The following is a 121,896-nucleotide window of genomic DNA, read 5'->3' on the forward strand; positions in this document are numbered from 1 at the left end:
CTTTATTGTATGTATGGTGCTGATTCAATATGCGTTACACTGTTCCCCAAAATTACTTCTTTATCCACTACAATTTTAAAAATGAGGACAAAAGATGTGTGTGCATTTATTCAAAGTGAGGAGAACAAACTTTGAGGTCTGCAAGAAATGAAACTGTTCCATGAGGTAAAGACTGGGTCGTCCTTTCTACGGTAGTATTGAGCGTGACGCTGGGCCACCCGTTCCTGCTGATTGTTTACCTAATTCTACCCTTTTCTTATGGCTGAACCACATTCTTTCAGCCATAAGAGAAAATAGAGCAGCTTGGGGGCAGGGTGGGGGTGCTTGCTTAGAGGGATTTGAGTGAAACAGAATGTCTGGGCACTGGAAGAAGAGAACTGTCGGCTTCCGGCTTAGATGTTCTAGATGCTCAGCTGGTCCACACCCAGATCTTGGATGAAACTTCAGCTTCTAAAGCTTTGCTCTCTTAGCTTCCGGGAAAGTCATTGTAGCTGCCATTGGATGTTACTTGGCTATCATTTCATGGAAAGTACCAAGTATCTTCTGATGACATGGCTGACATAAAACTTCCTCAATGGACGAATAGCGTACATCTAGTCATAGATGGACACTTCTGGCCATGAAGTGCACATCCTGGGAGGAGTGCTTATAGTCTGGGGTTCTGGATGGTTCTGAAGTTCTCTCCCAAGGGGATAATTGGGTTAATTTAGTTGTATAGGTATGAATATGACTAGATTGATCACCTACAAACGTTTAGTGTGCCTCAGGAAACTTAAATGCTTAGAAGCAGGAGATTCAGCTGACTCTGAGACATGATTCTCATCCCTCCTCCTCCAGTCTTGAATTCTGAAACATATACACCAGTTGCTGTGCTCAGGAGCCTCACTGGAGGCCTCTTGTTTCCACCTTCATGGCCCAGAATGAGCTTGGCATCCTGTCCCTGGGCCAGGGCTGGCACTAAGAGGCAGGCTTTACACCTCCTCACTAATAGATCGATTGCTCATCTCTGCAGCTCAGCTTTTCTCACAGCCTTTAGAGTTCAGTGAGCACATGGAACTCTCCAGAAGGAGTGGGTCCTTCAGCAGCATTATCAGATGCTGCTACCAAGTGCCTGGGCCCCTTGCTTTTTGTTCTCTCTCCAAGAAGTGCTTTACACTGAGGCCCCCATCTTATAAAAGTCAGACTGGTTTCTCTCATTGTCTGCTCACAAAGCGCTCTGTTAAAGGAGGATTGGAACCATATTTTATCCCTCTTGGCAGTACTCCCATGCAAATTGCAGGAAGATTGTCTTCGTGGACTTCTGCACAGGCATAACACTGTCCTGATTGCTGTCCCACATCGAATCTCACAGGGGCAAGGACAAAAGTGGCTTGTACACCCTTAGAGGCTAAATTGGGGCCAGAGATGGTCAAGATGTCACTTTAGGCATGTCCCTAGGGAGCTATACTGGCCCCAGATGCTTTGAGACTTCCCACAAGTTGCTTGAGAACAAGCCTGTCACTACTGCAAAGTCTGTATCACAATCTACCAGCAGTTGGCGACTGTTATTTAAGACCTTGGAAAGGTTAGTTTTAAACTCTCTGGGGCCTGGTTTTCTTAAGTAACTTGACCGATGAAGATAGTCCCCAGACCTATGAACTGCAAGTTAGCAGCTAAAGGACTGTCCAGCCAAAGGAGCCTGGGACCATCCTTTCTGTGCACCTGATACTACTCTGAGGACATTTTAAATGAACCCTGTAGCCTCACCACAACCCCACAGGGTTTCCACCAGTGTTGATTCTGTTTTACAGGTGAAGAAATTCAGGTCCTGAAAGATTGTGTGACTCTCTCAAGGCTACACAGGCTAGGTAGTCTGTAAAGGAGATGTATGGGCTGAGTGGCTCTAGAGTCCATGCAGTGACCACCAGGCTAGACAGCTCTCCTTCATACTATGTCGGTAGTGTTCCAGAGTTCATACAACCTGGGAGGGTCTTCGTTGGGTGTGTTTCTTACTTATCTCATGGCTGTGATAACATACTTGACAAAGGGAGGGCTTATTTTGGCTTGTGTTTTGAGGTATAGTCCATCCTTATAGGGAAGGCATGGTCCCAGGAGCATGAGGCGGCTCCCATTGGAGGCACAGTCAAGGAGCAGGGAGATGGATTCTGGTGCAGACTTTCTTTTTTCTTTTTATTGATTCTAAGATCCAGGCTTCAATGGAGTCGACTGTCCTTATTAGGGAAGAACTTGAGTTGTGATTGGGCTTTGTCATTGAGGATTGTCATTAGCAAAAGGTACGGAGAAAATGTACCTTGTGAATGGAGAGAATAAAGAGTCAGAGAGAAAGAAGAAGGAGCTTGGGCATGTCAAGTCAGAGATGGCTTGATGGCCCAAGCAGACCTCGTGGAAGAGCAGCGAGCAAGGCAGGATTCGGGATGGGAGGGAAGCCTGGATGCCCTGAGGGAATGGCTGGCTGCTCAGCAGCCTTTTCCTTTCTGTCCTTGCTGCCAAGTTCTTCAACATTCCCAAAGTCCCAGGGGAGAACTCTTGTAACTCAATGACAGTCTCTGGTCCCTTTGCCAGTGAGGCTCTGGGGACAGACCTTCCTGCTCTTTTTGTTCCTACAACATTCTCATCCCATCGGTCCCTGAGCCTCGGAGAAAGTGTGGGGCACAGAAGTCTCATTTAGGGCAGGGTTCTTCACTCTCCTGCTCTGCCCCTTAAAACGCAACACTAAAACTGTGAGGTTTTTTCTACATCAATGTATTTGTATGTGTGTGGCTTTGTGCCCTGCCCCTCTCTGTCTTTGTCTCTCTTTCTCTCTGTCTCTCTGTCTGTCTGTCTCTCTCTCTCTCTCTCTCTCTCTCTCTCTCTCTCTCTCTCTCTCTCTCTCTCTGTGTGTGTGTGTGTGTCTGTGTCTGTGTCTGTGTATACCATGAAGTACGTGTGGAAGTTCAAGGACAACTTGTGTATGTCAGTTCTCTCCTTTCAACACACGAATCCTGGGATCAAGCTCAGGTCATCAGGCTTCACCTTTACCCACCGAGCCATCCCTCCGAACAAACATGATGATAATCTTAAAGCCTCTGGCTCACATTTGCTTCTGACTACGTCTTATCTGTGGATATTAGCAAGAACAACTAACTGTTGAGTTCCTACTGTATGCCTGCCCAGTACCAAGAACTTTGTGCATTATTTTATTTAATCTTCCTGGAATGTGTACTATGAAAAGCCCCACTTGGACTCATTCTTAACAGCATTCCTTCAAGGGAATGCACAGGCTGTTCTCACTACTCTTTTCAACATCCTGTAACTGAGGACATGGGTCCAGTGTGGGGATGACTCCTTGATAATCACATGGTGGCAAATCAAGACACAATTCCGATTTCCTCAGTCTAAACCAGTTGTCTGTATTTGTATGTTTCTTGGTGTGTTTTACTCACTTGTCTCACTGGTTTTTCCTGTTCAACACTGTGGTAGCATTTGGGTCTCTGTATCTGTTTCCATCAGTTGCTGGATGAAGCCTCCTTGGTGACAGTTGGACTAGGCAATAATCTATGAGTATAGCAGAACATCATTAAGAATCATTTCATTGACTTTTTTTTCCACCAGCCATATTTGGTTCTATTCAAGGTCTCTGAGAGGTCCAGAATCTGGGTCCTGGTCTTCCAGGCAGTGTCAGGGGTAGGCTCCCTCTCATGGTATGAGTCTCAAACTTGACCAATCATTGGTTGGCCACACCCATAATTTCTGCACCACCTTTATGCCAGCATATCTTGTAGGCAGGGAACATTGTAGGTCAAAGGTTATGTGGCTGGATTGGGGCCCAGTCCCTCCACTAGAAATATTGCCTGGTTCAGGCTCCATATTCCCCATTACTAGGAGCGTCTGGGACAATTCTTAACAACAGGTGTACCAGCACACATGAAGGAGGTGAGTGAGCAATAGCGTATCTTCTGACCTATGGCTTCCACCGGAAGTTCTTAGAGCAAAGGCTTGGTGGCTGCAAATTAGTGAGCTTGTCAGCCCGTTTCCCCAGTGCTGGTATCACAGGCTGTGACAGTTTGAATGTGATTATCCCCACAATCTCATAGGCAGTGGTGGTATTAAGAGGTGTTACTTTGTTGAAGTGGGTGTGGCCTTGTTGGAGGAAGTGTGACTATGGGGGCAGGCACTGAGGTTTCCTATGCTCAGGATACCGCCCAGTGTCTCTGTTTACTTCCTGTTGCTTGCAAGATGTAGGACTCTCAGCTACCTCTCCAGCACCACATCTGCCTACATGCTGCCATGCTCCCCGTCATGATGATAATGGACCAAACCTCTGAAACTGTAACCCCCCACCTCATTTAAATGTTTTCTTTACAAGAGTTGCCATAGTCATGGTGTCTTTTCATGGCAATAGAAACCCAAACTAAGACATGTGGCCTTGCTAGAAGTTTCCCCATTAGGAGTTCTCCATAGGGCGGTGGCTATATGGAGTGGGAGGTCTGAGGAAAGAGCTGGGGCTCTTCTTATGTGCAAAGTCTCCTGAACAGGTGTGTGTTCCTTCTCACTTCCCTGGGAGGACCACCCACACGCTGCTGTGCCCTGGGTGGAGAGGGGAAGCAGCCACATGTTTCTGTTTAGGTGTGACTTGTTCCCTTTTGCAAGTGCTGCTGCTGACATCATTCTCCTGGTGCCTCCAGAGTCTGAACACACAGGCTCAGACCTCTTTGCTCTGAGTTGGATTAGGCACGTTGAAAAAGAACCATGGAGGCCACAGTCATTAGTGAATCCTCCTTGTTGATTAGAGAGCTGGTGTGTTTCTTAAATTCTCACAGCTGGTTAGTGGCAGAGCCAGACCCAGAACCTGGCACAGCTGCATACCAGAATTTCATTATGCTTTCTTTAGAAAAATCTCATCAGAGTGGTGGGGCTGATGGGAAATCACCTGGAATTGGGTGATCTGTCAATTATCTATCTATCTATCTATCTATCTATCTATCTATCTATCTATCTATTATATATTTATCTATCATCTATCTATCTATCTATCTATCTATCTATTTCTATCAACCATCTATCTATCATCTATCTGTCTATCTATCTAATATCTATCATATATATATATATATATATATATATATATATATATATATATCATCCATCATGAATGCACCCACCCATGTAGCTACTCATTCATTCAGTCATCATCTATCTTCTATCTATAAAAATATGTCCATATGTATAAACATACAGATTTGTATATATATATATATATATATATATATATATATATATGTCATCCCTTTTTCATGTATTCCTGTGCACAATTCCGTGTGTTACAGTGTACTACTACATTTGATATTAATAATATTCATGCTTCATATATAAACTTCCTTTTTATTTGTCTACATATTGCATCCATCCACACATTACTTTATGCCGTATTAATTTCTAATACATCAGAAGAACCCTAATGGTAGTTTCCAAGATAGGATAAGTGGTCACTGTTCGTTCAGAATCTATCTTAATAGATTTGAATAGGTAATTTTGTGTAGTACAGCATAAAGTGTTATTTATGGGCTTTCCATATCCATATATGTGATATAACAGAAAATAGGATTTGTTTTTTTTTTTGAGGGGCATACTAAGCAACAGAACTGATTTAATGCCCAGTGTGTTCAAGAGTATGTTGTGTTTACATTGTGTCCTACAGTCCTCTCTTCAGTCCACAAAACACGTGCCACTGTTATTATAGTGCTATAAATGTCTGTGTGTCTACATTATATAGATATATGTATGGATAATTGTGTATATGTATGTACATACAACATGCGTTCGTAGCATATATGACAAGTGGCCATGGTTAGAGAGCCAACAGAGAACAAACTCAGTAAGTTTCAGACTGTTCAAAGCTTGCCCGAGGTTTTCGTGGATCCCAACAATGCCGAGGCTTCTCAAGAGCACATCCCTCAGCTCTTCCCTTTGGGTGGTGGGGTTGCAGGTGAGGGGATGCCACCTGATGGTTTTACTAAGGCTTTTCAAAGACCTGAAGGGCGGTGGATCTTCTATGAAGGTCCATCTCCATTGTCAGCTTGGTGGGACTTAGAATCGTCAAAGAGACACATCTTTGGGTGATTGGTGAGGGTGTTCCCAAAGGGGGTTAAGTGAAGAAGAAAACTCACCTTGAATGTGAACGTCCTGTTCCACAAACGGGGGAAGGTGAGTGGAGCCCCAGAATTCAGCTCTCTCTGACCATGAGTGTAGTGTGGCCAACCAGCTTCCATATTCCCCCGCCACTGCACCCTCCTGCCAAGGCACATTGCGCGGCAGCTTCCAAATGTGAGCTACAAAAGACCTTTCTTTCCTCAGGTGGCTTTGGTCAAATACTTTGTGCCTGCAATGAGCAATGCAACACACAGCGCCTGGCAGGTGTCTCCCTCACCGGTGGCTTTTACCCACGCTCCTCTCCCCATACTCCACTCCCAATGCTTGTTCCCTGCTTGTGAGCTGAGCGTGCCCAGTGGGGCTGGAAGGCTGGTGGCATGGCTGTTGCTTTGTCCCGTAATTCCTGACAGCTGCAGCGTTCTCAGCCTGCAGCCTGAAGTATAACAAGATGAGGACATTTGGACCTCTGTAAGGAGACCTCACGTGGCCAAGGCCAGAGGTGATGATCTCGCCATCAATACCCAGGGAGATGCTCCGGGGCAGAGCTAGGGACCTGCAGCGGGTGATGCAGGACGGAGGATGCCTTGGGTGATGCAGAGCCCGGCTCTGCTGTTTTCACTCTTGCTGATGAGACCGAGGGAGAGCAGCCTTCCCTGGGCACCTCCAGCACAGCTCATTTGTGCGTGTTTTACAATGGTGTTGATAAAATCCCCATGGAGCCCCGGAGCATGTGTGAGGAGTTCCCACCAGAAATCTAAACAACGCCCCAGCCTCGCTGACAGCTTAATAATGTGACAAAGTTCAGCCCCTTCCATGACAGGGACAGGAATGCAGCCGGGCTGGGCTCACCCCACCCCCAGCTCCGACCCAGCATTTGACAAATAACCTTGTCTGAACCGCTTTGAAGGCACCAGACGGCACCAAATGCCACGCATGGGCCACATGCCACCGTGAACATGTTAGATGGAGCGGCGGGAGCCGCAAGAGTCGCTTGGGGCTGACATTTATCTTTATTATTATTATTAATAATAATGCACATATTGCTTTTCTGGTGCATTCCTTGTTTTTCTCTCTGTGTCTTTTTTTTTCCCCCTTCCTAAATCATGTGGCTGAGCATGGGCAGACCCGGTAAATCACCCCGCAAGCACACGTGCATCACAGCTGTCAGGAGGGACCGAGGGGCGGGGCTTCCGGGCTGCAGCCGGGAACCAGCGGCAGAGCGGGTTCGAGCCTCCGCAGCAGCTTTGATTTTAAAAAGGAAAACGGTCGTGGGGGAGGGCCGCGGACAAGGCCGTCTTGTTATGCCCCAGCACAGACGTGAATCCACATGTGGGAGGCAGAAGAACCGGTTCCCGTCATGTATGTAAAGCCCAGGTCCTCACAGCGTCCATAAAGGTAAAGGTGGCTGGTGCGGAAGCTCACCGCGTTGATCTCCTTTGCCCTCTCCTGCGGGTTTCAGACCTTAGCTGAGCAGGATTCCACATAGGCCGCTCACCAGTCCTGTGTGTGCATATATACACATGTGCATGTTTGTCTCTGCACATTCATATGTATATATGTGCAAGTGTATGTATGTATTCACACTTACACATGTATATTTACATGTGTGCATATGTGTGCATATGTTTGTGTATGTAAACATTTGTACCTGTGTGCACACGTGTATGTGAATGGATGTGTACATGGGTGCATATGTGTATTTGTATTTGTTCGCATACATGTACATATATGTCACTGTATGTGAGTGCAACCATGTGCTTGTGTTTGTGTGTGAACATTTATACACACATTTACATACCAACATGCAAACATGTTATCGCCAGTCTCAGATTAGCCAGTGTGGTTCCTGTGCCCTGCCTGGTGGGTGTAAGGTGGAACCACCCAACTGCCACAGCTGCCTACCACCAAACCAGAGCACCTACATACAGGTCTGGCCCTGGCTTCTCAATTATTCTGTTTTCACCCTGCAGCTCTGAGCCTCCTCTTCCCCTCCCTCCCCATGCGGAGGCTTTCTCATAATTTTGAGGTGAGCTCCCAGTGGAAGGGAATTTTCTGGACCACTGAGTTTTGCTCTGACTCAGGGTCTTTGCTGTCTTTAATTAATTGGTAAGATACACATTTGCTTTTGCTTTAATGCCCTTGAAATTACAATGTTTCTATAATTGACTATAAGAAAGTATCATAGTGAGGTCATGGAGAGCTTTGCACATTTTAGTGGTTCAAAAAATAATGGGGTGTCTCTTCCAGTCCCAGAAAGATCTGTTGACTTTTCAAAGCAATGCGATCAACTTTGTTTCCCGAATTCATCCATTTACTATCTCTTCTTCATTTAACCATATGACCAACTCTACACACAGTGAGGGAAAGACTTGAGGGGCGTTAAAATGGCTCCTTCCTTTCAGAAAGTTATAATTTAGCTCTAGACATAAGTGCATACATGACCCACCATGCAAAGTGCTAAATTAGTGGTGTGGCCAGAAAGTGGTGGAGAAGCTCCAGATGGAGCCACAGGGTGGATGGAGAAAGACCAAGCCCGTGGCAGGCAGCCTGGCTGCACGCTTGTCTCTGTGACCTGAGGAAGTTAATTCTGTCCCGTCGAGTGAGGAGGGGCTCATGGTGGAGCAGAGTGTGTCCTGAAGAACCAAGTTCAAGGAAACATTTTGAGAGAAGAATTCGGTTCCACCATGGGGATGGGAAGGAGCGTCCCCACATATGTCAGCGTGGGGTGAGCCCTGTGAAGCTCCCCAGTGAAGGGGGTGTGTTAGCTTCTCACAGCAAAATGCTTCAGATGGGCAATTTGATTAGGAAAAAAAAAATCTGTCCTAGGTAACTTTAGATGTCAACTTGACACAGCCAAGAGTCATTTGGGAAGCGACATCAGCTGAGGAATTGCTTAGATCAGAGGCGCCTGAGGGCCTGTCTGTGGGAACTGCCTGATGATTGGTTGGTATAGGAGGGTGTCTTAGGTGTGGTTACCATGACTGTGATAAAACTATGACAAAGAGCAAATTGTGTATCTGTAACCTTCTTTGTCTGCATGAAGAAAATCTTAAATCACCACACAACTTAGCTCATGGTCGCTGGTGAGTCAAGCCTATAGACAGGACCAAGAGATGTGTCCCTGTACCATAGCCTGCATGGGAGACTGCAGGACTAAGAAGTCATGTTGTTTGGCTCCATTTATGTGTTTGGAACCTTTTTAAAAAAAGCTTTCTCAATCTTATGTGGAAATACATTTTTCTTTCCTGCCAGCCAGCTCCCAAATCACCACATGGAGACTTATTAATTATGAATTCTGTCCAATAGCGTAGGCTAGCTCTTATAACTTAAATTAACCCATTTCTATTAATTTACATGCTGCCACATGGCTCATGGCTTGTTACCTCATCTCCTACATGTCATACTTCCTCCGTGTCTGGCTGGTGACTCTGCCCCCCCTCCCCCCCCTCCCCGCCAATCATGTCTAGCTGTTGGCCATTTAGCTTTTTTATTAAATCAGTCACAGTGACATATTTTCACACAGTGTAAAGGAATATTCCACAACAGGTATAAACATACATCTTCCTGGAACTGAAGCAGATACGAGAACTCTAGGAAGTGAGAGAGGCTTAAGACAAGCAGGCATGAGAATGATAAGAAGCTAGTGCAGACTTGGGAACAGGCACTGCAATGAGCAGGAAACTGAGGCCAGCTGGCTGGAAGCAGACCATGAGGGATCCATGTCAGCAAGTCACAGCATCAAGAAGAAAGAGATTCAATTATCTGCCACCAGGAGTTTGGAAGTGTGTGATGAGAGGGTCTGAGACTACTTCAGAATCTCAGTGAAGGGGGCCTGGGCTCCCTCCATCCCTGTATTATACCCATGCTTTTACCATGCCAAGTGATGGATGCCACGGAACTGGGCCTATTTCCTGCAGATGATTTACTGTATCTCTCATCAAAGCCACTTAGAGCTATCCTATAAGTATAAGAAGCCACTCCTGGTACCACAGAGGGACAGAATAGATAGGGGTATACATGTTCACATGCATTATATACTACTAAATCAGTTTATATTGAAAAAGTAACACACCGGAGAGGCTGATCCAGTAGCTGCTTGGTCCTTGGGGCTCAGTGCCCAGCAGTCCGAGTAGCCCATGATGACTGTATCTCACTGGAAAGACAACAAGGTAGTAGTTGCTCAGTCCAGGAAGCTGGTGCCTCAGCAGTCTATCTGGTGATGCAAACCTGGAAGGTCCCTGGATGGAAGCTTGGCAATGCTGACTCTGACATTAGCAAAGCAATCAACAGCATCCCCAGCAGCAGCAGCAGCATCCCCAGCAGTAGCAGCCACAGCAAAAGCTGTTGTGGCAGCAACATGGTGATCAACTCACCAACAAGAGGGAAGGCTGACCATTGCACCCCCTTTTATCTGGGCTGCTCATGGAAGGTGCTGCTCTAACTTGGGGTGGGTCTTCCCACCCCAGTTAAGGCTATCAGGCCAACCCTTCAGCTGATGCTCCCTGCACAGATGTTTCTAATCTGTGGCAATTTGACACTAAAGGCAACCATCACAACCTGCAAACACAGGAGGAAGGAGGGCTTCGCTTTGGCTCCCAGTCTGAAGGAGGAGTCCATCATGGAAGAGAAGTCATATGAAAAGGTCAGGAATCAGGAGGGAGAGATGAATGCTGATGTCCAGGACCCCCACCAGTCCAGGACCCCCACCCACTGTGAATGGTGCAGTCTACATTCAGAAAGGGTCTGGAAACCCCTTCAGAGAAACACCCAGAAGTATATTTCCATGGTGAGTCTCAATGCACTCAAGTTGGCAATGAAGGCTACCCATCACAGGTGCTGAATTTATGACCTTCCAAATCTACATGTTGAAATTCTAACATCATTGTCAAGTACTAGGAAGTAGGGCCTTTTGAGGTAATTAGGTCATGAGGATGATGCCCTGAAAAGTGGGATTGCTGTCCTCATGAGAGGGGTGTATAGCACTACTGTGTGAGGATACAAGGAGAAGTCAACTGTCTAGAGCCCAGAAGAGGACCCTCACCAGTACTATGCTGGCACCCAGTCTGAGATGCCCAGCTTCCAGACTTTGAGACATCCATCTCTCTTGCTTATATGTCACCACAATTGTAGCAATTTGTTATAGCAACTTATACTAAGACAGCTCCCCTAGATAGCTCAGGGCATATTCCCTACAGGACCTGAATGCTTCTTCATGATGGCATAAGTTGTGCTGAAGTCTAGGTCTGTTATACTGCCACTGGGGTCAGTTCGTTGGAGGCCCTGCTAAGTGAGAAAGAGAAGCAGGAATCCTCAACCACCACCACCACCACCACCACCACCACCACCACCACCACCACCACCACCAAGTACAGCTCCAGTCCCGACGCGGGCTCCAGTTCCAACTCAACATCTGGAGCAGTATCCAAAGGTGACCCAAGAAGACACCCATGTGACTTCCCAGGGAGCTTGTACGCTCTGAACAGTCCCAGTATGACCGGATGCTTCCCTGTCCTTAGCCACCCAAGTCATGTCTTCGTAGACCCCTTCCATCAGCCTGGTTTCAAGTGGCAATTTCAATCTTCCAAGGTCACCCACTGAGCAGCCGCTCTGTACATCTATCTCCTTTTATCACCAGCTCATGGGAAGTAACTGGATACTTAAGGGGAAGGAGAAGGGAACATTTTGATTTGTGTTCTTTGAGGATGAGCCAAGAGCTCCCAACAGCAATCTAATGAACGTGCCCAATGGGTAAGTCCTCCAGGTGCTTTGGAAGAAGAGCTTTGAACCTAGGTCTTTCCTCTCTCCAGTTGCTGGAGAGCTTGAAGAATTTCAGTGGACAAAGCTGGAGGGTGGGCTACCTGTGTGATGAGGTGAAGACATGCTTCTCAAGGGTGTGTAGGCAAGGCAACGTGTGGGAAGCCTTCTGTATGAGGGGATTTACTGACAGATAGAGCTGCTTTTCCTATTTCAGAACATTCCCTGGATCATTTTCTATACCTCCTTCAGTACCGGCTCTAGAATGTTTTCAGGCAGGAGAAGGCCCTTTACTCTCAGGCTTTAGAGCACTTGATGCTAAAAATCCCACCCTTGATACGGCAAACATACTCTCTGAAGATGCTTGAGCGTGGTCTGTTGGGGCTGAGACTATGTGGAAACCAGTGAGGAAAGGGTATATATATATATGCAGACAGACTTAGAAATGAAAAGATGTGATGATTGGCTTCCTGTGGCTGCCTCTGGCTGGGTAGCCTAACCGAACACAGTGTTTGTCATTCACAGTTTTAGACGCTACTTCTACCAGTACCGAGGTTTCAGTGGTGACGTGATCTTCCAGAGTTTCTAAAGAGAGAATCCCAGTCTTTATAGACAGCTTTTAAAGATCCACATGTCTTTGGTCTGTTTCTGTCTTCCACATGATTACATTTCACTTTACCCTGATTATATCCAGGAACACTTCTTCTTCTTTCTCTTTCTCCTCCTCCCCCGACTCCAACCGCCACTCTTCTTTTCTCACTACCCCGCTTAGGCTGCCTTGTGCTTTCCATCCTCCTGCCTCAGCTTCACCAGGGCTGTGTGTGCAGGTGTGCAGTACCATGCCTAGTTTTAAACCCCATTTAAAATAAAGCCAGCTACACAGGCATGGGGCACTGGGATTCAAACACGGTATTGGTGGGGAAGAATATTCAACCTGTGACATAGGGATATGTTGAAAGGCAAAGAAAATTTCCTGGTTTATCAGAGGAATAGCTGTGATGCTGTGGCAGCTTGACTCTATTTTCATTCCAGATCATGGTCCATCTGAAGGGCAGTGGCTTCCTTTTTATTTTTTTCTTTTAATTAAAAAAAGAGACTCTGGAATGGCATAAGATAATTGTAGTGGTTAGTGTTGATCACCATCTTCACAGGATCTGGAATCACCAAGGATAAACTTCCAGGCACATATGTGGCAGATCGTGTATATTCATTTAGTCTCCAGGCTTGCCTGTAAGGGGTGATCTTGCTTAGATGATTGAGGTGGGAATGCACGCCTTTTTTTTGAAACAAGATTTCTCTGTGTAGCCCTGGCTCTTCTGGAACTCGCCCTGTAGACCAGACTGGCCTCGAACTCACAGAGATCAACTTGCCTCTATCTTGAGTCCTGGGATTAAAGGTGTGCAGTCAGGTAGGTAGTACCATTTTGGGGGGCTTGTGTCCTGAACTGAACAGAAGGGAGGAAGCTAGCTGAGCATTGGCTAGCAACCTTCCCTCTCTTTTCCCTGACTGCAACGTGCCGTGTGACCAGCCGCTTCAAGTGCCTTGACTTCCCCACCATGATGGAGTCTGCCTGTGAGACTGTGTAAACTGTAAGACACACTAAGCCCCTCTTTCCCTGAGTTGCTGTCAAATTTTATCAAAGCACCAAGAACAGTAGCTAACATAATAATGGATCTCACAGTAACACATTTTTAGTATAGTTTTTGTCCATTAAAAGGGATTAATCAAATTAGGACGTACAAATTCACCATGGAAAAATATGCAGCTCTAAAGAGTGGGGTAGACACTATGTACTTATGTGGAAGGACATGTCACTGTATGTGTGGGCTGCTATAACAAAGTGACATAGTTTGGGTGGCTGGTGACTGATGAAAATTTATCTCTCCCTGTCCTGGAGTCTGGGAAGTCCAAGAGGAAGGTGATGACTGTTTGCTGTTAGCCTTTTTACCTTCATGCCCTGCATGAAGGACAGTGGAGGTTCATTTGTTACACGACTATTCTTTTATAAAACTTCATATGTATGAATATTTCATCTGCATGTATGTCTGTATACCACATTCATAGCAGGTGTCCATGGAGACCAGAAGAGGGTATGAGATTCTCTGGAACTGGAGTGGCATATGTGGTTATGAGATACTGTGAGTGCTCAGTGCCTCTGGAAGAGCAGCCTCAACCATGGATCCATCAGCACCTCAGGGCTATTCTTTTTTTCTTTCTTTCTTTTCTTTTCTTTTTTTTTTTTTTTTTTTTTTTTGGTTTTTCGAGACAGGGTTTCTCTGTGTAGCTTTGCGCCTCTCCTGGAACTCGCTTTGGAGACCAGTCTGGCCTCAAACTCACAGAGATCTGCCTGCCTCTGCCTCCCGAGTGCTGGGATTAAAGGCATGTGCCACCACCACCCAGCTAGGGCTATTCTTATTAAGGTACTGATCCAGTTCATGGGGGCCTTACAACACATTCTTCTCCCAGAGGCCATATCCCATAACCATTATACTGGACTGGACAGCAATGTCAACATACAAATTTTGGAACAACACAGTCACTCCACTGCAAGCTCTCTAGGATATATTAAGTGGAAAAAAAACCCAAAAAACGTGAGACATACAACAATGGATACAACATGCATTTTTGTGCATGAAGGGGCTTCATAATATGTATACATGTTCTTGCATCTGAATAAAGAGGCATCTAGAAGAATTCATAAGAAACAATGAAAGTCATTGAAGAAAGGATGTGAAACATCCCAATATTTATTTTACTACAGTATTTTAATATTTGAAGCATGTAAATATATTCTTAATTGAAATAAAAATGGCAGCAATTAATCAAATGCACATCTCTGGGATCTGCTAATCATAGCTTTAGGGAACTTGTACTGTGACTATTTTCTCACATGTGTCCTAAAATACTGAGACCTGTGTTTGCTGCAGCATTATTTCAATCACCAGAAGTCACTCAATTATATTTTAAGGGTCGGCAGGTTCAATGACATTCTAGCCACGCAGTGAAACACTAGGAGGTATTACACAGAATGTGAAATATGTATAAATATGTAAAGTTTTCATATGTGTATATATATTACATATATATGTGAGATCAAAAACATTATACTCTCATTTTGATAAAAATAAATATAATTTATGTATGTATATGCATCCCCATATCCTACCATTCTTAAAGAGCATGCATGTATCCTATGGTACACATACGTGTTTTACAGCAATTCCCTGTTACTTAAAATGTTCCATATGGGAAGAAGGCTTATTAAGACTCAGAAAATAAACAACTCAGAAGTCTTGGGGAGTTCCTGAAACTGAGCAAACTCACACTGTTCCTGCCTTGCTAAGGAAACATAAGCAGTGAAGACTGCTGAAGAGAAGAGACCTGTTGAAGTACCTGCAAGTTGTACAGAGGCCTCTAGGGTTCCAACTTTCATGAGCCATCAGCCATGCTGGGGTGAGTGTTTGGTGATGCAACTGTTTGGGGGTCATCCATGTTCCTGTAAGTAACCCCTCATTTATACTCCTGTAAATAACCCCAATGAAATCATTGGTTTACCAAGTTGGACTTCAGTTTTTTTCCTTGGTCTGTTATTGGTTCCCCATCTGTTCGTGTCTTCCTACGAATAGGGTCAGACAGTGAGTTGACATGGAAAATCCTGAAAGTAAATAACCATGCACAAAATCATGACCACTCATGGCCTTTGGAAAGCAGTGTGAATGTTTTGGGTACGAAAGTTGCCTACTGTTCATTGGAATACTTTTGAATTTAATTAATCTTCTTTTGCTTTGTGCATGCTTTCTTCTTAAATTAAAAATATGTACAAATGAATTATCTGTTCAATAAAAATGCACATGGCAACCAATTGAGCTGAAGAAGCTCCTTGTGTACTTAGAACAGACTTGAAGGTGCACTTTTAAGTAATATGTGCTCAAAACTTAGTTACTTTTCTCACTGCTGTGATAAAATACTGACAAAGCAACTCAAGGGAGAAATGATTCACTTTGGCTTACAGTTCAGACAGATACAATCCACCACTGACTGTAAAAACCTGGGAGCAGGAGCAACAAGGTTGCTCACATCACATCCATACTTGGGAAGTAGAGAATGAACAGAAAGTGGGGCCTCACGGCCCAACCCCCAGTGACTCACTTCCTCCAGCAAGGCTCCACCTCCTAAAGGTGGTTCTATAACCTTCCCAATCAGCACCACTAGCTGGGGACCACGTGATCAAACACGAGAGCCTGCTGGGGACACTTCACATCAAACCACAGCTGCTTTGGCTGTTTCATCATGGTACCTGGTTCCTACTCCATCTGGTGGATTCAGCATGTGGCATCTCTCCTTTTCTGACACCTCTTTCATTTTCGTTTCACATTAAGTAAAGACTGCTCTGTCAGTCTCTGGGGTGGAATCCTAGTCCTTTGCTAGCTCATAAACTATGAACTTCTGCAGCTACTGAAGGTCTCAGATCCCATCTGTGCCTAAAACAGAGAAAACATTAGCAGAAATGGTTTAAGAATCCGAGGGAATATAAGTATGTACTATTTAGCATGTGAGAATCCAAGAGTAGCCAATCAACAGGGTGGCTGATGCCTTTGTTGACAATTCTTGGGATCTGACCTCAGCTGGACTGCAGATAGGAGCCAGCACACCCTGAATTTGCACCAGGTGAGGCACATTGGTTATCTTGGCCAGGGTTGTTCCAACAGGAGTCTAGAATTTTCCTGGTTTTTGTGGCCATGCTAGTCTTAGGTAAGAGAGTCAAAGAGGTCAGAATTTACCATTCTCTGGGTACAAACTTGTGTGTACCCTTGCCTGTGTGGGGATTTTCCTGCCCTTATTGAGAAAGCTGGTGAGCATCCTGAAACTACATGCTTTTGTTCTATGTTCCTCTCAGGGTACCTTCTGTTACTATCTCCTGTTCCCAGTCCATCCAGTCCCTTCATCTTTGAGCACATATGTCCTTCATAAAAGGAAGTGCAGTCCTATCTGTGCTGTCCTTCCTTGACTTTAAAGTTCAAAAGGAAAAAAATGGCCATCCTTCATGTCCTTCCAGTCCCTTCCTCCAGAGCAGCCCCGGGTCAAGCAGTCTCACTATCTAGTTGGCTTTCTGCCCTGACGCATTTATAGGGCCTTTTATTACTGACTTTGGAGTTCCTTGTAAGGTACTAAAAACAGCATTTTAAAATAGTCTCCAGTGGGCAGTTTAGTGTTTAACCGCTCTTTTCCTTATCCTCCTCAACACTCTTGTATAGTTCGCTTTTCTAGAATTAAATAACCACACGACTGCTTGGGGAATCTGTGTCTCTTTTGGATGTTTCTTTTGGCCCTGCTGCGGCCTTGATTATGTAGTGGTTCATTGAGACTCTTGTGATCCCTCACAGTTGGTACGTGGTTCCTCGTCTTTGTGGCATCTTGTTAAGCTAAGGGCCAAATACATAGCACCATCTCAGCTTGTTTGAGAATCTGTAAAGACCACAGACTGTTGACAGGAGATAGTCTTCACGGAGTTCTGACTTACGATAGCATGATGGGGCAAGAGAAAGACCAAACAGACCATTTTCCAAAAGTCCTTCCATTCCAGCGGGGCAAAGTCTTCTTCCAGCACTGATAACCTAGGGTTTCTCCAAATCTTTGCTGCTTCTTAGCTCTTATTTGAGGAGCTACGTTACATTGGAGGCTATTATCCTAGACACAGGGTAACTTAGACATAGACACTTATTTCAGGGTCTTTTGCCTTCTCACTCCCACATGCCCTGGGGCAGAGGCAGCTGATTTGCCAGCTTTTCTTCTCTCCTCCCTGAGGGCAGGTTTTATTCAACTCTATACACCAACAGATCAACAAAGTCTGAGAATTTCGGCTAGATTTTTTCTAGAAAAAAACAAACAAACAACAACAAAAAAACCCAGCTCTCTCAAGTCCAGTGCTTCCATGGACACTGTTTCTGACTCTGCATGTTGGAGAAGACCCTTGCCTCCCCTATGCCCCCCATGACAGCACGGGACACGTGGACTTGCTCTTGCTTTGGCTTGGGCATGGTCTGAAGTAAAGGATTTTTTTCCTACTTTGTTTTCGAGTTTTCTCCTGTTTCAGTTAAAGAAGGGAATCTCTATGGCAGTGTCTGCTTCAAACTGTACCAGGCGGTCTGAAGGAGAAAGCCACTACCAGGAAAAGCAGCTCATGCTCAGCTCATCTGAGATGTGGTGGCTTCAAGATCCGTGACAGCTGTGCTGCACGAGAGGAAATTGCACCTTGATTTTAAGAGGGAGAACCCAAGCAGTAAACACAGTGGAATCGCCTCCTTTGGAAAGCTCTTCAGCACCTAGATAAACAAAGGCATACCTGTGACGTGTACTTGAAGGGCCATATTGAATAGAACTAAAAATCAATCCCACCCAACCCTGGCAGTGGCATAAGAAAAAGGCCCTCCTATGCTCTGATGACGAGGAAGTGTGAGGGAGCAATCTGAAGGTTGAGTTAGCAACATACACAGGACTCTGGTCTACATATGCATATATAGTATGCATGCTTTTTGACCTAGTGATTTCAACTCTAATATAAATCCCAAGGAGAGGCATGGGGATAGTGAGCAGTTTAGCTTATTGATGTGTCTCTGTAGCACCGGTTATAAGAACAAAAGGTAGGAAGTGCACACCATACTTTCAATGTTAGTTTTTGATTGTGGAAAAGGTGTCAAGGAGTGACCAACAGAGACACTGTTCCATATAGATGATAAATGGTGGGAAATCAAGCCTTGCTTCATAGGTGGAATGCTGTTTGATTTGTATTCTGTATCTATATTATGAATCTTAGATGGTCCAGATGCAAAGCATCTATAAATTGGGAGCTAAGAAAATTTCGGTGGGAGTGGAGTGGGAGGGGGGAGCCAGGGGAATCCATGGCTGATATATAAAATTAAATTAAATTATAAAATAAAATTAAAAAAAGAAAATTTGGGATATTGAGGTAGCCAAATTAAATGAGGGTAAAATGAGGGTAAATGGAATTTTTATTTTCAGGAGAAAATTCATTCATTTTTAAAAATAAATATTTATTGTATTTCTATCGTGTATGCAGGGGGAGGGGTAATGGAAATGTGTGCAGGTGCTAGAATGGGCCAGAAGTGGGCCTCAGATGCCCGCAGCTGGAATACGGGTGGTGGTAAGGTGCTCAGTGTGTGTACTGGGCACCAAACTCAGATCTGTGAAGACAGTAAGTACACTCTTCACTACCAAGCCTTCTCTCTGGCCCCTTCACTCACGTTCTTTATCTTCAATGTTTTCAAATTTTGAGTCTTCTCTACTTCCTGTCTTAAGTAATTGCAGCCTGGCAAATGTCATGGCAGAGCTGTGGGATCATGCTCATTGCATGCTGGTGAAGAACAGGAGAAAAAGGTGTTATGTGAGCTGACTCCAAGCTAGACACCTGACATTTCCTTCAAAAACCCACCTAGACAGAAGCGAGTTATCCATTGATTATCTGACCATCAGTTTCTTCCCATTGATGAAGTCCACAGAGAAACCTTCCTAGAGACTGACTGTTCTAGTCTGTTGGAACATCATTCCATTTGAAATAAGTCCTGGTTGCCAATAAGTGTTCTTCATCCAAGACTGCATAATCTCCAGACACAGGAGTTTGTAACTTCCTTCAGAAAACTGAAGGCACAAAAAAAAATCCCTGCCCAAGATCACAGAACAATTCGTGACTGTCCCATGAGTAGAATTAAGTTCTTGTCTTCAGTATGAACTGCTTGCCTTCTTGGTCTGACACACTACAGTTTTTTTCTAATAGAAAAAATTACTGTGTTTTATGTGTGGAAAGCCTAGCTGTGAGGCCTAAAAGAATCAGGCTGGAGTGATGGCTCAGTGGATAAGCTCACTTTGCCATACAAGCATGAGGACCTGAGTTCAAATCCCAGCATCCACAAAAAAAGTAGGGTGGTTATGCACACACTTCGACAGGAGGAACTCTGGGATTTTCTGGTTTTTAGTCTGGCTTCAGGGTCAATGAGGGATCCTATCTCAAAAAAGAAAAACAAGCAGATAGTGGTGGAGCACACGACTTAACGTCCTTTTTCACACCCGTGTGGGCATACATCACACTCAAACACACACTAACATAAAATAAAAATGAAGGAAACACAGACCTCAGCATTTCTTGAGTTTAACGAGCTTTCATTTCCAAGATCACTTTTTGGAGACCTCTCTGCAATAGGACTCAGACCTCTTCGACACACCCATTACATGCTGTGCATGTCACAGAACTTATTGCTGTGACCAAAACCTGACAGGAAGCAAATTAAGGGAGGAAGGGTTTATTTCGGCCCTTCATTGTGGGGAAGGTGTGGCAGTATGAGCATTAGGCAGTTGGGTACATTGCATCTGCCGTCAGGAAGCAGAAAGGTCAAGAGGCTGGTCTATAAGCCTCGATGCCTGAACACAGTGGCCTACTTCTCCTAGTGAGGCTCCACCTTCTAAAGGTTCTATAACCTTCCAGCAGCTCCAGCAGCTACTGTGGCAGAATAATCTTTTTGTACACTGTGAATATGTGTCACTCTGATTGAGTTAATAAAAAGGCAAATGGCCAATAGCTAGGCAGGATTTGGGGGGGGGCAGAGAGGATTCTGGGAAGAAGGGACTCGCCAGCCAGACATGGAGGAAGCTGGAAAGCACCATGGGCAATGCAGAGTAAAGGTAATAAAACCATGAAGCATAAAGTAGATTAATAGAAATGGGTTGATTTAAGTTATAAGAACTAGTAGGAAACAAGCCTAAGCTATTGGGTGAGCTTTCATAATAAGAAGTCTCCCTGTGGTTATTTGGGAACTGGCAAACAGGACAGAAAAATCCACCTGCAAAATGCCAGCCAAGTGCTTAAGTACATGAGCCCATGGCTGGCAATTCAAATTCAAGCCATGACATACCCCTGTGCTGCCTGGTTTCTTCATGATAGAGCTAAAGAGAGATGAAATCTCCTTTGATCCAGCCTGGGCTCTGTAGTTCACAGTTCTGCATTCAAACAATGAAACATGGGATGCCAGTTGCCTAGTAACAATGAAACTGGCCACTATAGGATGCCTTCAGTCATAGGAAGTAGGAAAAACAACAAACAAACAAAAACAAAGGAACAAACACTCTGGAATAATATGGGATGAGTTACAGCACAGGAAGTCCAGAGCTAGGACTAGGTTCAGGATTTCTCTTCATTTCCTACACTGTGTTTTACATTGCATAGTGTTGCCTCTGCCCAGGGGCTAGTTTTCTCATGGTCCCTCTAGGGAGACCATGTGCAGTAGCACATCTGAGCTCATTCATACACATCCAGAGACAGCCCTGTAGCAGGGCTTTAAAGAGTTATTTTTCCTACAAAAAAGGGCATCTTCTCCAGAAGTTCTTGGGCAGATCTCCCCTCCAACTTCTGCTATAACTCCCTCAGGATCCCACTCTGAAACCAACTGGAAGGATGGGAACAGATGATTGATGATTTCCCAGCAACTGGCAATGAAATTACTTTCACTGGAGTCACATGGGGTAAGGTGGGAGGAGGAGGGGAGACTATTGCCTGACCTAATTAGAACTCTGTCAAAACATGATGGGAGTGGTCACACAGTGTCTTAGAGTTTTCTTGCTATGAAGAGACACTATGATCATGACAACCATTATAAAGGAAAACATTTAATTGGGGCTGGCTTACAGGTTTAGTCCATTATTATCATGGCAATAAGCATGTCGGCACACAGGCAGACATGATGCTGGAGAAGGAGCTAAGAGTTCTATATCTTGATCTGCAGCAAACAGAAGAAGACTGGCTACCACATTGGGTATAACTTGAACATACTGAGACCTTAAAGCCCACCCCCATAGTGACTCACTTCCTCCAACAAGGCCACACTTCCTAATAGTGCCACTCCCTATATGGTCAAGCATTCAAAGACATGAATCTATGGGGGTCATTCCTATCCAAACCATCACATCTCACTCTCTGGCCCCCATAGGCCATAACATAATGCAGAAATGTATTCAGTCCAACTTCAAAAGTCCCCATAGTCTATAACAGTCTTAACATTGTTTAAAAATCCAAAGTTCAAAGTCTCTGAGATACAGGCAATCTCTTAACTGTAATCCTCTATAAAATCAAAATCAAAATCAAAATGCAGATCACATACTTCCAACATACAGTGGTACAAGATATAAGTTACCTTTCAAAAAGTTAGTGAAGGGAGCACAGTGAGGAAATACTGGACTAAAGCAAGATCAAAGAATCCAATGGGAAAACTCCAAATTCTGCATCTCCATATCTGATGTCAAAACACTCTTCAGATCTCCAATTCCTTTCAGCTTTGTTGACTGCAACACATTTCTTTTTCTTGGGCTGATTCCACTCCCAGTTTGCAGCTCTCCTTGACAGGTATCCCATGACTCTGTCATCTCCAACATCTTGGAGTCTTGAAGGCAATCTAGGCTTCAACTTCACAGCTTCATGCAATGGCCTCTCTGGGCCTCCACTCAGGAACACCCCTGCCACACACCTGGCCTCAACAACTTTCCTTAGTCATGGAGGGAGATTCCATAATCCCTTTTCTTCTACCCTTGACTCTAAAGTCAGAACCGTGTGGCCAAAGCTGTGTAATTCTGTTGTTTGCTGGGACTAAACCATGGCTCCCTCCATGAGCCAATTAACTCTTCAATAGCTTTATGTTTCCCATGGTTTCCTTGACTGCCTAAACTTAGCTATCCTGGAACTCACTCTGTAGATCAGGCTGGCCTTGAACTTAGAGATCCTCCAGCCTCTGTTTTTTGATTGCTGGGATTAAAGGACTGCACCACCACACTCAGTTGTAAGTTTTTCTTTAATTCTTTTTCACAAATTGGAAGCTTAGCTGGGTGGGGTGACCTTGAGGTCACCACTCCCTTTATTCCATTTAACATCTGGCTCTTCTTTGATGGGTTTATCTCCTTGAACAGAGGACTTAGCTCCATTCTACTTCCTGGTGCCCCCTTTTCTCCTCAATCTGTGCATTTTGTGTTTTTACCTGCTCAGCTCACTCCTTTTGTTATAAATCTTAAGAGTGAACACTAGTTACCACATGGCAGAATCTATACTAGGCTGTTTTAAGATTCCCTTTGGCAACTGAATTAATGCAAATCTCTTTACTTTAGCCTCAGGTTGAATTTTGGACAAGGGTAAAAAGCAGCCACACTCTTTAGCAAAATATCACAAAAACAGTCTCTAGGTCACATAATACAATTCTTCTCCTCTGAAGCTTCCTAAGCAGGCTCTCCACAGTTTAAATTACCTTTAGCACCACTGTCTTCCATGATTCTACTAGAGATTCCATGATCACAGTAACTCTTATAAAGGAAAATACTTCATTGGGGCTGGCTTACAGTTTCAGTGATTTAATCCATTATCATCATGGCAATAAGCATGGCGGCACGCAGGCAGACATGATGCTGGAGAAGGAGGTGAGAGTTCCACATCCAGATCCACAGGCAGCAGGAGACTCTGTGCCACACTGGGTGTAGCTTGAGTTTACAAGACCTCAAAGCCCACCCCCATAGTGACACACTTCCTCCTATAAGGCCACACTTACTCCAACAAGGCCACACCTCCTAACAGTGCTGCTCCCTATGACCAAGCATTCAAACACCTGAGTCTGTGGGGGCTCTGGTTTCCTCATCAAACCACCACACACAGCCAATGGTGGGACCTGATGCTTCTGTTCAGTAACTTCTAAAATTCTCAAAGGCTCTTCTCACTGCCCAGAGACCCTACAAGATGGCCAAAACCTTAGCTCACAGGTGGCCTCATCAGAGATCCTGTTGGCTTTAGAGACCCTGGGAACCTCAGTCCTGAATCAGTGATGTTCTGCTGAGGCTGGAGGCTTAGAGCTGGAGATGTGCTGGGGCTCATGAGAGACAGAAGGGAGCTTTGGGCACAAGCAGAGTGATAGTTTAACTCACACTATGTTGTAGCTTTCTGGTCTACCTCTGAGTATGACAATGCAGAGTGAAAATGAGAAGTGTAGCTGCTAAGGGTATAGTGTTTTCTCTCACCTATGTGCTGTCAAAGAACTTACAGTTTGCCTGCTTTAAAAAATGGAATCGGGCCAGGCGATGGTGGCGCACGCCTTTAATCCCAGCACTGGGGAGGCAGAGGCAGGCGCATCTCTGTGAGTTCGAGGCCAGCCTGGGCTACCAAGTGAGTTCCAGGAAAGGCGCAAAGCTACACAGAGAAACCCTATCTTAAAACAAAAACAAAAACAAAAAACAACCACAAACAAACAAACAAAAAAAGGAATCGGGACAGCTACATCTCAAGCCTTTTGATTCTCTGCTTTTCTCTCTTCCCATTCCCTTCCCCTTCCTCTGTTTTTTCTTCCCCCTTTTCTGTTTTCCTTCTTTGTTCCTCCCTTCTTCCTCCCTCTCCCCTCTTTTTCTTTCCTTCTAAGATAGGGATCAAACCTATGGCATCTTTCACTCTAGGGCTCTACCACAGAGCAGCATCCACTCCCACTTAAAAATGAGTACATTTCATGTGAAATGAAAGAATCTTTATTTGAAAAAAAGAGAGATTTTATGCTGTCATTTGAAACAGCATAACCTCTCCCCCAAAGAAGTCCAGTGATCGCTTTTGTAATATTTGAAAATAAACCAACTTTATTGAATCAGTCAATACCCATCAAGACTGGGAAATGCATCTATAGCTGGCTCAAGATACGAAGATTCACACTTGACTTGGTGTGTACTCAAAGGCATGTTGCATTTAGTAAGGCTCGAAAGCAAGGCCTGTTCTCACCACAGTTATGGGTCTCAAGAAAAGTAAGTTACCATCACTTGGAGTGTCTACATATGATTAATTACAATTGCTAAATTTGTTAATTCTTCAGCTTATAAAATGGAAAAACTAGGTGACGATGGTAGGGGTGGGGTGGAAGGGATGGGGGATGGGAGAGGCGGGGTGGGGTGGGGGTACAAATATAAACAGCAGCTGAACAGTTTGCCTGTTTTTATTTTGTTGTTTTGTTTTGAGACAGGGCCTCATATAGCAGGCTGGCCTCCCACTAACTATGTAGCCAACCTTGAACTTCTGATCCAGCTGCCTCTGCCTCCCTAGTGCAGGGATTACAAGTGTTCACTACCAAGCCTGGTTTCTGCAGTGTGGCAAACTAACCCAGAACTTCATCCACACTAAGCAAACATTCTACCAACCATGCTAGATCCTAGCCTGATAATTGCTATAAATATATTCATAGTTAATGTTGGGCCATCTTTAGCTATATACAAAAATACCATGTCTTCAAAATTGTTTTGCCAAGCATCAGATAGGTTTTATAGAAAGTACAATTTAACTCAAACCTCATATGGAAATAATGTTTTGTTTATATTTGGTAGTGTACATGGTGGTAGTGAAGAATAGATCTATTTCCTTCAACAACATTAAATATGATTGTTCAGTTTGATTCATACTTAATAACAAGATGAAAGTGTCTTGAAACTAGGATGAAAGAGGAATATTGTAAAGGGGGAAGAGAATGCACTTGTAACTCTGCACAAGCTGTTAGTTTGAGTGGTAGAGAGCAGTAGATACAAGGTCACTGGCCAGTTTGTAGATGGGCCCCAAAGCCAACGACAAGATCCCCAGTGTTCTCCCAACAGTAGAATCTGGTACTTCCTAGGCACACTTCTTTCCTTCACATTCCATAAAGATCTTTCTTAATGTCATATATAGGTATAATATATATGAATATATATGATACAAATACTTAGGTCTCAAAATATAACCATTAAGAATCACTGATCTTAGTTTCAACCGCAAGTTAATGTTTCGTGTTTCCAAGCAAGGCCACATTAGCTTTCCTGACCCATTTTGCAGCTGAGATAAATGAAGGGGGGAGCCCCAGAAGCCCCTGCCAGATACCTAGTGCTTCCAGAATGATTTGCTTGTAAATGCAAACACTTTCAGTGATGGTCCACTCGTACTAGATGGACACACAGCTTCTGCCTTGGCTTCCTTTCTAACACAGTTTTCCTGGGCCTTTCAGGTTCCTGGGACTCTAAGACAGTCAAAATCTATCTGTAGTGGGCATGCTCCACTCCACGACAGCTTTCTGTCTGCAGAATGCCCACTTCTAAGCAGAGGCACTGTCTTCGCTACTCTTGCCTCATCTGATAAGAACCAAGAGGTACCCGAACCATGCCCCAAACCTCACTCTTGGAGCAGCTTCTTGTTGATGAAAAGATCAAGATGCTATCTGGTCCCACCAGCACCACAGGACACCAGGGACAGGGCCATCTACGAGGAAGCTGGAACTAGCTTGGGATTGTTTGCCTGACTGTGTCCTACTCTGCAACTGATTTGTTGGCTGCCAGGAGCCTATCTGGATCCCTTGTTTAAGATGTGAGATATAGACATGTCTGTGATCCTGAATTTAGCAAGAATTTTTTCTTTTTCAGGGGAATATGCAATGTTCTGGAACAACAATAAATGTACTTTCTATCTTATGGTGTATAGTTCCTAATATCTTAACAAATGCCTTCTCTCTGGGTCAACCTAAGATGTAGGCAGTTTTAAATAGATAGATACACTCAACTCGGGAATTCTGAGTCTTAATCTAGCTGTCTGTCTTGCCTTCCACTTGTCACACACACAAACATACACACACACACACACACACACACACACACACACACACACAAGATTGTCATGTGACAATCAAAGGTGAGAAATGAAATAGCTCCATCAAAATAGTTTCCCTTTCTCTGAGGGACTGGCACTTACCAGAATAACTCCTATCCAGTCTTTGCAAGTAGTGTGCACTCTGCAGACCCTTGCACACAGTCTGAGCTGGGGCTTGGAACCTCACCACAGGGTGGCTGCAGATGGTGAATTGTACACATGACAAAGTTAGGGCCAAGGTCCAAAGGAGCTAGAGGCATGGGAGAAACCCGATGTGGGAGTAGGGTGCAACCATCATTTACTTTATTGCTATTTGTATATACCATGACAGTTATGCCTTAAGACACTGGTCAGTCTAATTAGATTATCTGATAACATTAAAATTACTTCTGAATTCAGGTACTGGGAAGAGCTCCCTTCTATAATCTTACCTCTCTTTAAAGGGGTTATGATCAATCCTATAATATCCAACATTGCCTAAATATTGTTATTGATGTAAAACTAACTCAACCACAGGAAGACCTTCTAGAAACAGTATTGATTCAGCTTGAGCTGTTTATTTTTAAAGACTTGCCTATTTCTGGGCTCAGAAGATCACACGCCGGTCCTGAGCATTCTCCCCTCCCCCTGGAACCCCTGTCTCTGTATGGATACTAGTAGACTCATCTTTAACATCAGCCCACCTGAAGGACATAGGGATGTGAGCAGCCTGGGGTTTACCCTGCTTGCTTGGGAGTTCTGGAAAGGATTGCTGAAAACGGCAGGGGTTTCCTATTAATTAAACAGCCTTCCAGATGGTTCCAGAAGCTCTCCTCCCTGTGGGAGGCCCATTGGGGGCTCCTCCCTACAGTAAAAGGCTGTTCCCGCAGCAGGGCTACACTTTAAACAGCCCCCAGGGGCAGATTGCCGAGAGCCTGTGGAAAGGTTCCTGTAGGGTGGAAATGAATCGACTCATTTTGCGTCTTCAAAGCCCTTTCAGGTTTATAAAATGGCCTAGCAGGCAGTCCTCTTCCCCAGTGGGCTAGGGAGACCTCCGGCTTCCTCCCTCCTCGGATCAATGGCCACGCTTTGCTTTGGCGGTCCCTAGAGGCAGGTGGGCCCAGTGACTGTTAGCGGGTGTTGACGTTTCAATGGAAAGGACCCGTGCTGCCCCACCCTCCAGAGTAATGAGCCAAGTCCTGGGGCTTTCCGGCCCTCAGGAGCCTCGCCCTCCACTGGCAACACAGAAAGCAGGATTGTTGGAGTTGAGGCCCAGCAGATGGATTTCTCCCAGGCGCTCACTAGCTCACTGGTCGAGGAAGAGCTAACAATTAACTCATTTGTCATAGTGGTTGGTCAGCCTAGGTTCCCATGTTCGAGCCCCATGAGCTTTGTAGGTAAAACACAAGGAGAATGATTAAGGAGAGAAATAACAGCTTTAAAAATATATATACTGCTTGTTTCTTAAAAATCTGATAGAGAGTCTGATGGTGGGAAAATGAGCCCAGGACAGTACATATTTTCCAAATTCAAGTGGTGGCTTCCCTGTCAGAAAGACCCATGGACTTTCTTGCTCAGGCAGCCCTGGACCACACCATTTTTTGAGAGAATTTCTCTTCCATCAGAGGCTGGGGCTGAAGAAGCTGGGAGCCTGAGCATACCCAGGTGGAAACCCACCTTCAGAAGTGACTAGAAAGGGCCTGGAAGAGATTTTGGCCGACGTTGGAGTCTGCTTTATGGTTGATAGACTTAGATAATGAGAGAGAAGGCGGGTCTAAAGCTTTCCTAGGCTACATCAAATGCAAACTTTATCTCCTCCCACTTCCCCTCCCCCTCCCATCTCTTTCTCGAACCCAAAGCCACTCATTGAAGAACACAGTCACACCCACTCATATAATCTCCAATGGACGACCACTCTGAAGTCAGTGCCCCTGTGGCTGTAGACCCTGGTGGGCCTTTTGGCATCAACATTGCTTCCCAGAAGTTCCTCTCCACTTGGGTCACCTCAGTCTAGAATTATAGGTCAGCTGCCTTTGTGGATGGAGACAGACAGAGAGCTGGGGTCAGTGCTGGCCAGGACGTAACTGCATTGCACCAGCTCCTAGCACTGCAGCAAATTGGGGTGCATGCACCCAAGGGGACATTACAATACGGCCCTCTGTCAGAAATAGTGAGCAGCTGGAGCTGCTAGGCTAGGTTCCCAGAGCCACACCCAGCTGAGTCCCCACCACCACCACTGTCTCCCAATCAAAGCATGGATCACTCCCTAAGGATCACGTGATTAGACAGTCACATGATGATATTCAACTGTGGCCTTGCGGTTACTGAGGAAGAGGGGAGAGAGGCTGGCGTTGAAGTTGCTGGAGCATCTGAGAAAGCGTTATGATATTGGCAGAAGGGACCAGTGACAATCCCAGGGAAGCTCTCCAAACTGACCCCAGATACACTGACCCTAGATGGGGCCAGCAGGTGGGAAGATCAGCCACTGAGTCCCTCCACTTGCCAGGCTCCTGTGAGCCACAGCAGAAGGATGGCACTAATCTTAGAAGGTAGTAAGCTGGAGTTGAGTTCAGGGGTGCCAGCAAGTGTGGCCTTATTTTTTTCCTTTTAAATGTTTCCTCGAGGCAATGAGGAAGAAGTGTCTAGAGAGTTGAAGGCCTTTGGGAAAAGTAGAATTCCTCTGCAGCAGCAGCAGAATTGGGCCAGACAGCTAAGCTCAGGATCGGCTGAGGCGCCTGGCGACATCAGCATAGGCCAGCTCTATCTCACTGTCAGCTGCACAGGTGTTGGTGAACTCGTCCCGTGCATAGGCGTTCTTGAGGTACCGCCACAAGCCAGTCATCTCAGCTGGGAGGTCGTAGTTCCGGTATTTTTTAGCCACAATCTAAACAAAGATGACAAGATGGAGTTGGTGTGAAGGCAGGAAACAAACCATTAGGAGGTATTAGGGCCATGATTTCAGGGGTGGCTGTGCCTATCAGGTACATCTGTGTTCAGCACAGCTGAGAGAAGCTGGCTAGGAAGGAAAGTGGATGAATCTACTAAGAACTGCTGTGCGCAGTTTGGCCTGAAGGCATGAACTTGTAATCCAAATACTCACAAGACTGAGGCAGGAGGATCTCAAATTAGATCAACTTCACACAAATTTGCCAGCTTGACACAAACCAGTCATCTGGGAGAAGGAACGCCAGGTTGCACTGTGGATGTGTTGGTGGGGCCATTCTCTTGATTGCTACTGGATGTAAGAGAGTCCCGCCCACTGTGGGTGGTGCCATCCCTAGGCAGGCGGGCCAGGACCTTGTAAAAAATGTAACTGAGTAAGCCACTGGGCGCAAGCCAGTAAGCAGTGGCCTCAGCTTCAGGTCTTGCCTCTAGGATGCTGCTCTAACTTCCCTTTATGATGGACTGTGATAAGAAAGCGGAAGCCAAACGGACCCCCAAGTTGCTCTTGGTCATTTTTTTTTTTTATCAGAGCAACAGAAAAGTGAACTAAAACACATATTCTGGGTTATCTTTATTCGTTTGAAAAAAGCAGACATACAACTAAAGAATCGATATCTGCGTTTATATGTGTTATCTCTCTTCCAAGTTGTCCCACACTCGAGAACACAGTCCCTGTGCTAGACCAGGAAAAGCCCACCCATGGAAGTTTAGGATCTCAGTGAGTGTGGGCCACAGCCACTCAGCATCCTGGGGACAGACTTGACAGGATGCCATGCAAGAGCGAGAGTGCCCAGAACTCTGGCGTCCCGAGGACCTGCACTGCTCATGCTCTCAATTTGCTGTTTCATATGAAAACAGTTAGCTCCCACCGCCCAGATTAAATTTTGGCATTGGAGGCCAAACTGCCTTGGCTCCCCTTCATGTTCTCCGTAAACTGCAGAGTTTTGCCAGGTCCCTGGATCTGATAAGCTGGATCAGCAGAAATCCAAAGAGACAGGATTCCAGGCCCAGCCTTTGTGCCCTCCTAGACCATCCTCCCTCTGATCCCCAGCTTCTCAGAGCTAGAAGCCACTGAACTGTCTCCAAGGACGGGGGATTAACTTGGTCATTAGGACTAGATGGATCTGAGGCATTCGGAGGCTAGTGTAGAAGCCTGAGAGCACCGTGTGTTTGCCTGCTTTGACAAAGGATGCTTGGGTGAGTTGCCCGTACATGTTGGATAGAGAGGAGGGAAGTAAGGAAAGAAAGGGAAGCTAGGGAATTTGATCCACACCTCTCCTTTTAGGCACAAGAAAAATGAAATCCTAAAAGATCAAACGACTTGCCCTACTCTGCCCTGCTAGTTGGTGGCAGATGATGAATTAGACTTGGGTCTTCTGATCTTTCCATTATATCCCAGTGACACTGTGTGACTGGGTGGGCACCACACATACCTAATGGTTCTGCTTATTCATCAGGGACGGGAGAAGAAAGCGCAGTGTGGTGGGTGGGGTGTGCAATAACAATTAATAACTTCCAAGGGACACACTTGGCTGGTCCTCCAAGGGATCTGTCGCTTGGCCCTGAGCCTAAAATGTCTTCATATTAAAGCGTTGTATCAGCCTGCCCTAGGAGCATGTAATCCCCTCTAAAGTCTTAGCTCTAACCCTGGACTGTGGGATGCTCACACGTGAATGACCAGCTAAGTGACATCACCACAAGCTGGTGTGTGCTCTGATTGGAGGAAAGTATCTAGCTCAGTACTTCATCTGAAAAGAATAGATATACTCTGCTGATGAACAATAGGCTTGCCTTCTCCTCATTGAGGGCCAGAAATAACGCAAATATCCTAAAAGACACATAGCAGCTGATCATGTTACCTGTAAATTGGTATTTATTAAAGGGCCATTGCACTTGGAAGAGGTTCTGTTCTCACAGAGATGACTGTCAGAGGGACATGGTGAGACATGGACAGGGTAAAAGCCAGGGATTGTTTGGTCATAAGACCTTATTGCATGTTGCTTTAGTGTCTAGACCGTGTCTAGAGTCCAGAGAGTGAGCATCAGCAAGGATGGGGGACAGGGTGAGCTGAGGAGAGGGTTGACTCAGTAAAGTGTAGATTCCTAGCATAACCCACAGACAGAAACAGGTGTGGCTGTGCACACGTAGAATCCCAGTGCTGGGAGATGGAGACGGGGGTCCCTAGAGCTCACTGGCCAGCTAGTCTAACCAAATTGGTGAGCTCTGTATTTACTGAGAGACTCTGCCTTAAAAGAATAAGGTGGAGAGGGATTGAGGAAGACACCCAGTGTTAACATGTAGCCTCCATGTGCATATACTTAGACGTGTGCACATATGCACATGTGTGCCTGAGCACACATATGCACACGAGAGAGGGAGAACAAGAGAGAAAGAGAGGTGTCTGTTTATAGAACTAAGAAGGATCCAAATGCTATCTTCCAACTAGATAAAGAGGAGCAGAACTGACCGGTGTTGCTCTGGAGAACATGCTGAAGCTCCATGTAAGGAAGGGATGCTTTATGAATCAGAGCTGTGTGCAACAGTAAGATGTGGGGGGGGGGTGCTCCTCATCACTCCGAAATATGCTACCACACTGCACAGAAGGCTATCATAGACACAGCAAGATGTAGGGTTTGGAGGCTGCTTCAGATAACCCCTAAAATTTCCTCTTAAAAGCTTCTGGAGTGTGACTTTTGAACAGGTAAGGGCGTGTGTATGCAGTGCAGATGGGCAGCAAGTGCCCTGAGAGCAAACGGGTACTCTGCTCTGCTCCTTTGCAGCCTCTACTGCTTCAGCCAATAGGGAGGGAGAATGACAGCTGGGTACCAGAGGAAGCGCCTACAGAGTCTGCACAAAGAGATCTATGATGACCTGTGAGGACCCACCTAATGCAGGTAGGAAAGCATGGTGGGGATAATGCCAAGATGAGGCTGTGATGCAACTGTGTATACAGTGGCATTGTACGAATTATGCATTGACCCCTATAGTATAATAAGCAATTTCATGCCTTGATGAGTCCCACAATAACCCTAGAGATAAACAACATGTGACTATGTTATAAATGAAAAGGAAAGCCCAAGGGCTGGAGAGATGGCTCAGTGGCTAAAAGCACAGGCTGCTCTTCCAGAGGACCCAAATTCAATTCCCAGAACCCACATGACAGCTCACAATCACCTGTAACTCCAGTTCCAGGGAATCTGATACCCTCTTCTGGCCTCCATGGGCATGGGGCACATATGTAGTATGCATGTACACATGTAGGCAAAAACATTTTTTTTCTAATTTAAGAAAATAGACTCTCAGACAAGCTATTCATCCAGCAAGCAGGGCAGCTGATCTTGGGTCCCTAGTAGCTCTGGCTTCAGAGGCCAGAGTTGTCTTGGCTCCCCTTGATTCATCTGCCCAGCTGGCTAGGCCTGAGATGTGGACACTATCCATGCACAGACCTCTCTTACCTTGACCACGTGCAGCTTAGGGAGCAGATTGCAGTCAGCCAGGGTCAGCTCATCCCCATCCAGGAACTTGCGCTGAGAGCCTTTCTCATCCCCACGGGTGTTGGAGTCAATCTCCTCTGGCAGAGGGGTGTTCAAGTAGTCATCCAGCTTCTGCAGTGCCTTCGTCAAGCCTCTCTCAAGGGCTGGCGTGGAAGAAGAAAAGAAGGGTCACCTCTCTTCTTCCCAAACACAGCTGTAGGGACTGCGGAGTGGACCAGGTGGACGCTGAATCATATGTCATCACTGCTCTGCCGTTTCAACACACACAGTAGAACCCCTAGTAGCTATGAGCATGATCCAATCCAAGTGTATTAAACACCCTAAAAAAGGCAAACCGTAGGGCCGGAGAGATGGCCAAGCAGTCACTGCGCTACCAAAACTGGAATTTGTTGCCCAGACCCCCTGCCAGGCCGCTCATGGCCACCAGTAACCAGCTTTAGGGAATCTAGCACCCTCTTCTGGCCTCTGTGGTTACTTGTGTGTATACACACACACATAGAAATAAAATAAATCTGAAAAATTAGCCAAGAAGTAATCACTAGTTATTTCTTTAATTAAAACACCAGCTATTCCTTTACATTGATTAAATTCCTTTTACTTTGATTAAGATGTGTCTTCTATTAAGTAAAGAATTTCAGCAGCCAGAGCACATGCCGAAGTGTTCACAGAGCTTATCTCCAGCAGGTACATTAGGCAACTGCTATTTACTTGTTTTATCTATTTTTATTTTGTCAATGATTGACAACATACACACACTATAATTTTGTATAAAGGGCTGAGTAAGTGATTAAAATGGCACAGCAGAAGTCCTGAGACAGGCCAGGTTTGTGGTGTCATTAACTCTGACTAACCTAGCTGGAGGAAGGGAAGGGACCTTCAGGGGACAGGACAAAGCAATGACAGCAGTCCTGTTTAGGGAGACTGGCAGAGGTGCAATGGGTATCAGAGAGACACCCTGGAGCAGACAGCTCACAGCAGTCCCAGGTGGCCAGGCCACTGCACCACACAGGAATGGCCATTAGCAATGTGCACAAAATTCCACGTGCATTGAGACCATCACCCACCACAGACGCAGCTCAAAGCATGAACACCTAAAGGAAGATGGAGGTGGCAGAAGACGTCTGTATTCCAATCCTGATTAATTAGCAGCTAAGTCATCTAGCCACACACGAGCCCCTTAGTCACAGACAGGTGACATGGAAACTGTACACCTGAATAGACAGGGTCACTGCAGAATAGATGCCTGGTTGGTCATTAACCACTGTCCCTGTGACATCAGCTCTGCTCCTCAACACTTCCAACCCCAGATTCTGTTAGACATTGTGCTCCTGAGATCCCGGGAGTCCAGCGGATCCACATGGCTGCAGATACGAGGGGCATATCGCCATCCAGAGGAGAAACTGTGTGGTCTGCCCTTCTTTCCGTGGTTTCACAGATGTGCCTTCTGTAATTAGCCGCTCCCACCTTCCTAACCCACTTCTGTCTGTTCATAGGAGACCTTTTGTTGGAGACAGTGGAAGGACACCAGTGTGAGACAATGCCGTGGAACACTTCCTGGAATGTTTGGAAACCTTCCTTCTCCCTGGTGTGACATTTGAACTCATCTTCATCATCTGCTTTGTGTTTCCAGTTTGAGAGACTAGAGCGAGAGGGCTGGGAAAAATGCTTGAATTCCCATCAGCAATTGTCTAGACTGCCATGGGATTACCAGACTATTCAAGGGCTAAGGCAGAGGGTGGGCACTAGACAATACTTATTATGCTTTTCTCCCCAAAGCAGTTGGGCTTCGTGCTGGGTTTGTTTGCTTGCTCAAATCCCTCTACTCCTTTGAGTAGAGCAAAACCCAGTCACAGTGGGAAGGGAGAAAAACAACACAATATCCTAGTTTCATTTCTGTCGTCCTGGTACAGCATCCTGATATAAGGCCATATTGGGGAGGAAAGGGTTTATTTGGCGCCCACTACTAACCTGTGGGGAGTCACAGCTGGCCACACCACATCCATAGTCAAGTGTAGAGTGAAACAAATGTACCCTGGCTGCCATCTCGCCTGCTTGCTCTTCTGTGCAGGTTTCCTCTGTCCTGTATAAGTCACGCACCTCCCACCACTGCCTAGGGAATGGTACCACCCACAATAAGCTAGATCTCTTCATATTAATGAATAATCAATATAATTCCTGGTCAACCCAATCTAAATAAATCCTCAATTGAAACTCTCTTCCTAGGCAATTCTAGGTTGTGGCAGGTTGACATTTAAAAATGACCATGACACATGGTATACTTGCTAAATTTTGATCGATTTATATCAACCAAGGGATACAAAGGGGTAGGCAAAAGGAAAGTAGACATTCCAAGTCCTAATTCCAAATGCCTGTTGGAGACCTTGCCGACCTACAACAATGGATTTTGGCAAAGGGATATGAAGCAATGATGGAGATTTTGAAAGACTAGCTCTGGATGGATTCCAGCTCTCTATGAAATGAGCTCTCGAAATGGAAAGGGTAAAGCTGCGTCGCCTCCATTATGACTACAACATGACATAGGACATGCACACACTGAGCATGCTCACTGCTTGTCGGTGACTAACCTGCAGCTGTGTATTCTTGGTCCAGAGCGTTGAGGTTGCAGTTGGGGTCAGTCATGGGAGGGACATGAGATGAGAAAACAGAAAGAAGCCACATGAACTGCAGCTACCTTGGATCAGGATTTGGATTTTGCCTAAATGTCTCACTGTTGAGGTTATAGCTTCAAGGTCCCTTAACTGAAGCACCCGCTCCAAGACCTTGGGCATGTTTTTTTTCACTTCCTTGTTTAAGCTTATTGAATTAGCACTGGGTACTATAAATGCCACCTGTGGCCCCTGGTCCTGGTACCTCTCTGTGGCTGGAGGTTAGCTCTTCAATGGCATTGAATGACAGTTTCCTCGTCTCAGAAATGACAATAAAGATCCCCAGGTCATGCATGGACCCTTTTAGGCTCAGTCAACTCAGCACAGGGAGAGTTCCTGATGTGAGGGCCTGGACTGGACCAGATCAGGCATTGCTCACCATTGTTATTTTGTGACTCAGTTCAGCAGTCATGCTTCTGTCTGTGTGAATCCTTCTACACTTCCAAATCAGTGTAGTCTCAAACATTCCAGGATGCAACAGAATGCGAGATTCTGAGTAGCCTCAATTCTGAATCAAGTCCCCAAAGTGGAAATGTCTTTCCCTCCCTTACTTACTCAGATTTTTAAAACTGTTTTTTGGGACTTGCTCACGAAGCTTAGACTGGCCTCATACAATAACTAGCTAAAGATGGCGTTGAACTTGTGATCCTCTTGCTTCTACCTCCCTGATACTAAGAGTATAAGAATGTGCAACCATGCACCCCGCTTCATATTTTTAATACGTAGCCATAACTATGTCCCCTGTGCCACCTGGCCTCCTCAATGACAAACCATGGAGAAAAGGATGCTCAGAGGGGAACAGGCACACTGTACCCACACGCTGAAACACTCTAGGCTAACAGATCAGCAGTAACAGTACCTAGATACTCTCTTCCAGCTTTCTTCCTCCTGCCACAGTCCTGAAGCCACAGGATTAAATGATTTCTTTTGGCTGATGGCATTTGGGTCATGAAACCACAGTGAACTGTGTGTGTGTGTGTGTGTGTGTGTGTGTGTGTGTGTGTGTGTGTGAGAGAGAGAGAGAGAGAGAGAGAGAGAGAGAGAGAGAGAGAGAGAGAGAGACCCTGAAAGGCTTCCTCAGAGACACTGGCTGGGGTCACAGACCTTAGGCAGGCTACAGCACCCAATGACCCATGATGACTAATGTTTCATGAACTTGATGGATACCCAATCTTTTAATTGCTCTGTCCCCTCTCTGCCTCTGCTCCCCATAAAGATTTATTCTGAACTACACACAAATGTGCTGGGTAAAATATGCAATGAGGAAAAAGGGGAAGAGAGTTCATAAATATTCTCAGGCATATGCAAACAATCTCAAATTTATTTCTCTCTCTCTCTCTCTCTTTTTTAAGAAGAGAAAAAATATCCACCCATTCCTTGATCACTTCCAGATTCACTGAGGTCGCTATTACATAAGAGCCAATATTGTTTCCTCGTCATAGAGAAATAATGAGTTGGAAATGGCAATTTGAGCTAAGAAAATAATATAGTCTTACCAGGCCATGGGGGCTGGATGAGTAACGGGGAGCCAAAATTCTAATCCAGCCTCCAACAAGTTTCTGCAAGCATGGCTCAGGCCTGTTTGCCAGCATCTGGGCACAGCATGGGGACTGACCAGAGTGAAGCCAGCAGCACCTCTGGATCTCAAAATTCACACAGAGAGGGGCCAATGTCAAGGGTGGTCTTTGGGAAGATGGAAAGTAGGTCTGGACTCAGGAGCTTCATAGGTTCTCCTGTGTATTTTTCTCTGTCACAAGTACTTGGAGAAGTACACTTGTGTCATATACACTCACACAGACACATCCATGTAAACATAAATAAAAATAAATAAATCAGGGGAAGAGATGGCTCAGTGGTTAACAGCACTGGCTGCTCTTGTAGAGGACCTGGATTCAAGTCTCAGCACCTACACAGGGGCTAACAAATGCCTATCACTGCAGTTCAGGTGATCCTCTGCCCCTTTCTGCTCTCCTTAGGCATTGAGTGCGGTGCATAGACATATATGCAGGCAAAGTACCCATACACATAACATAAAATTTAAAATTTTATTTACAAAAAGGAATCAAAGCCCACACTTCTCACAAAGGTCTGCAGCCCAGATGGGTGTCTGTCTGCCTAACTATCCCGTGAAAGAGAAGAGCATGGCTGCTAGGTGCTGTCCCCAGGCTGAGCACCCTCCACACTCTGCCCCATTCAATCCTCCAGGAAGGGCCATTCCCACAGGAAGGCAACACTCACTGTTTTCTGAAGGGACTCCTGAACCCAGCACTCTGTTACCTGAACACATGAAGGGCCAAGAACTAGCATTTATTCTCACTTAACAGTTAAGGAAACTGAGTCACAGACATACCCAAGGCATGTCTACTTGGGCTAGTACATACATAACTAGTTTTCCGAAGCATTCAAACCACTCGAGAGGTATCCATGAACATGTGCTTGGCTTAGTTATTATTTTTTTACAGACTTCTTTACAAGATCCCATGCCCTGAGCAGTGGGAAAATGACAATTTATTAATCTATTCTGGATTATAACCTAGTCTGATGTAATGGCCCCTCTGGAGAATTCTCAGTCTCTTTTGCATAGGAGTGCTTGGTTTCTCAGACAGACTGTCTCTCCCTGCTCTTCTCCCTGCGTCAGTGGAGCTGGGGTGGGAGAGGACACTCCTGTGACCTTGTGGCCCTGGGTGCGGGTGGGAGCCCATGCAAGTCTTGACTCTTTCTAGCACGACTATATTTAGATGCTCTAAAGGTGGGTTGTCCATGGCCTTCCTGCCTCCCCAACATGCCGGAAGGATTGTCAACCAGAGGATTACATGGGTCTCTTAGACACATACTAGGTTGTTGACTTCCCTGCCTCTCTCGCTTTCCTTAACCCACCAATCCTCTAAGCCAGTGGTTCTCAACCTCCCTACAGCTGCAACCATTCAATATAGCGCTTCATGTTGTGGTGATTCCCAATCATAAAAGTATTTTCTTTGCTACTTTGTAACTGTAATTTTGCTACTGTTATGAATTGTATCTGATATGCAGACTGTATTAGGTGACCCCCTGTTAAAGGGTTGTTTGACAACGCCCCCAAAGAGGTCGCAACCCACAAGTTCAGAACCGCTGCCCCAAGCCTTCCTTTCCATTCTTCTATGTCAAATCATCTACCAACTCCATAGCAGCAAGCCTCCTCACCTAGGGGGATGGGGAGGGCTGTCTGTACTCTGTGAGCTCTCCAGACAAGGTCCTTGATGGGTGAAAATTTAAAAGAGAGATTAGAATTTAGAACTTCTCAAGAAAGTAAGTAGCTCTGTTGAATTCCAGAAGTTAAATATCAAAGTGCTTTCCCCCTCTTAGAAATCTTGATTAAAATGGGACTGGAGAGATGGTTCAATGGGTAATGAGCTTGCCTTGAGTTTGGCTCATCAATAACCATGTAAAACCAAAGCCAGGCAGCATGCGTCTGTAACTCTCCTATAGCAGGGTGGAGATGAGTGGTTCTCCCGAGACAACTGACCGGGTAAGCCAGGGGACACAGCACAAGGGACTCTGTGCCCAAGTGTAAAGTGGACATCAATAGAAGAAGATAGCCAAGGTTGACCTCCAGTTCCCCCCCTCCACACACACAAACACTAACAGAGAGAAAGAGACAGAGACACAGAGAGAGCCTTCTTAAAATATTCTAATCTCTAGAGATAAATATGTATAGCTTTAATTAGAATACACCCAGAAATGTAAGGGAAAGCATATTTTCAAAATAGCTCTAATATACAAGTCTAATATACAAGCAGAACTTGGTTTTGAAAACTGAGACATTGGATCTCAAAACTTAAATCTCTCCCACTCTGCAGGCCACTGTGAGTGCCAAGGGCTGTTCCACTGCCTCTGGGTACCTAGATGGTCTATCACACACTACCTACTTCTCATATATCTCTGCCTCGTTGTAAAAGGGAGCATCACTTCTTTGTGCCCTGCCTTCCAACAAATTTGAGGACACATTTGCATCCTGCTATTAATGGTTGAGTTTAATTAGAATCTTGATGCTTTAAGAGTCATCCAGAATGGTCTAGAAGAAGTTGTCTGGGAGTAAAGACAGTGACCTTTACATCCTTTCTAAACAACAAACAGACACCATGCCTGGGCTGGGGCCCAGTGCTGTGTAAGGAAAAGTGAAAATGCTGTGGAGAAAATTTCATGGAGAAAACTGGATTTCCTCCGTGAAGGAAGCAACACCTAGATACTGAGAAGTACTTGGAGAACTGGCGGAAGTTTCTACTTTTCAGCCGAGCTCACGGGGATATAAAAGACAAGGTACAAAAATCCAGCTGTTGTTTGAAGGAGATCTGAGCAGGGGTCTCTAGCCATCATACTGTTGGAGACAGAATAGAAAAAGCCACAACTTGCTGACATTCAAGAGTTAAAAACATAAATGAGGTTTTATGAAATAGATAAGGTAATAGAGACAAATAAAATCCAATGAGAAGAATTTGGCTCCACCTCTCTGGCACGTTTGTGAGGAAGAATCTTTTCTTCCTGTCTCCTGCCACTATGAAAGGAGGCAAAATGGAGAAGCTGAATTGCTGAGAGCCACGCACTCGGGAATTTGGGCCTGGGGCTTGAACATGGCCCTGAAGAGCTGTGAGGTAAGTGGCAGATGTGTTGACACCGTCACATCGAGTACACTTCCGAGGAAGTCAGAGATGCTGTGAGGAGATTGTCAGGTGTTCATCTTTGTGACTGCCAGTGTGAGCCCTTGCTGTCCCAGCATTTGGAACCTCACATAAAGGTTTGTATTCACTGTGCAGGTTCGGGGAATTACCCAGTCAGGTTATCTGAGTGTGAGAGACCACACGGAGGTAAACTATAAAACAGGTAGACGAGTGAGGTTTGGGTGCCCACAGGAAGAAACAGCAGGTAAAGTGAAACTGACTCATGACTTCTCTGTCTCACAGAGTGAGAGGTCCTCAGAGCCACTGGGTCAGAGCTGGGACAAGATTCTAGAAGTCAGAGAGGGCTTACTTGGAGGAGGAGTGGCTTCCTTGGTTGTCTCTGGGCCTCTGGTTATGTTCACATATCTCCGGTATCCACAGAGGATAGAGAAAGAGAGCCTGGGTCAAGGGTGTCAGAACCAGGTACCGGGCTGCCTTCCGAGGAATGACGACAACAGACGCCAACCCTCTATGACACGTCACTCACAAGTAACGTGCTGTTACCAACAGCTGTTTCCTGGCTGCCGTTGAAGCAGCTTCCACATCTGGTAGAGAGTAGGACCAAAGACAATACCTAACTTGTGGTCATTATTAGGACTGGAACTGAGCTCATGAGAGGATGGAGATACTGAGAGAACTAGAGGTCAACTCAAGGCAGAAGTTCAGCGTGGGAAGGGAGGCTGAGAACACTAGAACCTCCTGGGCATGAGGACGGAGGACCCTGGGAACTGTGGAGGATGGCACTCACTTTCACCTTGGAACCTACCATTGTCTGACCATCTCCTAGGGCCATGCTGTCTGTGTGAGACTTTCTTGTTCAGGTCCCTTGGAGAATTTGTGCCCAATCTTCCATCAGAACAATACCACTGGGCATGACCCAGCTGGTCAGCAAGGTGTGTGCTACCAAATCAACCTAGCTCTGGGAGACCCAGGCACACACCTGTGGGGAGCAACCCCCAGGCCCCCATTTCCAGAGACTGGCCCAAATAGAAACGGCAGCAAGACAAGCTGAAGCCACTTGCCATGGCTCTTACACCAGCTCCCCTGCTGTGCCCTGAAGGTGTGGGCAGGCTAAGGGAAGAGCCTACAGTTCCTACTGCCAGGGGTGTGCATTGTTTGCTCCGGAAAGGACTTCAGTCTTGGATGGAAGATGAAATGGCTCCTTACTCCACAGGCAGGATTCAAACCTTGTGACTGTGGTGATTAGGACACTGGACATTATGGACACCCCAAAGATTCTCAGAGAGAATAGAACACTCTCAGATATGTCTCCAAGGAAGCCAGGGACTTTCCTTTAAGGAAAACGTTCTCTTTGAAGCTGCTTTCCTGAGCTTTATAAAGGAACCAGTTTTTCAAAAAGAATTTTTCCATTTAGCTCCACAGGTCAATTAATTATTAGCTAAATTAATTATGAAGATAATACCAAAACAACACACATACACTATTTTATTTAAAAGATGAGAACCTTTGGCAATTTTTAGCTCTGTTTAAAGCATCGTTGTAGTGAGGAATTCAGGACAACTTTGGCATGCTGTTCATATAATACATTTTTGAAGGATGATATTGATGATATAGACAAGTTCCAGGTGCAGATACTTTTGTAAATCTTTTCAAAGCCACAGTACATTTGAAGAGGGGAAAAAAGCCATTTGCTTCTTCAGATTTAGGGTTCCATATGATTTGTACAATGCAAGCTCCCCACATGTGTTTATTAGTGGGGGAGGGAGGGGGAGGACAGAGAGAGAGAGGGAGGGTGAGGCGGGGAGGAGGGAGGTTCATTCTGACTGGATATGTTCCTGATTAGTGGCAAGCACTGACATCAGCCATGGGACTCTGGCGACCTCTTCTGGCCTACCCTTGAACAGAGCGACCCTGTCTAGCTCTTCAGTAAGAACTTGTGTGTGTTTCCTATTAGGCTTCCCAGAAACTCATAAACGGCAGTAAAATCCATCGTGCTAATAGAAGAAACGACATAAATGCTGACTGAAGCTATTGATGCTGCAAGTGTTGTTCAGGAGGCCGACTGAGTCAGGGAACACCTAGGGGATGTGTACAGTTACTTTACGAAAGGTTTAGCGTGGATGTTCACACTTAAGGAGTGAGCTGGTCAGAGAGATTCTAAATCTATTGGTTATCTGCTCCTGTAAAGGCCCGGGTTTTGTCTTACCTCTCTCTCGTCACAAGCACTGAGGCTAAGGAATTCCATTCCCCACACTTGCTGCATCCTCAAACGGCCACATCTTTAAACAGAGACCTTCTCAGATGTGGAAACAGCCACCCGGTCACCACCCTTGCCTGGGTTGGGTAATTTTGTGAATATTCTACACAGTCTCTTCCAGTTACCTATGATCAGTGTCTGCTGCATGCTGGGCTTGGTACCTCCTGCTGCCTTGTGGATGATGGAGTCTGGGTTCATAGTGGAGTTGAGCCTGCTGAGTACTTTCGGGAAGCACACATGGAAGTCATTCCATGAGGACATGCTGGCTCACAAACTGACTTGATCACCATTTTCTAAGCATCTTACTCTTGTTTGAAAACTTGGTACCACACGCATTCTCAAACAATGGATAACTTGAAGTGTGGAACACACACAAGTCAAGAGCACAGACTGTGGGGCCGGCTGCTGGGTTGGTGACCCTGGCTCTGCCTTGTACAGGCTGGGGTGGGCTACTTTAAACTCCTGTGCCTCAGTGTTCTCATCTCCAGAGCAGAGATCACAACCTGGTGTGCACCCCTTCCGGTTGGTGGGCATTGTAATTGAGTCGCTGACTGTAAGGAACACTATCTGGCCAGCTGTGTATATGTGTGACATGGGAGGGTGCTGGTGTCTGAGAATCAAGACATGCAGAAAAGCTGATCAAAGATGCCGGGGGCGGAGTCGGGGGACTCTCTCTCTGCTGGACAGATGTGTGACTCAGTTTCTCCTGGGAAGTCATCCTGGACAGACTTAAGCCCTTCTTACACTTAGTAAGTGATCACATGAATGGGGATTCTCATCTGGCCACGCGTGCATACGTGCGTGTGCACAAGCATACCTGTGTACAGGTGCTAGTGAAGGCCAGATGTCAATACTGGGTGTCTTTCTCAGTCAGCCATTTTCTACTTTTTTTTTCTAAGACACTGCCTCTCATCTCACCTGGAGCTTACCAATGGCTAGATTAGCTACCCATCCAGCCCCAGGAATTTTCCTCCTCCACGATGAAATTAGAAGCTTCTTTAAAAGTGTGGGTGCCAGGGATCCAAACTCAGGTGTTTATGTATATTAAGCAAGCACTCCACCCTCTGAACCATCTCCCACAGTCCTCAATTCTGTCACAGTCTGGCCTCAGTAAGCCTTCCTCCTCATCACACCATGGGGTAGCCTTCGGGCTGTGACAGTTACTTCCACAGAACTCAGATACACTCCAGCTACACCCACCTTCCTAGTCCCACCTGGCTCAGAACAATTTCCTGGTGCCCCACCTGCCCCTGGGCAGTCAGGTTTGGGGGATAGAATCTGCCCAGGGGTGTTTTGGCTGCATGACTCTTATAACCAGAGGCTGTGCCTCCCGAAGTTTGAGCTGGAAACACAGAAAATTCTGTTCCCTAAAGTCTAGGAGATTTTGTCAACCCCAAAGAGCATGGGAAATGATGTATCTTTTATGGCATGGCTGAATCAGGTATTTTACCATGGGGGAAAATTACCTCAACTTGAAAGTGAACAATATGCACGAATCCACTTGTCCCTTCTTTGTTACTAATAGAAAACAGAACTCATATTTTTTTCCCCTTAGGATAGCAGAGTGCTTGGTCAAAACGACACACCTTCCCAGACTGTTGTCCTTTCAGGTAGATCTGGCTAATGAGACACAGCAGAAAGTGGTCACTGGGCTCCTGGAAAAGACGTGTCCACTAGCAATGTCGGAAATTCAGACGTAATGTCTGGAAGGAGAATGACCGTCTTCATGGAATGAGGACAAAGACACACACTGAGGCCTGGGAAAATGGATCCGTGGATAAGAGAAGGGAAGACAGCTGGCGTTCTGCTCTCTCTCTCTCTCTCTCTCTCTCTCTCTCTCTCTCTCTCTGTGTGTGTGTGTGTGTGTGTGTGTGTGTGTGTGTGTGTGTAAGGCTGCACATACCTGCACACTTATGGACTTGTAGCATAGAGCATGTGTACCAAATGCAAGCACACACACACACACACACACACACACACACACACACACACACAGGCATGCACTCACATACACCATACATACACACATGCATACACAAAGCTGCAGATCCAAGATGGAGAATCAGGAGCTCTGAGATCCCAAAATCCACCATTTCTTTTGGCCCCACATTATTTTCCTGGAATGCACTGTTCTTTTGACTTCTTGTTATGTGAGAAAAGCAAACTCCTGTGGAGAAGTAATCATCGAGAATGCTTAGGACAGGGCACGGTGCACAGTAACGTGCTTCACAGGTCTTGCTGAGTCAAATAGAATAAACATTTGCTTTAGCTACTGTAGTTACGTTTTTGGTACACATAGCAAAACACACCTTTTATCAATTTGAGTAGGTTTTGCAGTATTTTGTTGTTCTATTTTTAATTCTAGCACCTTGCACAGCAGCTGGAACTGAATGAATAGTGTGTGTGTGTGTGTGTGTGTGTGTGTGTGTGTGTGTGTGTTTGTAGTATGTAGAATGTGGGGTATATCCATGTATGTGTGCAGTTGTGCACATCCATGTGCACACATGCAGAGGCCAGAAGAGGATGCTTGGGGATCCTTCTCTATCACTTTCTGCTTTACTGCCTTGAGGCAGGGCACTCCCTTGAGTAGGCAGACCAGCTGACCAGGGAACTCTCAGAATCCTCCTGCCTCCACTCCCTAGTGCTTGGGTTCTAGGCACATGCAACTATGCCTTGCTTTTTCACATGGGTTCTGAGGATATGAACTCAGCATTGGCAAATGCTCTAACCTACTAGGCCATCTCCCCAGCTCCTACTGGAACATGACTGTGCGTCTGGCCCAGGCCAGGGACTGAGGAGGCCTCCAGAGACAGTCATGACTGAGACACACCAGGACCAGTGAAGCACTGTAATTGCTTGAGAACCATGAGCCTGACCTCAGGGCCACTGTCTCAATATCTACTCCTTCGCTCTCCTAGTCAGGGGGATGGGAGACTCTGAAACATGAAGGACGTCTGTGCTATCTGTAGGTGAGAAAGCAGCAGCCAATGGTTCTGTCACCTGTCTGTTAAGAGGACCGTAGGTCTACCAAAGTCAGGAACAAGGCTGACCACTGGAGACAACTGAACAGCCTAGGATAAACACGTTCTACTAAACAGGACTCACGTGTGCTTTATGTCCAAAGATTCAAAACCATTTTACTTGTCATCCCTCTGAAAATGCACTGTCCACCTGAAGACATAAGGGCAAGGTCATTCAAGGTCACTTTTCAACATGACTAAACTACATGATCTTGAACTGAACAATATGATAATGAGAGGGGAAATCCCAAGGCCTCAACCTTACCCAAAGAACTATAGGCAGCTAAGAAATGTTGAGAGCAGGAGAAATAGTCTTCCCCAGAGAAGAGTACACCAATTGATTATCCACTACCAAATGGTCAGCCTTGAAAACATACATGTATCCAAGTAACATACTGACTGAACAGGTTATGTTTAGAAACATGTGTACATACATATATTCACATATGCTTATAACAGCAATAAATGGAAAGAAGAGGCCATGAATGTAAAAACAGAGCAAAGATACACGGGAGGAATTGAAGGAAGGGAAGAGCTCCTTTTCAGCTCCGAGGACTCATCCACTCAGGCAGAGCATGGGCTGCAGCAGGATGCAGGGAGAGACTTGATGCTTATTGTTGGGTTGGTTATTGTCTGAATGTTGGTTCTGCCAGTCTGTGGGCTGAGATACCAGACTGAATAAGAATGAGAAAGTGAGCTGAACACACCTTTTGCTTGTCTCTCACGACTTACTGACCACACATACAATGTGACCAGCTGTCCCAACACGCTGCCACCATGCCATCCCTGCTGTGCTGGTTTGGTTTAGAAATGTCCCCGGATGGAGCTGTGGGGGGAGTTACGGAACCTCTAGAAGGCAGAGGTTGCTAAAGCAGGAAGTCCGTGGGCATAGGCTTGGTGGGCTACAGCCTCTCCTCACTTCCTCTTTTGGCTCTGCTTCCTGTGTGTAGATGAAATTCGGCCCTTCTGTCTCCTGCTCCTGCTGCCATGTTCTCCTTGCCATGATGGACTCTCTCCCTTTGGTACTGTAAGCTGAATGTACGCTATCTTTCTTAACCTGATTTTGGTCATGGCATTTTATCAGGGGAGTGACAGGCACAGCTGCTGTGACAGACTGTGCTATTAGATTGTGAGTTAAAATAAATGCTTCCTTCCTCAGGAAGGTTTTTGTCCCAGCAATGAGAGAGAAAATTAACTAATAGAAATGACTTCCTAAAATGTCCTAGATTCTCTTACTCCAGTTGGCTGAGCAAGTCTTCAGGCCTCAGACTATCTCCTATCCAACTGTACAGGGCGGGGACAAAATGACAGTGAGGGTTTATCAGCTGGTGTTTCGGGAAATTTGTTTACACTGTGTAAAGATGTGACTACATCTTGCTTCACCTGCCTAAGGCACCTGATTGGTTTAATAAAGAGTTGAATGGCCAATAGCTAGGCAGGAGGGGATGGGCAGGACTTCTGGACAGAGACAGAAACTCTGGGAAGAAGAGAAGCAGGATTTGCCAGCCAGACATGGAGGAAGTCTGACTGATACACAGAATGGAGAAGAGGTTAAGAGCCACTGGGCAGAACATAGATTAATATAAATAGGTTAATTTAAGTTATAAGAGCTAGTTGGGAACAAGCCTAAGCTTTCATAATTAATCATAATAAGTAAATAATAATTATAATATATTATATATAACATAATATATGAAATATTAAAATAATATAATAAAATACTAATAATTAATAATAAATCTCTGTGTTATTAGTTGGCGGCTAGTAGTCCAAAGAAAGTCCAACAAGGCAGACTCACTACAAGCTGGGATGTTTATGTTTTTTTGTTGATAGTCTCGACAGTCTACCAGCCTTTCACACCTTGTTATTTTCAGTGACAGTTTTTCCAATAAAGGGGAGAATTCATTCCTCATGTTAACTTCCCCAGAGCCCCTCTCCATGGAGACTCAATGGAAATGTGGGAGAATCTTTGCAGAACACTATCTCCTGATCATGGATAAGGGCTCATGGACACAGATAACATAAAAATCAACTAAGATTTTCCAAAACGATGTGCACCCAGGAAACATTGACACTCGAACCCATGCAGCATTGCTGTGGTCCAGAACCAGTGTGCCCCACAGTCAAGCTGTGCTGCATCATCATGAATATAAGTGAATGGAAGCATGGTTTGTCTTCATTTCATTGAGATCTAATTGATATGATTATTTTCAGAGGCGTGGGAGGCCTCTGCAGGCACAGAAAACCATCAGAACACAAACCACAAATTTGTGTGTGTGTGTGTGTGTGTGTGTGTGTGTGTGTGTGTGTGTGTGTAGTAAGAGAGAGAGAGATTACAAAACTTATTGGTAGACTGCACAAATTTAAGAGATGTGTCACAAAGGATGAGGTAACAGTAGCCACAGGTAAAGGAACATTCTAGTTTTGTGTAAATCATTTGTTCAGTGCTCCCTTTCCTCCTAGGTCTTGATCTGAGGCCAGACTAGGTCCGGAGAACTCACTCTGCCAGACAGTGGGAAATTCCTCCACACGAATGGTGTTGGTGGTCTCCACTCTACTCTAGTCCAGGAGCCCACACAGCAAATGCTCACTAATGAATGAGCCCACCCACGCAGGACCCACCCCTCCTCCCTCTCCTCCCACCAGAGCCAGCCCCATTCAACACCCTCACACCACCACCGACCACCTTCCTCACGACTACCCAAGGATTCATTTGTTTCCGGAACAAACTTTGTTAAAATTAAAATCACAGAAGCCTCCTCAATAAGGATCCAAACCAAAGACCCTCTGGAGGGATCCCCTGGGCAGCTCCTGGGAGGTGCCACAGGAAGTCACGGGTGCTCTAGCTCTCAGCCTCAAAGACCCTGCACAGAAAAAAAGACTAAACGGTGTGGGGCCTGCCAGATCCTGGAGGTGGGCCCACAGTGCTTGGTTGTTTGTTTTTCCTTGCAAGAATGCTAATCAAAGCACAACTTCAACCCAACCAACCAACAAAATACCGGAGCTGGCAAGTGGCAGGCAGGGAATCCAGGGACAAGCAGTCTGGAGGGCCCCTTTTGTGGCAGAGACGTTTTGGAAGGAGAACTTTGATTGCTTTCTATGGAAGGTCTGGCCACCCAGAAACCCAAAGATAACAGCCTGATGGCAGCCCACCTCAGCCTCCACTCAGGACTTCTCTCAGGCTGGGGGTTGGTTGTTCTGAGTTGGTACCGAGTCTTGATATCCAGATGAAGCAGTGAATATTCCCAACAGAATGGACACAGAGTCTCCAACCCTGCCTGGCCCCGAGAAAGCTGCAGGGCTACCATGCTGCTTATATTCCTGCTATCTTAATTGTCTTCTTTGCCTCTTTACTAGGCCCTGGAAATTAGGAGGCTAACTGAGTGGGGACTGGTCACAGCCCCTGAGAAAAGCCAGGCTTGAGGGACCCAGGGTAGGAGGGGATGCTGAAGGGAGGAAGAGACGATATTAAGCCCCTTGCTTTTGGAGTACTGAAAACACAGAGAGAGAGAGAGAGAGAGAGAGAGAGAGAGAGAGAGAGAGAGAGAGAGAGAGAGAGTGTTTTCATTGTGGTATGCTACATCCTTGGAATCTGAAGCGGGGGGCGGGGGAGCAGAATAAGTCAAGCTGGCCTCTATCCCCAACAGCAGTGGGCTTTCATGACACTCCGGGGCAGGCATAGGCTCTTTAATAATAGGGGCTCGTTAGTTCTACGCTAATAGCCCTCCCAGGCTGCTCAAATCCTTCCCAACACTGTTTCAGGTTAAAGACCTTTGTAAAGGTTCAGACTCGTGGTGTTGAAGTGGGAGGGAAAAGTGAGAGAGGCTTTGGGGTGCAGCTTCCCAGGGGCCTCTGAGGGTGTGTCAGGCCTCGTAGGTACATCCTTCTCTTAGCATGGGGCACAGATTATAGAAGGTGGCTCGGAGACCTGGCATGTTCTGGAACCCCCAAGTCAAGACAAGACTATATAGGTCTTTGGAAATCTGCTGGTCTTCAGGCTTCTCTGGGACTGATTTCTCTATCTGCCAGAAGAGGGCAGCACATGCCTCTCTATCAGTGGGAGATGGCCACACAGGGCAGCCATGGAAGCCATTGTGATGTCTGTCATAGTTAGGTGCTGGGATCTAAGAGCTCCGTGTGTGCACGGATGTTTGATTGACACAGCACTGTTACAGGAGAAGGCATTGAATCCCCTCACAGACAGGGCTGGACGCAGGGGAATCAAGAGAACATGCTGCTGTAACCAGAGATTGCTGAGACAGAAATGGACACACTACACACCCAGACCCCTGGCCACTGCCCGTAGGTAGGCTGTCCTTGCGCTAAGACTGGTTTTGCATTTACATGATTGCAGGGTGGGGGAGTGAAAAGAATAATATTTCATGACATAGGAAAGGGTGTGGAGTTAGTATTTCAGGGTCCACGGACGAAGGTCACTAACGTAGCAACACACGCTTGTTTATGGATTGTCTCGGGGGTGGGCTTGAAGATTCCAAGGGCCTTCCCAAGCAGAGCTAAGTGAGTGTGTGCAGTTTGCCAAATCCACAATATTTCCGATCTGACCCTTCACAGAAAGATCTCATCAGCCTCTGACCTAAGACAAGTGTGCTGCATGATTCCAGGTCAGAGGACACAGGATGTGGTGGACAGATCATTATTGCACACAGGAGGGCCAGTGTGGCCACTCCCCAGGAATGAGGCAGTGTTGACCTGGGCCTCCTCCTTTCCCACAGGGGAGCTCAGTGGCAAACAGTAGGAAGGATAGCACATCTCACTAAATAGCCTCAGTAAAGGTAGGAATCGGTTTCCACATTGGTGGAATCTAGGATGATGCAGTTGCCCACATTTTGACATCATGATCTGCAGCTGTTCAGAGACTGTTTAATGAATGGACCTGAAGCAAACGCTCCCTGGGTGGGTGGGTTTCAGTATCATGGTATACCCAGCTACATAGCTTCAACCAAGTTCTTCTCACGGTGGGGAGACACGGTTCCTGAACTTAATATGTTCGTGCCTATTTCTTATCACTTTGTTTTTAATGAAGGCCATATGTAAACATCTGGTCTTCAGTTTGGAAAACATGGTCTTTATGGTTTTAATGAATGCAGGATGTGTTGGTTGGATTTTCGTCAACTTGACAAAAACTAGAGATAACCAAGGCACTGTCTCCTATCAGACTCACTTCTGTGCATGTCTGTGGGATATTTTCTTGATTGCTAGTAGGTGGAGGAGGGCCTGGCTCACTATAAGCAGTGCCGTCCCTGTGCAAGTGGCTGTGACCTTAGGAAATGGACACACATCTGCAAATCCACCTTAGGAGCTGTGGTGGTTTGAATAGGAATGGCCCCCACAGACTCATGGGCTTGAGGGATTGGCCCATAGGGAGTAGCACTACTGTGTGGCCTTGTTGGAGGAAGTGTGTCACTGTGGAGGTGAGCTTTTGAGGCCTTATATGCTCAAGCTGCTCTCAGTGTACACAGTCTTCTTTCTGCTGCCTATGGATCAAGATGTACAACTCTCAGCTCCTTCTCCAGCACCATGTCTACCTACAGGCCCACCACGATGATAATAGACTAAACCTCTGAACTATAAGCCAGCCCCAATTAGGTGTTTCCCTTTATAAGAGTTGCTGTGGTCAGGGTATCTCTTCACAGCCATAGAAACCCGAACTAAGACAGGAGTTAATGGTGGCTTGTGTCTGTAATCCCTCCAGGTGCTTGGGAAACTGAGACTGGATGATTGCTCTTGAATTCCAGGTTAGCTTATGCTACTTATAGAGCAAGACCTTATCTCGAAAAATAAAAAAATAAACCACAGGCAGATTGCTGGGTGTGCATCCTACACAGAAAGGGCCAGAAAAACTAACGACACAGGGCTGCAGTTGTAGCAAAGCCTCATGGGATTTCCATAGAAACAAGAACAAAAAGAAGCAAATCAGGTCAGGCTGTGGAGAGAACACAGTGGCGAGGAGAGGTGGGGAGGGTGCGGCCCAAAGGCAGGGGCCTGCATGGAGAGACAACACAGAAAGAGTGAGCTAGCCTGGCCTGGAGTCACCGGGCAGGAAGGCAGAGCACAGAAGAACCAAAGCAACTGGAAACAGCGGCCCCTGGTGTCTGCGGCTCAAGTCAGGAAGAGCTGTTATTCTTGGGGAGCCTGGTTTGTTTGTATCTTCAGGGGACCAGGTTGTGCTGACTGGAAGCCTTGTTGGGCTTCATCCGCTTGGAAGTTTGGGGCCCAGCTGGTGGCCCACCATGCCTGTCAGGCAAGCCGTCCTGGGTGCTGGTCCTGGTTTAGACACACACACACACACACACACACACACACCAAGCTCCATTCTATAGTCTGCCTCTGTTTCTCTTTCTCACCTTTTGCTAGTGGATGATGCTTTGCTATGAGGAGCTAACAGGCCTCCTAGAACAAATGTATTACCCATTTAAAATGGAAAGAAGCCCCCCAAGACAGGAACACGGGAGCAGAAACGAGAGAGAAATGGAGACTGGAACAAGGAAGAGAAGGGGGTATTCAAATTGAGGAGAGCACAGTCACCCCAGAGATGTGTGGTCAGACAGCCTGAGAAACCCAGTGGGATACAGCACCATGGCTGTAGACGGTTATAAGGTCCACACTCAGACGCTACCACTGGGACCTTTTAGCCCTGTGGGAGGAAAAGAGGGTACCCTCTCACCCCAGACGTGGGACCTTTAAGCTCTCAGCTGGCTCTCCCATTTTTGTGGCATGTCCACAAAGACTGGGAACCGAAGATGGTGAATGTGAACCCAGGGAAATAAAACACCAGATCTTTGTCTGAGCCCAGTGCGTACACATGGCCCATGCCTTGCCAGCTAAAAAGAAAACACAGAGAATCTGACACTCTTTCCCAAAACGAGGATGGTAATTCTGGGCAGGAATGTTAACTGTATCTGAGGGAAACGCGATAGGGTTGGAAGAAATGAAAAGGGACTCTCAAATGAGTTAATAAGAATAGAGAATTAAACATGTGCATTCCATCCTTTGCTAATTGTCTGGAATGCGCCATATGGTAGAAGACATGAAATGTGTCCCAGGAACTGATAGGATTGAAGTGTAAGGAAAAGAGAGATTGTGGAAACGAAGTAAAATGCAGTATGCTATGCCTAAATTATGGTAAGTAGCTAAGAGGAATTTGTGAAGACCCAGTGATTTGGCAGAGATTTTCAGCTCCGTTCTGATGGCACTTTGTAAGATGAGTGTTCAGAGGGAGATGCCTGGGGTGTCTTGGGAGATGACAGAGAGTGGAGGATGGATGTGCTGAGGTAGAGTGTAAAAGAAACCCCTCCAGGGAAGACGGGAACCCACAGAGCCAAACTGAGGTCCCCAGCACAAGAACATGTACATGCCCTGCAGTGGGAACAGGCAGGGGTGTCAGGACTACCAACCCTGCCCCCCATCTTGGCTTATCTAGGGTTCCCTATGGCCCGGCAGCATCTCCAAGGAGGGTGCACAGAGCGGAGGCAGGAGTCAAGGGTTGTTCACAGCGGCACTGGAAGACAGGGATGACGGGAGAGAGAGAGCGAGGCTGGATTCCGCCATGTGGCTAGTCACAATGCACAGAAACAGTATTCGGGGTGACGACAGAGATCACTTCCTGAGACGGTACTGGGTATGCCAAAGAGAAAAAGGGAGCTGGCCCAACCCCAGGCAGATGACACAGCTTTCTCCTGCTCAACAGTAAAAACCATGTATGAGGAGAGCAGGGATCCCTGCAGCCCACACAGCCACATCTAAGGGCCCAGCTACTTTTTTATCTCAAAGGCATGTCCTTTCTTGGGGCCATGAGTACTCTCCCCATGGGTTTCTGATGCCACTCAATTCCATCTATCTCAGACATGCCACCCCTCCAAGAGAGAGGAATCCCGATTGTTCACTCAACGGGGGTCTCCCTGGGAAAGCAGTGACGCCCACGGGAAACTGTGTTGAAAGAGGCAGAATTCCAGGAGCTGCACAGCTAGAGAGAGCCACAGCCCTGGGCACTGTGGGGTTTCCCACAGACAACCCTGGGCTTTTCTTTTTAAGCTTTCTGCTTTACCAGTCTCCATGACCCCTCCCTCCTTCTCTTCTTCTGGGTTTTTGGAATACCCTCCTCTCCCTCTTCCCTTCCTCAAACGTGTTCCTGGGGTGTTGACTTGACCTAGTCCCCCAAATATCCAATCCCTCATACTGCCCAAAGTATGACAGATGCCAGTCCTAGGACGTTTGGCCTTAAACATGAGAACAGCCATTGCGTCACAGGAATGAGTATGGGGTATGCGTCTATTCTCCCTATTTTGCAGATGGAGGAACTGAGGCAAACCTCATGCTGTGAGGTCAATAAAAGGCTTGGGTGTCAACCCAGGTGGTGGTGAGGAACTAAACCTCACAGCTCATGGGCTCTGCACTCTGAGAAACAGTGTTTGTGTAGGGATCACAATGGAGAAACGGGATGGCGCAATCAGGCTTTATGATGTCACAATGCAGCACTGTTAGGAGATGATGGAGCATCTAGATACCACAATTCACATTTTGATATCACACAGCACCTTTGTCTTCCTGAAGCCAGGTGATGAGGGGGGTGTTCGTGGAGGGGGCTTGAGGAGTGAGGATATGTCCTCAGAGACAGAAAACAAAGTAATCTGTTCTCTTGAAGAGACCATTAAGGAAGGGCTGGGATAGGTTGCACGCAGAATCTGGTCACAGAGGACCAAGGGGATGTGGATGCCACAATGACAGGAACAGGGGGCAGTGCCAAGCAGGCCCCCAAACAAAGCACAAAACACACCAGGAGGCTGAGGGGAACAGCGAGACCTTCAGGAAATGGGGAGACGAGGGAGCTGAGGAGACAACTCAGATGCTAGGAGCAGGTTACGAACACTTCCTGTCTTTGCAGAGGACTCGAATTCTTTTCCCAGCATCCTGTGGGGTGATCTGTAACAAGCTCCAAGCCATCTGGCTTCCAGGGGCCCTTGCACATACACACCGCAGAAAACAATTTTAAAAAATTCTTAAAGAGAGGAACAAAGCCAGTGCCGTGGCTCAGTGAGTAGGTAAGAGCATCTGCCTGGCAAGCCTGGTGACTTCAGTTCAATCCCCAGACCCAGTGCAGAGGTGGAAGAAGGGAACCGACCTCACGGAGTTGTCCTCTACCTTGACACCCACACTGCAGCATGCACCCTTGCCACCCGTAGTGATTTTAAAAATTAAAAAAGAAAGGCAGAGATGAAGTTTAAAAAGCAGAGAAAAACCAGTGGGTGAGAGGCCTGCAGGCGCTGTGTGGGGGTGGGTAGGAAGGAAGAGCGAAGGCAGAAGCAGGATTGTCTTAGGTTTCCAACTACAGTGATTATGATGAGCATGTAGTGGGCACGCCCTAGATGCCAGGCACAGTGCCAAGGTGTGTATATGCTTTGACTTAAGAGACACATGAACCCACCACACAAACCACGGCCATGCGTGTCAGAAGTATTAGTAAGTTCAAATCACAGTTTCAGAAACGGCCTTGGAGAGAACACATCTTTCAGGCATCTTTTTGTGTTCAGCTGGTTCTGCAGTTCAAACCCAGGTCAGTAAGCCCGCATCTGCCTGATTTCTAGCTCCTGTAGACAGCTAGTCCACTACAAGCAAAGGATCTCATCTGCTTCTCTCTGTAGCTTCACAACCTACTTCAGTGACTGCCACATAAGACATGCTATTTCAAAAGGAGTTCAGAGTAGGTGCTGTGTGTGTGTGTGTGTGTGTGTGTGTGTGTGTGTGTTGTTTGCACACGAGTATGTGTGTGTCTATTGTTTGCACATGAGTGTGTGTGTGTGTGTGTGTGTGTGTGTGTGTGTGTGTGTGTGTGAACTGGAAGTTCACCTTTTCCACTAGGCTGGATGTTCTAAGTTCTAAGGAGACCTATCTCTGCTCCCCATAGCTGGGGTTACAGGCACATGATGCAACCATGTTCAGCCTTTTACATGGGTGCCGAGGATTTGAACCCAGGTCCGCATGCTGGTGGAGCAACCGCTCTTCCTCCCTGAGCTGTTCCCCAGTCTCCATGGGATTCTGTTGCCTGGCTAACAGAAAGGGTGAATACACAGATTAATGGCTGGTTCTCCCGAGTACAGCTGGGAGTTTTCCCATGGATGAGGTCTGGCTTGCAGTAGTTGGGAGATTTTGGATGGGAACTATGAAAGCCAGTGAGCAAGTGGAGCGGTGATCGACCCTGTTGTATGGTATTTGTGGTGTTGGCTTTTCTTGAGCTTTCTTGGTGATGGGGCAGGACTAGATTGCGACCATCGACAGTGTGTCCAGGAGAAAGATGGAGAGAGGGCTCCACTCAAGAGAGAAAAGAGGGGGCCGGAAAAAGGGGTAGCTCTGTTGGTAGTGTTTCCTGCATAATAATGAGGACTTCCAGTTGATCCCCAATAGGGGACACAGTGGCTTGGAGTGGCGTGGTCTCACTTAGAAGCCAAATGGATTCCTGGCGCTCACTGGACAGCATTCCTAACCAAGCAGTGAGTTAGATAATCAATAAGAGAGGGTGTCTTAACAAGAAACAAGGGGGACACCATCTGAAGAATGACACCTGGCCTCCACATACATGTACACATAAGTGCATACACACACCTTTCCACTCACACATGTGTAACTTGATACACAAGAACACAAAGTTAAAAAATATTGAAAACCTGAAAATTTGTTCAGAGATACGACACAGTGAATTAAGAAGTACCTACCATCTGAAGTAAGATGTTAGAAACAGATGTTCAACTGAGGAACCAGTGAGAAAAAGGGCAAAAAGATGGATTTCAGAAAGCCTAGGTCTTCCATCCTGGAGTCCCAAGAAGATGGAGAGAGCCATGTCCTGTCTCCTGGGGCATGTGGACTGTGAGCGTAGAGCTGGCTCTGGCTTGAGAGTGTGGCTCCCTTGCAGGAGCGAGGCTGTCTCTACAAGGAAGACAGGCTTGCAGAAGCAAGGCTCCCTGGCTGGCTGAGTCGAAGGACTTTAGGATCCTGCTTTACCAAAACTGGGTATGGGCCAGGAGGAAGGTACAATGAAAGGGAGTGTGGGGCAGTGGGCAGTTACAAGCCTGGGCGGCCTCAGTGTGGGGCTGGGGTGAACAGAGCTCATGGGAGACAGCTATTGAGAAAGCAGACATAGACAAGTCTGAGCTTTGAAATGTGCAAATGAGTGTTAGGGGAAGGAGTCAGAAGGGCAAAGCCACTACGGGGAAAACCAGGGTGAGACCGAAGAAGAGACACAACGAAACCCGCAGAGTATTGAGTTCGTAGGAAACGACCGTGGAAACTGTTGCTTTGGCTTCGGGCATAACAGAACTGTAAATGTGGATAATATGTAAATACCATTTATAATTTAAAACGTCTGCAAGATTCAAACGAGATAATCTTTCTGAGGGCACTCTGACAAGGATGGAGGAGGATATTTGTGGTTGAGATGAAAAGACACTAGATGTACAGTCTGAAGAAGCAGAATTCAAGAGACAGGGGAAGAGGGAAGTTCCTGGTCCTCTCGTTGGCCTCCGGGCCCTGGGCCAGCGATCTGTCAATAACTGTTCTTTTCCAGGAAGCTCTCAGGGCTCTGATGCTTAGTCTTGACTGACAACTTCACTAGATTTAGAATCACCTAGGAAACAGACCTTTGGGTGTGTCTACGAGGGTATTTCCACAGAGGTTTTGGGAGGAAGGAAGGTCCACCCTGACGTGGGTGGCGCCCTCTCCTGGGCCAGGTCCTGGATTTAATGAAATGGATAAAAGGAGAAAACAAGTTGAGTACATCGGCTTCCACCGGCTTCCTGACTGTGGATACACTGTGAACAGCGGCCTTGAGTCCCTGCCCCATGCCTTCCTTCCAAGATAGACTGTACCCTCAAACTTTGAGTCAACGTGGCCCTCCCTTCATTAAAAGTCGCTCTTCTCTTCTGCTTGTCACTGCAGTCGGAAAATACCTATCACAGGTTGTGTTAGTCTCCTCAGACTCAAAGCAACAAAAGACCTCTAGCTGGGTGACTTCAAATTATGGGATATCCCTCACAGTTCAGGAAGACAGAACTTTCTGGATTAAATGTCAACCTTTCCTTTGCTCTTTCTGTTTCTGGAAAGCCTTGGCTGTGTCTGTGTGTGTGTGTGTGTGTCTGTCTGTCTGTCTCTGTGTGTGTCTGTGTGTGTGTGTGTGTCTGTCTGTCTGTGTATGTGTCTGTGTGTGTCTGTGTGTGTCTGTGTGTCTGTGTCTGTGTCTGTGCCTGAGCCTTGCCTGTGTCTGTGGCTGTGGCCATGACTGTGGCTATAGCTGTGGCTGTGGCTGTGGCCATGACTGTGGCTATAGCTGTGGCCATGACTGTGGCTGTGGCCATGACTGTGGCTATAGCTGTGGCCGTGACTGTGGCTGTGGCTGTGGCTGTGGCCATGACTGTGGCTGTGACTGTGACTGTGGCTGTGGCTGTGGCTGTGGCCATGACTGTGGCTGTGGCCATGACTGTGGCTATAGCTGTGACTGTGGCTGTGGCTGTGGCTGTGGCTGTGGCTGTGGCCATGACTGTGGCTATAGCTGTGGCTGTGGCTGTGGCCATGACTGTGGCTGTGGCTGTGGCCATGACTGTGGCTGTGGCTGTGGCCATGACTGTGGCTGTGGCTGCATGACTTCACTGTCAGATTCTGTCTTCATGTGATCCTCTGCCCCTCATCTCTGTGTCCTCTTTTTATGAGGACAACAGCCATTGGATTTAGGGAGCACACTAAGTGCAAGATGAACTCATTTTGAGATCCCGAGCTAATCTCATCTACAAAGACCTCTTTTCCAAATAAGGCCATATTCCAAGGGTCCAGGTGGGCAGGTGCATGTAATCTGGGGGGGGGGGGCATTATTCAATGAACTAAAGGATCCAAACTGTAATGAAACAAGATCACCAAGTATGCTTCAAATATTTCCCATATACTGTCTTCTGTCCTCCAAAGATTTCTCTCTTACTGTGTTTCTAAATGTCCTTCTGGCAGCTGTTGTTGTCCAAGGGAGAAAATCAAGGACACACAGACTGGCACTGCAAGTTCTGGCCTCTTTTCTCAATGTCTGGCCTTAGCCTATTCCCACCTTCCTGACTTCCTGCACACTGTGACCTTAGTCTAGTTTGAAATCCTTCTAGAAACTTCCTCAGGGGATGGACTCCTACTTCAGGTGCCTTCGTAGAAGCTGCCTTTCCTCTTGCCAGCCCATTAACCAGCTCTTTCCACTCCCTTTGATTAAACCATACTATGCTGTCTGTCTTCAAATTAGACTGTGTATGACTCGAAGCCTTCCTCCTACACCAACAGGCACAGGAGACTGTGGGCACAAAGCTACCTGGTACCTGACAATCTTGACTTTCTGCCAGTGGACTGTGTTCTCAAACTGTGAGCCAACTAATCCTTCCTTGACTTCCCCTACCTTCCTCCCATCCTGAACTCTGTCATGAATCTCTTTGAACCTCCAGGTTCAAACCAAGATCCCAGTAGCTGTAACCAGAGTTTCCCCTTTCTACTATGCTGGTTCTGTTCTCACTGTTCACCATTTTTTCTCCCACGGGTACTCAGAGACACCTCTGATCTGAATTCCACAAGCACCTGCTATGTTCCTGTGGTCCACTGTGCATCACTGACTATTTTGTTCACAAAGCATCCTATGGCATTTCCTCTGCTTGGGTTGGTACTGGGTCCCAGGGATCTAGCTCACCCTCTCTCCCCATGGTCAAGGGAATGCTCTTCTTCACCTCTTTCCTTTGAGGGTCTCACAACCACTCTTCAGGGCCCACACAGTCACCTCAGAAATCTTTAAAGAATGCTGCTGAATGAGGGACTGAAATTTCCATGAGCTTAAATGTGGTGTACTCAGACCCCTCTGACAGGGCATCACAGGAGAAGCAGGTCCTAGGATTGCAGCCAATGCCAGGAAGTAAGGGCTGTGTGGAGGAGGATGCTGGACTTTCCGAAGTCCTTCCCTAGGCTCCCCACATTCATAACAGCAAAGAGAATTAGGTCCGTAGGGTTCACCAAATTTTGACCCTCATTGCCTGATGCGTGTTTCCTGTCATCTCCAGAAAAGCTTTTCCAGGACTATGAAGAAGTGGAAAGTTGTGTCCCATTGTGAACACAGGTGGAGTCACATGTCTGGGGAAAATGCAGAACACCAAGAACCCTTCCAGGCCATGCCTTCTGCTGTGTGATAAGGTAGTTTCCAAAGCAAGCTACACCCCTGCCTCTGAGTCAGCAATAGCATGCTCTTGTTTCTCCTACAATGCAAGCAGCAAGTTCTGGGTCCTCCCTTCTGAGTCAGGAGGTTGAGCACAGATGAGAAAATAACAAGCAGCATTGGTTCCAGAAGCTTCTCTGGCCTGGTGGTATGACATGGCCGCGAGGAAACCAAAGATGCACCACTTGGCATGAAGCAGGCCCTGGCCAGAGGGTCACTCACCTGCATTGTTCTGCTGCTTGGTGTTTTTGATGTAGGCTGAGAATTTGGAGAAGATGTCAATGCCTGCAGTGTTGGACTCGCGGTGTTTCGCAGCCAGTTTGGGGTACCTGGAAGGGAAGGCACGGTGTTCTATGAAACTGTGAGAATAGGGGTCTTCAGTTTGCATCACAGGGGGCAGCATTCTCTTTCCTGGCTGAAAACCACCATCTTCTGGGATTTTGTAGTCATACTACAGGAAGGGTGGGTACCCAGCCCTCAGTCATAATAAAGGAATCAGAGGCCAGTGAGGTACTGAGCGACTCAACCAGAGTGACTCAGCCTGTTGGACAAGGAAGCAGAATGCCATCTGTAGGCCTCTTCCTGGAACCACCACCAATGGTACACAGCGACCCAGGGCTGGCCTGTGTCAGGTGGGGGTCTCTGCTATTTCCCCTGAGCTCATGAAAATACCCATCTGGTGTCAGGCCTTCCACTGCCATGCTAGCTCTCCAGAGCTAGCAGATGCCCAACTCATTTCTGCAAAGGAAGAGTGTCCCCTGTGTGCTTCTAAAATGCCATTCTGGTGCTTACTACATGTGTGCGGTAATAAAAACGTAATGCAGCTCAGCCCAAAGGTCTTGCATTCCTTGTCACTTGGTTTCCCAAATTTGCATGGGGACTTACAAGGATCCTCACTCCATCCCCTACACTGTTTCTCATTTTGAAGTTAAAAAAAATACAAGAGATAGGGCCAGGCTTGGGATCTTTGGCATTGAGATGGACTGAGGAGGAAAGCTCACCTGTGTGGGAATCCTTGGACTCAACCCAGCACCATCATCACATGGGTGATGCTCATTTTTAATAAAGAACAACACAAAACAAAACCCAACCATTATTTTCACAAAGTTGTTATGTATATGGCCAGTCAGAAGTGGGCAGAGACAGAGGCAAGTGGCTCCTTACATTAACAATAAGCGGGCAGGTCTTTGCGATCTGGAGTGAACGGTTTTACTCTATGTTTCTGGTTGCTTTGTTTATTAAGCAAAATTCTTTCATTCAGATTTTATGTTTTCAACCAAAGAAGTCTTTAAAAATCATTTGCTATGGGGTTGGGGAGAGAGTTCAGTCAGTAAAGACAGCGAGCTAAAGGCCTGAATTTGACTCCCAGAATGTATGTCAAAAGATGAGGCTGGCAGCATGCTTGTTATCCCAGCGCTGGAGAGGTGGGGACTGGAAGACCTCTGCAGTTCTCTGGTCAGGCAGACTGTGCTATCTGGTGAGTTTCAGGCCTGAGGGAGATCCAGGCTCAAAAGACAAGAGAGAAGGTGATGCTCGAGGTGACACTCCAGTTGACCTTGGCCTCCATACACACATGCACACACGTGTGCATACACCTGCGTGTGTGTGCAAACACACAAAAACCATCTGCCATCATTCTTTCATTCCTTTGTTCTTTGATGATCTCATTAACTAGGACTGTCCTGCTCTTGGGGCCATGGCAGGTTTAATGTCAGAGACACTGCCCTTGAAAAGTCTTCAGGAACATGTAAGACCTGGCTCTCAGCCACCAGGCAGGTGTAGAAGGACCCAATTCTCCCATTTTATAGCAAAGGCTGTTGGAGGCCCGGGGAAAAGGATCATTTAAGGACCTGAGAATTGTTAAGGGCCAATAAGAAGCTGGTTTTGTGACTGTAAAGCGGTGTTCTTCCTGCTCCATGTCTGATGACAAGGAACACTCACTAGCACTGACTGGCTGCCCTGTGCTGGGTGTGGTCCTAAGCCTCCTGGAAGGAACGGTGCCTAAGTGAATAAGAGCCAGCTTGATCTGGGGACCCCCCACCTCTGCTTCCTGAGTGCTGGATTAAAGGTGCTGCTGTGTCTGCCTGGCTTTGGAGTTTGTTCTGAGGCTCTGGACTTTGGAACTCACACGCGGGAGAGTGTTTCTTTTCCTCCATGATCACTGCGTCCTCACTTCACCCAGCCCTCATCTAGAGGCTGCTTAACAGCTCTGAATATTCTGACCTTTGACTGAGCACCTGCTTGTCATGTCCATGCTTTTTAAGAATAAGAGCCCTGTGGCTTGGTGGTAGTGGCATATGCCTTTAATCCCAGCACGCGCGAGGCAGAGGCAGGTGAATCTCTGTGAGTTCAAGGCCAGCCTGGTCTACAAAGTGAGTTCCAGGACAGCCAGGGCTACACAGAGAAACCCTGTCTTGAAAAACAAACAAAAAAAGAATAAGAGCCTTGACGTTTGGCAGTCTAACTTCTTCATTAAAATCCATCTCTCCTACAATCGGTGGTTTAAAACCTAAGGTTATGAGCTGTACTTAGGACTGTGCCCAAGAAAGCCATGGAACAGGCATGAATTTGGTTTCTCACTATTATTGTTGAATGAGCTCTTCTTGTAAAGCACTGGCTATGTGGTAGTTTCGTCTACACCAGCACTGTAAGAGCACCATCAAGGCCCTCCATTTGTAGATCTGGATGTGTGCAGCAATTTCCATCAAACCAAACCCATCCCTTCCTGGAGTATGGAGGGAATCATGTAAGATTCCAGAAGCTCAGGGAGTCACATGATCCACAAGGCTCCTCTCTAAGGCTCCCTGGGGAAGAGGAAGTTCCTCTGTGGAGCTGGGTTCAAGTTGTACAGGAGTTCAGGGATGCAGCCGTCACCCGACATTGATTTCATAAGCGGTTACCATTCTGGGGTTCACCTTTGAGTCGCCTATGATCCTGCAAGTCACCCTAATGAATGCATTAGTTTGCCAAGCTGGACTTGGGTGGAGTCATTTCACGGTCTATTGTGGTGCCTTCCTTGGGCTGAACAGAAATTTGTTCATGTTGCCTTGCAAAATATCACATAGTGCTTGGGAATCAAAATTAGAGAAGTGTTTTTTTGTCTGTTCTGTTTTAAATTTTCCTGTAGCAGCAAATGTGCATACTTACTAACGATCCACGGGTTTTTCTACATTTCCTAGTGGGTTACACTGTGGTCATGTGACTAGATTATAGCCAATGGAAAAGGATGGAGTAGGGTGATGTAACATGGCTCTGGTCCTTGGAAGCAATGTGTGAGCCCCTCTTTTTGCTTTTCTCTGCTGAAGACACCTTGGAAGCTGTGTAGAAATAGCTACAAAGTGGAAGAGGACCACACCATCCACCGAGACTCTGCTTAGGGGGCAAATGCCCTTGTCCTAATAAGCCAGTGTACTCATGTTACTACACGAGAGGACTGCCTGTCAGCATAGACCTGAAACCAAGTCACAGGCTCCAGGACTCACGTTCAAGCCATGCAGCATCCTGTGGGAGCTTCGGAAGCTGTGTCTGTACCTCTCAGAGGGACAGGAGAGCATAATCCGGCTCTACTGCTGCAAGGGATCTCTATACATTTTTAACAAAACAATGCAATCACAGTGCTTGATTTGGAGCCTTGTTAACACTCACTGCATGCCTGCCACCTGACTGATGGCCTGGCACACCATGTGACCAGCTGACTGAATTCTTCAGTTTGTGTGTGTGTGTGTGTGTGTGTGTGTGTGTGTGTGTGTGTGTGATGTGCATGTATGTACTCATGTTTTTATGTGTGGTCTGTGTGGGTATGTGTGTGCGTGTGTGTGTGTGTGTGTGTGTGTGTGTGTGTGTGTGTGTGTGTGTGTGATGTGCATGTATGTACTCATGTTTTTATGTGTGGTCTGTGTGGGTATGTGTGTGCATGCATAGGGAGCCCGAGATTGATGTCTGGAACCATCTTCCATCACACTGAATTTCCATTTTATTCTCATTTGTTCACGTAGGGTCTCTCAGTCAAATCCAGAGCTCCCCAATATGGCTAATCTAGCTAATCCAGCTCTGGGGGATACCCTGCCTCTGCTTTCCACTAGACAGGTGAGTTTCTAAACTCTTGTCTTCATGCTTGCAAGACAAACACTCAGTGCTGAGCCATCTCACTGGTCCCCCACCCCCTGAATTCTTCTCCCAATTTCTACCCACTAGGATTATTTTAAAACAGTCAGTTCTAGGAAAGTCCTCTGTGAAAGCTATGCAGGCACAGGTTTAAGGCTGGAAGAGATCTTGAAGGACCTAGAGTGTCACCCCTTCATTTCCAAGATGACCACACCAGGAGGGATAGGGCCTTGCCTAAAGCCACACAGGATGTGCAACTGGTTGCTAGGCAGCAATGCTTCTCAGTTCTGCATCCTAGACACTCTGGCTATGGGATGGAGACCACAGGCAAGGGCCATGTTTGTCTCAATAATAACTCTCCATGAGCTCCTGTACCTTTTTCCTGAGCCTGAGCTGAAAAGGTTCACAGAAAGGAGGCATGTTCGTCCCATTTAGAAACCAGGATTATTCATCACGACACCAAATGCTCGTGGAACCAAAAGGAATTGTTTTTTAAAGTGTTGGAGTATTTGTATGTGATTTCCTCTCCTTTAAAAACAAAACTAAGGGAGAAAAGTCTCAGCTCGCTGGAAGTTTCCACAAACAGCAGCATGATGTCAAACACATGGCTTCGCAGCATCAGGAAACAGGGAGTTTTGCTGCCCCCTGGAGAAGCAGAAGGCCAGGCAACAGAACTGTGTGGGCCTCTGGATGCAAACCACCCCACCTTCCTGCCCAAGTTAGTGGGGAGGTTGGCCATGCTGCTGCCTTGAGGGCAGACTGGCAGGACTCTGAGCTGAGAACCGAGGCATTAGTTTAGTAATATTTACTGGCTGGTAAGTGCAGCCCCTGCCCCACCCTGATGGCACAGAGGCATAGAAGGACACTGGATGGTCTTGTCACTAAGGTCCTTACTTTAAGAGGCCTCTGAAGGAGCTCACTTAACGACCTCGAGGACCTAGATAGGCATGTTAGTAGCATGGCAGGAATGCCCTTCATCACAACTCCTACACAACTGAAGTCCAGAAAAGACCTGGGTAGAACGCAGCATGTTCAGCACCCATAGCATGGGTGAGCAGCAGGGAGAAGCTAGAATGGCCTTGCCCAACACTGCTAGGTCCTGCTAGGACTGTTGAAATTTTACAACCTGATTTAAAAAAAAAAAAAAAAAGACAATGAATTTGATAATGACCTTCTTCAGGAAGAAAGTTCAAAAATGTACATAATCCCAGGGTCTTTGTGCCCCTTGCGGACATTGGCCCAGGTGATGAGAGCCAGGGGTCTTGGCTAACCTGACTGTGAAGAACCAGGATGGCAACTGTCTGGGAGGGAACATGTTCTTCATGGAGGAGGCCTGAAGCCAAGAGCAGAGATGGGATGGGTCGAGGTGTCACAAATGTCCCCTGGCAGAGCCTATCCCACCTATCAGCGTGACAGAAAACCATGTGGACATGTCCTCCTTGCCAGACTGGGTGGAAGACATTCCTGCATAAAAGGATTTGTTCCAAGGAGACAATATTAACCTCCCCGGGCAATGTCTGGACTCCCCTTGAGTTACTGAAAACAGTTATTCATGTGGGATTTGTGAGCAGCACAAACCGCAAAGGAGGTTGAGTCCCGGGGAGCAAGAAAGAGGAGTCGGCCCCTTCAGGACACTTCCATCCCAGTAGCTGGCTGGTGTTCTGTTCACAGACATCTGTGGCTTCTGGCTGTGGCCTGCTGGGTGCTGTGTGTGGCTGCACTAACTGAACTAATGCCCTTATTGAAAGTCTATACCCAGCCCCTTCCAATGGGCTGCAGGCAGCTTCCTCTTCAGTGTGAAAATGAACTGTCCTAGCGTGGTAACTTAGGATGTCCCTAAGGAAGAACATTTCCTTGCTTGGGGTTTCATCAGAGATAAGTAATTTTCCAACTGTAAGGTATCAGTGGTTGCCGTGGGCTATCCCATGGTGCTACTATAAAAACATGAGGATAAGGATAGCCCCTCCTCCCAGGCCCTAGGGCTGATGAGAGGGTGACAAGATTCGGAGAGTGCGGTGCCTGACACACGGGAACTACATGTGCTGACAGGTAAACACAACTTGAGTAAACACAAGCCGGTGATGGGTGGTCCCACTCCACTTCCCTTACCAATCCCCTTGCTCCTCTCCCTCGCCCGAGGCCTTCCTTCTGTCTTGCCTGAACCAACACTACCAGTTAGCTCCCCCTACCTGACTCTGATCCTATAGCCTATTTGTTATGGATGTTTTCATTTTAGACAAGATCCCATGTACCCCAGCTAGTCTTGAACTTCCTGCACTCCAAAGAGTGACTTCAAATCCTCCTGACTCGACCTCCCGAGGGCTGAGAATACAGGCATGCACCAACACACTTGGTTTGTGTGTAGCTAGGGATTGAACTCAGCACTTCTCGCGTGCCAGATAAGCACCCTACCAACTGAGCTATGTCCTCAGCCCTTTGCACCACTTCCTTTCCCAGCCCCCAGGCAAGTCTTAGAGCTGAATGTCCAAGGTGTGTGTTGAAGATCGTCCCTGAGTCCACACTGCGTTCTGTAAGCAGGGCCAGTTTTCGGGTTTAACAATGAGGAATGATTGCTTTAATCTCTGATTACAGTATTCTACAAGGAATGAGCCTAGGCTCCGGCATCTTTTAGAGTGTGTCTCTTCTCTCCTCTTGGATCAGCAGCTGCTAATCTGCCCCTGGGAGATCTTTCAGCTCTGGCACCTGCCTGTCCCAGTCAGTATTGGCTGTTTATCTGTGACTTGGTCAGACTTGTGACTCCTGGTGTGCTTTCAGGAGCCAGCTGTCCCTTTCCTGGTCTGCCATCATTATGTCACCTTTCATCTAGCCTCTGAAGGTGAGGGAATCTGCCCCATCTCAAGTTTTTCCAGGTATGGTGAGCTAGAGTCAGGAAAACAGGCCTAATGGGTGAAGGAGAGCTAATGATCTCCCCAGAGCACCTGAAGTCACTCTGTGTAGGAACTGATGGGCAATACCTACTGGCATCTGGCCTTAGTGGACCCACTTTGAGATTGGCATTCCACACTGCTGAAAAGGAGAGGGCCCTGCTCCAAAGTGAAGTAGCCCCTTTGGGAATCTGCCTTCCCACAGCTACCCCTCTCCCTTCCCACAGCTCTGCAAAGAATCAGCTCATTACTTCTCAGGGGTTAAGGTCTCCTCCAGGAACTCTTCTATTTTGTTGACATCAGTCTTCACATCCCCATTGAAGGTCAGGAAGGGAGGATGTGCGCCAGGAGCGAGGTTGTGCAGGTCTGCTGGCTTTCTGTGGAGAGAGTGAGATTCAGGGTATGGCGGGAGCCAGGGGCCCTCCTGTTCTGAGATGTCTTTAACTCCAGTCTGGCCTAATCAGCATGCCCATAGCATAACCAGGTCTGTGGTAAGGGGGTAAGAAGTAGAAGCTGCATCCAGCTCTGCAGGCCTATGATGTGACACAGAAAACTCGTCTGGGGGAAGGAGATAGCAGAGGGACCTCACAAGATGAAGCTGAGCACAACTGGAAAAATCTGGAGAGAATCATGGTGACTGTAAATTAGCTCCCAGCTTTAACTGCAGGGCTGTGCTTCTAAACCCTGCTTCACCAGTGAGTCTAACGAAACACACAATTCCAGGCTTGACAAATGAACACACTGGGGCTGAAGAGACGGCTCAGTGGTTAAGGACACAGCCGGCTAGCCAGAGGAACTGGTGCCCTCTTCTGGCCTCTTCACGTACTGCACACACACAAAGTAAATAGACACACATGGAAGTAAAACATTGTAAAATAACATTTTAAATTAAAAAAAGAATGATTTTAGCTGTGAAAATAGAGATCAAAAGTTGGCCTGATATTGATAAAAACTCCAACCCAACTGTGAAAGTTTTGAGCTTTCCACTGAATGTGCGAGAGCAGGAGGCAGCGGTCCTACTGGCAACCTGTTAATAATCCACCAGAGTTCACCTTTATTGTTTTTTGTTTTTAATCTTAATTTGAGCACAAACTGTTCTTAAAGTATGGCTATTGTAATTTTAATCTTACTAGAAATTAGTTGTTTTGTGAAGTTTTTTTTTTTTTTTTTTTTCTCGAGACAGGGTTTCTCTGTGTAGCTTTGGAGCCTTTCCTGGAAATCGCTTTGTAGACCAGGCTGGCCTCAAACTCACAGAGATGTGCCTGCCTCTACTTCCCAAGTGCTGGGATTAAAGGCATGTGCCACCAAGTATTTTTAAAATTCTGTTCAATATAAGTCACTTTAAAATCTGCCAAGTCAGAAATGGAATCTTTTAAAACAACTTTTGAGAGTATTTAGGGGTTACTTCAGATTATAAATGATCAATTTCCAAGGAATCAGAGCCTCATTCTTCTAACAGGACTTCTAACAGTAAATTCGGCATGTGTGTAGGGAAGCTGATCCCTTTTGCCACCGGTTTCCCTGGGACCAGGAAGACACTTAGCTGACACAGTCCCTCAGAAGAGAGAATACAGGCCCATCACCCCAACTAGATCGGGTGAGCTGAGGCAGGAAGATCTCAAATTCAAGGCCAGCTTGGGCTCCAGAATGAATTCAAGGTTTAGTCTGTGCAACTTATCAAGACACCATATCAAAGCAGAAAGCACAAAGGGAGAGCTGGGGTTCCGGCAGAACATTTGCCTAGTATGTGTGAAGCCCTGGGCTCATTTCCCACTTCCTCACACCAAAGCAATGAAGAAAGAAGGCCTCTGTGTATGCTGCTCACATTCATAATCAAGTGTCAGTGAACCCCACTACCTCCGAGGCACACGGTGGGGACAGGGAGGTGGTGAAGTTCCCTACGATCCAGAGAGGCAGGCAGAGATGTTGGAGATGAGTAGGGGAAATGTGGAGCACACATCCAGCGAATGAACAAGTAACTAACTGAACTTTCTGGACTCTGCCCTCAGTACTGCCTGGTGTGGACTCCGTTTGTGCTGGATAGCAGACTGATGGCCACTGAGGAGGTACCTCTGGTGACAGCGACAAGGGGGACCTGCCTCTGTTCCTGCCAGTGACATGGTGTGCTTCTGCAATGCCTCCTGCCAGACTGTCACAGGTGAGAGCAAGGATGGAGGAGGGAGAGGAGGGCCTTGGCGACCTAGAGAGAGTGGAGAACCAGAGGGCGGCACTGGGGAAGGAGAGAGGGGCTGGTGGCAGCAGTCTCTGGACACGTGAAGTATCCACTGCCCTGTATGTTCTCTGAGTTCACAACATTCCTGTGGACACTGGAGCTCAAAATATGAGATGGAGGCATTGTAAGAAGTCAACAAGAGGGGCAGAGGCCTCTGTAAGGAGACAAATTCCTGACCTAATCAGTTAGGGAGGGGACAAGAAGAATTTCAATGACATGCTGCTCCCATGTCACTCCCAACAGGCCACTCTCCAGACTCACTCTGTGACACTTGGAACTCAGACAACTGAGACTCAAGTATTTTTAAAATCTAATTTACTTGGAGCCTTTGTTGACTCTGTGTGTGTCCTCCCTCCACAAAGGGAGGACATTCTTTGCCGGTCCCTCCTGTTTAGCAACTGACACTGGCAAGGAAGGAAGTCCTCACTGGCTTCATTTTCGAGCAGTCACTGTGGCTTAAAGATACAGCGATCTGTTGATAGGCTGGTGGTGTGGTTTTGTTTCTGGGATACTGCCTACACTTTGACTGCTGGATTCTGACACCTTGGGGACATGCTGCCTTCTGAAGCTTAGCTGGGTGTTGCCCAAAGATTGCTGGCCAGTCATATTCCTCCTCTACGTGTAGACCTCTTATTAGCACTTAGAATTGAAATTCCAGAATTATGTATTTCCAGATCTGACTTGTAAACTATTTCATGTGCCTCATTTTTCTTTAGCTCCTCTGATTAACAGTGCCATGGGGACAGGAACATTGCTAAGATGAAACATTACTGCTGGGTTTCAAGTTCATGCAGCAGGCCAAGTAGAACCCCAAACATAAATGCATGACCTTTATAACCCCTCAACAGCACTCCAATGGATTATGAAGGCATTGCTTTTTAATCATCATTGGACAGATGAAGAAACTGGGGCTCAGAAAAGTTCAAGACCACTCAGCCAATCAACGGTGGTGCCAGAGTAAGAGATCATTTTTCCTAGAAATTAGAATATATGTACATGTAGATGATGCTGTAAGGTATGATGGTGCTACTCATTCAGCCTGCCTCAGAGAGGTGTTGGCAGGACCAGGTCCGGTAATGTGTGTGTGAGAGAGAGAGAGACCAAGGCATCCCTAAGATGCTGGAGGGACTCCCTTCTCCAGTTTGAGCTCCAGCTGGGAACTCCAGAGAGCTCCACACGTGAGAATCTAAGGACTCCAGTCTCTGTGGAAGCAAGTTCCTCCCCAGGCTCTGGAGTCAACTCTTTTTAGTGGTTACGGACATGAGCTGCATGGCAGACACATGTTCCCTTATTGCACTAAAGCCAACAACAGACACTAGGATCTTAGTAGCAGCCCCTCCTATTTATGACTGGGCATGTGGGGCAGGTCACCTTGGTGGGTCAGTCTCAGCTTTTTTGTATAATATGGAGTCATGGACTTTCCCTTATGAATTACATAGTGCAGGATTTTACACAGGAAAGCCCTCCGTGGTTATAAAGTTCTGAGACTGTGGATGTTATAACTGTGTGAAATGTTAAATAATGATTATGCCTAGCTCCAGATAGTAGGGGCTAGGAGAGTTTAAAGGAAGGCCACTCAGAGAGTGATGGGATACAGAGGCCTTACCAAGGAATTGGGGCTGAAGTTGAGCCTGGAGGCGGGTAGTCTGCAGTTCTGAAGAGATGAGAAAGAGAAGCCTGTCTACACAGAAGAAACCTCCTAGCTGGGATCAAGAGTAGCCAGAGGCAGGCCAGCCTATAGGCAGATGGGACACAGTGAGAAGCATAGAGAGAAGCATAAAGCACAGGCTGCTTTGGATGCTTTTCCACTGTGGGCAGAGGGATGCTGTAAAGAATTTCTGGGCACCAGTAGCTCCAGTGGAGTAAGAAGCCTGCTAGGATTCAAGACTTCTAGTGAGAGGACCAGGACTACAGCTCAGTGGTAGAGCACTTGAATAGTGTAGTGTGCATGAGGTTCCAAGTTTGGGTTTTCAGCACAATAAATAAATATGAATAAAAGTATGCTCCAAAGCTCAAGTGAACAGACACTATCAAGCCATTTCTTTCCTTCATGCAGTTGTCTGGTCTAGAACTCTCACACTGTGGATTCTGAGAGGGAAGGTAAAGGATCAGAAATGGTCTGGATTCCAATTTCCTGAGCACTCAGTCATCACTCCTAAAGTCCCACCAGGGTCCCACAAATGCAATGTCTGTGCTATTGTAATAGATATTATGCTCTTAGATGCCTGTGCCCATCTTTGAGACAGACTCTCCTTGATTGGCTATATGATTTCTTTTTCTTCTTCCTGCTAATCAGCTCTTGATGATCAGGGCAGTGAAGCACAGCCCCGAGGGAGGTCCTGGCCTTTTCAACCTCCTTTGTGTCCTGGCCTCTGGGAACGGTTCTGGGAAATGAGATGGAATCCACCAGAGGCTGCCTAGAGCCACAGGATGGCATGGGTTTCCTCTCAGGCCAGCTTAGTCTTCCTTGTGCTGGGTGTTCCCTCATGGACATATGGCCCTTTACCTTTTCAGATCCACAGTGGTGACATTGAACACGACTCCTTTCAGCCAGAGGATCATGAAGAGTCGCTGAGAGAAGGGACAGTTGCCAATGCTCTCCCCGTCAATTCCAGCCTGGAAGAGAGAGGGGCAGATGCCTGAGGCCCAGGGCACAAAGAACAAAAGAACATGGATGCTATTGAACAGACTCTGGGCTTACAGCCACATCCCAGCTGACTTCAGGGACTCATCTCTGTTTCCCTAACATTTGTGAAGAGCAATGCCTTGTACCTTGCATGGTCCTCATAAATGCTGAATTGAAGTTTCTAACATGAGATGTTCTAGAATCAGAGCCTTCTGAAACTTCAGAATCTTGACATCAGGTTAAAACCAAGACCTGCAGCCACCCAAGAGTCTGATACACACAACATTTTACACATCCATAAAATCAGCTAGTCTATGCTTGGACATCCCCATGGACCAGAAAGCCTCCCTTTCTGAGGATGCTCCAGTTACACCTGCTTTCCTTCACTAATGCTCAGCCAAAATATATTCTTCTGTTGTTTTGGTCCTTATGATAGGGACAGAAGGGATTTATAGCAACACCTTTGCATTCTAGATCATAAAGGTATATTTATACTCCACCTTCTTATACTTCTACCTTGTAGAAGGGAATCTGCATGTACATGTTAAGATAGCTTAGCACATACCATGTTAATGATTTGTTTATTCTGAGTTACCCCCTTTATCCAGGCCAGAAGCCCGTGAAGGAATGAATACAAGATTGATACCAGCAGAAACCAACCTGACTCACTGTTTCAAGAAATGCCCAAACCTAAATATCCACAAAATGAAGGGAGAATGCAAAGGCTGAGGAGAGAAGTACAGACATGGAGTCTCAGGAGTGTGGCTGACCACCTGACCAGAGTGATGGGACTGAATTTCAGAATGACTGACAGCCTTTGCTCCGCCCCTTTCTCCAATTCCATCTGCTGGCTGGAGATGAGCTAGAAGAGAGACTCATAGGGTGTTAATATATTGCATTTTGAGACTACAAGCTCTGTAGATAAAGCTCAAGTAACAATGAGTATGGGCTCTGGGGCTCTTGCTCCTTAAGGATGTCACAAGGACAGAACCTTGGGCTGTGATTCCACCTCCTACAGCCAGGAAAAATCACCAAAAGTAGTACTTTAATCTTTACGGCACTTAGCTCTGCCTAGTACACATCTGTTTTATTCAACAAACACGTATTGGAGTTTAGTGGTGTGTTAGGGAAGATGGAGAAAACTGCCCTGAAGAGGTTTATTAAAAAATGTGTGTGAGCTGGGCAGTGGTGGTGCATGCGTTTAATCCCAGCACTCTGGAGGCAGAAGCAGGTGGATCTCTTGAGTTTGAGGCCAGCCTGGTCTACAGAGCGAGTTCCAGGACAGCCAGGGCTACACCGAGAACCCCTGTCTTGAAAAACAAAACAAAAAACAAACAAACAAACAAAGTGTGTGTGTGTGTGTGTGTGTGTATGTGTGTGTGTGTGTGTGCGCGCGCCTGTGGAGGCCAGAAGAGGACATTAGATTCTTGGAGCATGAGCTGCAAAGAGTTGTGAGCTGTCCTGTGTGGGTGCTGGGAACTGAACTTGGTCCTCTGGAAGAGCAGCAACCAGTCTTAATCACTGAGCCATCTCTCTAGCACACGAAGAAGCTGATTTTTAATCTTTTTTAATTTGCAGGAGTTTTATTTATTTATGTGTACATGGGCATGTCTGGGTGGATAAGCCTGTGTGAGTGCATACACCCACATGTCAGTGGGTATGTCAGTGTCTGTGGAGGCTGGAAGAGAGCTGGAGTTCCAGGCAGCTGTAAGCTGTTGGACATGGGCATTGGGATCTGAACGGGGGTCCTCTGGAAAAGCAGCAACAAGAACTTTTAACCACTGAGCCGCTGGTCCAGCCCCAGGGAGGGTTTTCAAATGCCTTCCCTCTGAGAGCACGTGGTCTTCACCAGGGTGGGTCAGGAGGTTGACCGGACTGTCTGCAACAATAGTGACAGCACTGAGTGCTGGCATCTCTCCCGTCCACCTCTCATGGTCCTCCTCAACAGAGCGTCCAACAGGCAAGTTTACCTCTACCCTGAGGGGACCTCAGAGAACTGAGCTGTATAGAGCGCTCATTCTCAACAAACTTGAGAACAGACAAGAGAGGCTGGCAAACTGGTCTCTGTGTGACTGATTTCCAGTGGTTCTTTTCCCTTCCTCAACATGGCACTCTGAGGAAGAATTTTCCTTCAGACTCCTGTCTCTGATGTTGGCTTCTCTGGAGCTTTCTCACCTAGTAGCTGGACATGGAACTCCGCAGGCTGTAAGGACCCTTAGGATTTCCCCCAAAGCTAGAAACCATGCAGATAACATCCAGGAACAAGGGCTATTAGGATTTTTGGGGGGGTCTTTTTTCAATTTTCATGTGGTGTGTGCAGTATGTGTATACATGTGTTGCACACTTAGCGTGTGTGGGGATACATACATGTACATGCATGTGGAGACCTGAGGCTGATGTCTGTCAGGAATCATCTTTGATTACTCTTCCACTTGATTCATTGAGACAGGCTCTCTTAACCCCAAGGCTCACTGATATGGCTAGTCTTGCTAGCCAGCTTTTTCCATCCATCCTGTCTTTGCCTTCCAGAACTTCCAGAGCTGGTATGCCGCCGTGCCTGCCCAACCACCTGGCATTTTTGTAAGTTCTATGGCTCTAAACTTCAGGCCTCAGCAAGCACGTTAACAGTGAACTGCCTACCCACAGCAAGGTTTTTCTTTTAAGAGCGGAAAAAGTGCATTTCCAAAGTGCGGCCTTCCTTTTATTTCCCCCTGAGGTCTGCACAGCTGTGGTGTCCAGATGTTAGGCATGGGTGCATCCTCTCATGATTAGAGCATGATCAGCTATTCCTGGCTGATGTCTACCTTGCAAAATTGAGAACCCAGCAGAGGCCCCCATTTATCACAAAAAACTGAAGCCTTTGATAGCTTTGGTGGGGAATTGTTACTATATGTCTTTTACCTTCTTAACCACACAAAGAGCTCTCATCACTATCCAGGTCTCACTTTCTCTCTTGGGTCCATCCCCAGGACCCAAGACAGCCTGGGCCGCCACCACCAGAAGTGGACACTTGACACAGAACTAAAAGTCCCACAACACATTTAGAGAGATGGTGACCTCGTTCATCACAGTCCAGTGCAAACGCGTTCATCATGTCCAGTCCCTGAGAATTCCTCCCACAGCACTCAGCAGGTCCATATCTCCACCCCAGGGGCAGCTATATGTAGGTGACAAAGGATGTGCATTTAAAACTTGTTCTGGAACCCACGTTCACATATCATCATCTATTTCACTCTCGTGCTGATGGGAGGATAAGGAACTGAAAGAGAGACAAGGAAACACCAGAGTTCGCCTGGGTTCTGTGATGCTCTCTGTAATTCCAGCAGGATAGAGAGGTCAGGGTTAGCCTGGGCTTCTTAGGGGGTTCATGGCTAGCCTGGGCTTCCTAGGGAGTTCACAGACAACCTCTACATGCTAAGATCCCATCCCAGTAAATTTATTTATTTATTTTTCAATTTGTTGTGTGCATGTTTGTGTGTATGTGTGTATGTCACAGTGAGTGTGTGGAGGTCAGAAGGCAACTTATGACAAGTAGGTTCTCTCTCTCCACCATATAGATCCTGAGAATCAGGTTGTCAGACTTAGTGGCAGGCAGTTTGACCAGCTGAGCTATCTTACCACCACCACCCACACCCACACACACCAAATTTTTAGAAAGGAATTCTTGGCCGACAAAAATCTCATACAATAATTGTCATGTTAATAACAATAATGATGGTCTGTTTTATCAGGAACCAGGGTCTAAAAGATTTACATCTATTACCAACCAATTTCTTTGCTCCCTGAGAGAAGCCTGTGAAATGGCATCTTACCAGCCCTTATAGATTGGAAACTGAAGCACAGAGAAACTGTCTACTTGGCCAATGTTCCCACCATGGTAAGGCCAGGATTGAGCCCAGTGGTCTGCCTCCAGATTTGGTGCTCTTAACACTTTTCTGGGGGTCTTTAGCTTCAGCCATAATATGGTTTTCCAGAATCCCAGGACCCATGCAGTAAAATGATGACCTTGAGTTAGGCATGGGCACCCCCTCCAGTCCTTCTGTGTTACTCATGCCCAAATACAGGGAGTGCTGTGTTTTGTAGGTCCTTGTGGTTTCAAAACGTGTTCGTAATGTCTTAAATTAGGATCTAACAAACAAAAGTTGCTGCTGTGGTCTAGATGAGAAATGTCTCCCATAGGCTCATGTGTTGACAACTTGGTCCCCAGCTCGGGGCACTGTTTGGGAAGGTCATGGGACCTGGAGAAGAGGGAGCTTGCTGGAGGGGAAGACTTCAGGTTTATAGCCCAGCCCCACCTCCAGTCTTCTTCCTGCTTCCTGTCACCCAAGATGTGAGAAGATGGGGAGTCTCACTCTAGTCTCTTGCCTCCCAACCACAATGGACTGTGCTCCCTCCAACTGTGAGCCAAACAAACCCAACCTTCTTTAAGCTGTTTTCAGCAGATATGTTGTTATGGCAACAAGGAAAGTAACTACTACAGTTGTCAAGAACCCATCAAAATGGTAAGGATTCTGCTGGTTTGCTCTCACAACCCTGCAGCCCACTGTCCATTTTCCCTTTTCTCATCAGCTCTGTGGTTCTCATCAGCTGTTTAAGAAATGGGCTGAAGTGGCAAGTTTGTGGTACTGACTCAAAGCAGATAAGGCTCTGTACCTTTAAGTGTGAGGTCTCTAATCCAAAGGGTTCTGCTGGGAAAGGGTACAAATGTGGTACGCTAGGCTGAGTACTGTTGCCCCAAATAATCTCTATCTGGAACCCAAGAATGGGCCTCATTGGGAAATAGACTTTTCAGACTCAATCAAGTTTAACCTCAAATCCTCTTCCTCCTTCTCCTCCTCCTCCTCTTCCTCCTCCTCCCTTCCTTCTCCTCTTTCTCCTTTTTTCTGTTCCTCTTCCTCCTCATCTTTATTCTCTTCCTCCTCCTCCTTTTTTTCTTTCTTCTTTAAGTTCAAATTGGGGACAGAAATATCGAAGCCCTGCAGGTTTGTATATGACTAAACGATGATGCACATGGGATTCACTTTATGGTTAGAGTTGCTGTCGTTACAAGCATAGAACATGAGCACTCAGAATAGCTCCCCAGATGTCTTTGTTTATAGAATTCTAGGCCTTAGTCAAGAGTCAACAAGCCTCTGTGCAGTGGCACAGACCTCCACCATGCCCTGTGCTCAGGGGGTTGTGGGTGGAGAAATCTCTCAATTCAGAGGACAAACACAGGAGGAACCATTGCCAGGGTTCACTGGCCAGGGGTCCCCAGTTAGGCCTCTCTCACATTTCTCACAGAGGGAGGCTGGGGAAAGCCAGGGCCCATGCTGTGCTGGCGGATGGTACATTTTACAAGCAGGCACATGTCTGTTCTCTGTGAAGCCATTATGTTGCTGTCCAGAGAAATATGCTGCAACTAAACACTTTCCAAAGGAGTCCAAGTGTCAAAGACGGGAAGGGAGTGGGACCCAGAAGTCTTTGTGTTTTCTCAACATCCGGGAACTGCTGTCACAAATATTTAAGGACCCTCCACACTGTTCACTAGACCTGATTATAGCTCTCAATGCTTGGATTAAAAAAAGCTCAAGCTGGAATTCCTCCATCTCAAAAACACATCAAAACACAGGAAATGAAAAAGTGATTAAAAAAAAAAAAAAAAACTACATCCCCAAATAGACAAAACTCCTTTCGATGTGGGCTTATTTGAAGAAGTCTTCTTGCTTGAATTTTCTGTGGCCATCCAGTTCCTAACAGAGGAAGCTTGCTTTCCTCTTAATTAGGGCATGCTCAGAGGGTTCACTTTCCCCTCTTGATATACCTTTTGTTATTGCGAAATGGTACCAAAATTAGTTCTAAAATTGGTCATGATGCCATTTCCCTTATATCCATGAACGGAATCTCTAATTCCCAGAATGTGTATACCAAACAAAGGCATCTTGACATGAAACCACTTTTTTTCTGATACGTTTGGCCTTTGAGATCCTGGGATAGCTGAGATTCTTCAGTTATGGACATCCTCCTGTCTGCTCTACTTGGTCCTAATGTTGAGTTTGGGTCTTGAATCTTAATAGTCTGGACAGACTTTAGAGAAATCACAGAATCTGTCATCCTCCTCCTAAGCGGAGTTTAGCTAAGTGAGTCTCAACCCCAGATTCACAGACATGACATATTATAAGTTTATGGCACTGGGATCAAATCAGAGTCATGAGATTTATTAAAAGCCCCTAAGTCTGGGACTTTCTGGAAAAATCTGTGCAGAATCAGTATTTAAGAATAAGTCAATAAAGCATGCTTGTAGCACTTGGAATTTCCACCCTAGTACTTATTAAAAATGCAGTGTCTGGGCTCCTCTCTTGGATGTGCCTGGCTTAGACATCATCAGTTCTTACTCTCAGAGCTCCTGGGGTTGCCAGGGACCGACAACTTCTGCTCACTGGGGGATGTTCAGCAAAACCATGTAAGGAGATTACTTGAAACACAAATGAACAAAGAAATAAAAGAATTCACTGGAGGCAGGATCAGAGGCCCTGCGTCTGGAACATGGGTGACAGGTTGGCATCACAGCGCCTGGACATTGCCTCTCTCTACTCTTCTCAATTCCTCCCCCTGCTTTTGTTTGTTTGTTTGTTTTTGTTTTTCAAGACAGGGTTTCTCTGTGTCATTTCGGTGCCAGTCCTGCATCTCATTATGTAGACCATGCTGGCCTTGAACTCACAGATATCCACCTAGCTCTGCCTCCTGAGTGCTGGGATTGAAAGTGTGTGCCGCTGTTGCCTAGCCCGATTCCTGCTTTCTTAAGTGGCCACTCCTTCCCCTCTACTTCCACTCCACTTCTGTGCTGCTCCCCTTCACTTTCTGATTAGTCACTTTTCTGTGGCTGTGATGAAACATCATGACCATCGTCACTTCCAGAAGGACTTTATTGGGGTTCTTCTTACCCAGAGTAAGTTACAGTACCCCGTGAAGAGTGAATGTTATCTATCACCCGCAGATTATACCTATCTGGGGAAGATTTTGCATTGGTACTGAGAGCGGACCCAGGGAAAGGACATGTTGGCCAAGAGTAGCAAAGGGAGTTAGAGGCCCATGGTGGTATGAAGAGAGTCCCCATGAGACACAGGATTCAGGAGATGGCAGCCAATTCTCTGTGGCTTTATGTATCGAGGTAGTCCTTGGCCTGGAAGGAGGAAAAAGTACTGAGGAATTCTGTGGTTCTCACAGCCTCGCCCTCTTGCAATTCTTGGCATGCACACCTGGATGAGGCAGTCTGGGTCCTGTGTTCATGCTGTCACTGCTCCTGCTGTCAGTCTTACCTACTTCATGTGCATAACTTTTTTATCCCCCAAAGTCCATACCCAGTACATGGCTACCCACAAACCTTTCTTGTGGGCTCTTCCATGTTACCACTCCAGCCCTGTTCCATCATCAACACATGTGGTGATACCTTATTTGTGCTGAAATGTGATATTTTATTTGTATGTTAACAAATAAAGTTTGCCTGGAGATCAGAGGTCATAGCCAGCCATAAACAGAAGTCAGGCAGTGGTAGCCCTCGCCCTTAATCCAATCACATGGCAGGCAGAGTCTCTGTGTGTTCAAGGACTTAGCCAAGCGTGGTGACACACGCCTTTAATCCGAGTACCAACCGAAGAGACCTGGAGGTCTGTATAGACAGGTAGTGACGAGGAAGTCATGTGGCTGGGTTTAGAGCCAATGAGGAAGCAGAACAAGAAAGCAATAAAAACACAGGTTAGACGGGAAGAAGCTCTCTCTGGGGAAGCAACAGCGGTGAGGTGGTAAGCTAAGGTAGTCGCTAAGGCTAGCTGTGGCTCTTCGCTAGTTCTCTGGTCTCTTTGGCTGTGACTCTGGATTTGTCTCTGAGTTTCTTATTTACTAAGACTGTTTAGAAATTCATCTACAAACACACTGTGCTCACCTTTGCCTTTTGTCTGCATTGGGTTCCAGTTCCTCAAGAAAGGAGCCTGTCTTGTCCATCACTGTACTCCCAGGCTTTGTTTCCAAAGTGGCCCTGGGTATAGACACACACTAGGCTATTCCGATCCACCCTGATAGAGGCCCTGTTTGCTGCATGTGATTGAGGACTCATTACTCTAGACAGCCAACAGACTCAACAACAGGACTTTGTGGGGACCGTCCATCTTGAAGGAAGTCAAATCTTGAGCCCTTACAAAAGGAATTGCCATTGAGTACACTAGCCTGTGACTGTGCTTACCATTAGAGTTTGTCTAGTAGCTAGGAATTTGGGTCTAGTCACAGTTCTCCATCATACTCCAGGACGTCCACCAAGCAGCAATATTTCCCCAGAGGTATAACCATAAAGAGGGCATCAGAAAATCAAGTGCTTGGCATTACATATAGCCACAGTGGCTTGATATTCTCCAGCTGTTGTGCAGATGTGCTCTCTGCTCTCAGAATGACTCAAAGTAGTGTGGCCCTCCACAGCCTGTGTAGGCATGGGTTATAAATCATACAGCATGGGTGCCGGGAACCTCTGTGTAGTCCTCTGCAAAAGCAGCAAGAGCTCTTAGCTGCTGAGCCACCCCTTCAACCCATTCTTTTGCATTTCAGTCTAAGCCAACTGAACCAGAGGGTTTATATGACTTTTCACTTTCAATGGTTTATTTATCCTAACCTCTGTTTCTCCTCTCTCCACTCTTTCTAGCTCCTCCCCATTCCCCTCTTTCCCAGATATACCCTCCCCCCATTTCCTCTTAAGAAAAGAGCAGGTCTCCAAGAGACAACAGCCAGACAGGACAAAATGAGATACTATAAGACAAGGCAAAAGCTCTCATATCAATGCTGGCCAAGGCAACCCAAGAGGAGGAAAAGAGTGGACACGTCTCGAGAGTGGACAAGAGTCAGAGACACACCTGCTCCCCCGTTAGGGGTCTCATAAGATCACCACGTTAGCAGCCATAGCACATGTGCAGAGGACCTGGTGCAGACCCATGCAGGCCCGGTGCCTGCTGTTTCAGTCTGTGAGCCCATGTGAGCCCTGCTTTGTTGATTCTATGGCCCATGTTCTCCTGCTGTCCTGTAACCCCTCTGACTTCTACAGTGTTTTCCTGCCTTTCCCCTCCATGTTCCCTGATCTCCAAGGGCTGCTTTGGGGGTTTTTGCTTTTTGTTTGATTTTGGTTTTTATTAGCTTTTTCTTTTGAGACTCTCACTATGCAATTCAGCCCTGTGGGATAGGGGGCTGAGGAGATGGCACACCAGATAAACTGATTTACACACAAACCTAAGGACTAGAGTTCAGATCACTCTGAGCCCACAAGGAAGCTTGGTAAAGGTGGTGGCTGCCTGTAATCCCAGCACTCAAGACGGGGCCCTAGGGGCAAGCTGGCTAGCTAGACTAGCTGGAATGCATGAGCTCCAGGTTCAGTAGTTCAGTAAGAGACCCTCACCCAACCAATGAAGTACAAGACACCCACATTGACATCAGGCTCCACAGGCATACATGGGCATGACTACCTGCCCCTAGATATGGCCCAAGTGGGAGCGCACACACACATGCGCACACACACACACACACACACACCACACACACACACACACACACACACACACACATACACACATGTGCGCGCGCACACACACACACACACCACACACACACACACACACACACACACACACACACACACACACAGTGCAGGAACATATCACACAAACACATTCCATAAAAAGAAGGGAAGGCTGAGGAACACAGCGCAGGGGCATAGCTCTTCCCAAACATGTAAGTGCCAGGCTCAGTCCTCAGGACAACAAAACACCGAAACCAGCCCTTTCGGTGAAGACTTGTTCTAAGTGCTCATATCTTCTGCTTTTCTAAGACAATACCTCGGCTCCGGGCTCTGAGGCCCGGCCAGCTATTCACTCAAGGAGACTTCGGTTTCACTTCATTTTCTACCTTGAAAAGAATTCACTCTGAACTTGCACCTGACTGTTACAGGGTCAAGCTTGGGGCTGAGGTGTAATAGACAGGGAGTCTGTCTTTTGTTCCTGTCCAGGCAAAAGAGGAAAGGAGAGCCTTTTCCAAATGGCAGGCTCAAGCAGGAAATGTCCTAGTTATTGTATTCCCATAAAAACATAAGCCTCCTCCAAGAATTACGCAGCACACATAATCACCCAGGACATCACAGTCTAAAAGGAGCAGAGCAGTGGAGTTTTAAAAGGAAGGGCATCAGAGCAGGGGAGTTTTCTAAGACCCACCAATATTTCTAAAAGCCACTTGAAGTTATGAGATACCTGTACTTCTTCCGATTTCTGACTGGTACATGTTGGCCCTGTTTGTGCTGCAAGATAAGTGTGCCTAAAGTAAGTTGTTGCTTCGGGCTGGCCTTGCACTTCCTTGCTTCTGACAAGGGACATGTCAGAACTGCCCTCTACACAGTTTGTATCCTGAAGTCATTGTCCCTGGTACAATTAGAAGCGATCATGACTTAGGAGCAGTCCTAGGAGGTTCTCCATCTGATGTCTCAGACAAAAGCTGGAAGTGGCCGCTATAAAGATTCAAAACGGGCTGAGGAAAGAGCTCTGTCGGGAAAGTACTTGCCTAGTAATCAAGAAGATCTGAGTTCAAGTTTCAGAAGCCACAAGTAAGAGAGCTGGGTGTTCCCCCATCTCCTGGTTCCTTTCTGTAAAGCTAAGGATTTGGTACGCTGCTTCCAACATATTCCATCTCACATGCTCTATAAAACCTTATTCTGGTATGTGTTCTGTTCTAGCTTGCTTTCCTGTTGCTGTTATAAATAGTGAAGAAAACTGACTTCAGGAGGAGAGGATTTACTTGGCTTACAGATGAGAGTCCATCATCAAGGGAAGGCAGGAACGTGGAGGCAGGAATTGAAGCAGAGATCTCAGAGGAGCGCTGCTTTCTGGCTTCCTTCCTTTGTCTTCCTTATACAACCTAGGCCCACCTGCCTAGGGATGGTACCACCCACAGTGGGCTGGAATTCCCCATACCAGTCAACAATGAAGAAAATGCCCCACACCCCACAGACAAGCCCGTCCGATGAACATAGTTCCTCAGTTGAGATTCCTACTTCCTGGGTATGTACAGGTTTCTGTCAAGTTGACAAAAACTATGTCAGCCTCCTGGTAGAAACATTCACAGAGTGGATCCTTCCCATGAGCCATTTGGGCTGTTGGAAAATGTGCAAATGCATTTGCAGCCCTAACAGAAACCATCCAGTTCAAAGGTTTCTGTAAGGACTGCTCATCATCAAATCAGATCACGTGTGCATGTTTCCATCTTGTTTAAAAGGACCAAGGGTAGTAATTGTACCAGTCTGTGAGAAACTATTCTACAGCCATCTGGTCCCCACCCTTCAAGCCCTCTGAGCTCTTTGTAAGCCAGGACAAACCCAAATCCCTTTACTTGAAAGAAGTAGCTAAGGAAGGAAGTCGGCTATTGTTGGGCTATGTTTAGAACAGATGATACTGAGATTACCTTCAAGGTTTCATGGCACCCAGATCCTCTGCGAAAGATCAGCCCTTTCCGGGGATATTTTGATACAAGAATAGTAGAGAACTTCCACCTTGACCCTCATCTCCTGGGTGTTTGAAGAGGCTTCCTGAGGTATGATCTAGAGAGTGCGGAGACACCAGCTGAGATCAGTGGCGAAGAGCAAGATTTGGTGATTAAAGTTTTTATTTATAACACTGGCCTTCCATGGGGTCCACCCAGACAGTTCTGCACAGAGACGGCTCTGATGAACAGCTGGGAGGGAGGGTGAGACCAGACTCCAACAAAGGCACAGTTTCTCCTTGCCTTTCTAGTTAGCCCAGACTATGCCTTTAAGGGATTCCTTTCTGCTGTGTCTTAAGGCAGATCCTGTTTGATTCTTCTCTTCTCAGTTTATGACGTGCTTCAGGGTCAGGCATATCCTCTCCAGTTGTTTAAAAAGGCAGCCAGCATGCAAAGATCACAGCATCAGAGAGATCATGGGCCAACAAGAAACCAAGCCTTGGGATCAGATTTAAGAGCATGTGCCATTACCTGGGGCCTTTACTTCATCATACTTATAGCTAGATCTTCTCTCTGCCTGTTCACCTGAGAAATATTTCTTTTTAAATGGTTTGAATTGGTCTTGACATTCCCACCTCCTTTGGGTAACTAATTGGTGATGGTAACAGCTGCCCATGGTGCCCCCCAGTTCTCTGAGAAGGTAGTGTGATTGCCAGAATCCCAAAAGGGTGAGCTACAGTCATTACATAACTAGCCTCCCTATCAACAGAATGGCATTGTAGCTAGAATACAATGTCCTACTGCTTGATAGTTCCCTTAGGAAAATGAATATAGTCATACACTCCACCCCACCCAGCCTCTCCGCTGAGTCCTGTTGACAGCTTTCTCTCTCTCCCTGGGGCCCACAGTAACAGTCCTCTTTTGAGGGAATTCTAGGGTGCCTCCAGCCTTGCTACTCCAAGTTTCTCCTCATACTAGCAATATCAGCTCATGGAGCTTTTTAGAAAGGCAGGATCTCAAGTCTATTGTGTGCCTACTGAATCTGAGCATGTCGACCAAGGTCTCTGGGTGATGGATGCCTGTGAGTGTTTCTAAAGACAGAACCTCAGAAGTTCAGGAGACAGACTTCATCCATTATGACAATGATCAATATGCTAGGCCAGGGATATCAAGCTTCACTCCTTTTATTTAAAAAGTAAATCTTTACACATCTGGATTTCATATAACTCCTGTTTGGGAGGAAATAAATCTCCACTCTTGTGTAGAGTAATCTAGCCCTAGTAGGTTCTCAAAATGTCAGTGAATCTCAGCCAAATTTCCATACCTCACGCAGGGGAGGAGCCTGCTCACAGAGACAATGGTATGGTACCAGGGGGCTGAAAGCAAACACTCAAGTTGCAACCCGAGAACTGGTTCAATTATTCATTGAAATTCCAGGACTTGGCCTATCTGTCAGAAGCCAGCCATTCTGAGAGTCACAGAGAGTGTTTCTCCTGAGCAAGCTCCACCCCACACCTGCAGAGGTCACCTGCCTCTTTACCAGTGGGACCAGGCAGATGTTGGGCCCCTGTTTGGTGGGTTACATTGTGGAAGTCTCATGTATGCTGGTTTGGGAATGAGGTTCTGTGAAGGTGTCACATTGACAACTCCCGAGGTCCATCACTGTACAGCACAGTGGATTGCCAGACTTCTTGTCGACAAGATCCAATGCAGAAAAAGAAGAATGCCAACGTATCACAGCTAACTCATTTGTGTCTCAAGCATCCTCTGTCCTAGGATGTCTGCTTGTATAAGGAAGAACATGATTTTCTTTGCCAACCAACACCCATACATCCATATCCACATCCATGATTAATTAAACCCTCAATATAAATTTTTCTTACATCATCATTTGATCCTCAAATGCAATATACTAAAAACATCATGTCCCTTAATAACAGACCAGTGATTATGATCTCATAGAGACATGTGATAGAATAACACACAGCTATTAAATCAGAATGAGATGTAGTTTTATGTATTATTCTGGAGGGAGCTTCATGGTCAGAGAAAAAGGCAAGTCACAAAGGAACATGAATGGTGTGATTGCATTTTTATTTTAAAATGGGGCCCTGCATGTGTTCGTGAGTGTGTGTAGGTGAGAGCAAGGTAGTTCCACATGCTGATAACATGTTTCCTCTTCCTTCTCCTCTTTCTCCTTTTCCTCTTCCTTTCTTCTCTTCCTCCTTCTTTCCTTCCTCCACTTCCCCTCCCCTTTTTCTTTTGAGACAGATTGTCATGTAGCCCAGGCTGGCCTTGAATTCACTATGTAGCCAATGATAACCTTGAACTTCTGATCCTCCTGCCTCCAGCTCCAAAGTGGTAGAATTACAGATATGTGCCACCATGTCCAGTTATACACCATACTGAGGATCAAATCCCAGGTTTTGTGCAAGCACTGGCAAGTCAAGCCCGCTCCCAACTGAACTATAGTGCAAGCCCCTACGTCAGCATCATGTAGAGGGCGACCAATGGGCTGTGCAAACAGAGCCCTGGTTCTTGCCATTGCTGTAGATGTGGCTTCAGGCAGGAAAATATCTGAAACCCTTAGGAGCAGCTTTATTTCAAAACCCCAAATACTTTGGAGTGTAAAAAACTAAATACTCAGCAGATTAGAGAAATAGTTTGATAAAATAGAAGGAACTGAGGGGTAATGAGCTCTTAAAATGATGCCATGTGGCTTTTGCTATTACACATGAAATTATATTATATTATACATGAAATAGAAACACATGCATTTCTGCCAAAGTTAAGTGCAAGTTGGGTGAGGTCACCAGGGAATGTCCAGAGTGTATCAAGATGGCACTCAGTAATGTTCTCGTTGTCCAGTATATATTCAAGTAGCACACCTAGGACCATTCACTTTTGTCTGGGTCCCTGTCAATCCTGATTATATACATATGTGTATGCATGTGTATATATATGTGTATATATATATATATATACACACACACACACACACACATACATACATGTATTTATGTGTACCTGAGTACATAGTTATACTGTTTATCTTAAAATATCTTCCAAGTTTTTATGAATCTAAGTATCTCAAATTACAAAAAAACAAACCACTATTTTAATCATCCATCATCTTGCTACAAGCACTATAAACCTGCTGTCGCCTCAGGTGGAAGCTTCATCTCCCTCGCTATGACATGCAGGTACAGTACCCAATGTCTGTCACCTGGAAAGTAGACAATGAACCAGAAGGTGTTGCTGTATTGAGTCAGTCAATTCATGATAGGAGTTATAAGTGAGTGAATGGCCGGCCTATCTCTCTATGTTGTACAGGTGAAGGACCAGGCCCTGAACTTCACAAAAAGACTGGTAAGAGTCAAAATGCAGGATCTCTCTAGATATGGGAGCTGCTCATCTTTGGAGCTGACTCCTACTCTGGCCGTCACTCAGAGCGACAGCAAGGCTCTAAACAACCACGGAAAGATGAAAATTTTAGCGATAATAGTCCCAATACTATAGGTGTTCTTCAACTTAACATGGTTTGACTTAAATGAGTTTTTGGCTTTATGGTGGTTGGAAGCTGTACCCCATGATATTTCTGTTTCCATTTTAGTACAGCACTCCATAAGTTACATGATGTGCTTGATATGGATTGTGAAACAGGCTTTCTATTAAATAGGTCTGCTCCATCTTAGGTCAACCTGACTACTGTCTTAGGGTTTCTATTACTGTAAAGAGACACCATGACCACAGCAACTCTCACAAAGGAAAACATTTAATTGTGGTGGCTCACTTACAGTTCAGAAGTTTAGTCCAATATCGTCATGGTGGGGAGCAAGGCAGCATGCAAGCAGATGTGGTGCTGGAGCTGAGAGTCCTAACATTTTAATTCAGAGATAACAGGAAACGAACTGTCTTACTGGGTGTGGCTTGATCATATATGAGACCTCAACCCCCCCCCTACAGTGACACACTTCCTCCAACAAGACCACACCTACCCCAAGAAAGCCACACCTTCTAATAGCGCTACTCCCTTTGGGGGCCATTTTCTTTCAAACCACCACAAGTTCTAAGCACATTAAAGGTCGGCTAAGCTAAGCTGTGATAGGACATTCAATAGCTTAGGTCTATTAAATGCACTTTGACTTATAATGGGTTCAGGGTCCTAATTCAAGGGGAGCAGAACCAGTAGTTCCAGCATGTCCACAGGAACAGTGCTATCACTGTTTGTGATATTGGGGAGCTATTCTCTTGTTTTCACCATTCCCCTCTGGAATTATTTTTCTTGTTACACATACAGCATGACTTACCTGGGTGCCCCAGAAGAGGGTGGTGCTAGGACTATCAAGGTTAAAAATGGGAAAGTCTGGCAAACTGGGATGAGTTGGTCACCCTATGTGATAGTTCATCTTCACTGCCAACTGATTTAAGGTCACATAGGAGTACAAGCTGGAGCATGCCTGTGATAGATCCAGCGGATGAGGGTCCTGAATTCGGTCATAGGAAGAATGTGAGCTAAGTACTAGCATTCTCCTCTCTCCACTTCCTGACTGGGTGTGAAGGGAGTGAACTTTCTCACTCCCCTCTGACCACAGTGAGAACCATTCAATCACCATGCTTTCCCAGCCATGATGGACTGGAGCCCTCACACCATGAGCCATAACAAATCCTTCCTTTCTTCAATTGTTCTGTTGGGAGCTTTGTCAGAGCAACAAGAAAATCAACTGTAGAGCCTATGTGTTTACATTTCTGTATCCACAAAGGACTCATCATGCAATGCCATAGGATATAGTCTATTATATCCAGAGCATCCTGGAAGATTGTCTTTTATTGGTTCAAGTGCCACTTAGTATTAATAATTACTCCAGACTCTTCAAATATTTGTATGGCTAATGGGTATTATGATGGATCAGAACTGGGAGTTCTCCTCACATAATCAGAATACATCAGAGGCACTCATCAGGGAAATGACAATAACAGTGGCCATGGTATGTTCTTGATTATTTTTTAGAACTGGATTGCATATATATGCTGTGCAATACAGGTATCATGGTCCCATATTTATTTGAACTTTCACTAGTAAACAAAATACATTTTTAAATGCTCCAGCAACATATCAAAAGAGAAAATCACTTTCTTTCATGACTTTGTTATTTTCAAAGAAGCTAATTGATGACCAATAATAAATATTTATAAAAGATAAATATTTACTTTAAGTAAATATGTTGGGCATTTGTTTGAAATTCTTGATTAACAAGCATTATATAAACATCTCTGTTCTTTGTGTTTGGCTTCTGGCCTCCTGGATTTTGTGTCTTTCTTGTCTTTCTTTTCTTTCTTTCTTTCTTTCTTTTTTTCTTTCTTTCTTTCTTTCTTTCTTCCTTTCTTCCTTCCTTCCTTCCTTCCTTCCTTCCGTTCGTTCTTTCTTTCTTTCTTTTTTTCTTTCTTTCTTTCTTTCTTTCTTTCTTTCTTTCTTTCTTTCTTTCTTTCTTTCTTTTTTCAAGACAGGGCTTCTCTGTATAGCTTTGCACCTTCCCTAGATCTCGCTCTGTAGACCAGGCTGGCCTCGAACTCACAGAGATCCACCTGCCTCTGCCTCCCGAGTGCTGGGATTAAAGGCGTGCGCTGCCACCACCCGGCATATGTCTTTCTTTCCTATAACAGTACTTCCCGCCTCTTACAAAGGACTGTCATTCTCATTTTATCAAATACCACAGATACATGTAATGGTTAGCAACTATTCTTGATTTGTGATCATTGCACTGATCCAAAATGTTATGCGACCTTTTTAAAAAATGGTTTTATGATTTACTTTTATTTATGAGTCTGCACATGGGCATGTGTGTAGGTATGTGCACATGCATGTACATGTCCACAGAAGCCCGAAGAGCATGTTGGAGCTGGAGTTACAGGAGGTTGTGAGCCACTTGATGTGGGTGCTGGAAACTGAACTTCAGTCCTCTGGAAAAACAGCAAGCACCTTTAGCTCCTGAGGAGAGCCCTCCACCCCATGGCCTTTTTACAAAGATTTCTTCCTTGTTTCCACTTCCCAGATAAGCAGCTTGGCTGACTTTCTTCTGTCACTTGTAAAATGACAAATAAAACAGACATAATGTTAAGTCTCAGATGGGTCTTCGGCTCTTTTGAGCCCTGAATCCTGCAAGGACCTCACACAGGTAAGAACCTAAGTTCGAACTCCTGCGCTGACTCTCAGACTCCCCACTGGCTCTTCCTAGTTTGGTGGGTATACCCAATTCAGGCCTCTTCCTTTGGTCCCCTCATCCCCTCTCTGACAGGAGTCAGGTCTGCTGTCTGCTCCTTTGGATTCTCTTTTCTCTCCATCTCTGTTTCCAAGCACCCACTCAGATTCCATCTGCCCTGGAAAGCCTCCGCTTACCTCTTGTATAAGAAGTAGTTACTATGTAATCATTTTTAACTTATTTGCATGACAAATATTAATCACCAACAATGCACTAGATATTGTTCTAGAATCAAGAAATGCCCACCATGTTCCAGCTCCAAACTCACTCCACAGTTTGCCACCATATTGATGTTCTCCTTGCCCAGAGCATGCAAAGGCAAAAGACAGCAGTGGGCCCCTGGGATTTTTCACTTGGTGGCTTCAGGATCTGAGGCCAGTTCCTGGCTTTCTATTGCTCATCTGTGAACTAGCAATGACATGTGGTGCCTACATCATAAAGTTGGGGCCAGAATCGAGTGGGACCGTTCCTGCCAAGCATTTAATGATAGCTGATAGCGCAAAATAAGCACTGAATAAAATACTTATGGTCTCATACCTGCTTTCTCATGCCTCTCGTGTGTGTGTGTGTGTGTGTGTGTGTGTGTGTGTGTGTGTGTGTACTCACATTATTTGCTTTTTATTCTACACTTTTCACATTTAAGAACAGAGGTCTCTACTACCGGATTGGGAGTTGGTCCATCATGGGTGATTTCTGAGCAAGCCTTCAAAGACTTTAAATAAAATTATAAATGGATTTCTTACATGTTTTAATGAAATTTATGGGAATTCTGGAAAACATCCATTCTCCAATATCTTTGATACTATTTACAGCCACACATGGTGGCAGATGCTTGTAACGCCAGCCCCACATCAGGAGGCAGAAGCAGTTGGGTCTCTGGGGCTTGCTGGAAAATCACCCTACCCCATTTGATGAGTTAAAGGTAAGTGAAAGACCCTGACTCAAAAAACCTGAGGAATGATAGCCAAGGTTACCTCGTGACCTCCACGTGCAAGTGCACAAACATGTAAACAAACAAGTGTACACATGTGAACATGTACACATACATAAACGTGAATACTCAAAACTTTTATAAGCCGTGTTCAAGGCTTTTTTAAAACACAAGAAGTCTGGGGTGGAACATGAGAATTAGCATTTCTTTTAAAATTATAATTATTATTAGAGAGAAGGATGTTGGGGGTGGCAAGCCACAGCCCACGGGGCAGTCAGACAACAACTTTGTGCAATTGGCTGACTCCTGAGTTTGGTCCCAGGAATCGAACTCAGGTCATCAGGTTTGTACAGTATGAATTTTTATCAACAGAGCCATCTCACTGGCCACAGAAATGACATTTCTAGGAGGATTTCTCCTTCAAGGACCTCTGTCCTAGGTACCAGAGGCTGAGAAAATTCTGAAGACTGTGAATCAGCCTTCCAAAAGAGTTGAACCCTCTGTCCCGAGGGAAATCCACAATTAAGAGGGGTAAACCCAGAGTCAGGTTAGGTCATTGAGATTTTAATTCTGGTTATCTATTCACTGAAATATGACCTTGAACATGCCGTCTACCTCCTCTGGGCCTGGGCTTCCCTCATGATTCATAGTGTGAGAATAAGAATAGTCGTTTCATATCTGACCTGAGATATGAGGACCCAGGACAAATGGAAAGTATCACATGTACTGACTGGAAATGTGTCAGAGGGAGGGAAGGGGACATTTCTTCCTCCTTTCTTCCAAAATGACCTCTTGAATGACAGATTCTCTAAGCAAGTCACATTCTCCCCTTTTCCTTGGTCAGTGTTCAGTGTCTTAATGACTCAGGTAGAGGAGTGGAATCCCTGGTTGACTCAAGACCATAAAGCAGCCTTCAATCCAGAGCCAGTCTCTGGGAAGTGCCTTTTATGGGAGATCTGCTATGGGCCCTGTGGGACTGCAGACTGTTCTAGCCTCTGCCTTGCCCTGGATGGCATTGTTTCCAACAGCCACAAAGCAAGGCTTCCCCCAGTGAAAACCATCCTCCCTGAATTGTGTTTTAAGATTTCTTTTCTTTTTGATTATGTGTATGTGTGTCTGTATCTGTCTATGTGTGAGTTTGTGCATGTGACTGTGGGTGTCTGTGAAGGCCAGAAGAGAGCATTGGACCCCCTGGAACTGGAGTTACAGATAGTTGTGAGCCACCACGTGGGTGCTGGGAACTGAACTCAGTTCTGCTACAAGTGCTCTCTACCCACTAGGAAATCTTTCTCCACTCCAAATATTACATTATGCTTTAAAATAATTCAGTGATTAGGAATTTTATGTCCTTCAAGAAATTAGATGTCTTTTACTCTGAGAATTCTGTAACTATTTGCTTTCTCCATTTCCCCCTTGCTGTCTAAGAAGCTCAACATCATTTTTTTATTTCAGTAGCTCTTTTGACCCTCACCACAGGTGAGGTCACTGGCATTTTCTACTTTATTGCTATTTCATTTTGCATATCCACTAGATGGGGAAAACCCTCTTGTCTTACATCATTTCTAAGATTTCTAACACTAAACATTCTAGAAGCAAAAGAAAGAGAGAAGAAAATGAGGTTAACACACACACACACACACACACACACACACATAGAAAATGAGCTTTTAAATAGTTGAAAAAGTAATGTACTTTCTCTAAAGTTTTTGATAATTAACAGGAAAACTTAAGCACTGAGCGAGTATGATTCCACATTTATCAGAGGCCATAGGGTGTGTCCTGTTCCTCTCTTGTAAATGGTGAGCCTTCAGCAAGGCACAGTGCAGATTCCCTGATAATGGACTCTGGGGGACCAGGACTATGTGGGAGTAAAATGATTCACTTACATGTTGCTATTCAACTCTGGTGAGTGTCAGCCAAGGTGCTGTGCTAGCCACAGTGAGTGTCTTAGTCAGGGTTTCTATTGCTGTGAAGAGACACCATGACCACAGCTACTCGTATAAAGAAAAACATGTCATTGGGGCTAGCTTACGGTTCAGAGCTTTAGTCCATTATCATTATGGAAGGTGGCATGTAAGCAGATGTGGTGCTGGACAAGGAGCTGAGAATTCTACATCTTGATTCACAGGCAACAAGAAGTGAACTGTCTCATTGGGTATGGCTTGAGTCCACCTCCATAGTGACACACTTCCTCCAACAAGACCACACCTGCTCTAACAAAGCCACACCTCCTAATAGTGATACTCTCTATAGGCCAAGAATTCAAGCTCATAAGTCTATGGTGCTATACCTATTCAAACCACCATAATGAAGTCAGAAATAAGGTAAGTTTGTTGGAACACAAAGAATCAAGGGTGATGCTGAGGCTTTGATCAATGTTAATGCCAAGATGGTAAATGGGACATGTGAGAGTCCAGCACTTGGGAAGGTTGGGATGTAAGACAAAATGGTGTGGGATCATACCCCAGCAAGAAACCACACAGGAGTTATTATTATTGTCCTGACTTGAGTCTATCAATTATTGTGACTTAGGACAGGTGTTTCTTGTTCTTGTCCTTGGGAAACTGAGTCCTCAGGAATTGAACTAATTCATTTCTACTGCATTTCTAGTTATTTTAATGAGTGAGTTAACAGTATGTATGTATGTATGTATGTATGTATGTATGTATATATATATAGTGTAACTATATAATGTAAATATAGTATAATATATATATTCTTGAACATTCATGCATATACTATGCATCATTGCAACTCATGAATCATATCACACAAGGAGACAAAAGCTTGAGTCAACTCTGTGTGTCTGCAATTACATGGCCTCTCAGATGAATGGTACATCAATGATGCCAAAATTATCTTCTAGTACCAACTGGCACTTTAACCTCTATTCTGGGAATCAGTCTCAATGGCATTGGGAACCTGTAAGCACTGAAAAAATGACATATCCAAAAGTGGAATAAGCTTCGGTGAGAGGTTAGAAATGATTCAACTACACCATAAATTACTGAGGCTGGATGCCCATGTTTACAGGCTGCACAGGCCAAGAAAGCCTGGAAAATGGAATAACAAATAAAACAGAACACCTGGGCTGTTTTCAGCTTATGCTCAATGAGAGTCCATAATTCTCAACAGATCTGTGAAATCTTGATCTTGACCAGGGGCCTTTCCACAACCTGATATCTGCAGATCTAAAAACCCATGCAGAGGCACAGAAAGGAAATGTGGGGAGGGGTGTCTGGGTTAATTATTACTAGCAAACCATAGAAATTCATATATTCTGGGATGCCACAGACATGGGGTTGTGAAGATGCCATTGACAGAAAGTTCTGTTCCTGGAAGTTCTCCCAAGAGAGAAGTCCAGACAAAATAGGATAAAGAGGGAAATCTAGAGTGGAGAGAGAAAGTATGGGGAAGAAGAGAAAGCCTGGCTCCTCTGGAAGCTGTGAGCTCTTGGTTCAGGGTGGTTATCCCTTGGACAGCGAGGCAAGAAATGGAAAGGTGAGCTCAGCAAGCAGGAGAGAGGCTGATCACAACGCCACTCCGTTCACCCAGAGCATAAAGCTTCACCTTTGGATCTCACATGTTGAAACGGTCAGGAGGGAATCTACCATCTCTGTCAGGAGAACAACAATCAGAGCTCGAGATGAACATACTTGGCATTCTTGCTAATGTCTTCCTTGGCTTTCTGTAAACAGCAGGCTCTCCCAGAAAATGTTTCTGGAAGCATTCTTCAGAGTAGTCATGAAGTGGCTCCTTCCTAGCCAACAGGGCGGGAGACCTTGGTCGCTATGGGCTTCCTCCTCTATTTCCCCTTTGCTCTGGACTCTAGGAGGATGATGGTGGGGGCATCATCAGAGGAGCCTCCTGCTTTCTGGCTGTGGATGATGCAGCGGGTCAGTGAGGGGAACCAGAGCAGAACTGGAGCTCTTAGGAGCAATAAGATGAAGTATCTATTGATGTGGCTCTCCACCCGTAATGGGTCACTCTGCATTGGCTGCATCCCTTGCCCTTGGGATTGATTTGTTTGTGTCTTTTATAATGATTGTGATAGTTAATATTGACTGCCAACTCGACAGGATCTAGAGTCACCATAGAGACAAACCTCTTGGTGTATCTGTGAGAGAGTTTCTAAGTGAGGCTAACTGAGGTGGAAAGACACATCCCATGTGCTGAGCCAAGAGGAAAAAAGGAGCGGTGCCAACACATTCAGAGAGGAGACAGGGAAAAGAGACTGGAAAGCCGCCTGGCCTGTCTGTTTTCTGAGGGGCAGTTTAAATACCCTGTGGGAGTGGTTTTGAGCATTTCTAGGGGAGGAGCTGTGTTTGGTGGGCTTTCTGAAATAAGGCAGCGCTTGGGAAGAGAGAGAGGTTGGGGAGGAGCTGAGGTGGAGCTTCCACCAGAACATCCCAAATAGTGCGAGGTCCTTAGTCCTTGAGAGCCTACTGGGGTCAATGAAGGTTCTTTCTGGCTTTTCCAGCTGCTCACTCACCAGGCAGAGGACCAAGATGTACTCTCCACGGCCCTGCCATCCTCCATGGCTCAAGCCCAGGGAATAGCATACTAATCCAAGCTCAATATAACCAAGCTTGTGAAAGGACAGATGACCCTGACGAACTGTTTGTGCTGAACTCCAGAACGGCCCTTAATCTGAGTCATTTCCCATGAACTACTCATATGTAGTACGAGTAGGGAGTTGTGCCTCTCAGTGTGGTTCTTGTGTTGTCCATGCAACGAGAGGCTTCTGCTCTTCCGCTGGCAGTCAGTGGGAGATGCTAAGAATAGTAACGAGAACCATTCATCCTGTGGTCTCCACCCAGCACGTGACTCCATTACACGCTGGTGAACGGAGACCTCTGCAGAATGCTGCCCTCCTGAGACATTGGTTAATCGCAGTACTCAATGAAAACTTTTCATGACAGTGCCTTGCCAGGAGTCACTGCTTAGGTTTTAGAACTCAACATACAATGTTATCTTCTGCTGTCCTTGGCTGCTCATAAGTGCTCCCACATCTTCTCCCAAGCTACTGGGGCTTCTGAAGAAAGGAGCATATTATACTCACCTCTGCATTTTCCTCAGTGACTTTATATACAGACAGGACTGAGGAAAACTTGTCTGATTTATTGATTAATAGTGAAAATCAATCTGAGAGCAATCTATAAATACATTTTTTCATTGTATCTATAATCACAGAACTAATGTCATAAGTGGTTGCTTTGGTCTGCTGAGGCTGCTGTAAGAAAGTTTCACAGACTGATGTGACTTAATGATGATCTTCTTGTGTTCAAGATGTGTTCATTCTATCCCAATGCCACTGAAAAGTCTTAACTCAACTTTGAAGCCCAAAGTCTCTTGAAATTGACACCTAAATCAGGTAAGCAGGTGTCTGAGGTGCAGTTCTTCCCTAGTGTGCACCCCTTCCCAGCTCTGAGCCTGTGATAGCAGACAGGCTATGTGTTTCCAAAACATAGTGGTGGGACAGCATATGTAGGTGCTCCCAAGGGGGGAGCAAGAAGGAAGAGAATGTGAACTAAGAGAAGAAAGGGGTCACAGTATGAGGCGTGAAATCCCTCCTGTGTATCAGGCCTCCAAGCCAATCAGAAAGCAGTTGGTTACCCATCACTGTCCTGCCACTACCGCACCAGTGGGCACGTCTTGCCTGGCAGACTGGCATTGCAGTATGCAGGGTTCAGTACTGACTTGAGAGGAGATAAGTTGTGGGGGGATTTAGGGAGAGTTGGAGGAGAGAAATAGGCTTAGAAGGTCCTATTTCATTATATACATGTATGAAGTTCTCAATAATAAGGAACATTTTTAAGTTTTGAAAATATGTTTTGATTTGATGCCCTCCCTTCTGAGCCCATTGGAGTTGTGGTTTTCGGGGGTGGGTGTCCTGTTCCCAATTAGACTGAGGTCCTGGTTCCTACCTGTGACTCTGAGAATTCCCCTTCCCAATAGTTAATGGGTTGACCCATCCTAAGAGCTCAGTTCAGAGGCCTGGTACGTTGAAACTGAGGTAATGGCTCCATTCTCTGCAGTCACACTCCCCTGTAAATATACTAGTGTTTAGCTGCTGTGGGCTCTTGACATTACTTCTGTGAAGAAGGGATTGCTGCAGCTAACAAAAGTCAGGCAGTTTTGTATTCTAATTAATGCAAAAGCATTAATTAAGAAAACAAAGAATGACATGAAAAAATCCTTGGTTCAGATGTAGGTCGGTGGCTGTCAACTCAGCATTCACCATGGTTCCATGTCTCACCTCACTGTGAACCAAGGTCTTGGGCCACTTTTACAACACCACATAGTTGATGTCAGCAAAGGGATCAGATAGTATAGTTTACTCTCAATGGGAATGCTTTAAACAGCTATTCGACAAGGATTGTCTGCTCCTTTTCTCTTCTGAACGTGGTGTATGAACGGACAGAGTGCCGGGCAAGCTGCGTCTACCCTTGCCTGGACTATTCCTCTTCCTTGTTACCCACAGGCTTCAGCTGACCCTATCCCCACTAGATCTGAGCGTTGATGTCTTAGTCCACTTCATGTTGCTTCAACAGAATTCCTTGAACTCCTGAGGCAACAGCCAAAGAATCAGCCCTGGGCTGGTTTGAGGAACAGCATCCAAAGGTGGCTGGTGTTTTACTCTGGGTTCAGATCCTGAAGTATGGCTGTGTGTAGGCTAACAGGCACTCAGTTCATGTCACGAGTTCTCTCCAGTGACATCTCCACCCACATGCCTGTATTTGTTTGTGGGAGAAGAGTTAAGAGTGGGAGCTTGCAATTAAAGCCCCATGTACAAGACACAGCTCCTTTTGTGAACTGTCGAGCCTGGGCTAAGAATGTCTCCCTCCCTGAAATGCTCCTCCACCTGTAAAGGAGGGTCATGTGGACAGAACTGTTAGGAATTTAGCTTATGTGGTTGTCCAAACATTCTCTACAGGCTACACTATGTTTTACAAAATATTTTTAAGATCAAACACAAGAGGGCCATGCTGCACTCATCTGAAAACCTGGCCCACAGTTTCACTGCAGGTGACTCCAGTGTCGTGAGATTATTTTTTAAGTGGTTTCCACTCATGTTTCAGTCACTAGTTTCTATTCTACTCATGAGTCACCAAGTTAAAGAGGCAGCAAGCAACAACAAAAAATAATCCTTCGTCTTAACTGTTTTCTTTCCTTTGTCCTTTAGAAAAGCATGACCCACAAGTCACCATGAGGCTCCTACCCTAAATCCCAGCAACTACACCAGACTCTCCATGCCTGCAGGTGAGCTTGCTATAGCAACAACAGAAAGGTTTAGTAATATCCATCTTTCCAAGTAAGCTATAAGTAAACACACTAAAAAAACCAAAGCCTGTTACATATAAGGATGTTCCTACTCTCTCAAGCCAGCAAGATTGCTCGCTGGGTAAAGGTGCTTCCCACCAAATCAAATGACTTGTTTGTGATCTCTGGGCCCCACATGGTGGAAAGGAGAGCCAGCTCCTCCAGGTTGTCCTCTGACAGCTGCTGCCCTTGAAGAAGGAAGCCGCTGTGATATGAGCTGTCTATGGAGAGAGCCATGTGACAGGAAGCTGTGGGTAGCATCCAAGGGGCAAAAGACATTGGTCTTAGACTTCACAGAAGTGAATTCTATCATGAACCACCAGAACATAGAGGGGTCCCAGAGTTCCAGGTGAGCATTAAGCCCTGGCAGATCCAGTGATTGCAGCCCATGATGCAATGATTGAGCACAGGACTCAGCTTACCTTAGATTTCAATTCTGCTTCTTTCCATAAAAGTTTGCAAAGATACTCAAAGTCAAAACAATGTATATTCAGAACAAAAATAATTGGGACTCGAGAGATGGCTCAGTGCTGAAGAGCATTTGCTGCTCTTGCAGAGGACCTAAGTTCTGTTCCCAGCATTCCAGTTAGGCAGCTTATAACTGTAACTCCAGCTGCAGGAGATCTGACGCCCTCTTCTGGTCTCTAAGGGTACCCACAAGAACATGCATATACCCGCACACAGACATACACACATATACATAATTTTTCTTTAGACTTTAAAAAAATATTTAATTGTAACAACCAAAGGCCTAAGGGTAATAAAAATTGTTCTCAGTCCTATGGATTGAGAATGCCAAACTTTTCTGTCTTGGGTTTAAAAAGCTTCCAGATTTGATTATATGCAGAACTAATGTTGGATCTGGGCCCATCATCCAAGTATGAAAATACTGGTGCTGGTTGGGTCCCAGCTGCTATGGAGTACTCTGACCATCACACTGGAGGGACTCTATGGGTTTCTCAAAGTTCCACATTAAGAAGTTGATGGCAGGGGCAGGCAGGAGGCAGGTCTCTGGACTGTGTCTCAGGATCACAGCAGATGCCACCTGTCATGTAATTTGGCTGTCATCTATAATGACCAAATTGCCAAGCTTGGTTGTACCCTCTCCCTGGGCACAGCCCAAGTGCATGTCTCCATGGTCTCTCCCCACACCCTCCCTTTCATGCTCATTGCTCCCTTCAACTGGATGCCCCTCCTCCTCACCCCCCAGGCACGCCAGCTGACCCTATTCCTGCTGGGACACTGAGTCTTCATTCACTCTCTGTTGCTATACCAGAATACCTTGAAGCTGGGTGATTTATAAAGATGGGAGTTTTATTTTTCTCACAATTCTGGGGTCCAATAAGTTCAAACATGCCAAGGAATTCTGGTGAATGAAATGCTCTGTTTCAGAGATGGAGCTTGGTGTGTTGACCACTGAGCTGAAGGCAGAAGGGCTGAATTTGAATCCTGTTCATTAGAAAGGTACCTGCAAAAACTAACCTCTCAAAGGGTCCACTTTCTCATACAACCACACCGGCAACAAGTGACTTTTCAAAAAAGATTTATTTTATTTATTTTTTTATTTTTCAAGATTTATTTATTTATTATGTATACCGTAGAGGGTGCCAGATCTCATTACAGATGGTTGTGAGCCACCATGTGGTTGCTGGGAATTGAACCCAGGACCTCTGGAAGAGCAGTCAGTGCTCTTAACCTCTGAGCCATCTCTCCAGCCTGATTTATTTTATTTTTAAGTGTGTGTGTGTGTGTGTGTGTGTGTGTGTGTGCGTGCGCGCGCGCTCATAAGTGCAGTGGGGGCCAGAAAAGAGAGTCAGATTCCCTGGAGTTGGAGACACAGGTGGTTGTGGGCCACTTGACAGGTGTAACTGGGAACAGAACCTGGTGGTCTGGAAGAGCAGCAAGCACTCTCAACCACGGACCCCATCTCCAGTCCCAACACCTGAGGTGTTGCGGGGCACATTCAAAAAACAGCGGCTGGCAACTTCACTTCTCTAGGTCTTACTTGCCCAGTGAATTCTTGGGGAATGTACTTTGCAAAACGAGGATTTAATGGTAAAGGTGTAGGCGACGCTGGAGCGGAGTTACAGGTGCAGAAAAACAGTGTTGGGACCTGTTTGTGTCACCAGCCTGACCTTTCCAAGGCTCTGTCCCAATGCCAGATGTCTATGAAGCATTTCCCCGGCTGCTCAGCTTGAAGTGGCAGCCTCCTGTATGCAGCCCCACATTTGCTCCCTTGGCCTCCATCTTGGCTCCTGCTGAGTTCTGCTGAACAGCAAGAGACCTGTGTGGAAGCCTGGTCTGATCAAGGGCAGATACTCTGATTCATTTTTGTCATATCTGAGTCTAGCACAGCCGCGGCCTGGGACATTGAAAGTGCTCAGAGAATTTTTGTTGACTTAAGATAAAGTGCTGAAAAGCTGGGTGTGGCCGAGCGGGCTGTAATACCAGCACTGAGTCAGTAGAGATAAGAGGATTCCTCGGGCTGGCCAGCCTGTCTAGATGAATCTGTGAGCTAGAGGTTTCCTGAGAGAACCTGTCTCAAAACATAAGGTGGAGGTGACCAAGGAAAACAGTGTCAATCTCTGACTTACACACACACACACACACACACACACACACACACACACACGAGCATACATATGTACATACAGTAGCGTACCCAAACACCCAGGAACATGAATGCACATGCACCACACAAACACACACAAAAACACACAAATACATACACAATGAAATCCTGAGACTTGTGTTTCTTGAAGGAATAAAGCAGAAAGTTTGTAAGAGCCAGAATAATACCAGGAAGTCTGCTGTGAAACAGAAATGACTGTGTAAACAAGAGAGAACAATGGCAATATCAATGGACATGCTGAAATGGAAGGGGAAATTTCTCTGTGTTCCACCCATAAACCAAGAACCACAGGCACCTAGTGACCAATGGGAGAAATTGCCTCTCCCCAAGATGAACCCTCCTATTGGTTATCCAATAGAGAGTGGTCAGTCCCTGAAACAAGTATGAGCAAACAACAAAACTAAACTCAGCAGGTTGCATTTGTACATTTGTGCATACACATACACACGTATGTATGCATGTTACAATAATATCAAAGAAAAAGAGTCTATCGACTTGAGAGCGTGGGGTGGGCATGGGAAGGAGGGAAGGGATGGGATTCTATTTCAATTAATTTTGGTTTTGCTTTGTTTTGTTTTCAAGACAGGGTTTCTCTGTGTCACAGTCTTGGCTGTCCTGGAACTCACTCTGTAGACCAGGCTGGCCTCGAACTCACAGAGATCCGCCTGCCTCTGCATCCTGAGTGCTGGGATTAAAGCATGCCCAGCATCAATTAAAAATATTTTTAAAGCCCGGCAGTGGTGGTGCATGCCTTTAATCCCAGCACCCGGAAGACAGAGGCAGGTGGATCTCTGTGAGTTCGAGGCCAGCCTGGTCTACAAAGCGAGTTCCAGAACAGGCTCCAAAGCTACACAGAGAAACCCTGTCTCAAATATATATACTTTAAAGAAACGCTGCAGAGCTTTGTAGACAAGATAACAGGGATGTGTGCAAAGATGAACAGTAAGATTCCATATGAAGTGTGCCCCCCTGTCTTCAACACTTCGTGTGCACTGTCATGATTGTTCCAACAACTCTATGCGGGGACCTGACACAACCCACTGACTGTCTACACGCTTCATGGAGAGTGATGTCGCCATGCTCAGTGACCATGTCCTTCATCTAGTGTCATGTGCCTCACACAGGGTCTCTGTTCACCATCTTCCCTGGCCCCAAACTCACTCTAGATGTTTCCCCCATATTGAATTATGAAAGTGCAAGCGTGTAAGGGGTAACTGTCCCATTCAGAAAAAAAAAAAAAGAGTTTCCTATGCATTCCTGCAGCCATAGACATATACAAAGGTCGTACTGTAGACCAGCATTCTACTAACTGTAGTGGAGCAGGGTGTAAAGAACATGCATGTGCCAATCAGAAAGGGGCATGTTTGAAACAAAATCCTGAGGTGTTTTCTGAAAGAGAAGAGGAAGAGGAGGAGGAAGAGCTTCCAAGCCAAGAACTGGTGTCAGGAGGCCAGGGCTGCAGCACGTAGACCTGGTCTGATGGCAGCAGCAGACAAGCCTTTTTTTTTCCCACTCTGAAACTCACACTCTTCTGGGTAGAGCCGGGGGGACTGTGATGTGCTCCCCAGCAGGCTATGATGTTCAGTGGTTTGGATCCTTGGTGAATTATGCCATAATGGACAGTTTGGAAGAATTTAGCATCATAGTGCCACTTGGAAGAAATACGAAAGCTCGGACACCCCCACCCCAGACATTCTGATCTTGCTGCTTCCAAGTAGGAACCAGCATGTCATTAGCTGCAGGGTTTGAGGTTCCCCATAAGGCAGAATGCTATATCATGGTAACCATGGTCAGCAGAGGATCAGCATAAGATGGAAGAGGTTAATGAATGCAAAGAATTAAACACTGGTGTTTGGCAGGCTGGTAAATAGAGATATTAACTGACACTGTGATTTTTTAAGGAACAATTTAAAAACATATATTTTAATTTTGTATTATAGGTAGGCACCTCACATTTGTCCCAGGGTTTGAGACTTCACAATAGTCTTTGTGTACATAACCTATTTCCAGAAAGGTTTTAAGACTACTCAAACTAAGGCTGGAGAGATGGCTCTGTGGTTTAGAATACTTGCCGCTCTTCCAGAGGACCCAGGTTCTATTCCCCACACCTCATGGTAGCTCACAAACTTCTATAACTCCAGTCCCAAGAATCTGACGCCTTCTTCTGGCCTCCACAGGTACTGCATGCACAAAGTGCACAAATATGCACTCAGATAAACCATTGACACACACATAAAATGAAAAGAACAAATGAGTACTAAAAGATGGCAATGTATTACTAGGAAAATATCTCTTACATTCTTTGAAACATCTGCTACACAGTGTTTCACAGTGCTCACAGTCAGAGTTAATAAAACAACTTGAGGTTGCTTGATACATAAATAAAACTGCTATGCTGCTGCGTACTTAGCCTGTTTCTTTAACCTTCCTTTAAGAGGCCAATGCAACAACCTCACTTGCCTTGGATTTCACATATAATTAATTTTCACAATTTAAGCTAATGCATAGCTGTAATATTAAGTTATGTTCTCATCCATGCTCCTAACCCACAAATAAATCATGTGTGTATATTATTGGAATAAATGCTGGGAATCAGCAAATACAGCTAGAAAGTGATCTTACACAGTGAACATCTGCCGTAATGCTGAGAACAAAATACAGATATTTCTTGACAAACAGTAATATTTGTAATACTGTTCATTATCTTGTCAGCTGAGGGCAGTTGCTGTCGTGACTTCATCCCTTGTAACACTCTGTTAAAGATTTCTGTGGAGTGTTCCGTTCCTTCTCCATGTGATGCTGTCTGTTAGGGACACACACAGGGACAAATAGGCACAGGGACAGACTCATAAGACAGCATCCAGACAGGCACAGATTCACGCTAATATAGACAGACAGAAAGCAAGGAAAGATATAGGAGAAAAGTAGAGACTTCAAATCTGGGCCGGATCTTGGTTGAATTCCATCAAGGGGAAGTGCTTTATAATTTATTTTTCTTAATGTTGACACTGAAAAGTTTTGAGTACTCTGAGATATTATTAATGTGTTCAAAGTGACATGCTCAAGCTCAAAATAAGGTAGAGACATACTAAAAGCAGTTAGAAAGGGGAAAGATGGACACAGGTCAATAGAGTAGTAATGACAGAAACAAAACATATCATGGATTCCAGAGGAGCCATTGCAAGCCCCCTTTGCCCCCAGTTCAAGCCAACCATTACTGTTCCACAACACAAAATATACACATCTCTAAGTTCCATCGCTAACCTGATTCTGTCCTGGGATTCCTAGCCCAGGGACCCTGGTCTCCATCTTTGGACACCATGGGGTACACTACAAGACCACACCCATAGGAGACTCTTGATAGACAGCTGGTGAGGTAAACTATTGGCTGAGCTCATTTCTAGCAAGCAGCCTTTCCAGAAAATGTGGCAAATGCAGACTGTGCCTGAAGACTGTGTGAGACGTGAATGTCTGTGAGTCAAACCAGGAGTGGCAGTTCACAGGTACACACAGAGCCAAACTGTAAATAGGTTCCTGAGAGTGACAGCAAATGCTTCATGGGAGGGTTTCAACTGCAGACAAGTTTGGAAGGGCTACTGAATTCTGTCCTGTCGAGTCACCAATTTAATTTTCTTGATGGACCTAGCATGTGTTCACACCTAAAAGATGTGTGTGTGGTATGTGTGTGCTAAATCACATGAATACCAATATGTCAGAATAACAGTTCTAATTCTACATCAGCATTTCCCACCTCTTATTTGTATCTTGTAAATAACTTTTAAAGGCTTTCTCCTAACCTCCCTCATGATAATTTAAGACCATAGATGTAATATATATCTGTTTGTGCTTGGGATGTGTACTTGTAATTTCAACATAAAATAATGAGTTTTTAATCTCACAAGAATAAATTTTATTCACTGTGAGATAATGTTTCCCCTCCCTAAGAAGACCTCGGTATCTGTGCAGCTGTCCACATCTGTATGTCATACACACTAGTTGGAAGGAGACCATGGCATCTTGCAGGGCCCCTACTGTTAACAGCTGTCTTAGAGAGCAGCTCTGGTCTTTTAAGCAGTCCTTTCCTGAAACACATGGTAGCAGTGGGAAGGCTGGATGGCTCCAGCCAGTTCCTCAGCTCAGTGGACATGACCTGCTTTCCAGATCTCAGGAGACATTTCCATGAGGCCATGTGAGTAGAAAACATGGTAGTTTATAAGAGGAAACTTTCTGTAATTCTTATTTTTACACTGTCATTGCAAAGTATAAAGTATGTACATTCTTAAAATTTTTAATTGAAAAAAACATTTTCATGCACATATTTTTGATTATATTCCGTCTCCTCCTCCAACTGCAGGCAGAAGCCATTTTGGATGAAAGAGAATCATATAGCTATTTAACATTTTCTAGCTCCCATCATCAGGATGGGCAAGGTTTTGTCAATCAAGCAATTGGTTTCTGAGAGATTCACTGAGCATCTCAGAAATATTCAGCTCTGTGCAAACTTATAAGGGGTGTGGACATAAAAGTCAATGGTCCTGCCTTTCCATGTCTTTCAGCCTGTGACAGAAATCAGAGAGCAGAGGACTTCAACTCCTGCATAAATTGCTTTGATTAGGGGGTGCAGGAGAGAAGGCCCCTCCCTTGATCCTTTGAGTACCCATGGCTCTGTAGAAGCAACGTCATTTGAGCCTTGACAGGAGTCTTCATATAGTGCAAACACTTTCCTGTTCTACTTTACAGCAAAGACCTAAAAGAAGGGAAAGATTAAAGCCCTGGGCTTGTGGGAACTGATTTCCTAGTGAGAGGGACACATACCCTAGGCCAAGTCCTAGGTGCTGGGTCTAAATACACAGATTCCCTCTACGGCAAGCCCCTGTGGTCATTTCTCCAGCCATTGATTCCATACAGTCACTGGTGCAGGATATATCCATGCATGCAAATTAGGACTTGTATGTAATAGAGTATGGAAGACATCAAAAATGTTCTATTTATACTTTTTTTAAAGAAATAATGACAGGGGATCCTTATTGCAAACCACAGGTGGAACCCTAGCTGTTTTGAACAGAAAAAAAATGGATCTGGACGGCTAATTCATGGGTCCTGTGTTGGAGATACTAGACCTAAGATGTGTTGGTGGTGATGGCTGGTGACAAATGTCTACTGTAAATGTCAGTATGTAATTGAATTGAAAATGTTCCCAAAATATAAACACATAAATAATGGGTAAAACTGTTTTTCTATTATAAATTGTTGACCCCAGGAAAAAATTTCTGTCAAATCATAACATATCACACTGCTGAAAAAGGTCTTTCAGTATGAAAAAATTACTTGCATACCCCCATATGAAGATGCACAGTGAAACTGGCTTATATGAACTTCAACTAGTCTAAGTCAACAAAATCCAATGACTTTAAGTGGATTCTTCAAATTTATACACTTTGAATTGAGGCCAGCATGTAGCAGGGCCAGGAATGTGGTTCCAATCTGTTTCATAGTTGAAACATTCCCCAGAGAGGTCAAGTGTCTTGGTCAAGGATACAGGGAAGTCAAGGACAGAAACCACCCCAACTGTTTACCATTAAGAAAAGGTGACCTCATAGGACAACAGTGTCCTTTCTCAAGAAGTCTGCCTTCTGGGACAATTGTCTGAGGCCCTACAGATGGGCATTGCTATTTGGATGACTTGCCATCTCATCTGGGTTCCACACTGGTCTGGAGCTGAGGGAATCTTTGTTTTTGCACTGCTGTATCTATGCAAGGACATGGTACATCTTCCCTCTGTCAGGTGACTACGTCCTATCACAAAACTATCAGGGTACTAACCAGACACACAGCACATGTCAGCAAGTATGGCCTGGTAGATGCCAGATCAACCAGTAAGTGGCACAGGGATCATTTGACAAAAGAGTAGCCCAAGTGTAGGGGAGGAAGGCGGAAGTGGTGGTAGACTCACAGAAGGACTGGTCCACGTACACTCTAACACTCAGACTACAATCTCAGAGCCTAGTCATGAGCCTAGTCATACACGAATATCTCATCACATGGAGAAAAGGAGTATTAACAACCTGAATCCACACAGAACATTTTCTAAGAAATTCAGAATACTCCATCTCATTGTTAACTCTGAGGTTGCCTCATCATTCTTGGGGCTTAATGGAAAACAGTGACAGGCAGACCTGGCCACTTCCCCCTGAAAGGGTCAACTCTTTCACACCATGACAGCAAAGACCATGCCCACAGCTCTGGCCACAATACCACAATCCATTCAAATTTGGTTATATATAGTCCACACAATTCCAGTTGGGACACTAAGTCAGAGGTCAGCCCATGGTGATACTGTAGTAAAATATTATTAGAATACAGGTGTGTTCGTCTACGGCTGTTCTCATGTACCTCATGCCTGTGATAGAGACAGTGGTAACATACAAAGCTTAAAATATTTGCCATGTTATAAAGGAACATTTGCTGCCCCGACTTGGGCTATAAGAGCCTAGCCTCTTCACCAAGTATTTTGTAAATCCTTTTGGAATCTTTCAAAGGGCCCTGGATGATTCTCAGTACACTGGAGAATAAAATAACTAACTATCAGAGCTAAAAGGGACCTCAGATAGCAGCAATTCATTCAATTCCTTTATTTTAGAGATGTAGGCACACAAGCTACCTGCTCCTACCAACAAAATAGCAGGAAGCAAAGCCCCACTCCCCACAAATAGAAGTTTCCTGAGCTTCTATTTCATGAGTTTCCACTGTCATGTCCCATTACTCAAACAATTGTTGAATATGTAAGATGCAAAGATATGCATGCAAAGGTATGATAGCAATACCAATTATTAAGCAAAGAATGTGTGCCAAGCACTACGTAGCTACAGGCTTTCAGGTCTTAGACTTCAGATCTCAAGAGAAAAATATATACTCTGGGAGAGTTGGGTTTAATTGTTAGCTGGACACAACCTAACATCACCTCGAAAGAGAGTCTTAGTGAAAGATTGTTTACAATGGGTTAGCCTGTAGGGGACTGTCTCAATTAAGTTTATTGATGTGGGATGACTCAATCCACTATGGGAAGCACCATTCTCTAGGCAGATGGTCCTAAATTGTATAAGTGCAAAGAAATCGAGCTGAATACAAGTAAGTGAGTGAGCATGTATGCTTGTGACTGTGGATGTGATATGACTAGCTGTCTGGAGTTCTTGCCTTGACCTCCCCACAATGATGGACTGTAACCTGGAACTGGAAACTTAATAAAGCCCCTTTTTCTCCCCCAGTTGCTTTTGCCCAGTGTATTTGATCATAGCAACAGAAATCAAACTAGAATACTCCAATAAAATTTATGTGTAGATCCTATATAGTATGTGTGTGTTTGTATCTATATGAAACAAACACATGTAATACATATGCAATAATGAAATGTTAGTGTGTGCACTTCTTTGTAGGAAGCAGCCAGCGTGAGGAGAGGATCCATCCAATATGAGATGTTAAAGTCACCGATTTAGACAATCACTGTCCTATTGGCTTAAAGCATCATCAGCAACAAGCATAGGACCATCCCATAGAGGGAAGGTGTGAGCAATCATTATCCCACCTCATTTCTACCTCCTGTTAGCCATGCTTTCCCCACACCCCAGGCCTTCCATCAAGCGGATGACCCCGCTAAGCACTGCCTCTCATCTATTAAACTATGTATTCACTTTTTCAACCCAAGTGCTTGCCAGCTAGGGGCCCTCTGAAGCGACAGGTGCCTCACCTGTGTTAGAGGGAATCACAGCACACAGACAATGTTTCTCAAGAGCATAGGCCTGTATAAACTTCACATTATCCTCTAGGGGGACCCAAGGTGGAGAGGACTCCAAGTGCCAGTCCATGGTCTTCTCTAGTCGTATTCTTTGGGGAAAGGAGTGCCAGGAGAAGTTTCTAGGACTGTGACAGGGGTGAAGAAGGTCACTTTCTTATCTGCCCTGGAAGCAGATCTGTTGGGAAAGAGCTGCCTATTAGTCATGCAGGGAGGGAGCTCCAGGGCTACAGCTTTTGTGAGGTGCCAGAACACTCCTTAACTTTTCTCCCTCACAGAGAAATCCTGCCAGACCAATCAGATCCTTGGAGGTGTGACTCAGCTGATTGTGTACTTGCCTGACATGCATAAGCCCCTGCCTGGACTCTGGTAACCAGCACCCCATAAACCAGGCATGCCATGCATGTCTATAATCCCAGCACTCAGCAAATAAAGGCAGGGGAATCCAGAGTTCAAGGTCATCCTTAGTTACATAGAGAGTTTTACAAAAACCTGGGATAATTTGTCTCAAAACAACAACATACAAACATCAGCAAAAGCCGTAAAGTATGACAATGAGGAAGGGTCACGTGATTCCCCACATGCCTTACTCTCCCTACAAGAAAAATCTGACTGATGTTGTTGAGGCAACCAGCAACAGGCTGGTGGCTCCTTTAGTTTCTGAGCCAAATCCCAAAGATATCGAGGATGTCAACTTTTATGTTCTGACTGACATGTCTCGAGACTGACCTTCCTTTCTTGCCTGTGGTATCCTCGGGGCCTTTACTCACTGACAGCGTTAGGAAGCATTGGTGTACAACTGGGGGAGAGGAGCTTTCCACTGCACCACAAACAAGCCATCTATCTCCATGACAACCTCCCAAAATTGGACTCTTAAGAGCCAGTAACTGGGACAAGGGTTTCCTTCCTCTCAATCCAGGTAATTGGCTTGCTGCCAGGCACCGCTCACTGTACATTTTCTCTCCTGCTTTTGGGCTATTTCTGTAGTTGAATTCTTGGTTCTTTCTCCCTTATCACTGACTAATGATGGACAGAAGTGAAAACATTACTGTAAGGTCCATCAAGCTTAGTTCATGGAAACCGACAACACCAAACATGGGCGACCATGACCGTGACACAGGGGAACGCCCCTGTGCATACTGCAAGAGTCTCTTCAGCTGCATCAGGGCCAGGTGAGCCATGGTCAGATAATCCAATGCCCCCCACCCTTAAAATAGCACTTTTAATAAGCAGATCTGAATTTTAAATCTAAATAACAATTGGTCAGGGATGCCTTGTGATTTGCTATGGTCTCATCATTGGCATTTCCTTCAAAATTCGTGTTTAAACTTTGTGTTGAAGGTGATAGTATTCAGGAGTAGGGACTCAGGGAGGCAGTTAGGTCAGGAGAGAGCTGACAGGGATTTCCCAGCCTATCAGTTGAGAACACAACTCCAAGATACCATTTATGAACCAGAAAGCAGGTCCTCACCAGACAACTAACCTGCCAATGCCTTCCCCTTGAACTTCCAACCCCCAGTACTAAGCAATACTGTTCTCTTGTTTATAAAATATCTAGCCCATAATCTCCATTACAACTCTTACTTATAACTCCATCTGCCTTCCCAATATGCCCCATATTCACTCTCTTGGATCCAGCTAAGCAGAGGTCTTACTTCTTAGAGGACACAGCCTGGCATTTCTTGCCTCCAAGCCTTCATTCACACAGCACCCAGAGTGTTCTTTTTATTCCCTTTCAACTTCTCATCACTTTGCCAACTCATCCTGTGCCCCATCCCTCCCTCCTTGTTAATACACAGTCCTTATTTCTTCCTACCTTCTCCATGTGCCCTCCTATGGGGAATGCATTCCTTCAACCATCGCTCTAAGGAGGAGTTCAAATCCACAGCCCTGACCCTGACCACCCTGGTTCTTGACTCCGGTTTTCAAGCACTAACATGAAGGATTATACACAATTTCCCTGCCCATGCTTCAAATGAAACAGTTCTGAAGTCGTGTTATTCTTCATGACCAACAAGTCTCTTCCTCAGAGCCTCAATTTCACTGTAAATTCATAGTGTTTCAGCATATAAAGGAACCTTAAAGCTCAGTGAACTGATCTCCACTCAGGGCATTTGGTGCACTGACTCAGTGATCTTGGCCACGCTGGCCACGCACAGTAGGGTTACCACCATTTGCAGTATGAGAACTCATCTTTCCAGAAATGAATGAATTCACCATGTCACCACAGGGCTTTGATGTTCCTCACATGCCACACAGGCTTCTTCCAGGCATTCTTCTACACTCCCTGACAACACCCTCTGCTTGGGTATGGAAAGACTTCTAATAGGACTTGTGCAGGTTCCCACCTGCCTCAAGGCTCTCCTTACACTCCTGTGGCCACAGTAGGCATAGGAATGGTGGGTGTGGCCATGGTGGGCATGGGCATAGTGTTCGTGGCCATGATGGGCATGCCCACAGCAGCAACGGCAAAACAGCAGCTGCTTACTTTCTTCCTTCCATCCACATAGCACACACTCCAAAATGTCTGGCTGGAACTGTCTGCTGAGAGAGGGCCACACTAGATGACTTCTGGATAGTATTGTCCTAGTTAGGTTTTCCATTGCTGTGAAGAGACACTACGACCATGGGAACTCTTATAAAGGAAAACATTTAATTGGGGTGGCTCGCTCACAGTTCTGTGGTTCGGTCCATTATCATCATGGCGGGACATGGCAGAGTGCAGGCAGACATGGTGCTGGAGCTGGAGAGAGTCCTACATCTTGCAAGCAATAGGTGGTCTATCTTTCTCTCAGCATGACTTGAGCATATATGAGACCTCAAAGCCCACCTCCACAGTGACATACTTCCAACAAGACCACAACTACTCCAACAAGGCCACACCTCCTAATAATACCACTCACTTTGGGGGGTCATTTTCTTTCAAACCACCACAAGTATAAATAGAAAATGATATGATTTTATAGTTGCTGATCCCATTGCACAGAAGAGCAAATCACATGTGGTAGAGCAGGACCAGGATCCAGATCTTCTGTCCCTGAGTTTATTACCATCTCCATGTATCACACAACACAGCGGATAAGCCCTTCTAACCATGGCCCACAGGCAGACAGTGCTAGTGACTTCCATCACTTACAAGGGAGCGCTATCATACATGATTCCCTATTGGTGAAATTATTAAGGCCACTCCACGTAGTTAAAAGGGAAGTTTATTTTGTGGGGTAACTTACAAATGAAGGGGTAGGTCGCAGAGTCTGGCAAAGGTATAGGGTAGTCCGGAGGCGTTCACTCGAGAACTCTGCTCGGTCCACCTCTCGCGTCCCGCGTCCCGGAACCAAGAGAGTGAGTCCTTCCCGATCCTTCGTCTTCCGCTTCCTCCTCTGCCCCGCCTTGTGGGTGTGACCATTACCGAAGCCTCAGTGGGGGTTGGAACTTCCAGGCCAATGCTGGGATGCCTATCCACTACATCTCCCCCTTTTGTCTAAATAAGAAAGTTTTAACCTAATACAAGACTATATATAAAGGTCCTGAACTCCTTCCCCCTGCTTTCCTGCTCCCAGTGACCTGAGAATGCTCACTTGTGATCATGCCTCAAGGTTCACTGCCAGGTTTACTTCCTCTCATATTAGTTTTGGGGTCCTTCAATGATGTCACCCTGCTCCATTCATCTGCACCCCTTATCTTGCATCCTGCCACATCCTGTGGTGTGTGTGCATTTCATCTCCCTCACTGTATGCTCCTGGACTGCTGCAATCCCATTTGTTTTGGACCTCTCCTTCATCTCCCTTCAGCTTTCAGAGTCTGGCACAGGGTGGTGCTCCATAAACATCTATGCTAACCACTTCATCCATCATCTGAAATCCCCGAAAGTCCCAACTCCTCAAGTTCTTTCTCTAGCTCATATTCCCCACTTGCCCAGCTTTTAAAATTGCTTGTCACTCATGTATTACTAAGAAAAATCACAAGAGAAGAAGATCAAATAGGAAAAAAAGGTCAAAGCATTCCTCCCTTTCCAGGTTTAGCTGAGGCCAATGTGGGATGCTTCACACTAATGAGCATGTTTGTCTTAGCCTCCTCCATCCTGTAAAATGCATGCTTTAGCAGGTTCTGACTTTCATTTTGTCCTTCTCATCTCCCATGGGCTCAGTTAGTTCCTTTCACCTGGGTTTGAGCCGGTGGTTCTTTGTCTTTGGTGAACCACAGAGTGACTTTAGGTGAAAAGATACAGTTGCCTGGGGCTCTTTCCTCAACCTCCCTAAAACTAAACCTATAGAAAGAATTGAGGAAGACCACGTGAAGATCTGTGTCCATACATCCAGGGCTGAGACCCTCCACCCTCACCATTGCTTACCAGGACCACAAAAAAAAGTAAAATCCAGGCTCTTCCTGTACCAACAATGCTATAGGGTGCTTCTAAGGGCTGGGTACTCTTCCTGTACCAACAGTGCTATGGGGAATCTATACCTGAACAGTGCTATGGGGAATCTATAGGCTGGGTACTCTTCCTGTACCAACAACAGTGCTATAGGGTACTTCGACAGGCTGGAGCCCCTTCTTTTTAAAATGAAGGGCGCATCTCAGTTCTGATAGCAATTTTTATTTGTCCTTAAATAACTTCATATCTTGGAACTCAAAATGTCTTTCAAGGAAATATATACATTTCTAGCTTCCCCAGAGGCTGGCAGAGATGTCTCTTCAGTACGTAGAGCAGACTCCTTCTGAATTCCTGGATGTTGAGAAACCTTTTACACACCCACACCTTTGAGATGCTCACGTGTATTTGTGTTGCCTCCAAGAGCCTCTACACCTATGCAGGGCTTGGAAGTCATTGTAAGGGGGTGGGGAATCTGAAGAAGAAACCGGGGACCTCCAGACACGAAGGGCCTCGACTCTGAAATCACCTTCTCACCCAAGGGTCAACGCCACAGACAATTCCCATGTGAGGCTGGGAGAATCTTCCCAGAGCCAAGAGACAGGAAAAGCAACAGAGCCCTGCAATCCCACCTTCACAGGAAGCAGCTGCGAGGAAACTTTGTTAGATGATGGAGCAATTGGCAGGAAGAGTCAACTTCCAGAGTCAGAGGTGGGTGTGCTGTGTCACATCTGTACTGTGGTGACAACAGCCCCACCTTTTAGGCAATGGTCTCTGGTTGGTGAAATATCAGCCTAGTCAGAAGACTGGGATCCGAGGACAGCTGTCCTAAGGGCCAGCTGCCCTTGGTCTATGTCACAGTCTGTCAAGGAGACAAGGGGGTGACACAAAGCTATGACTTCCTGTGCCATCTAAGGGAAGGGGGTTATTTAAAGTCTTTGTCTTCTCTAGTTGCCTTACACGGGGTCACAGAGGAGGCCCTAGGCATACACCCAAATTCAAACACAGCAGACCAAACCCACCAAATATGTACCCATGTCATTTGCATTATCTTAGTTGGAAGGGAGGAAGAAAAGAACAGAAAGAAGGGAGGGAGGAAGAAAACTATGCCCTATGATGCCAAGCAAATTGCCATAACCTGTGCAGCCAGACAACCACAGCCTGACACTGTCACTTTTCTGCGACTATAGACTTAGCACCTGGCCTCTCAAAGAGAAGCAAAAACAAAATGCTTTCAAGCTAACTACTTGTCTATCTTCATAGACTCTGACCTCAACTGGGGAGAGCCAGCAGACACCCAAAGTGAGAGTACAGATCAGCAGGAAGGCAGGAGCTGATGCCATTGATTCTGGCTTTCTGTCTCTGGAGAGCCACAGTCACCCCACACCCTGCCATAGCACCTGAGATGGGCACCGTTCAACCTTTGAATGCCTGGAGAGGAAGCAGTGATGGTACACATAGATGCTAAGGATTGGGATATTGAAAGTAGAGGATGATGCCTGCCAGCCAGCCAGGTAGGCTGTCCACACACTGTCTTCCCCTTCTCTGGTGCGCTAGACCCAGTCCCTCAGTCTTCTTCCTAGAGCTGCAACAGACCACCAGCCACAGCTTCTCTTCCCTCCTGCCCACATCTCCTGGGGATCCCACAGACTATTCCCTCTTTGCCTCCCATCTCCCGCCTTTCACTGTACCCCAGCCTCCAACATCAGCAGGCATGCTCTGTCAACATATAAGCTGTGCAGGCCAGCAAACAGACAACAGGCAGCCATCACACTCACTGAAAATTCAGAGAGGAAACAGAAACCAATGAGCAAAACATCCACTCAACAGAGACAAACCCAGAAGTCAGCACCTAGACCTATAATCATCTCCAACCCAGATGACTCCATGCCAGCATAAAAACACAATCAATACCAGCCAGGGCAGGATGTCTCCACTAGAGCCTGGCTATGCCATCACAGTGGGCCCTAAATATTCCAACAGAGCTGAAGCATAAGAAAAGACCTTCTACCAGCTATATGACTCGGGGGTGGGTGGGAATTACTAAGTCCTTTAAAGAGATCCAGGAACACAAACAGTTGAAGAAAATGGATAAAACTGTTTAAAACTTGAAAATCGAAATAGAAGCAATAAAGAAAAGATGAACTGAGGGAAATTTGGAAATGAAAAATTTAGGAATTGGAACAGGAACTACAGAAGCAAGCTGTACCAACAGAATGCAAGAGATGGAAGAGAGAATCTCAGGTGTTGAAGATACGATAGAAGAAATGGATATATCAGTCAAAAAAAGTGTTAAATCTGAAAAATTCCTGGCACAAACCATCCAGAAAATCTGGGACACTATGAAAAGAGCAAACCTAGGAATAATAGGAATAGAGGACAGAGAAGAACTCCAGCTTTCAACAAAATCACAGAAGAAAAATTTCCTAACTAAAGAAGATGCCTATAAAGATACAAGAAGCTTGCAGAACACCAAATAGATTAGACCAGAAAAGAAAGTCCCTCACTACATCACAATCAAAACAGTAAACATAGTGAACAAAGAAAACATATTAAAAGTTGCAAGGGAAAAGGCCAAGTAGCACATAAAAGCAGGCCTAATAGGCCTGTATTATTATTACACCTGACTTCTCAATGTAGACTCTAAAAGCCAAAAGGGCCTGGACAAATGGGCTACAGACTCTAAGAGACCACAGATGCCAGCCCAGACTACTATAAATCCACCAAGATGGCATTTTGATTATTAACATCTATGCCCCCAATACAAGGACACCCGAGTTTGTAAAACAAATGCTACTACAGCTCAAATCCCATATTGACCTTCATGCATTCATTGATAGTGGAAGATTTCGATACCCCATTCTCACCCATGGACAGGTCAACCAGACAAAACTAAACAGAAATACTGGAGCAAACGGAAGTTCTAAACCAAATGGACCTAACAGATATCTACGAACATTCCTTCTCAGTGACTCATGAAACTTTCTCCAAAATTGATCACGTACTTGGACACATAGCAAGTCTCAACACATACAAGAAAACTGAAATAACCCCCTGCATCCTATCAGACCACCATAGATTAAAGCTGGATTTCAACAACAACAGAAACAGCAGAAAGCTTACAAACTCATGGAAACTGACCAACTCTCTACTGAATGAAAAACCAATCAAGACATAAATAAGAAAGAAATGAAAGACTTTCTAGAATTCCATGAACATGAATGCACAACACACCCAGATTATGGGCAACAATGAGAGCAGTGCTAAGAACAAAGCTCATAGCACTAAGTGCCTGCATAAAAAATATAATAATAATAGTGGGTAAGATCTCATACAAGCAACCTAACAGCATACCTGAAAGCTCTAGAACAAAAAGAAGTTAGTACAGCCAAGAGGAGACAAGAAACAATCAAATTGAGATATGAAATCAAAATAGAAACAAAGAACAATACAGAGAACCAGTGAAATGGAGGTGGTTCTTTGAAAAAATCAACAAGTTAGAAAAACCCTAATCAAGAGATAAGGTGGAGAATGTTCAAGGAAGACACCACTGACCTCCACTTGCATGTGCATATGCACCAAAATGCAAGCACGCATGCATGCACATATCCATGCAAACATATACCACAAACACAGCTGTGCACATGTGCGCATGCATACACACACATATACACACATATGGCTGAGGAGACAGTTCAATGAGAAAGCATACTTGCTGCACAAATATGAAGATCTAAGTTCAAATCCCCAGAACCCATAGGTAATCTCCTGCCTCTGTAACCCCAACACTGCCTCTGAGGATGGAGACAACAGGATCATCCCATTACTGGGGCTAGATGATTACCACCCCAACTCCAAGGTCACTGAGGGAACCTGTTTCAAGGCAAAAAAGGCAAAGAGTGACAGAGCAGAGCATCTGATGTCCTGATCTGGCCTCCAAGTGAGAGAGCATGTGCACTGCATACACCACACACACAGACACACACACAGACAGACAGACAGACAGACACACACACACGCATGCACGTGCGCGCACACACACACCTACCTCATGAAATAGCTTATGCTTTGGTGAGCTGCCTGAAAGGAGGCTGTCAGAGCAACACAGCAGCTGATAGCTATGTAGGGAACACCATGAGACTCCGTCCTGTCTGTTCTGGAAACCAGGTGACCACGTCATGTGCCTCATGACTTAACTGATGCCCTGCTCCACTGTCAGAGATTTTGGGGTCACCAGTAAAGAAAGCAACTAGTCATTTGGATCCAGAACATCACACCACATGCACATCGTGTGGAGGACTATTTGGCATATTCATGCATGGACTGTTCCAGAGTTCTGTGGAGAGAATCACTAACCAGCCCAGCAGCAATTGTTAATTCAGTCTCGCTTTCTATCCACAGCCCTCCTGACCACAACACCCCCAGTTTACTAGACAGTCAGGATTTTAACACACACTATTTTAGTGTAGCAGAAGCTGCCTGCCCTGCACCCCCGTGGCTGTCCATAAGGCCTGCCCACTGGAGTCACTTTGGGGTAGCATTGAAAAGACTACTCTGAGTTCTGACCTTGGGGACTGATGTCATCAGCCTGGGAATGTCCTGCCTCCAGAGCCTTTCACTTTCCCTAAATGACTTGCCCATGTACCCAAGTTTAAGAATCCATAGCTTCTGCTGATCCCCCTAGTCTCAGGAAATGACTGCGGGAGACTTGTCCTCCACGATTCCTTCTCTTTGGTAGCTTTCTGCATCTGGGCCCTAGGGTGCAGTTAGGAGCGGAGGGAGGTCTTGATGCAGCCTGCTCAGAACGTCCTGTGTTTGTCCTCTGAAACTGCTTTCTGTTTCACTTCTATTCTCTTGCTCTTTACCCTTTCCTTCACCATATTCATGGCCTTCTCTAACCTGGTACACTCCCTTTATGATCAAAGTCCAAGCTCCAGATGATCTCATCCATTCTCAGAATATCCCTGCAAGTGAGAAGGGAGCCAGGCCTGGGCTCTCCAAAGGAAATCAGGGACACACAAATCCAGTGACACTCTACTTGCCACACAACTTACAGGAAGGTGGAAGGTAAGAGAGCAATCTCCAACTCACAAAGCACTTTTGCCTGTCTGCTCCCATGGAATTTTCACAGCAAGTTGGTGGTGACTGCCTTTGCTTACCCAAAGCACCACACGTCCACACCTTCCTGCTCACATCTATTCTCCCAGTCTAAGCACCACAAACAGTTCTCTTCAGCCTCCAAGCATCTTGCTTTGGACAACAATGAGTTGTTGCTATTACTGCTATCATCATTGCTATTAGTTAAGAAGAGGCCACAGAAGACGGTGGGAATTGAGTAATTTGTTCATAGTTCATTAGAGTCAGAGAGATGACTTAGGTGCAGGTTTTGTGTAACATCGAGAGCCTAACTTGTCAGAATAAAGTATAAGGGGCTGATGATGAAACTCAGTTGGTTGAGTGTTGGCTTAGCATTCATGAAATCTTGGGTTCCATCCTCAGTACCAAGTATATTGGACAGGGTGGTGCATTCATGGCATTCAGGAGATGAAGGCAGAAGGATGAGGAGCTCAAGGCCAGCTTTAGGTACTTATGGAATTCAAGGCCAGCCTGGGCTACAGGATATGCAGGTAAATAAATAGTACAGGGATTGACATTGGTGTTTGGGGGAAGACGATGTATATGGAGTATAAAGTGCCAAAACTGAGTACTGAATACGAATGCTGTTTAAGGTCGACTTAAGAGCATTTCACACACTTTCCCTGAGCACAGGATTGCTCAATGGTATCATGACATTAATCCCTTGGGTATTAAAGCCTTGGGTATTGAAAGGGAGCAAACCACAGTCCACCAAGTGCTGTGACTGAAAGTATCACAAGGTCCCGTGAGTCATAATGAACTGTTCTCTTCCTTTTACACAAGAGTGAAATAATCTTCATGAATAAGGATGTGAGGACTCAATGAGATAATCTCTCACCGTGCTTCACATGACCTGCGATGCTGCCATTTATCACTACTATGACTATTCTTACCACTGCAGTAGAAACAGATGAGACTATTGAGTGCATGGAAAGAGAACAACTTTGAAACTCACTGAGCAGTGGTGGAGGACAGCAGACTCAGTGTTAGGCTGAACTGGGGGCGGGGTTTCTTCACAGGCTGTTTAAAATGACTGACATAGCTCCAGATGAGGCCTTCTCCATATGAGTCACTTCAAAGGAACCAACCCACCCTCCCCTTTAGAAAGCACCTTTGCTACCCAACACCAGACTCCCAGTGACATTCTTTCTGTGGGAATCCAGGAGAGAAACTTCACATTTGGGGAAAGTCTGATTCTGCAAACCGTGTACCAGCTCCTCCAAAATGACACCACTGGAGGCTCAGAGCAGCATACCCACTCAGCCTGTTTGTTTTTGTTTTCTGAAACAGGGTTTCTCTGTGCAGCCCTAGCTGTCTTGGAACTCACTCTGGAGACCAGGTTGGCTTTGAACTGAGAGATCCACCTGCCTCTGCCCCCCAAATGCTGGGATTAAAGGCGTGCGCCGCCGCCACCACCAGGCTCAGCCAGCTTTGTGTATACTCTGTAACCATAACAGTGACCAGAAGCCCAAAAATGAGGAGGAGGATCAGAACATCTCTGCCATCAATCTGGTCTTAGAGGCACCAAGGGCTGCCTGGCTCTCACTAATTGCTTCTCTTTAGAGAAAGAGCAGATGAGAGCACAGATATTCTAGAATTCTCTGGTGGCTACTTGAGCTGTGGAGTAAGCTTTTTTATATAAATAGACAAAATCTCCAAATGCCTGCCAACATGAAATTCCAAAGACACAGGTAGAATTGGTCTCCACGCCTGGTACCAGGGCAAAGGGCTCCTTTGGCTCAAAAGAACCAATTTGTGTTTGAAATTTCTCTCAGGGAACCCGACACCTTGAAGTCCCTACTCCCAGGGACTTCCAGCAAGTCCAAGAATGGCTCTTTAAGGAAAGCGGCCAGGCTTTGTGAAAGCCGGGTCCATTCACCCCCACTACACACACGCACACCCTGCTGTCGGCCTGGGCTCCTGGGCTCCGGGCACCCTACGTGCCTCCCCTTGGCCCCATTCTGTCCAGCCTGGGAGGCCATAGGGTCTTGTTTGTTACCTGGGTTGGCCAGCACACCTAATACTGCCTAAAGAGGATTTAGATCATTTTGTAGACAGAAAAACCAAGTTGTAACAGATTATATATTAGACATTCTATATGTATATTGAATAGTGTGTGTGTGTGTGTGTGTGTGTGTGTGTGTGTGTGTGTCAAAGGTGTCAATAAAGTAAAGATGTGTTCAGGTTTACACAAACCTAAAACTTTCTGCTGAAGTCTATTCAACTGGCTTGGACCGAGTGGTTCCAGCAAATTAACAACTTTAGGCTTCCAGGTTATATGCATGTCCTTTAAACACCAAGTGTGTTCTCAGCACTTTATTCTAGGAAAACTGCACTCGATTTTATTCCCTTTTGTGAAGTCTAGGTAATCAGGCAGCAGAGCTCTCCCCCTCCCCCAAGTCCTGGCAACTCAGCATGCCCAGAGGCTGCTTTCCTCCCGCCTCAGGTTTCCAGGTTTCTGCTTCTGCAGTGTCCGCAAGGAGGGCTGATCAAATGTTTCTGCCTATGCCCGGCAAGCCTGGCCTCATCCTTCTCCAGCAGCTTGCAGAAGAAATACAGCCGCTGTCTCGCTACTGCTCACGGAGTGCCCAAGAAGCAGAGGGCTTAATTTGGTTCTGCAAGACGCTGCTCCTCTGCAGCAGCCTTGAGGCGGGTTGACTGGCAGGTCCCCTGGTTACCTGAGACTTCCCTGCAGTCATAATGAGGGTGACAATAACAGCGGGGAACCGGGTGTTCCTCTTCTCCCCTCCAAGCCACAAAGCAAGAAAATAGCTTTGTGACCTTCACTTTTATTTTAGTCCCTCTGAATAAAAGAGGAGGGGTGCTAGGAAATGCTATTTTTTGTTTTGCCAGAGATCATTTTTTTCTCAATGCTCTTCCTTCTCTCCCTCTTCCATCCCTACTCCTTCCTCTACTGTAGAAGAAAAGTTGACTGGTCCAGCCAGGTTCTCCTGTCCCTATATCTGGGGACATCCTCCAAGATCAGCCAACATTACCGCGTCCCTCGGAGCTCAGAATCCACGGGGGTGACCTGTCCTACCGTGCTTGACAGACTGCGAGTCAGCTCTCCAAGAAGACAGCCACCTGCTAGGTTGAAGCTCACTCACCCCATCCTCCTGGGAACCCCTTGCTTAAAAGCCCTCTGCAAGGGCAGGGCGCTGGGCTGCGCTCCCGAGGGAGGGTCCCGAGTCCCAGAGGGATCTGCGCCCTGACACTTGAGATCACGACAGGGCCAGCACGGAGAGAGGCCCGCGATGTCGACCTACCTTCACAAAGAGCTCGATCTCGGGGTCCCTATCGTCCCCATTAGCTGTCGCCGGGTCTGTCATGCCGTCGGCGCCCCGGGCCGCGGTCCCAGGCCGGAGAGGCGCCACCTCTGCAGCACTTCAGGCTCCTGTTCACAGCGGAAGCCTCTTTTCTGCGCAGTGTTCAATTTTTTTTTTTTTTAAAGACCACCTATTTCTTAATCAATTTCTCCAAGCAAGGGCAGTGATGCCTGAGAGATCAGCGTCCCAGGTGTCACAAGGAAAGAGCCGACTCCGGGAGCCAGCAGGGGGCTAAAGGGAAAAGCGAGCGAGCTGTGGGATTGACAACAGGTCCCGGTCCCGGGAGCAACAAGTGCCTGGCTGCTGGGAGGTGTCACAGGATCCGCGACTGTCAGCGATCCCGCGCCGCCCAAAATAGACCGCGGCCGCGGGGCGGGGTCAGTCCGGGCGGGGACTTGGGGGGTGGAGGACGACACCGTGGGAGTTGGTCATCACCCTCAAGACCCCTCAGTGCCCGAGGCTCAGACAGAACTAGCTAAGGCAGTCCCCAAAGGCCAAGAGGACGTCCTGCAGGGGGTAATGAGGAGCAGAGAGGAGATGGGGGGCGCAAGAGGAAGAGGTAGAGAGTCTGTGGCTTTCGAGATTTTTAAATTTTTATGTTTTTCAATAAAGCAGTTCAGCTAGCCCAAGTTACTCTGCTACCAAAACGATTCACTTGAAAGGCAGGCAGAGTGTCCTGGAGAAAAGGACAAGAAGGAAGTCCTGAACTGGGAGCAGCGTTTGCCATCTTTATATGGAGCAGGGGTGAGGTGGGAGCCTGTGAGAGGCAGAGGGGTGAGCCCACAGGGTCCGCAGGGTCAGGTCAGGGGTACTGGAGCCGGGGATCTGAACATTTCAACTTTATGGGTCCCCCCAACTTTCCCCTTGCATTGTTCATTTTCCTCTGCTTTCTATTCTTTTCTCTCCCCCCTCCTTCCCCTCTCTCTCTTCCCCTCTTCCCCCTACACACACACACACACACACACACACACACACACACACACACACACACACA

At 46.0% G+C, this 121,896-nt stretch overlaps 1 protein-coding gene across 2 annotated transcripts; it reads right to left on the bottom strand.

Moving 5' to 3' along the window:
* Positions 1-24,964: 24,964 nt before the first annotated feature.
* Clic5 (chloride intracellular channel 5) lies at positions 24,965-121,214 on the bottom strand. Of its 2 annotated transcripts, none has more exons than XM_036168253.1 (6): positions 120,843-121,214; positions 71,536-71,645; positions 67,048-67,173; positions 60,030-60,136; positions 32,941-33,122; positions 24,965-29,426 (listed from the first exon to the last, which is right to left on the bottom strand). In XM_036168253.1, the coding sequence occupies exons 1-6, from the start codon at positions 120,903-120,905 to the stop codon at positions 29,259-29,261; spliced, it is 756 nt and encodes a 251-aa protein (XP_036024146.1). In that variant the 5' UTR covers positions 120,906-121,214; the 3' UTR covers positions 24,965-29,258. The 2 variants fall into 2 exon arrangements, with proteins under 2 accessions (XP_036024146.1, XP_036024147.1); XM_036168254.1 differs by lacking the exon at positions 120,843-121,214 and adding an exon at positions 83,116-83,153.
* Positions 121,215-121,896: the final 682 nt, after the last annotated feature.

This window comes from Onychomys torridus, chromosome 18 (assembly GCF_903995425.1).
Source record: "Onychomys torridus chromosome 18, mOncTor1.1, whole genome shotgun sequence".
Taxonomy (NCBI): domain Eukaryota; kingdom Metazoa; phylum Chordata; class Mammalia; order Rodentia; family Cricetidae; genus Onychomys; species Onychomys torridus.

Bases quoted from the DNA above. Each gene is read 5' to 3' on its own strand.
- Clic5 (XM_036168253.1), bottom strand. From the start codon at position 120,905: ATGACAGACCCGGCGACAGCTAATGGGGACGATAGGGACCCCGAGATC. The intron at 71,646-120,842 runs GTAGGTCGACAT...TCTCTCTTCCAG, and splicing joins AGATCGAGCTCTTTGTGAAG to GCTGGAATTGACGGGGAGAG. The intron at 67,174-71,535 runs GTAAAGGGCCAT...CTCTCTCCACAG, and splicing joins ACCACTGTGGATCTGAAAAG to AAAGCCAGCAGACCTGCACA.